The sequence below is a fragment of the Lepidochelys olivacea genome (assembly GCF_965140295.1).
Source record: "Lepidochelys olivacea isolate rLepOli2 genome assembly, chromosome: 6".
Lineage (NCBI taxonomy): Eukaryota > Metazoa > Chordata > Testudines > Cheloniidae > Lepidochelys > Lepidochelys olivacea.
The window spans coordinates 69,743,026-69,887,204 of NC_140416.1; the positions used below are offsets into that span (position 1 = coordinate 69,743,026).

Consider the following 144,179-nt stretch of genomic DNA (forward strand, 5'->3'; position numbering starts at 1 on the left):
GTACAGGACTAAGATGGCATACCATAAGCAGCTTAAATAAAGGCACTGTATTTGTTGAAAATCTATCATCATGGATGGAACGCACTTATACCTGTGCTAGGGTCAGTTAAACTCTCAGAATGGGGAGAGCTGCTGGATTTTTGTGTGGCAGAAACCCCTGCCCTCTCCTCCCCCCCCCAACAAAAGACAAAGTTAAGCAATCCTCTAAATAAAGTTGTACCCGTAATTATAAGGGGAACTGGTATGAATGTCTATATTATTATCCCACTTAGGAGCCCCAGTTGTGGACCAGAGCTTACAATCAAAGAAGTTAGGATTGCCTAAACCTTTCTATCCTAAGATCCTGTTCTCACTTAACATTGCTAACCTTTTGGGCTTGAATTTTCCATGTTGGGTTTCTGCTTGGACCGTCCTTTTTTTTGTTGTTTTTGGTGGGGGAAGTTACAGCTAACACAGTTTAGCTGTTTCCAAAACTGAGGTTTAGGAAAGAGTCTTAGTTTCTCAATAGAACAGTTTTAGCACCTCCATAGTTTGGAGTAAGGACTTGAAATTTTGCAGGTGGTGGGGATCAGAGAGGTGTCTTTTAGTGTCCTGGAGAAATTTCACCCCACCTTGATTGGGTTATAGTAGGCCTGTCAAGCAATTAATCGTGCTGTTAAACAGTAATAGAATACCATTTATTTAAATATTTTTGGATGTTTTCTACATTTTCAAATATATTGATTTCACTTACAACATAAATATAAAGTGAGCACTGTATACTTTATATGGTTTTTGATTACAAATATTTGCAGTGTAAAAAACAAATTGTATTAGGTGAACTGAAAAATACTAGTACTGTAGTGCAATCTCTTTATCATGAAAGTTGAACTTAATGTAGAATTGGGAACAACAGCATACAAAAACAACCAATGTAAAACTTGAGCCTACAAGTCCATTCAGTTCTACTTCTTGTTCAGCCAATTGCTAAGACAAACAAGTTTGTTTACATTTATGGGAAATAATGCTGCCCTCTTATTTACAATATCACCGGAAAGTGAGAACTGACGTTCGCATGGCACTTTTGTAGCCAGCATTGCAAGGTATTTACGTGCCAGTGATGCTAAACATTCGTATGCCCCTTCATGTTTCAGTCACAATTCCAGAGGACTTGCATCCATGCTGATAATGGGTTCTGCTCGATAGCAGTCCAAACTGATGCATGTTCGTTTTCATCATCTGAGTCAGATGCTACCAGCAAAGGTTGATTTTCTTTTTTGGTGGTTCGGGTTCTATAGTTTCTGCATTGGAGGGTTGCTCTTTTAAGACTTCTGAAAGCATGCTCCACACCTCGTCCCCCTCGAATTTTCAAAGGCACTTCAGATTCTTAAACCTTGGTTTGAGTGCTGTAGCTATCTTTAGAAGTGTCACATTAGTACCTACTTTGCATTTAGTCAATCTGCAGTGAAAGTGTTCTTAAAATGAACATGTGCTGGGTCATCATCCGAGACTGCTATAACATGAAATGTACGGCAGAATGAGGGTAAAACAGAGCAGGGGACATACAGTTTTCCCCCCAGGAGTTCAGTCACAAATTTAACACTTTTTTTTTTTTTAACAAGCGTCATCAGCATGGAAGTATATCCTCTGGAATTGTGACTGAAGCACGAAGGGGCATATGAATGTTTAGCATCACTGACACGTAAATACCTTGTAATGCTGGCTACAAAAGTGCCATGTCAACGCCTCTTCTCGCTTTCCGGTGATACTGTAAATAAGAAGAGCGCAGCATTGTTTCCCATAAATGTAAACAAACTTGTCTTAGCGAGTGGCTGAACAAGTAGGACTGAGTGGACTTGTGGGCTCCAGTTTTGTGTTTTATTTTTGAATGCAGTTATTTTTGTTCCCAATTCTACATATTGCAGTTCAACTTTCATGATAAAGAGATTGCACTACAGTACTTGTATTAGGTGAATTGAAAAATACTGTTTTTCAGTGCAAATATATAGAATACAATGTGTACATTGCTCACTTTATATTTGCGTTGTAATTGAAATCAATATATGTAGGAAAACATCCAAAATATCTAATACATTTCAATTGGTATTTCATTTAACAGTGCAATTACAACTGTGATAACTAGGGCTGTCAATTAATAAGCCTCTAAAAATCGCCAGTGGCCCATGCTTAGAGGCATGTTAGCAAAATTCCCTAAATATGCTGCTGTCTGTACTGAGTATGCTCTTGGCTAAGACTTGCCCTGAAACTGGTCCTCCCTGCAGCCAGATACCAGAACTGAGAGAAGAGGCTGTCACTGTGGCCATATAGAGGAAGAGCAAAGGGGGCAGGGGGAGTTAAGGTTGCTTATACCTTTCTTTACTTTTAAAAATAATTCCTAAAACTCTCTCTCCCTCTTCCCCCTGATTTTGTTTTCCCTCTGTATTTAAGCTGTTGAGACACAACGGTATTTATTTTCAAAGCAAATGTGTCCTCCATTCCAAAAAGATCTGTTTTATATTAGTGTTGTAAAATTAATTCCTATTGATTCTTGATCCTTCACCATCTGAATATGCTATATAAGGGGATTGTAAGACCCCTTATTTTAAGATCACAGTTGAGTAAGAACATTCAGGGGGTTTTCATCCCATATACTGATGATTAATGCTATACATATTTGAAAAACACTGGCTCCTTAGTTTAAATTTCTTTTTAAAAAGCTATTTGAAGTTATAGTACTATTCAGTAGGCTGTAGCAAGGTAGCTGCAAATTATAGACATTCTGGAACAGCTCTGCAGTTCTTTTGCTGAGTCAGTTTCACTTTCCCATCCATTTTCCTTGCTTAACATTGATACTGTGCAAGCAAATACTATTACAAGAAAAAAAGTTTACAAGTGTAAGGTATGTCTTTCAGTAACCTGACTGTGCATTAAGAAACATGACCCTTTAACATTTATTTTGAACTTTTTTAATGACACTTTTAATAAGTTTTACATATAAAAATGCAAAGTATGAAGCTGGCCACTACACACTAAAAAAATAAAGGCAGTAATTGCCTGAGTCTCTTTATATCACAGCTTACTGAAATTTCACGAAGTATATGTTCCTATATCAAAGGTCATAATGAATGTGCAACAATTATTTGATGGTTTTGGTTTCAGATTATGTATCTTTTGGTAGTCACATGCTATTTAAGCATCCCACCAACAGATGCCTCTTTAGAGCTAAAACAGAATTTTGTAGTAGTCATCTCGATAAGAGTACAGGATAAGCACAGGAATTCTGTAGAGGAAAAAGGACAGTGTTAGAGTTTACCGCCAAGAGAACAGAGTAATTCATTCTAAACCCTCCAAAAATAGTAATTTCTAGAGACAACGTCTTAGAGTATGGCCTCTGAATTCTCTTAAGAGATTAGAGATGGGAAAGATCTTATTGTACATCATTAGTAAATCCTGCTGTAAATGCAGGATTGTTCTAAATATTTTTTCTTGTGCTATGTCCACTTATTTTAAAAGGATCCAAGTAATGGTACTTCTATAATTTCCCTGAATACACATCACTGTCAAAGCTTTTCCTAAAATTTAGCCTAAATTTTTACTTCTAATTTCAACCCTTTCTTTATTATACCTCTTTTTGCTACCCTAAACAACAATTACCTCCATCCCTTAACATGTCCAGATGACTAAGACTTTGAATTCTAGAACAGAGAATTATTTAATTTTCTTCCACTTAAGCAGAATGGGGGAGAGATTTAACTTTGACCATACAAGGGACTGTCTTACATAGAACAATATGCACCATCATTGGGGACAGGTAGCATATAATTTATGGAATGTCAGCACTTCAAAGAATACTGCCTCATAGAAACTGCTGAATATTTGTGAAAGGGTTAGTGTGTGTGTTGAAAAAACACCTGAACTTAAAAGGGCTAGGTTAGGATTGATAAAACTTCTCATTCTACAGTAGCTTAAACACTATTAAATTGGCTTTCAGTAGCAGTTAAGTGGCAAAGAATCAAGTTAGGAGCACCTCTACACAACTTTAATATAGTTAAGATTCTGCCTCAAATTTAGTTTTTTCTTCTCAGATAAAGTGGAGGTTGAGCGCAGAACTTTTAACAGAAGATCCTCTGGAAGTCTCCTGCTAAAGGAGAGAGTGCAGTCACTGGGTTTTAGTATTCAAAGCTTTGTAAGCTGTTGAGGAATACTGGAATTGGTCTGCACTGTTAATGCATGATTGGTGTGTGTTTCATTGTTTTCTAAAGTGTTTGATATCTCCAGTAGTGAAAGGCACTATTATTAGTCAAATTCTAGTCCCATTGAATGGCTCACCAAAGTTAACTGAACACTGCTCTCATGGTGGAGGGGGAAGAGTGGCTCTCAACAAAATGCACAAAAAGTTATTTAACTTTGAAACATTCAATTCTTAAGAGAATGAAATGGTTAGCGAAAAGCTAAACTAGATTTTTTGAGTTCTGAATTATTTTTTTCATCTACAGATTTCTTTTCTGCATTTATGCTGAGGGTATTTTAAGATAGGTTTTACTATATATAAATGGAAAGAGTTTGTTTAAAAAGGTCCTTAGCCTGTTCAGCTACGCCAAATACCCACAGCTTCCACCAAAATCTGTGGGAGCCATGGATACTCAAGAGTTCTGAAGTCCAAGTCAGTCTGTCAGAAGGGAAATTCTGCACAACTGACATAAGAGAACAAAGATTCCCAGCTATCAGAACCCACATCTGTCTAAATCTGTTACTAGTTATGCTGCCAAAAGCCAAATGTGTAAATTACCCAGAGAGGAAAATGTGATGATTAAATGTGGGCTAACATCTCTCTCAAGAATTTGCATATCCCACAGCTCAGTTACATACTTATTTATAGTTGTATACATTGTGGTGTTCAGCTGAACGTTAGGTCACACCTTAAGACTATACAAATGGAGACAAGAGGACCAGTCGAGTGTGTTCACCTTAAGATAAACTGGAGCAATTTTAGGAAATATTTATATGGAGTAAGACACTTTTCAGGAGGGTGCCTTCTTTGCCTTTCTCTAGAGAATATGTACAGCAGCCTATTTACCACAGTTCAAATCTGTGGAACAGCTCAATTGTTCCAATTACCGTAGGTGCTGCAACAAATATATTTACCTCTTTTCTATTTTGATACTGTAAATTTCATCACAGACAGCTTGTAGGTATCTCTGCTTTGGCAATCGTGACATCAGTTGTTTTACAGTCGTGTAAAAGGCTTGCTCATCTCCATCATACTGTAAGGAAAAGGGACGAGGAATTTTTGTATATATTACATTTCATTAGGAAAGAAAAACCGTGTCACTGTGGGGAGGGTTCACTTTTCTGAAGGTCATGCAGACAGAATAGCAATACTCTATTTCTTAACCTGCCAAAGAACTAGCTTCTTGAAACAAAATGCACAAAACTGCATGTACAACTGACTCTGTTATAAACAGAGATCTTTGTAAGGAGGCTGCTGGTGATCAGCTTCTCCCTCCTACAGTACGACAGCAGCAGCATGCTGGGAAGGCTGAAGTGGCCCACTTTTCCTCTGCAGAGTTATCACCATTGTAGAAACACTTGCATCCTCCTGTCCCACCCGTGTTCTTTCACATGTACATGCACCAGAGCATTCTTTGGTCCCCTCTGCCACAGGATGGGCTTTTTCCCTTCTGAACTGATATTAAAAAGCATATTTGATATGAACATAATTTTGAGGTTTCTTTGATTTCCAGTATTTTGGCTACTTAACGCAATTTTGTGGCTAATTTAACTTCCTATGAGCATCTTTATGTGAGCATTACTTGATTTTATGTATGTACTTTACACTCCTATTAACATTTATCAATTTCCTGACTCAAAAATAAGTTCCCCCAGTACCCTTCTTCAGGTGATATGCAAATTTACAAGAATCGTTGCAGTTCTCTAGTCTCCCGAGCAGGTTGCACTACAGAATAAACACCCAGACCAGAGCATCAATTTAGCATGAGGCTCATGTGCTAGATTCAGCACAGCCAAAGTGCATTTTGCTGAAGCCTTTTGCATGTTCTGCTAATCAATTCTAACGCTACCCCTGATTTATGATTTATTTCAATATAAGTAGGTACTGTTTGATGTGGTTTCATTTTCTAAGGCATCTACAGTATTTTGACAGATAGGCTCATTAAACATTTTAAAACACATTATTTCAATTACTGCCGCTCATGCATGTTTAAAAAACACCAAATTTTCAGAAGTTTATCTGATAACTAATTGCCAGAGGACTGCCACTGAGAGGTAGATATGAAAGACAAGTAGGGCTCCACCAGGGAGGTCCAGCTCCAACCCCCCAAGCTGGTGAGAGAGAGGGGGTACTGATGGGATTTCTCTCAGGATGCTATCCCTAGACTGTGTTTAGGATCAATGTCTTTCATATTAACTTCTGTGTAGTAGATGTCTGCCAAATTTTAAGCCACCCCTTTCTCTCCCACTACTTCAGAGTCTTCTGACTTGTAGGGGAAGTCCACAGTACCATAATATATCCTCAACTCAACTTCCCAACAGCATTGAGGAATGGGGATAAGGTTTTTGCTTATTGACTCAGTTCCTCATCTTATGCTGTTTGGGTCACCCTCCCTCTAAGAACTCCATCACACACCTTTGCTGCGGTGCACTCCCATGCTACAGCAGAACAAAACTCACATTAAACACAGAGTTCTGAGCAGTAACCATAAAACTAATCAGAATCATGTTAATTTCAATGGCTGCTGCCTGAGAAACCCAAAAGCAGCCACAGCTCAAGACAGCACTGCTCTGTTCACATTCACCAGGGTATCTTCATGAACAAAGGCTAAAAACCTTTTCTTTATTTAAAACGAAAGCTCAAATTCTGCAAAAATTGTTGACGAAGGACTCCACCAGCTCAAGAGGAAACGTTTCCTACTTGTGCATTTGGCAAATGGAGTTTTCAAGGCTTATTCTAAACCCTTTCTGTCTGTACAGAATTTTTTAGCCTTTCTTAAACTCTTTAAAAGAAAAACTGGGTGAGAATTTCACCATTGACCTCAGTAAGGACAATTTCACCTCATTAACTTTAAATCTTTGAAAACCTACTGTTAAATCCAGATTACATATACACAACTTACTCTAAATTGCTTACCTCTAGTGACAAGAAGTGTATTATAGTTTCTTTTGACAGATCTACCTGCAAAAATAGCAGGGCAAAGAGGTCAATGTCAAGGAATCAAATGTTATATAGTTTAACAAGTAAAAGTAACTTCTTTTTCCAGTTCTATTCCTGTCATCATTCTGGCCATGTGAAGATCTCTGTTCTCAAAAAAGGGGTCAACATTTAATCTCTAATTTATAAAGAAGTTTTGCAAACACATTTGGACTGCATCAGAATTTTAGGCATTTCCGAAGACAAGTTATGTTTGGCAGAGCTCATCTGTGTACATGGAAAGTCTTCCCTTAATTTCAAAAAAGGTAAACATGCTTATTTCTAAAGGGCACATAGGAAAGATACACTGTAGTTAACCTCTTCAGAAAGTGTTGACAGGGAACCCAAAAAGTAACATTTAAATGTGCTTTATAGTGATAAGCTGCAGCAACAAATTACTATTAAATCCACCACCATACAGGAGTTAGAGGTGCAAGTAGTTAAAATGTCAACATTTTACTATATGTAGCAGTCTCAATTCATACAGCAGGAAGCATTTCTCAATATACTAGCTAAACATTGTGTGGGTTTTATTTTACAATAAATTTCAAAATTTGGTTACAATTGCCAATTCTAAAATTTGAGATTATGGCTGGTGACAGCTACCTTGCTAGCAATTAACATTAAAGACTCGAATGACCAAGCATTTGCATTTCATTTAGGCGTCAGCAAACAGACTTACAGCTAAAATTTCAATCTCACTGGTTTTCTGTTGCAGATTAGTAATGAACGTCTGGAGTCTTGTTTGTACCTGCAAATTAAAATTAATAGTGGATAAAAGTTGTATACAAATTTCTCCTGTTTCACGGAAGTTGGGAACCTTTGTATTCTGTTTCAAGAAACATAACATTTAATTCTCGATAATTAACTTTGATATTCCAGACAGTCAATTGTTAACGAGGAATATGTGGGCATCTTATATTAATGTCAGGAGAATGAGCACAGGGCTCATGCCCATTTATGAAGTATTTTTGCCAGTTATGAGTATAGTGGTAGGAGAGATGATATTAGGACTGAGGTTAGGCAGAATTAACACATGATTATGAATTTCCCTAGACAGAGTCAAAGTTATGTGTTCATGGGCACTAGTGGAGGCCACCTTTCACAAAGATAAGAGAAGACACCACTTTAATCAGAGACTGGCAGTAGAATCACAGAAGGCAGTCCTGGAATACACTGTAGCTCCTCTGCAGTTCAGAGGAGATGGCTGCATTTTGGGCAATAGTATATTGAACTGCTGGTGCATTCAGTCCCATTACATTACACTACTGTCTCCTCTCTGGAGCAGCATGAGAATCCAGCAATCTATAAAAATTGTTGCATTCTTGCATAAAAAATGGGTTTTGCTGCTATGGAAAGAAAGTTAGATCCCATCATACAATCCAAATATTTTGGAAGCCAGTAAATCCTGAATTTTCTATCCTCTTTGGATTGGAGCCTATTCTTTTTTTTCTTATGTTTGGTACATTGTTAGCATCCAAGTGAGGAAAACTCCATCTCTCTTTCATACAGTGGTCTAACATTAAACCACTAAACATTCTGTTTTAGGCAAAGTGGGACACTGTTTGTATGCATCATGTTGGAAAACTTTTGCTTGCACCGCCGAGCTTGAGGACATAATGAAACATTAGACTATAGCGGGCATACATTTGAGTCCACTGCATACACATTAAATACAAAATCTATGTTTAACTTGTAACTTTAACATTTTCTTAAGCACTCAAAAGTCAGGAAGTGCCAGAATTAGGGTTCCCCATAGAGTCTTCACTGAGATCTCCTGTACACACGCATTATGAGAGCCTTGCCCCAAATCATGTGGGAAGTCTGTGTTAGAGCCAAGAACTGGTCTCCCTGGGTCTCATTTCAATGCTTTACACCCATGGAAAAATCCATTTTCCCCTTCTTGTAACCCTTTGCCTCATTCACTGTCCATTCTGCAGACTAAACAAGGCACAGATCCTGCAGGACAAACCATCTGTGATCATGATATTACAGCTACATGCAGGCAGAAAAAAAAAATTCAAACCAAAACTGAAAGAAAAAAGAACGACGTATACCTGAGTTTCATAACGCCGTCTGACACTGGCAGGCAATTTTTCAGGAGCTATGACACTCACATTTGGCACTACAGAAGTTCCATGTGGTTCAAATAAACCTAAAATGCAAACAGTTTGAGAATGTATTCTTTCTTCACATAAACAAGCATGATATATCCTGTTTTAAACAAAATTAACCCCCACTAATCTTAATGAGTCAAGACTTATTTACTACTCTGATCTGTGCTATTGAAGCAATTGTGTAATTTTTGTGGCTGCAATTTAAAGGGACTCATCCTGCAAAATCTTCTGATTCTTAAACCAACAGAAAAAAACAGGATGGAACCTGGTTGAGTGTGTCCTTCATTAGCTTTCTGCACTGTCCGCATTATAGGTCACATCACTTTGCAGCAAGATAGCCACTTCCAGCTAAAGAATCAGAAATGTCTACTGTAAACAAAGTTTTAGTTTATTCAGTCAGTCCTCTGTGCCTTGTGAACATTTTGACGGGTGGGCCAAGCAAAATGGTTGCATGTTCCTTGTAAGTTTATTATAAAATGACTTCTGCATTTTATAGGAAAATGTAATTTAAACTTTTCAAATTTTAGACACAGCATTTGAGATTAGAAAAAAATCACTCTAGCCAGGTAAAAGTTGTACGGAAAGACATTTGTGGTTTGTTTATAGTGATTCTTGTAATGTGATTAAAATATATACTACTTTATTGCAAAGAATGTTTATTGTATACAAAAACAGTCAATTTTAGCCTAGAATTAGTGATTATATACCTGAAGTATTAGCAAATGATCCTTTTAGATTTTGTACTGAGAGATTATCTGAAGTTTCTCTAAAAGCAAGCAAACAAAAACAGTTATAAAAATAGACACATAATAATGTAAAAGCAGTGCAGTAATGGAAGCAACTGTTAGCAAACTTTCACATACAAAGGTATTCTGTATTCTTTTCACGCCAATTAGCTGAAAAAAATGTAATGGAGATTTTCAGCTTACAAATATTTCCAAATTAAATCCTGTATTTTTGATTAGTTAAGACATGCCAACATACAATTAAACTTGTTAATTAAAAAAAAAACCTGTCTTCAGCAATCATAAGTAAATAGCAAAACTTTCCTTGCTACTTTCACTAATTGTAAATGGGAAATATTTTAGACACCAGGTTTCTCAATCATATAATGTTGCTTCTGTGACATAACAGTCATATTAACTTCAATAAATGAATGTCAAACAGGGAAAATAGTTGGACTTCATGGCCTGATCAAGCAGGAGGAGATGAGTAGCAGGGGAAAGGCAGAGCTTTTCTTGCAAATCAAATTGTTAAAAAAACACCCACATAGCTGGACTTTTCTTCAAATGCGTCCTAGTATGGAAATTTCCTATTACAGAGCTACATTTTGCAAAGCTATTCAAGAATAATACTGAAGGCCAATCTTTTGATAATTGCATGTACATCCGTGATAGTATAAAAGTAAAGACCTGATTATTCAGTCTGCGTTTCTACTTTCACACGCTCATGTGCGTACTTGAATGATTCTAATAAATGCAAGGATTTTACTGTAAGCTTTTTGGGGCAGGGAACTCTTTTGTTCTGTGTTTGTATGGCACCGAGCACAATAAGGTCCTGGTCCACAAGAGGGGCTCATGGGTGTTACTGCGATACAATTAATAAGTAGTATCAAAGTTCAGGCAGGTATGCTCACATGTTGCAAGTTAGAACAATTTTGCTCACATAGAAGCCCAGCTGAAAATCTGGCCCTAAATCTGTAAAGGAGTAGGAAGAATACTTCAAAATGTTACTTTCAGTTGCCTTTGGCAAATCTCAAGACATAACAGAAGTCATACCATCAAATTATTTTCCTTCTTTTTCAAAAAGGAATTTGGCAAATCTCTCTCAATGGTAATTTTAATTAAAAATCAATTTAATAGAAACCTCAACTGAAGTCTTATTTTGAAAGACTATATTTAATTTGATTTATGAAATGACCTTTAATTTGACTACTCCTGTTCACTATTTATGCAGCTACCTGTTACTTCTTTCATCACAGACTTTAGTCTTCAGTTTCTGGGCCAGGTGTTCTATTAGATCAGACTCTACAATCCTTTTCTCCGTCTGCCGTTCCTTCTCGAAGGATTTCACCTACCAAATGGTAATTTAACATTTTAATGAGTTTAATGAGACTGCTAAATCTAAAAAATCTACATAAATATACTGTGGAAACAAAGAAAAGTAAGTTTGAATAGGCTCATCACCTATTACAGATGCAATTATCAGATGGAATAAGACAGACTATCAGTTCATCTGATCACTGGCCAATTAAACCCCCTGGCATGGCTGATTAGATTTCTACAATCAAATAACTAATAATTTTTTTTGCATTTTCACTGCTTAGGTTTGGCCACTTGCACTTGTTAATATAGTTTAATATAGTTAAAAAGTAATAGTAGAGAAGTGGGGCAGAGTATAAAACAACAATTTAGACAATCAAAATCTCAGTTAAACACAGTGTTTTCTCTCTCTCTGTTTTAAATTAAAGGATTAATTTGGAATGTGGTTGTCTTTCACTGAATTTGCAGAGAGGTAACTCTCCAGCATTTGAACCTACACATATTTGGTCAGTCTTTATTTTATTAATTATGAAAAGACTAATTAAACTAGAGAATCGCTATGCCATTTAATATATTGACATGCTCTTTGTATTTCTGCTCTAACGTAACAAAATACCATCACTAAGTTTTAAAAGATTAAATGCATTTTTTCATTGTATCTTTAATGCCTAGATACAGCACTCTGTGATCAAATAATTGTCAAGATCAACTTGTTCTTACAGTTAGTGTAAGAGGAAGATTGATAATTGAAGTAAGTGAAATGTACCTTGATGTTATACATTATAGCTATGTTATACAACCATGCCATATAGGGGCAAATGATTTTAACAGATCACTGTTTTTTTATGAAAATGAATAAAAAGTAGCAGCAAAGATAATGGCCCAGAATCAGTGACAGCTTTGGGCACCAAAACCCTCTGTTTATGCACAGAAGAGATACATTACAGACAGCGGCAATTCAAGCTTCCTCACAATAACGCCTTTGCACATCAACCCTGACCTGGAGAGACAAATAGAAACGGTGGGTCATAGATCTATGTCTATTCAAACATTGTCTGTTTTGCCAGCTGCCAATAAGGCTACAGTTTTCTTGGTATTTGTTTTGTAATGTAAACAACTGCCCAGTTGGAAGAAGCCAGAGACCACCAATTCATTTCACAATGTCACCAAATAGCCATTACATAGTGGTAACACTTGGTCACTACCTTTTAAAAAAAATACACAAATACATCTTAGATGAGACTCAATCTAAGATACCAGGTTTGTATTTAAGCTACCAGATTCTTTTTTCCCCCCAAATAAAAGAGGAGGGAGACTGGGCCTGGTAAAAAAACTAGCAAGATGGGTCTGCTGTGCAGCTACTATCCATTCTTCAGAGTAATTTTGAACTACTTATTAACTCTGAAACTGTACTGAGCTGAAATGCCAACTATTACATTATAGAGCACTTTCCCCAGAAAATATTGTATTAGCTCTACAAAAACACATAGAAGACCAGATTATTCATCTGAAGTATTTACAAAAATTCTCCCCAACCCCACCTTTACCTTTACATGACTTCCTTCTTTCTCAGAGACAAGAGCCACATATGTGATCCCAGAACATTTGCAATACTCTTGCAGTTCTTCTTGGGACTAAAACAAGAAAAAGTAATAGTAGAGAAGCGGGGAGAGTATAAAACAACAATTTAGACAATCAAAATCTCAATTAAAAGTTGACTGGAAATACATATATAGTGTACTTATTGACCTTCTGAGTAATGAAAAACTTTGTACATCAGTCCAGGAAGAACAATCTCCTTGTGGATTTATTTTCATGTTTCAAAGCGTATAACTCACTAAAGTGTTTCACCAAGATTTAGAAGTAGAAGCTGGATATTTGTGTCCTTTGCATCTATTAGCAAGAATGGGCTATTCTTCTAGTGTTTGTAACTTTCATTACGAGCCCCACTCCTGGACGGAGATCTGCCTGAATGGATCCCTGTCCTTGTGTGGAGCTCCACTGACTTCAGCTGGGCTTTGCACAGGGTGTCCGTCTGTGCAGTTTTCAGTGAAGAATCAGGGCAAATGCTTGCTGTACTGACATAAAAGGTTGTCAGCATTAGTTGTCGAGGCAGAAAACTGTCCAAGGTTAAGTGCAATCAAGAGCTTGCAACTCGCCATCTCTGAATAGCCTCAAGGAGGCCAGCAAGGGCCAATGTACACACAGGAAAAAACAAGTGACTTGAAGGGTATTAAATACCAGTTATACATGCACTTCAATAGCATACAGCCAGATGCAGAGAAAAAGTAGGGAAACAGTGGACAATACTAAGGCAATAGAATACCATAATGTCAGCAGCTAAGTGACTCAGAACTCTATGCTGTGGGGCATTCTGAGTGTGCAGAAGCACAGTTCACTACATTTGAGAGAATGGGCAATTCCACGGCATTTCCTTTGACATTCACCATTTAGCATATATATATATAAATAAACTGAACCAGATTGGCAAACTGTCCAGAGGGCTGTAAGGTGGGTAAGTACTTTGCTTATTGTCCCATAATCTATCTGTGCTGGGTACCTACTGTTTGGTTTGGGCTCACTGGGAGGGAATGAGAAGTCAGTCCTTAAGTAGCATTTCCAGGAATCTTGCAGCACTGGATATTCTTAAAAACTAACGCTGTGGTGACACTTCCAGAAGGAATGTTTTAGGTCAGTAATCCAACCATAGTGCCTATAGTCCCTGGAGTAACAGCTTCGTTATGCCACTGTAGTGGCCACTAGAGTGCAGAATATGCTCCTGCCTCACAGCCATGTTAGCCCGTCGCTTCCCACTTCTAAATACATGAAAACGCCTCCTGCAAAAGCTGTTTTTCATTATGGCCACTACTGGCCCCATATTTAGAACCTTTCCATTTCCTCCTATGAATGACTCCCTCTGTTTTATTCATTTTTGGGGGGTAAAAGTATACTTTCTTTTTATATTTTTGATGTATGTTGGTAAAATACATTTTTGGGAAAGATTTATGTCAAATACTTGTCCAGGATCTCCATAATCTTAGGTGCTTTTCAATAAAGCTGTCATCCCATGGAAGCAGCATAACCCAGTGGATATGGCACTGGATTTGGAATCAGGAGACTTGGTTCTTCTCTCACAGTTGGCCCTGACTCAGGACATATCCAAAGCCCCATGAATTCAGTAAGAGTCTTTCCAATGGCTTCAGTGGGCTCTGTATAATGCCCTCAGTGAGTAACCATGGGCACGTCACCTAACCTGTCTGTGCTGTAAAATGAAGATTATGATGCTTATTCACATTGTAAAGAGCTACAGAGGAAAAATAGTATAAAAGCAAATGTAATCTTTATTGATTTAAGGATCGCTGAATGGCACCCAGCAGCTCAATATTATGATTCTATAAATGAATAACCTCTGAGGCTGCTTTATCAATACCAGCCTTTATGAAACGGACATATAACTAACAAATATGTAGAAAGACTCTTTACCTGGGACCAGTCATACATGATATCAGCAGGAATTCCCGCAGTCCAGAGTTTTTGAACGATATTGATGGCTCTCGTCATTGACATCTGCCCAACACTCACAACCAACAGATCACAAGAGCCCATAGTAACCTGGAAGAAAAGTAGAAGTGAGAGGGGCAGTGTGAGCAACCAGAGCCTCTTTTCAGGTGTAAAAATGTTGATATTACTGGAGAACAAATACATTATTGTGCAGCTTTTCAAGCAAATTAGGCAGAGATTAGAATGGTTCATTATTAAGCATTTGTTTTAAATTAAGCTCTTCAGCAATTCTTACCCTGTTACAGAAAAAGCACTTGCAAAACCTAAACCAGTGAGTTACCTGGCTTTACCTCCTCTCATTTAGCAGTGTTAATTTACCTCTTCACAAAGAAGGATTAAATATACATATTCTGCTGCTGAGTGAAATTGTTATATGATTTATGTAAGGAAGCCCATTTCATGACGAAAAGAAGGACTAGGGACAAAAATAAGATTTTTTTTTTTTTTTTTTTTTTTTTTAAGGGGGAGAACATGACTCAACATATGAGAAAACAGTTCCTTTCCCCTTTCACAGATATCATTGAATACATTTCAAAAAGGAAAACTTTATGCCATTAAACAAGCCATGAACTACATTTCAGTTTACCAATTTTAAAAAAATCTATATAGATAGAAGCAAAGGAAAATGCACCATACCGTGAGGTTTGTCTGTTTTAGTATGGAATTATTTTGAGACAAAGCTGAACCTCTTAATATTTCTTGACTATCTCAGGCAACATACAGATTACTGAAATGACAGAAATACGAATGAAACAGGAACTGAAACTCACAGAGTCCTCCACACTGGAAACTGCAGCAGTTATTTTATCTATAGCTATACTGACTCCAACAGCAGAAGGAAGAGGTCCTACTGTTTGCGGCCCTCTGAACTGTGGAATCTGAAAAGACAAGAAATAATGCTTTTAGTACCGTATCAAAAAAGTATATGCTTAAAAAAAAAAAGTGAATTACACACACCAGATGATCATATCTGCCTCCAGCTGCAAGAATTTCAGGCACAGTTCTTTGTCTGCGTTTGATGTATGCTATAAATTGAAAGATGACTCCATTATGCTGTTGCACTTTGTAAACGAGTCCTAAATTTATAGACACCTGTAAAACAAAAATGAGTATTATGTCCTCACTAAGTCTTACACCAGTTCTAGTTACACAATTGTAGAGTATTAAAATGTACACATTAGTATATCATGAAAACTTAACATGGTTTCTCTGCTTTTGAGGACATTTAATGCTGCAATTAAAATATTGATCCCTGAAGAGACAGAGTCAGCCAAAAAGCGAGTGAGGAAAGAATGTCTTAAATCTAAAGCATCTTAAGGGTTATGAACTACTGAAGATTTGTGTGTACGTCCCAAATAGCAAGCCTTTAGAGAAAATTAGATATTTCAATTGTTACCATTTGTATTTTAGAAACTTTTAAAATTTTCAAAATATAAAATTTTAAATTTTTCAAAGAATCCCCTAGTGCTCTCAGTCATATGTATGTCCAGAAAATTATTTTTCAGCTAAGAATGCAACTGAAATAGTCCAATTACACAGATACAAGTATTCTTCAGCCGAAGGTCTCTTATCAACACATGCCCTATTCTGAGAGTGAGGATCTAAAAACAGGAGCCACTAGTATTTACCACATACAGTACCACAATTTGATGGTGCTTTTTTCTGTTCTTCAAACTATCAATGGACTGGTCTTGAGGGAAAAGTTTATGAAGACAGAGCAGTTGTACAGAGCTATAAATCAATGAATTTATAATCCGACTGCTTTACAAACCTGAAGTTTTATACCAAGCTTCTTTAAGATACCCATGACTTCCTCCAGATCTTTCATGCCGTGCTTTACCAGCTGGGTGACACCAGTTTTTTGTTTTATCATTGCGTTTATCAACGGGCTTAAATCATTCAACTCTCCCTTCTGCTCAATAAATCTGTACAGTCGAGAAAGCTGAAAATATACACAGATACAATACCATACACATGCTTGAATAGAAGGGATATGAACAACAACATAGCATTTGGTTTGTTGTGCCTAAAGGTTTACCATTTATACTCGTTTTGCAATGCAGACTAATAATTCTGCTTAAGGATTGGAGGAGGGAGTGAACACATGAGCATTCCTAGTCAGAGCATCAAAAAGTTGGCTTGTGAGAGATCTATGTCAACCCATTCTCTATATTCATTCACCTAACTTTGCATAATACTATTTAGCATCTCACACATTTTTCTTTTGGAAATCTCATTCTACAATACTCCATTTACCCTTTGAACATCTGCATAATCTGAAACACAAATATTAAAAAAGGGGAGAAACCAAGAAAATAGTAACGCTGAAAGAGACTAGTTAGACCATTTCCAAAGAGGTACGACAGCAAAGAGATCAATGGCATTTCAGTTGCAAATGCAGTGGCATCATCTCTATAGAATGAATGGCATATTCTTAGCTGAGGTTTTAATGGATTTCATAGTAAATAAAGTACTATAGACTTATAACAATTTATAGGGAAATACAAATATAATGTGTCGTCTTGAACTACTTACGCTGTTTGATGACAGAGACAGATTACAAAATTTGGCTTCCACCTCTCTTTTTGTTAACTTTTCGGTCTAAAGTACAACAAAAAACACATTATATTGTAGCATATTTTTAGAAAATTCACTTGAGAAAAAAAGTTTACTGATTGTTTGAGATGAGAATTAATAATGCAGCTCCTTGGTTACTTTTTTCCCCCTTTGATGTACCCATCTTCAATCAATTGCTCTCTGAAATATCACTGTAAACAATGGCAAAATGTTTACTTGTCTCTCAGTGATTCCATATCTGGTTTGGTCATTTTACAGGTAAAAAGTCTATTTAAAACATAGCTTTTGCCTGAAAAAAATACAAACCTAATGCTAAACGGAAATATTACATGAAGTAAAAAAAACCTATGGAAGTTCTTTGTTGGGATTTAAACATTCCTCTGCAGTGTTCACAAATGAAGCTGACTAGTCCATTTTCTCTGATCAAACTGTGTGAAGTAAAAGCAAAATATAAAACAATAAAAATATATCTGAATACAATGTTTTCAGTTTTAACAATCTAGGATGTTTTTAGTCATATAAGTAAAGAATTCCCCCCCCCCCATTAATCTGTGTTTTAAGATAACAGTTCTCCTATAAGGAGATAGCAGAAAAAGCTTTAATACAAACTGATAATCTGGAATAATCCACCACTTTTAATATATGGTTTAAATACTCTCTGGTAAATTACCAAAGTATTATTACTCATATTTAAAGATGGATCTGTAATTAATGTGACACTTTACAGTTATTAAACTGATCTCTGCATGAGTCATTAATATCTTACCATTGCATCATACAGAATGATGTAGACTTGATTGAGTTTATCTTCTGGTATCCCACAGTGCAAGAGGATAGCTTTCAGTAAGGCAGTGTGGTTCAAGTAAATACTATAGTTTCTTTCCTAACAGAGGAAAAAATATCCTATGTTTTATTGGCATTCCAATATGTAAAATAGCTTTTCTTTTCTGTTTCTTATGACTAACTTTGAATGTCCCCATCATCTTAACTCCCGTCTGTGTACTACAGAACTGGCAGGATTTGTGCCATTTTGTGATACTTTTAATGTCAGGATTAAGAGACAAACTCTCAGTCACCTAAAAGAAGATAGCCATTATTTCAAACAGTGCTGTAACAATGTTCAATAGCATATACATTGCAAACAGATTGTTCATTGGAAGTGTACTTGAAAAAACTTTTTTCATTTACAGTTTATATTATACTGACCGAGTTTGCAAGTTTTATCAAAAGTCAAAACATGGAAATATTTCGTGTGTTGCAAGGTGAGAAGGTCTTTTTCTGGTCATTGTTGCCTGCATATTTCCTTATTTACACAATTCCCTCTCTAATGAAACAGCTTTTTATGGTTAAAAAATAAAAAAGACAATGAAAAATGTCTATTGGTCAAGGAGGTAAGATGAGGGAACAACCTGTAGTACTGGAAATTCTTGGATGATTTCAGAAATAGTGTAGATTGTTTCTGCAATAGGTAAAAAGCTGTTTCCACTGGAAGCGATGATGTCAAATGCACATTCTAGGAGTTCTTTGGGGTGACAGCGGTCTAACTTCCGAGGTCTGTATACACGCTCTATACAATATCTACAAAAAACACCAAAGAAGGAATCAATACAATACATTCAGTGCTGTCATTTATTCAGTCATTGTGTAGAAAGTTACATGTGCAACAGGTGAATATTAGTCCTATTTGGATGAGGCATAATTCCTCCCAGCCATTTTCTTACCTTTTCAAGTTTGATATATTATTTCTAGCTACAAATCTTGCAAAAGGAATCTGAAAACAAACAAAAAAAGTGGTTGAGACAAATATGCATAACTTCATTCTGACGTATGCTCCTCGGCTAATGCTTAATTATACATCATGCAGTTACATATTTATTCTCCCATCTGTAATAATGTCTCAGAAAATGTGTTTTTGTCACAGCTAAATGGTTCTAAGCATCTTTGGTGTATGTTTCAGGAAAACGGTGTTCACCCTTTTTGTGGGGGAGAACTGAGTTTCTCAGTTATGCTGATACAGGAGGTATGTATTGCAAAAGCGAGTATGCATCTTGTTGTACTAACCAAGATTGTTTGCATGCTGGTAATAAAACCCTATTTCCAGGAACACAGGAGGAGATGATCAGCTGCCATATTCAGTCAATGCTTCTGTAACCAATACATTTTAGGAAACCACTCATTCCAGCAAAGAGATCAAAACTGTGGAGGCCCTTAGAGTATGGATAGCATTTAGTCTGATTCTTCCTTTAATTACACCAATGGTATCACACTGGTCTAAAACAGGGGTAACAGAGGCAGAATTAGACATTATAACTAGCACTATTGAAGGATGACACTCAAAAAGTCTTTAGCCCTTATACTTTGAAAATTTAGGGCTGTTGATTAATCACAGTTAACTCACACGATTAACTCAAAAAAATTAATCGCAATTAAAAAAATTAATCACCATTAATCGCTCTGTTAAACAACAGAATACCAATTGAAATTTATTAAATATTTTTGATGTTTTTCTACATTTTTAAATATATTGATTCATATTACAACAGAATATGAAGTGTACAGTGCTCACTTTATACTATTTTTGATTACAAATATTTGCGCTGTAAAAATAATAAAAGAAATAGTATTTTTCAATTCACCTTATACAAGTACTGTGTAGTGCAATCTCTTTATCGTGAAAGTGTAAGTTACAAATGTAGATTTTTTTTAACATAACTGCACTCAAAAACAAAACAATATAAAACTTTAGGGCCTACAAGTCCACTCAGTCCTACTTCTTGTTCAGCCAATCGCTAAGACAAACAAGCATGTTTACATTTACAGGAGATACTGCTGCCTGCTTCTTATTTACAATGTCACCTGAAACTGCGAACGTGTGTTCACATGGCACTTTTGTAGCCGGTATTGCAAGGTATTTACATGCCAGATATGATAACATTCATATGCCCTTCATGCTTCAGCCATCATTCCAGAGGACATGCTTCCATGCTGATGATGCTCATTAAAAAAAAAAAAAAAAAAAAGTGTTACTTACATTTGTGACTGAACTTCTTGGGGGAGAATTGTAGGTCTCCTGTTCTGTTTTACCTGCATTTTGAATGCAGTTATTTTTTGTACATAATTCTACATTTGTAAGTTCAACTTTCACTATAAAGAGATTGCACTACAGTACTTGTATTAGAGGAATTGAAAAATACTATTTCTTTTGTTTTTTACAGTGCAAATATTTGTAATCAAAAATAAATATAAAGTGAGCACTGTACACTTTGTATTCTGTATTGTAATTGAAATCAATATATTTGAAAATGTAGAAAACATCAAAAAATTAAATAAATGGTATTCTATTATTGTTTAACAGTGCGATTAATTGCAATAAATTTTTTTAATCGCTTGACAGCCCTACTAAAAATATAAACTGGAAATTGGGTACAAGGTACTTAAATATGTAACTGACAAGCTGAAAATCTGGTTAATAACTAAGGCTAAGATTTATTATAGTTATTTTTAGTAAAAGTCATGGACAGGTCACAGGCAATAAACAAAAATTCAAGGAAGCCCATGACCTGTCACTGACTTTTACTAAAAACTGCTGTGACAAAATGGTAAGTGGGGAGTCCAGCACCCACCGCTGCTGCCGCTCAGGGTGGCTGGGAGCTGCAGGGGCCCCGCTGCCCATGGAGGCCAGAGCTCCGGGACTGGCGACTGGGAGCTGAAGGGACCACCCGTGGGGCTAGGAGCTGTGGGGCCCCAGCCACAGCTCTGAACTTTGGGGCCGCCCCCTGTGGCTGGGAGCTCTGGGGGCCCCTGCCATCTGCAGCGGCTCAGAACTACAGGGTCCCCTGGTGGTGGCTGGGAGCTCTGGAGGCCCCCCCTCGCTGCTGCTGGGAGCTCCCTGCAGTAGCTGAGAGCTGCAGGGCCCCACCGCAGCTTCGAGCTCCAGGGCTGGCAGCTGCGGCAGTCCCTGAAGCTGAGAGCTCTATGGCCCCTAGTTGACAGGTCCAGCCCTGTGGCCTAGGGGCTGAAACAGAAAATGCCACGGAGGTCTCTGGAAATCACGGATTCCGTGACTTCTGTGACATAATCGTAGCCTTATTAATAACTATAAAGGAGTCAAAGATAGCAGAATGCTGTAGGTGAAGTAAAAGACCAGCTGTAGTCAAACAGTGCATGTTTTGTTGATCTAAGATGATTAGCAGCCTGGATTTTACATAGTAGATATTATGGTGAGAAAAAAAATGCACATGAATTTCTTGGAACTGTCATGTAGCCATGATACACAAAGGCTAATAGGCATGGTATGCAAGACTTGGTGAAAAGTGAATACCTCCACATGATAAACTATTCAAATAGTCTCAACAAGAAGCTGACCATTCTTGAGTAAAGACAAGACATTATCGCATGAGAGAAAGAGGGCTTGTAACTGGAAGGTGGGGACTGCACACAGACAATCTTGGGGATTCCACAGAGGAGCCTGTCTTTTCTGCTGTAACCTTCGCAGGCAAAGAGAGAGATTTATCCATAATATCTCAACCTACAGACAAGATAATCTTGTAATATGCTGTCACTTTAGGTTTAGTGCAGCTTCCTTTCGTATCAGTTTCTGTAAAACTACCAACAAAACCTTTTGTTTAAGCCAAACTGAACTGGGTATCTGATATCTCTGGAGCTGTGGCTGAAGAAAACAATCTGTGATCTCACTGGAGGCAGAGAAAGGTAAAGATAACTTGGTTGGCATACCAGTTCATCAGTACATACTGCAGTCATTCTCTGAAGCAGTACTACAGAATGTGCTTCCTGCAACTGAATGCAGTGGGTCTTTTTCCAGCTGACCAGAAGGAAAAAGGGGTTGTTGCTCTTTTCAGGAACACACTCTGCAACAGGGTTGCAGGGGTGGGAAGGAAGGGGAAAATTTACCTGGACAGAGCAGGGAGGAGCAGCAAGTGGTTGGATCAGGTGGGTGACACTGCTCAGAGGTGGGGGTATGTATATCCTGGAGAGTTCTGGAGAAGTCCCCTCTTGCAACAGCTGGGCTGTGGGGAAGCATCCAAGCTAAAAGTTGGTGCCTCTTCGTGGCAGGTGTCCGCTGCAGGTACTTGTTACAGCAGGGACAGAGTTCTATGATAAACTGGCTTTGGAGGGGGATTTAGGAGAAGGCATCCCCTTAAGGGATGGAGGGTTGGGATTCCTAATGTCCGATACAGCAGGGAGACAACCCCTCTCTTTTCCAGCCCCCTTTCACACTCATAGGAGGGGAGGGTAGCAGGTTTCCAGAAATGGGCTGGGACCAGGCTGAGAAGGGGAAGGGCTGACAGCGGTCCTTCCAAATAAGCAGAAACAATTAAGAAAATAATGATGTCCTTCACTGTATTCCCAGATATGTGAAGTCTGAATAAATTTTCAGCCTAATTAAACCACAGCCATTGCAGGGGTGCTGTACCAATTTGTATAGTGGGGGTGCTGAGAGTCACTGAACCAAACTGTAAACCCTGTATATGATGGAAACCACTTCAAGCCAGGGTGTGCAATAGTGCCCCTAGTTCCTATGATCCACTGCCTCCTGTCTTTCTCCTGCTGTGGCCAGGACAATGACTACTGAGAGCAGTTGTGAGTATATAGGAAGGTAAAATTACCAAATAGGTAACATAGGCAGCAGCCACATTAGGGCGATGGCAGTTACACACACAGTGTAAAAACAATAAGGAGTCCGGTGGCACCTTAAAGACTAACATGGCTACACCCTGATACTTGACACATAGTGTCGGCAGATTTCTGAAGAGGAAAGGAAGTGGGATGTTGTTATTCTCACTGGGTCACAAGTGCGAAGGAAGGGACCGTTAAAAAGTGAGTTACCAAGTGTTTTCCCTCACATGTGCATAAGTGAAAAAAAATATCTACAACACCGTCATCCACTATATTTGTAGTGTAGCATTTTTTCTTAAATTTGTTTTTTTAAGAAGTGTTTAAGTATGGAAAAAGTAGCAATGTTTTTCAATATTCAGTGTACTGCCACTCTTTGAGTAGTTCATTTTTGTGACTGGTGTGATGCTGACACTTGGAGACAAATGCAGGCACAGTTCTGACTGGACACACTCCTTGGAGTTGTGGGTGAAATCAATTATGATGCAAAAAAGTAAAGCACACTTGCAAAGGTTACTTTTTTCGAGTGGCCATTTTTTCTATCCTCTATCATTTCTGGAAATGTCATCAACTCAGCGTAGAGGAGAAAGATTGGCAGTCAAGGAAAAAAGAAATAGACACTATACAATCAGATGCCTGAGTGTTGGGAGAAAGAAGTAGACTGTGCCTAAAATTTGGTTAGTGAATGAAAGAATCATAGAAACTAAAACATTCCCCAAACCTACTAGCTTAAAGTATAAAGGGTATACCACTTACCCTGAGATCATAAGGAAGCATCAACAGCATCCCACTGTGATCCATGAAATATGAAGCTTCATTATGGTCATACAGTTTCCTATTTCTAGGCATTAGCAGTGGGGTATGCAGCTTGATAGCTCCTATGCAAAATTGGTAAAACACAATTCGAACAGAGGTCACACCCTCTTTTCAGAAGCGATTAAAAAGAAAAAAAAATCAAAACTCCCAAGTGTATAAGAATCTAAAAAGTAGTATTTGTAAAATCTGTTACCTTTTGAAATAGATTAATTTTGGGGTCTATGAATAAATTGATATACCTAAATGTTGCCTTTTTAATTTTTTTTCTTGGGGAGGGGGAGGAGAGGGAGAAGAGGTGTGTGAGGATAATTACAGAATCCCAAGACTAACTTCATACCCTAGACAGAATTCTGAAATCATCATCAGTTTTACCTCCCGCTTCAACCTCCAGCTTCCACAAAGGCTTACAAAAGGACAAGTAAGAGTCTCATTAAACTTGTCAATACTATTATATTTGTCAGGTATGGTTGCTGCTAAGGAAGGTGAGCTGAGGATCCTTCTTCCAAAGTACTGAAAGGCAAAGTCTAGGAATCTCACAGAGTGGCCCACATGGCAGCACAAAAGTTTACGGTTCAGTTGCTGGGCTAATGCTCTTAACACCTTTGTTTCTTTTTTTAAAGCCATCTTTAAAAATGGGTTATCAGAAAAAACAACTTTGTAAAATACTACTTTTTTCATTGTGTGTTTTTGAAGTCACAGCTACTGCCTTTAATGACTAGAGTAATTTATATTATCTTTTTACTACTGGATGTCCATACAAATACAGGACATCCAGTTGGATTATTTTCTGACTCACATATAATCAATATTATTGTCAAGTTCCAATGAAGAATTTTTATTACTTGCTATAATACGTGAGTAAGAACAAACCCAGCTTGACCTTAAGATACCTGGATTAAGTCTGCAGGGCTAGAAGTTAGAAAATCTTTTCAACTGTAAATGAGCAAAGTTGATCTGGAAGTCAGAGAGACTTGGAACCTCACAGTACCTTTGTTACAGAGTGTGTGGCACATTTCAGATTCATTACCTGTCTCTAATCAGACCTATAGCCTATATACCTTATAACAATATAAATACATCAAAACCTCCTTCCCTCCATCCTGAAAATATTTGTTTCAGCTCTAAAAATACTTTTGAGCAAATAAGTGTGTACCCATGAAAATCTGTACATGTTGATTCAGCTACAGCAAGTGTAAATATTAGAGATGTTTCCCGAAAACAGAATATTTTGTGAAAACCTTTAGATTTCTCCTGAATAGTCAGTTTAAGAAAATTTTCAAAAGTATGACATGCTTTAAATTTAAAAAAAACTGTAGCCATTTTTTTTGTTTGGCTTAATGTGGTCTCATTTTCTGGTTGCCACTGACTGGTCAGTTTAGCCATATGATAAGAGCTGATCAATTTTTTCCCCATTTCAAATGTTTAAAAAATTCAATTTTTGCTTTCTGGAAATAATTTAATGGAAATTTCAACAAGCAATTGTTATAATGTGACTGAAAAGGTTTCAAAATTTTCCAACATTTGTATGGATTCTTCCCCTCCCCCCCATTTCTTTGAACTAGCCTTAGCAAGTTTTATCTATCACTGTCTTACTATGGTCTACATATTAACCTAAAATAATATTCATATAGAATTCCCTACCCTGAATAAGCTCTGAAGTATTGGTCATTATAACAAAATCATTTAGTTTAAATTCAAAGACAAAAGATTTACATGGACTAAGATTTGAAATCCTCATCATATTCCATTTATGGTAGATTAATAATTGAGATTTGAAACCAGTTTCTCTTTTGGAAGCCAAAATGAAGGTCAATGTTCTAAATACACATCTATCATCCCATGCAACCTTGGGATTAGTTTTTTAATAGTTAAAACATTTCCCCATCTTTCAAATCCATTCAATACCATTTTCTGAGTGAGGAAAAAACAAAAGGAACAATAACATCGGAACATAAACCTACCATGTCTTCTAAAGATCCGGCTGACAGTCTCACATACATGCTGCTGTATTTTCGCTGCTCGAATGGAAAAACTACCCTGAAAACAACCACCACCCCAAAATAAGGAGCACTTAAGTATATTCAGATACAGAAGACATCAACATATAAATCAAATGACCACAGCAAACCACAATGAGCACTGTATACAACATAATGTCCTTATTATTTTCACACATAATCAGTGTATAATGGGAATAGTTAAAAAGTGCAACAAAAAGAAGGAAACAAAACACATTTAGAACAATCATTTTTAAGTGTTTTAGGATAACAGAGAAAATCTTGACTGCAGCCATTGAAAGTGATTGTCTGACAGGGTAGAAATGGCTGTTGCCCCAAAACAAGAATATTTTACTGACACTTAGATGTGAGTATCATGACTATTATAATAGCTAAGAGTAAGAAGCAATCATATGCACACAGGTTTGTGGCCATTTGTTGCCATAGCTAAATTTAGTTTAATTCTTCACTAAGTATGTGAAACTCAAATGGGGAATAGGATATAAATTAGGTTGAAGACATCAGATCAATGGTATTAAATTATCAGGGACGCTAAGCACTGAGGTAAAACATTATGAAGCACGGGTTTTGAGCTGAGTCACATCTACATTTTCTTGGTTGGAGTTATTAAAAATCAATTTTAAACTAACTTTCAGCATGTCGCTGTCATAGGTGTAATCCACTGCTGGAGAGATGCGTTGTGAAAATATCTGGCCCATCATAGTCCGGTAAGCTTTCCCATCTACATTTGCTAAGGTATGATGAAGCACTTCATGAAGTTCCGATTCTTCCATCTGGGGTGGCGGGAGGTGTTCACTTTTTAACAGCTCCACAGCAGTTGGTCGTGCGGCAGGATCATGGCTCAACAGCCAAGTAATAACTGATCTCTACAAATTAAACCAAAATATATTACGAATTTAACTTCTGTTAGAAATATCTCATGATATGAATATCTCAGGAAGCATTATCAGTTACATTATCATGTCAGTAAGATACTCATGTATTGAAAAGTTTAGATACTATTTGAATCTTGTGAGAAAAACTATTCTTTCCTCACTAGTTCTGAATATCTTTAACTGGGATATCAACAGAGTAAGAATTCGATTATCCCTAAAAATGTATCCTCCCCCTGGCAAGACTCTTGGGACACTATGTAATGATTTCATAACAAACACAAAATGATGCAAAAACTCAATACAATGTAAAGTAAGATACTAAATACTATTAATTTATAGAAGATATACAGGTAAAAAACATGCAATAAGGATTTATAAAATACAGATATAAAAGCAGGAATCTTACTGGCTAATGAAGATTCCATTTGCTGGCTATTTAGTATAACTTCAAGTATTGGGATTCTTTTAGTAAAGTGCTGCAAAAAAATAAATAGGGATGGTGTCCCTATCCTCTGTTTGCTTGAAGCTGGGAATAGGCGATCACTTGATGATCACCTGTTCTGTTCATTCCCTCTGAAGCACCTGGCATTGGCCACTGTCAGAAGACAAGATACTGGGCTAGATGGACCTTTGGTCTGACCCAGTATGGCCATTCTTATGATGCTCTAACGAAGAGCCATATCACTGTTCAGCAGGGCAAAGCAGCCAGAAAGCTGGTGTTACTGGCTACCCAGGGACTCTCCTAATGTAAAGAAAATCTCCAAATGATGTACAGGAGAATATGGTATCTCTGCAGCACCCCACTCCTGGCCCATGGAGTAGAGGCATGGTTGAGAGAAATAAGCTATAAAAAAAAAACTTGAGATAGCGTTTGAATCCACTAAGCTCCAGCTGTCCACAGCTGTCGGAGTGGGCCACTGGTGGTCACTGCCCCAGACACAACTTATAGCTATCATTTCACCTTACAAATCTTTTTTTCTACAATACATCCCATTATGTTTGAAACGAAGAGTTTTCAAAGGGTTAAATTAATTGCTGTACAGTGTAGCTTCAGTTTGTCTGAGCCTAGAGTCAAAAGAGTCCTTCAGAGTTTAAAAGGTATGCCAATGAACTCCGCAGTTTGTTAATCCATTATGACTGCTCTCAGGAACTTTGTGTTTTAAATATATTTCAGTGTCAGTTGTATTAATTGCTTTAGCCTTTTGAGTTTTCTTTTTTACTTTGTTCCAGTGTCATGTGATGACTTGGCAGAGATTACTAATTTAAAATGAAGTGAAAAAATAATCATTAACATTTCTTAACAGAGAACACCTAATAATTAAAATGTCTATAAAATTACCTGCTTTTCATGTTTCACTTCATCAAAGTCTTTTGGAAATTCAATAGTAGGCTAAAAAAGATAAATATATTTGAATTAGAATAAGGACGCAAACTTGAGCAAGCTAGCCTTATTAAAACATGTATATATCAGAAACAGTAAGTCTACATAGTTTTATTACTCAAAGCAAAAAAATTTAGTTAGCTGTTATAGTTAAGATTGCCAAGACAGTGTTCTATTATTATTCATAAGCATTTGTATGATGCTTTGTAACACACAGGATAAGAGTTTACAAAATACAACCATGGCCCCATACCCTCTGTGTGACAAGTTGCTGGGTGTGAACCAGGAAGGACTGATTGACCTCTTGATCTAAAAGCTTAAGCCTCTGATTCTTGTGCTTCCATTAACCTAGAGGCAACAGTTTACTCAAACCAAATACATAGTCCTGTCACTAGAAGGGGACAAATACCAACCACAATGGGTTAATGTGGTTTATACAGAAAACCCCAATTTTCTTCACGTGACAATTACGTATTTTCCTCCATTTAGCTTACTATGAAAAAAACCTTCAAACATTTGGTTGCACCATAAAACATATTCTTAATATTTTGAATACTTTTTCCTTCTCTATTACTCAATGAAGTATTTGATGGAGACCTTCCCCTCCCACCTTCCCCAACATTTATACATACTTTTCTTAGTTGGCTGAGAACAAAGATCCTTTCTGATGCAGTACTCATGGGATGGTAAGACATCTCAAAGAATATTATACCCAGACTGAAAAGGTCAACTTTCTAGGGAAGAAAAAAATAAAGTAAGTAGTAAACCTAACTGCAAGAGATGTGTTTCTGATCCATGATGATAGTAACTTATCAGCAGACAAAAATGAACATGTTTTCCATTCTATTCTAAGTACTTATATGGCCTCCATTACTACAGTACGTGAGTGCTTCACGATCTTTAATGTACTTTATCCTCACCACACTCTCATGAGGTAGGTAGGAAGTACATTTTATTTTGAAAACATTCCTATTTAGAAAATATTCTGCTTATACACAGCACCAAATATTTCTTCTCTCAAACAACACTAGTAAGAAAACAGGATCTTTGTTTATCTAAGAATTTATCTACTCTTGATACTTGTTCTCCATCTTAAGTCCCTAGAAGGAGCTGCATCTTGTCTTCCTTTGCAAGAGGGCTCTTCTGTGCTCTGAGAAGGACTTAGTTGCCCTCCCTCAAAAGAAAACATCTGCTTTTTTTGTTCTCTTTTTATGTCGCTTTGTGTACAATTACACTGCTGCAGTCTATTTTTGCCCAACCCTATTAGCAATTATATTTTCACTTTCTCAAGCTAGTGGTTTGCCTATTCTTTAGCCTCATCATACATTCTCATAGTTTAGTCCTACTAAGTGAGTGATTAAAGTAGGCAAAGGACACAGTGCAAACCCATTTTTGGACATGTAAATTTTTTCATATGTAGAGAAGTCTAAAATGGAATTATGGGAAAGATATATTTCGCTGAAACCTATTTTGGTAACGAAGCATTTTCTAACTAGCATGACTAAAACTACAGACAACATCTCAAGAGGGACCAGTCATCTGCAGTTCTCACTAATTCCAGCAAAAGTTGCAGCACCTCTCAGAAAGTAGCCCTATAAAAGTTAGAGGATTTCAGCAAGTACTTTGGGGCTGCTTTTAAGAGATGATTTTTCACCACAGTACATTATTAACCCCCTCCTCAAAATCTTTTTTTTTTTTTGGAATATTGATAAATAGTCTTTCCTAATTCTCGAGGATTTTCCTTAATGAAAATACATCAGTTAATAAAATTGGCTAAATTTTGGGCAATGAGTCTATTTTGTCAAGCTTTTACAAAACTTAAGACAAACAGAAACGTTTCCATGAATTTTTTTTTTAATTGAAATATAAACACAATTTTTGAACAAATATTCTCCTGCAGTGTTTTAAACCCAAATGTGACAGCAGTGTGTGCTACTGCTTGTGAAACCAAGTCAAACATTTGGTAAAATTGTTAAAACACAAGTCAAACTGGCCAATCTATGTTTATTGTCTAATCTGAGAGAAATGCAAAAAAGTAAACAAACAAACACCAGTCTCTAAAAATGCCTATGCAGTGCACACTGCCAGCAATGCCACAAACCTGGCATGCGGCAGGAGGGCAGTTTCACCTTCAAGTTTCAAATACCAAGTGGAATTGATCATTATCGGATACTGATGCGTTAGGTCCAGAAAAATCATAAATTTGTAGTTATGCACTGAAATCATGGGGTTTTAACTGTGTGTAGGTAACCTGACACAGAAATGTCTATCTTTTAGTTAAATTTTCTAGTTTAGCATAAAAAACGCACCAAAAAAACATAACACTAGAAGTCTAGTAGATCAGTAAGTTGGGACCATTTTACCACACTGAGAATCCCCCCTACCCCTCCAAATATAAGCTTCATCCTAACACTTGAGAGAGGTGTTACAATATACAGAATTATCTTTTCGGATTAAGAATGTGTATTATTACAAGATGAATGCTAATACTGCTATAGGTGAATCAGCTACACAGCAAAAAACAAAACAAAACACCACACCCCTGTGGCAGCGAGTCTCAGGCAGGTCAACTGACTTGGGCTCATGGGGCTCATGTGTGGGGCTAAAAATAGCAGTTTAGCTGTTCAGGTTTAGGCTGAAGCCTGGGCTCTGAGACTCTCCTGTCTCACCGGGTCTTGGAGCCCAGGCTCCAGCCCAAGTGGAAACATCTACACTGCTGTGTTTAGCCCCATAGTGTGAGCCTGAGTCAGTTGACGTGGGCTCTGAAACTGCCATGGGTTTTTTTCTGCTATATAGATATACCCACAGTGGCTGGCGAGGTTCAGTTTTCAGCCCCAAAGTAAATTTTATTTAGTGGATAAAAATGGTTTTGGCAAAAATAGAGGCAAGGGAGAGACTCCAGAGGACTGGAAAAAGGACAAATATGGTGTCCAGCTATGAAACGGGAAATAAGGACAACCCAGGGAATTACAGACCTGTCAGCTTAACTTCAGTACCCAGAAAGATAATGGAGCAAATAATTAAATGAACACCTAAAAGATAATAAAGTGATAAGTAACAGTGAAAGTGGATTTGTCAAGAACAAATCATGTCAAACCAACCTAATATCCTTCTCTGACAAGTTAACAAGCCTTGTGAATGGGGGGAAGCGGTGGATGTGGTATATCTTGACTGTAGTAAGGTTTCTGATACTGTCTCACATGACCTTCTCATAAACAAACTAGGGAAATGCAACCTAGATGGAGCTACTATAAGGTGGTTGCATAACTAGTTGGAAAACCATTCCCAGAGAGTAATCAGTGGTTCACAGTCAAGCTGGAAGGGCACATCGAATGGGATCCTGCAGGGATCAGTTCCATGTCTAGTTCTGTTCAATAACTTCATCAATGATTTAGATAATGGCATAGAGAGTACACGTAAAAAGTTTGCGGACGATACCAAGCTGGGAGTGGGGGCTTGCAAGTGCTTTGGAGGATAGAATTAAAATTCAAAATGATCTGGACAAACTGGAGAAATGGTCTGAAGTAAATAGGATGAAATTCAGTAAGAACAAATGCAAAGTACTCCACTTAGGAGCACATACAAATGGGAAATCACTGCCTAAGAAGGAGTCCTGCGAAAAGGGATCTGGGGGTCATAGTGGACCACAAGTTAAATATGAGTCAACAGTGTAACATTGTTGCAAAAAAAAAAAAAAAAAAGCAGCCATCATTCTCGGATGTATTAGCAGGAGTTTTGAAAGCAAGACACGAGAAGTACTTCTTCCACTCTACTCTGATTAGGCCTCAACTGGAGTATTGTGTCCAATTCTGGGCACCACATTTCAGGAGAGATGTGGACAAATTGGAGAAATTCCAGAGAAGAGCAACAAAAACGATTAAAAGTCTAAAAAACATGACTTAGAAGAGTGAAAAAATTGAGTTTGTTTAGTCTGGAGAAGAGAAGGCTGCGAGAGGACATGATAACAGTTTTTAAGTACACAAAAGGGTATTACAAGGAGGAGAGAAAAAATTATTCTCCTTAACCTCTGAAGATAGAACAAGAAGCAATTGGCTTAAATTGCAGCAACGGTGATTTAGATTGGACATTAGGAAAAACTTGCTAACTGTCAGGGTGGTTAAGCACTGTAATAAATTGGCCAGGGCGGTTGTGGAATCTCCATCACTGGATATTTTTATGAGCAGGTTAGACAAACACCTGTCAGGGATGGTCTAGATAATACTTAGTCCCGGTATGAGTGCAAGGGACTGGATTTACTGACCCCTTAAGGGCCTTTCCAATCCTACAATTCTATGATTCTCTGCAGTAACTTGAGTGAAAACAGAAATTAACTGAAATTCTGTTAACTGTGAATTTTGCAGAAAAGATATGATGAAATAATGCAATCTTTTTGAATGACAAATTTTAATAAGCTGCACCAAGCAAATTTAGCAAGACAAAATAGATATTTCTGTAGTCAACAAACAAGCGACAACAAATCTTACTTCTAAAGAGATTAATGTTTTTGAAGTGTCCCTAACTTTGACTAGTGTCTTGATTGTATTAATATAATGAAGTTACCCAAATAATCACATTACAAATGGGTACTGTGCACATTTTAAAAAATTACTGTACATGTAAGGACCTGTGGCATTTTAAACCTTTACAGTTAAATCACTGGACAGTCTATGGATGGTCAGATCTTACTTACAACAGGTGAAGATCATATATTATGCAACTCAAAATAGAAGCCTCTACTGCTATTCTCTCAAAATGCCCTGGTATTAAGTCCTATTAATATTACCTGATTATATGAAGATTTAGTATTTCCTTGGACCTCGGGGCTCACATATAGTGCAGTGCCAACCATACCTGTCAAATTATCTGTATGGATATAAAAGAGTTACTAGTTTCACAGAGCCTGCTAGTGGACTACAGCATCTAATGGTTAAGAAAATGCAGCTTTAAAAAAAACAAAAACAAAAAAAACACACCTCTTCTTTAAATAGGAATTCAGTCTTTGTGAAAGTTGAAGAGTGAAATATCCTACATATTTACAGACAAAACAGGCACAACTTGGACATGTCTCCTTCTTGTATGCTAATCACCCTGTCTTTATAGGATTCCATTATGATACTTTTCAGAGTAGCAGCCGTGTTAGTCTGTATTCACAAAAAGAAAAGGAGTACTTGTGGCACTTTAGAGACTAACAAATTTATTTGAGCATAAGCTTTCGTGAGCTACAGCTCACTTCATCGGATGCGTTCAGTGGAATGCATCCGATGAAGTGAGCTGTAGCTCACGAAAGCTAATGCTCAAATAAATTCATTATGATACTGTGACACAGTATGTTAATACTAAGACTAGAGTCACAACCAAATTAAACTACCATTATATTCATCCTCAACATATTTGCAAGATAGATCAAATGAGAATGTATAAAGAGTCCCCGCAAACACATACACACACTCTGTGGAGGTTTGTACCACTGAAGTCTTGCAAAAGTCCTGCATGGGTGGGGAAGGATCGGAGAAAGTACAAGCAGAGTGTCCACACAGGAATCTCTGCAACCCATGCAGGTCAGAGATGGGATCTGCCCTTACCTATAGAGTTAGGCTGAGAGAGAGAGTGAATTCACTTTTATGTAGCTCAAGTGGCAATGACCTCCTGGCAAAGAGGATACGGAAGGACAACAGCTGCTATTCCAGCTCATAGCATGGAGTAGAGGCAGACATCCCTGCCCAAAGCCAGATGATTTGGAAACTTATATACACACACCCTCCCCCCCCAAGGGCTTTTTGTGGTTCAAAATAAAATAAATAAATACAATTTGAATATAGAAGGGGCCTTTTGCTTTGCATAGGAGAGGGGCGGATTTCACTCCATTTGGGTATAGAAAGCAAGACTGTTGGATGTATGATTTTTCTTGGCACCAGTTAGAGTAAACAATATTTTTTGCACTTACCTGAAGTGTCAGACTTGGCCAGATGGTTTCCTGAATGATCTTCTCCTTGTTTAGTGTCCGCCTGAAACAGAAAAGTAAACACACACAAAGGTCAGATATTTTATAATTTTCATGATTGCAATGAATGTAGTGACTTAACTGAAAAGACTTCTTCAGAATAAAGCATTTTCACCGTTTATTAGCCTCTATTCACAAATCTAAATACAAGTCTAACTTTTGGCACCCAAGTTTAAATTTTTGGCTTAAACTTCTAAAGATCAAATACCACAATTCTAGACAACACTTTAATCAATTAATGAGTGTGAAATGCATTTAACCCTTTGGCATATGTATGTGTAAACACAGAAAATGTTTTATACAATTTATAGTCCTACACTAGAATATGCAATAGTGAAAATGATAAAGGAATTATGGACTGCACATTTAAATCTGCTGAACAACGTTAGGTTTTATTGACATTTTTCTTTTATATGTTACTCCCATACCAAATTAAAATTATTTCATTCACTTTCTATAATGGCCTAGATGATGTGTTACCAAGCTTAATTTTACGTAATACTTACTGCATATGCTGGGTGATCTGTAGCTAAACCAAAATCACCAATCTTCACATGATCATCAAAATCTAAAAAAATGTTCACAGGCTTCAAATCTCTGTGAATCATTCCCTGTTAACATAGTAAAAAAATGTTTGAATCAGAGGGGTTGAGAGAAAAATTCCTTCCAGGCTATAAAACAGTATCAGAAAGGGACCCCCTTTTTGGTTCTGTATACAGTACCAACCCATTCCACTAATTCACCAGTGATTGATAATGGGAAAATATTTGAAGGGGGTAGCCCAACAGCTAAAAATAATTTTAAGTGACAATAATATACCCAATAAAGTATTTTAAAACTAACTAAATTGTGGTAATAAAAAAACACATCTAGAACAATTTAAAAACACCAGTGCAGATTTATGATACACTATTCCAGAACCTTATAAAAACGGGCGTGAAACAAGAAAAATCATTGTATAGATCTGACAGTTGCTAACAAGTGTAGATACTGTAACATTCACTAACCTTCTCATGGATGTAAGCTAATCCATCCAAAATCTCTCGGAAAAGTCTCCAAAGCCGACTAGTATCTTCATACAATCCCTGATCAATAGTGTCCCGTAATGTGCTCTTTTCACAATACTCCATCTTCAGACACAAGGAAAGAGAGAGATGGTTGTAGTTGTTAAAAAAAATTGTCAGAAGATTTCCTCTGTCAATATGTTAATACTCAGCTCTGTACTACAACCAAAAACGGTCAAGAGCAACTTGTAAACACCATATCTCCATAACTGTGTAGTCCAACAATCTGGAATTTTCTGTGAGAAGTATTTCTACTAGAAAACAATTGTATTGTCATCTATGGATATTATCACATAATTTTCATTCCTGTACTAACAGAAACTTAAAAACCAATCCATCCCTGACCTTTAATTTAAAAAAAAAAAATCCAGTGGAACTCTAGTCCAGAAAAAATGCTAGTTTAAAATTGGCTTTTAAAATATTTCTGGGTTGATTTTGCTTAGGTCTTTAATTGCTTGTATTAAAATAGTGTATATCTATGTAAATACATGCAGGAATTGCCATACCAGAGAAGACCAGAAGTCCATCTAGTACAGTATCCTGCCTTCAACAGTGGCCAGCATCAGATGCCTAGAGAAAGGTGGAAGTAGGATAATCTGCCTCTCAGGGAAATCTCCTCCTAACCCTTAACAACTACAGATTGTCTTACGCACTGAAGCATGAGGCTTTTAGCACTTTCAAAAAACTCAGTTTTTGGATTTACTATTATAACTGTATAATAGTTTTCTAATTATTACATTTTCTTAATTAACTAAGCACATAATGCGGTAGCTTTGAAGAGAACACTTAACAGTTCACATTTATGAAATCTGATTTTCATCAGTGAAAGTAAACATAGTATGTTCCAATCCCATACTGGGATCCAAGTTAATCCATACAGCAGTTGTGGTACAAAGGGGGATATTGTGATTAGACATTAAACAGAGACCCTTTTTGTCAGCCTAATTAGAAATTAAATATTCCCAAATGCTTTCCATCCTTCCAAAAACTAGGGAATAACCCTCATGCCCTGGTTAACATTCCCTCCATTTAACTGATCTAATGTTCAAGGTGGTGGGCAAGACACTGCTGAACGTCCAATGGCTGTTTTGTTTGCTGGCATAGATACTGGTACTACAGTGACTAACTTACTGCTTTGTAAAGCCCCTTAACCTAGTGATTCCTTAACTGTGGTCCTGGTAGAGCTGACTGGTTCCATGATTCTATTGCTCCTTGTTCTCATCTACTAAATCACATGACAAGAAGCTAAAAAATATATCAGATGCTTTCCTAATATTTTTCAATGTAAGCAATTGCTTGTGATGAGGCTGCTTTTTAAAAATCCTGCTAAAAGTTGATCATCATTCTTTAAAAATAAGGAGGCAGAGTTGTCCCAGGCATCCAAGAATTAAGCTTCTTTTGTACCACTCTTAAGTATATGGCAAGGGGTTGTCCCCACTCTCATCTCATCACAGATAACAGCAACAACTTCAAGTGGGAGTGTTCAGCTCTACTTCATGAGGGGTCATCTTTCTTCCCAGCATATGCCCCATGTATCCCTTTCCCATCAATCAGGGCAGGGCAAATCACTACTAGTGAAGATGGCAAGCAAAAGTGATGTCACACTGACTAGTGGTGGAAATTGTTCCCGCTCTTTGATTATTAAGTGCTACATAGGCAGGGCTTTCCAGTTCCAATGACCACAGACTTCAGTTGGCTCCTTTCAGTGTAGACAAAGACTTTAAAAAGTCAACATATTATATTTATGTCAACTGGTTCGTTGTATTTCACATTCTTTTTTCCATAATAAGAATACATACGTTCATTGGCCAAACCTTTTTAAAAAACATCCTAGTTTTATATACTAAAGAAACATTAATCTTCAGAGTTTCATTTCAGCAATCTGATTCTGCTTGGTTACTTGTGCAGCTACACAGAGAAAGCAATTAATTTGTGTTTACACAGTGTATGGTTTATCTAATAACCTTGCTATTCTCCATAACCAAATACCACCCACACCAGCTGTCTAACCTGAATGAACAGACAGTGTACTGTCTGAACCACTGAAGTGCAGTCTTCTTTACTGTGACTATTCTTTTGATGGCATTCTTCATCCTATACCACAGAAACAAACAAAAAACAGTTAAGCTAACACAGAGTGGTCCAGTTCCTTAATCATCAAATCATTTTCGGATGGCCAAAATACATTCTTGCATTGTGACTTTCTGTGGCTGAATTTTGAGCATAGTAAGACAGGAAGAAGTGTCGTACGTTATCTATCCATTAACACTGCTTCATTTTCAAAATATTAATGAATATTCTTATTATTACCAAGTAATAGAGAAAGGGTACACAGTGGAATATCTCTATTTAATCTGAACCTCAAACTACCTTATCTTGTAAAAAAATTATTTGTGGAAAATAAGCATGGATAATATACTTAAAAAAGTATAATGTTACTATACAGTTCAGTGAACTATAACATAAAACTAATAAATATATTAAAAAAATCCAACCAAAAGTCTATACTTTAGTGACCAAAATGCATTGCACTGGAGTCTGTGTTTTTAACCATATCAAAGTTAGAGACTGAAAGCTATATTGATACAAGATGTCCACAGTGCCAAAAGAGCACAAACAGAAGGAGGAAAGAGTGATAGATTTAAGGTCATATAGCTTGTCAACCATTAGAACTAGAGACATATGCTGTCTGCTACAAAATAACTGGGAACATCAGTTTTTTAGTGACACTCCAGTGATATGCTGTAATGATTTCATGCAAGTGGTGAGGGGTTGGACCTTAAAAAACAAAACAAAACAACCCCACCCCCCCACATTATTCTGATTAATATCCTCTTTTCCCCCATTTCAATTGTTAAATTAAGAACTACTAGAACTATCATAAAAAAATCTTTGATTTATACCATCTAAAAGCAGCTCAGCATCCCAGCTTTCAAATGATATAAAGCATTCATTTTTAATTTTGGCAGTCAGAGATCAGCTACTAAAATTATGTGAATACTAAAACTCTGAACTTGCAAGTCCATGCTCATGAGTTTACAAACGAGTAATCTCACTTAACTCAATGAAAATAGGAGTCCTGATTCCCAGTTTCCATCAATAAGCAAGAGGCCATTTTCTCTTTATTTTATTATTGCTACAATACACTTTGGTTGCGTGTAGTGTATGCTTTCAGGGAAGATCTCCAAAAGGTGTCCCTATATATCGAAGAGCCAGACTGATCTTTATGATTGATCTGCGGTTTGTAAATATATATTCCTACCTCCAAATGTTACTTTATCCCCTTTGTTCTTCCAGTACTTAGTAATTTTATATTTACCAGAGTAGGACTTTTACTGTTTTCATCCTCATTATCAAAAATTATATCGCTTTCAGAATCTGCAGCTGGTCTGTTTAGGAAAAAAGAAAAAAGTTGTATTTGTAATTAATACATTTACCATCCCTTTTGCAAGGATATTAGTATGTTATTTATCTAAACATAGAAAATCTGAGTTTAGAGTGGAGAGAGATTACATTCATGACAAAAAACTGCACCCAAACTGTGCAGTTAAATGCAGCAAAAATATTTATTGACAGATCATCATATCTCCAAGTTACTACAAGGGAGACAAGCATTTCCAACCATATATTTTATTTCTGCTCCTCTTAGGCAGATTTTATATATATTTCAGAAATGTGTCCCCAAAAAATCATGTCCCATCACTGACAAAAAATATAGTGGAGGAACACACCCCAGCTACTTTTCTTACTTGAGGTCAGATGATTTTATCTTACTCTCAGTCTCTTATTTGTCCTGCTACTTTCCTGGCATCGGATTTGACTTTTCTGGAGCCACTGCTTTTTGTCTGTGCCCAACAAGTAGCATTGTCTTTGATACAGGATAAAACTATCATATGGCCTGATCCTGCAAATGCATCAAGGGGACTACTCACGCGAGTGACTTTACTCTCATTCATGCTTGCAGGATTAAGCACTTGATTCTCCCTTTGCTTTTGTCTTCCAGTGTCTTATGCTGGTAGCACTGCTAATGATTTCTCCTGGACAGCATATCAGGCTTTTGTCCGTTAGAGGAAAAAATGTGCACTAGAGCAGGACTGAGCAATCTTATCTCCCAAAATAACTCCATTTATTAAAACGCTTAAGGCTGAACTTTCCACCCTCCCCCAATGCAAGCTGTCACTGATCTATTGTAAATTTTGCTCATCGCGGCTATTTAGCTGCTGCCAAATAAAGTATTATGCAAAATATTAAAATGTTCATTTGGAATAGCACAACATTATGGATAAATGTTATTTGCCAGACAGATATGGGATGTAAAAGGGAGATCAGAATTTGGACTTGACCATTTTCTTCCTAATGCTAAAGCCTACTTACAAGAATGACTGTGAAAACACTCCTCCACCATCATCATCTTCATCACTGGACTCCTGATCAGCTCCACTAAATTTGGTGCTAGAAGATCTCTCACAAGAGGTGCTCCACTCAACTGAACTTGTCAAAACAGGGGGAGGGGCATTGGCTTCCACATCATCTGTTGATTCTTCTTCATTCTTCCCATTCAGATCTAACTTAGCAGATGCTTTTTTCCCTTCTGTAGTTTCTGATGTTGAGGTACTGGGAGGGGGCTTTTCATGTTTTTCTATCCAAGCATTGTAATACCTCACAATATTCTCATGATTCAGACGAGAAAGCAATGTTACTTCGCCTTTAATTCTCCGGAACTGCTTGCTGGCAGGATTTATGTGAATACGTTTCACAGCATAGTAGCAGCCATCAAGTTTGTTTTGTACCTGCGAATTAAAATAAATCTAACCTTACAGGACTGTTAGTTCCTTCACAGTTGGAGCTCCTGAAAGGTGACAGAGTGACAGCACTGAAGAAGTCCCCCATTTATCTGTGAAACAAATGCAACCACAGTGTAAGCCTCCCCACACTACCTCACCAGTATACCTCTACCCTGACCCTAAGGATTAGAGCAAAAGTGTAGTTAGGCCTATTCAATTACTGGCCTCTGCTTAGGGCTATCAGTAAGGATACCAATTCTCATGAGAGTTCCACATACTTCAAAAATAAAATACACATAACATTTAATATACATTTCATGGAAAAAATGCATACACAAAAATGGTTCTATAAAACGAAGGGGAATGACTTTCCATACTGAACCTTGATGACTGCTCCAAAAGCCCCTTTGCCAAGTAGCTGTAACTCTTCAAACTCATTGTAGTAACGTGAAAATTGCCTCTGTGTTTCTGTGAAGAATGTAGCACTAGGTACGGGACTGCTGGCGATAACAGTCTCAATGTAATCTATTCCTGCTGAATCTGAAACAAAAGTAACAGTTGACCATAGTACAGAGTGTGGAAAAAAGCAATGCAATGTTAACCAATCATCAGAAGAAATAATGACACATACTTTAAAGAACCATGATCAAGTATGACAGGATGGCAGATTAAGACCTGGAATGTAGGGCTTTTCTGTTGGGTTATCCTAGGCTCAGCTACTAAAACCCTGCATTAAAGTTCAGGGTAATTACTAATGAATCATGCCGCTAGATAAGCAAAATTAGCTCCAACAATAACAGAAAGGGTTTGGAAAAAAGTGTCTTTGAGCCAGAGGAGGGAAATCCTAGGAACAACCTTGCTCAGGAGAAAGTTTAGGCTAAGGTTTTACATTGTTATTGTTTCTGAATTACCAGTAAAGCCAGACTCCAGGAAGGGGGCTGGACTGGACACTAACTCAGGGTCAGTGTGTTCTGTTGAAGGTGGGGTACAGACTGAGCCAGTTCACACCAAGTAACCACAAAACAAAGATACTGTGGTCTTTATCTTTTAAAATATTGTATACAAATAAACACAGGTTCTTGATATTCCTACAGCTCAAGCTACCTGCATGCACCTAATTTTATATATGCATTTGTGTTTACCTTCCCATCATTAATTACTTAATGCCAGGGTATAGCAGAAGAGACTGAATTCTTTACCATCTGGATTTTCTTCCACTACAGGTATTTTCATTTGCGGAGGGTTTATAAAACTGTGTTGTAACAACTGCTGAGGACTCCATCTTTCCTTATCTTCCAAGCAAACACATCTAGAAACCAACCAGAAACAAACCTTTTTTCACAAAACTATATATGGGCTCTAAACTACCAGAGAGCTTCCCTACATTTTAGAAACAGGAAAGGAAATACAATTAGCACCGTTTTACAGATAGAGAATAGAGGCACAAAGAGACTAAGTGATTTGCCCAAGGTCACACAGGAAGGCTGGGGTGGCACACGGAACTGAATCCACATCTCCAGAGTCCCAGGCTAATGCCCAAAGCACTGGACCATCATTCTTCTATAGAATTATTACTAGTAAGAAAGATGGATTTGGTTATACTGTTGAAAACCTGTTCCAGAAAACTCTCTTTTAGAAGTTAGAAAAGGAAAAAAAAATAAGACGGCAGAGGAAAGAAAGAAAATGGTGGGCACATACTTTTTCAGAAAATCTTCAAAGTCAGCAGGTAAGTCATTAGGAATAGTGACCGGATATTCCTTGGTTACGTGTCCCTGGCTGAGAGAAAGCAGTAGCAGGCCCAGACGCCATACATCCCCTTTTTTTCCAGGCTTGTTAGGCAGCGCGTCTTCACTAAATCGAACTTTCGTTTGCTCAAAAACATCCTCCTTACAGATATCAGCTAGGCGCTTTGAAATGCTGTAGTCTGTCACTTTGACATTTCCTTCAGTATCTACCAGGATACTGGAAGCACACAGGACTTTGTGCACCACTGAATTACTGTGCAAGTAGTCAAGAGCAGACAAAAGTTGGGTTGCATAGTGGCGCAGCTGATCAATGGGAATCGGGACCTCTTTGCTCAGGTATGTAGAAAGGTTAGATCCATTAATATGCTCCACTAAAATATCTACCACAATTGAATCATCTTGCTCTTTAAGGATCATGGACATGTAACGTACTATGTTTGGGTGATTTAGCTTCATCAGTGAGCTGAACTCTGTTTCTGCACCCTGAATCTGTTTAAGAGAAACAAAATATAACATGCATTAACAAAATACAGTAATTGATCTCACATTTCATGAAAGTGGCATTGAAAAAGTACATTTTAATAAGGACAAGTGAACTTGTATGAGCAAGAGAAGACCTAAACTTCATACCAAGACCTAAATCAATTTTTTTGAGCTTTGAAAAAATTTGGATAATTTAGGTAAGAGCTGTTTTGCGTTCTCATGCTTCTGCACTTCCTGGCTTCTAAATTTAGATGGAAAAGGAAGCATTGAAACACCAAAGGCTATTCTCTCAACAGCACCAACTTAAAATCTTACACAGTCAAGGGTTTAGCTCAAGTTTCAACCAACATCCAGATATTTGGGTGCTACCTGTAAAAAAGCCATCCTGGTGCCTTTTGAGATGATTCATTAGTAATTTTTAAATCCGTCTAACACAGAGTAACTCAAATAATACAAAGGCCCTGGGAGATGCCCAGATAACTTCTTATATTAAAAGGAGATGGCCAGCAGGCTGTAGAAATGTGTCCTGATGGGAACTGATTTAAAGCACACATTTCAGAATTGCTGACCAACTTACTCAGTGTAATGATACTGAATACACAGGATGTGACTACTGGAAAGATTAAAGGAATGCATAACCCTGAAATTCTGCTTCTGTAGTGTTTCTGGGAGTGGTAAGTTTGCTCCAGCTCCTTTTCGTGGCTCTTAGGCTCCCTTACTCAAGCACCTCTGTTCTGCCCCTCCTCTGTGGAGAATTGTTTATTCAAACCTAACTTATTCTGAAATGGGGTTGATGGACATGCCCTTAACTCAATAATAGGGTGTCAGCTGTATGAAGCTAGATAATAAAAGTTATTATCATCTACTACCGATTAAGTTATATCCTTTTATGTACAAAAAGATTCCCAAAATTCACTCACACTTCTTTGTGCCCCACATCTCTGTTTGTATACCTTGTTTCCACAAGGGAGTGCTATGTATTAAGTTCACAGTCCCAAATATTGTATTTTAAGTTGCAATAGCACTTCTGTAATAAATCTGTTTCCACTTGCTCACCCTTTATAAAAAAAATCCCCTTTTGAGCTGAAATGTCGTATTATTGGGTCTCAGCCCAATATTTGATTTGCAAGGGTTTCAAATCAGAGCAGAATTTTCCCCTTCAAGCCAAAAGACTTAACTATGTTCTACTGTGCACGCACAGCAGCACATTCGTATTTTAAAATTTTCAGATTGAGAGCCCTATCCTAGTGTTCATTGAGGACTTCACAGCAAGGTACCAAAGACAACATTTTCCTCTGCCATATGGCTGTGCCAGAGAAGCTCGATTTTCCCCTCCTCTAAATTTTTCCTTAATATTGTATTAATAGGTTTTACTTATGTATTATACAAAATTTGCCTATGACCTCTGAATAAATCAACGTCTTTAAGTGAATGATGCAAACTTTTCAAACATTGGAATTTTCAATCTTATCACCAGCATCTCAGTTCACTATACAATGTTACACAGTATAACTGACAGCCAAAGCAAAAGCATGAAAAAAAATCAAGCTGAATAGAAAATAAAAGTGTATTTATTACCTGTTTTTTGCATTTATCAACTTTTTCCTTTTCTTGAGTTGTAAGAAATCTTCCCATTTTTTTCTGCCATTGAAGAACCCATTCATATACTAAGACAAAGTTGCCAGTATATATTTCCAAGGCATTGTAGACTGATTTTCCAAGCTCTTCATCCTTGTCTACACATAAAGAGAGGGAGAGAGAGGAACATAACTTCTTTCACTTCTAGTGGGCCTGAAAGAGGTCCTACAAACGGTGAATAAACATTAAAAAGTTTGCTTTTTAGGTAATTCAGTTAAATCTTACAATATAAACCTAATCAAAATAAAAACAAAATCTGTAACTGAATTTGATATAAATTGCCTGCTTAATATCAGCTCCATTGAAATCAAATGACTGACAAAAAAATCAAACTACAGGAAAATGTACAACAAACTTTACATTAATATAAAATGACATATGTTTTACGTAAGAATTTGAGGTTTCTGTAACCAAACATCCTTTTCCTCTGACCAGATGCTTAACTCTCTATATAGTAGTTTGATCATGTGGCTTCAAAATGTACAATAAATAATGAAACTATGTTTGTTCAAAGTAAGTAGTATTTTCAACAGCAAATCCATTAAAGTGATATAGTGAGAGAGAATGCTGAAGAAGTTTGATGGTTAAATTCAGCAGACACTATAAAGCTCAGATGCTTAACTGAGCCTCCTAGCCTTGTCTACATCGAGGCTTTTGTGAAACTCTCCCATTAATGCTGTAGTACCAGAGCTAGCAATGGTAGGGGGCATCCTAGTATTGTCTAGCCCTACTATTATAATTGGTTTTAAGTATTTCATTAATAGCTGTAAAATTTCAAGTTTCGGAGCAATGTTTAACAAGCCTTCTATTTACAAATATAAAAACCAAACCCATTTATTGAGTATATTATTCAAGTAAAGAATAACAGTAAACACACTGAAATGTTTTCTCCCCTGGAAATGTTTATTTGCAGATCTAGATACACTTCACTTCAAATAGTCCTAAAACAAATAAACAATATTCACTCAATTAAAACCTCTCATTTCTCCCTCACACCCTTGACAGGGGCTCTCCATATCCCTATCGGAGCCATTGAACAACATCCTTCCCCTTCCAATCCCACCCTCCACATTTTACTCCTATTTACACCATTTAAAAGTCCCTGCAGCATGATTCCCTCCATGTGGCAAACACCTATCTACCCGATCCTCTTATGTGAGCAAAGCAAGTTTTTAAAAAGTAAAGCTTCAATTGCTGTTTTGCTCACCTATACATTTTCCTTTGTGAACAGTAAGCTGACCAGTGCCACCAGTACTGAAGTTCAAAATTTCATAATTTCCAGGAGAATCTTCACTACTACATACAGAATGCTGACGTTCTCGCCTGTAAATGTGAACAGTGTTATATTAAGTTGGAAATATATTACTAATACAATTGATACAGGTCTCAATCTTGTAAATGGATCTAGAGAAGCAGACCTTTACTCCCAATGAGATACCCATTGATTTCAACGGGACTGCATAAGTGCAAACATCTACTTGTATAAATCCAACTGCAAGATCAGGATTAGCTTACAGATAAGTTAACATATTGCACTGGGTCTCTATACTTAGGCCCCGATTCAGCAAAGCACTTAAGCTTATGCTTCCATGCTTAATAAAGGCCTTAATGCTTCTGCAGCCTCTGATGGCAATTCTACTCTGAATAGACCTGTAATTGATACTGTAGTTCTGAAAACAATAAATGAACACAGCTCTATTTTGCTATATCTTTCAAAATATTTGAAAGAAATAACCGATTTAATTTTGCTAAATTCAATGCCATCTTATATTAATTATTTTATGTGATATAAGGTGGGGTTTCCACTTATTTCTTCTATTTTCTCTTAAGTCCACTCTTTTTAAAGGGATGTCACAGTAGTCTAGTCCCTAAAACTTAGATGTTGTTCAAAAAAGGACTGGGTGTGGGCCAAATGTTTATAGAAATAGTTTTTTTAAAGGAAATATTAAGTGACAGGTTTATTTTTTAATTAAGCATTGCCTGTTTCACTGGAAACCCCAATACAATGGCCTTCTGCTAACATGTTAGAACCCCCATATGAAACAGACCAACCTAGTTTCACTGTCTGAGCTGCATGAAGCGAAACAGTATATAGTACCAGTTGTGAAGAGAAAATTAGGTTATTAAAGATGAAATCATTTTAAAAACAATATAAAGTGTTACTGGAAACACAAATAAGAATTTATTTCTTGCATAGAGAACGCTTTGCTTGCCAGTGGATACTGAAACAGCAATCACAGTAATATTATTCCCCTCTAGCCTCGAAGTACCTGGCACTCTGTGTTTTTCAAAAGTTAATATAAATATTGCTGTGTTTGTATAAGGTCACAAAGGACACTCAACAATGAGGCAGCCACCATTCAAAATCATTCAAATTATCTACATTTTAAAGTTCTTGCTCAGGTTTAATCAGCTTCAAAATTCTGTTAGCAAAAACACCAGCACAGAAAGCCCCTTCCAAATAACAATCAGTGATACTTAGAGATAGCAAAAAAGATGTTAGCACATACAGTTAGCACAAAGGCTAGAAGCCTTTTGAAATGTTCAGTTATGCAAAAGAAGGAAAAAAATAAGTTAATGAGAGGCTCCCAAATCATTTATGACACAAATGTTGTATAAAAGAAGATTCCTTTGATAGATGTACAGTAAATACTATTGCACAAAGAAATACACTGTTCATGTGAATATAGAAAGTGAAATATATTGTATGTGCCACTGTATTAGATGATCTTTACATTATTTAAATAAATTGATTAAATTGCACAGCTGCTCCTTGATGAGATGTCTCTTGGTGGAAAATATGAGGAACCTAAAACAATCAGAAGTGATAACACTTCCAGCCATGAAAACCACACTGCTGCAGAAAAAAAACAACAGTTATTTTGCAGGATGGTGCACTGAAAGCCATCTCAATAGATGGGGCTTCCAAGAATAGCACTTCAAATAGTCACTTGGACGTACTGCACATCAAGTGCTAGAGTTCAGAACAGCACAGAATTAAGGACAGAACAGTCAGAGTACCTGAAACTGTGGTATATCAACATCTCCTCAAGGCAGTTTCCCCAGCCAAACAGCTTTTGCTTCTAACCTTAAAGAAGAGCCAAACTCATAGGACAGCAACAGTCAGACAGCAAGACTGAGCTCTTTGAACACTACCAATAACTAGGTGGTAAATTTTCAATTACAATTTGTATCCAAAAACTGCACATAACTGGAGGCTAAGGGTAAAATCTCCAAAAGCGCCTAAGTGCCCGAGTCACTTTTGACAGTGGGATTTAAGCACTTTTGATTTGTGAGCAACAGCATAAAAATGAGCAAGCACGTTGCCAGGTCATTAATCTAGACAAATTGTCCAATGGCAATGTGATGTCCAACTCAAGACTTTCACAGTTTCCATCATCTAGCTAGGTATTTATACTGTTAGTAACCATGATATCCAAGCACCTACATTTCAAAAGGATTTTAAGACTATCAGAGGCTGCAAGTTCTTTTTTAATTTAATTTAGAGAAATTAATCATGTGAGTGCTTCCATTTTGTCTTAAGAGGTAGTTAATGTCACTGAAGATTTATAACCAGACAGCAAACATGGATGGCCTGGTCAGATTCAGATTTATTTATTTTTTACAAAAAGGGTCGATTATCGTTCTTCCCCATACGTGACTATCATTAATTACACTATTCACAAACAAAGATTAAGCACATTACTCATCACCTCCCTTCACTCCTTAAGTGAATATTTTTGACAAAGTGCTCCACAGATATTGGCAAAATAATCTGGATCCTATAACAACATATAGGAAATCTAGGGGTCTTTGGTTTCAGACAGGTTACTGGCCAGTGACCATGCGGGCACCAAAACTGTCAGATGGCACAATTAGATTGCTAGGGATGGACTGAACATCTAGCCAGATCACCTTTGGGCCTCACCAGAGATCGATCTAAGTGGTGCTCCGTCTGCAAGGAGGCCGTGTCCCCTTTGGGCTTTTCCATGGAGGAGGAGGAAGTTATGCATTTGGGTTTTTTATAGCACAGAATACAATTACTACAAAACTGTTCAGCCTATTTACTGCCTCTGCACAGATTTGTTTGTTTTTTCTTAAACAAGAATACATAACCCTCTCTTTCCCATGGTATTCCTCCCTCGTTCAAATGTAGTGTGTAGACATTTATTAACAGTGGTAAACTTAAAAGAACCTAAAGTTTGTAACTTACACCTCAGACAAATGTAGAGGCTAGTGTGTGTATTTACAACTGACCTTCATGAGATATAGGCCAAATATGTTCAAGTACAGAACAAGTTCCATCTACTGGTCAAGTAAAATGCAGTCTGTTGTCAAAATGCACTTTGACCACAAGGTGTACAGTGATTGCTCATCATTTCCCTTGCCTTGCTCAAGCTGATTATTAAGTACTACTCACTGCATTACGTTGATCTTCAATTACACTATTATGCATTACACACAAAAATCTGTTAAATCTATTTTTATGGTTGCACAATCAAGCACTCAAAAGTTTGGAAATGCAAGAATTAAGGTTGAGTGTGCAACTTTAATTTGGCCTCCTTGTGCCTAAGTATTACCATAAAGGCTTTAATTACATGATCACGCACTATTTTTAGTACAGGACCTCTGCCTCATTCAGTGCATGGGATGGATGGATATCAGCTAATGAGCAGCTATTCAATATTTTGTTTTATCCTCATTGTTCAACGTGTAGCCCAGGTCTTATTTACTGCATGCTATTCAAACCCTGATCTGAAAACAGAATTATAATTTTTCTCATGGGCTTTTCTATGGCACCCATAACTAGAGTCCTTCACAAACACGAATTTATCTTAACAAAACCCCTGTGAGGTGAGGTAGTGGCACAAAGAGATTAAGGTCAAAAGTATCCACTAATTTTGGGTGCCAATTTCAGATGACTAGGGCCTGATTTTTCAGAATATTTAGTATTATAAAGAACTTGATATGTTCATAGCACAGATCCCACTGATTTCAGTTGTAGCTTTGAGTGCTCAGATCTTTGGGAAATGAGACCCCAGGGTATCAAGTTCAGCAACCAGAAAATAAGAAACACACAATCAGTGACCACTTGGGAAAAGTGTGGTTTAAGTGACTTGCCTAGAATCATTGTGACAGGGTACTCTGAAGCACTGTGGAATTGTGTAAGTTGGAGGAGGTTTTTTCCTCTTTACTTTTAAGAAAATTCTGTATTTTATAGAAGTCTTGCACTGCACATGGTATGATTAAATGTGTAAATGTGATACAAATGGAGTATGAGAGAAACTCTCAGCTTGTCTCCCCTGCCACAGGCTTTATTCCTACTTATGCTGTACCATTTTCTTGTTCTAGTTCTTTTTCACTTTCTTTGGAAATTAAACTAGTTCCAGAGAGTGCTGACACTAGGAAATTAGTTGGAGTTGCCATGCCAACGATTAGGCAGAAGAAACAGGAATTAATTGCCCTAATTTGATTGTAGGGGGTAGAAGAGAATGGTTATGCTTGGTGAGGAAAGAAGGCTCTGGGCCAATCAGCACAGGGGACGGGCCAGAAAAAAAACAGTTTTCCTGAATTTGTGACGAGTGGGTGGTTCAGAAAGAATGGGTACCTTGTGTGTCTGGTAAGGATGAAGCTTCTGAACTGGAACTGCTAATTTATGACCTGAAGTCAGGATAGGCAGATGAAAGCCATTTACTGGAGCAGTTATGTAGTCAATTTAAATTCTGAAAGCTGCAGGCATTCAGAATCCAGATACTGGGATGGTTAAACCTCATGAGCTGAGACCAAAGCTGGGAAGAATGCACATGGAATGCACTGGTAGTGAAGCAAATAAAAAAAAAACTGTAAAGGGCTTTGCACATGTCCTTTCCCAGTTGGAGGAAGAATGAATAAAATGTTTATGTTACCCTCAAGAAAGCAAGCACACACAACTGTTTTATTAAACCTAGATCCACTGATCAACAGGTCTACAACACACAGAGGAACTTTGTGGACAAGGTAGAAATATAATCCAATTCTTCAAGGCAGCACTCAACTGCCCTTAACTATGAGACCATCCTTTCACTTCCTGCACTCCCCTGCCTCATTCACTATACACCATCCTACTTCTGCAACAAACGAGGCAGGGTCCTACAAACAACAGCCTTCTTTAGTACACAGCCCCAATTCATCCTTACAGCAGGTCCATCCTGTGCACTGAATGAACTCAGGGGTCCTGCAGAAAAATAGCATGTGGCCACATAATTAAAGACTGTATCGTAATATATACACACAAGGGAAATGAATTAAGGTTGCACTAGCATTTTCTAATTTTTTGAGCGCTTGACTTTGCAATAGTAGTATTCTCATATCATACTTTGTGTAGTTTCCTGGGTTTTTAAAAAAGCAAACTGAAAAAAACAAATTTAATCGTGGCCTCACGTTGACACCCTTTCTATCCACTGCACACACCTCTGCCACTTGAGCTAATGCAGTAACTGATAGCCCTAAGAAGTTATCCTCTACTTGGAGCAGCACAAGAGGGGAGACTCGACACACCATTTCCTCATAGGTTTTACAGATATTTGCTGACAACAAAGACATGTTGAGATTCAGGAATCCTGAGTTCCACTCCAGGCTCTGGAGGGGCACATGTTTTAGTGGAAACAGACTCTTCTGCCCATTCCCCACAAAGCTGATCCCTTCTGCCATATCCCTTCCCCACCCTTGGTTCGTCATCCCAGTTTCCTGGCCCAGCTAGCTCTAATCTGTCTCCTCCTCCTCCCTTCACAGGCTTCCAGTCCCAGTCTCCCACTCTACTGCATTCCCAACTCCTTGTCTCAGTCTCTTCAGTTCCTGGTCCATGTCTCAGTCTCCTTGCCCAACCAGTCCCAGACTCCCCTTCCCCTGCCCCCCAGTCCCACTTTCTCTTCCCTTCTCCAGCCACTGTCTCCCTACATTTACCACAATCTATTCCTTTTCCCTCCTGGCTCCAGCTCGTCACCTCTGCATTCATATCAGACAACATCCTCCTCTACGCTGCCTAGATCACAGCACAGGGTCACTGAGAACACAGGAGAGAGACTCCCTACTTGCAATTCCAGGATCTAGCTCCATCCTGACCTGGAGCAGCAATTTCAGGGAAGGTCCAGCATTGCTCCTGTAGTGCTGGGATGGAGGGACCATGCTCAGTTGCTCTGTGCGGATAGCATATGCACAGTCTGAACAGCACTAGGAGCTGTGAGAGGCTTTATGCCTAGTGAGGATGGAGCCTTCAGAAATTTTTAGCTCCTAAAATCAAAAATATATCTTGAGATTTTTCAAAGGTTTATAACTTAGCCAAGTTTGGGCAGATTTTCTCATGGAGGCAATAGACCAGGGGTGGGCAAACTTTTTCGCCTGAGGGCAATGTTCCCTCTAATTTTTAATAGGCCGTGTGCGCAAAGAATTTCTTCAGTGCCACAGCCGAAGCAAAACGAACAAACAAACAAACAAACAAAAAAAGCCGCCACCGAAGCCACAGTGCGCGTGGTGTTTTGTCGTGTGAGCGGGGTTTAAGATCCGTGTGCGTGCGCACACGCGCACAGCTTAGAGGGAACAATGCCCGAGGGCCACATTTGGGTATGGAAATTGTATGCCAGGCCATGAATGCTCATGAAATTGGGGGTGCGGGAGAGGGTGAGGGCTCCGGGGTGGGGCCAGAAATCATAGAATCATAGACTTTAAGGTAGAAGGGATCATTATGATCATCTAGTCCGACCTCCTGCACAACGCAGGCCAGAGAATATCACCCACCCACTCCTATAACAAACCCCTAACCTATGTCTGAGCTACTGAAGTCTTCAAATCGTGGTTTAAAGACTTCAAGGTGCAGAGAATCCTCCAGCAAGTGACCCGTGCCCCACGCTGCAGAGGAAGTTGAAAAACCCCCAGGGCCTCTGCCAACCTGCCCTGGAGGAAAATTCCTTCCCGACCCGAAATATGGCGATCAGCTAAACCCTGAGCACGTGGGCAAGACTCACCAGCCAGACACCCAGGGCAGAATTCTCTGTAATAACTCAGATCCCACCCCATCTAACATCCCATCACAGACCATTGGATATATCTACCGCTAATAGTCGAAGATCAATTAATTGCCAAAATTAGGCTATCCCATCTCACAAGGCACTGGTGAGACCTCACCTGGAATACTCTGTGCAGTTCTGGTCTCCCATGTTTAAGAAGGATGAATTCAAACTGGAACAGGTACAGAGAAGGGCTACTAGGATGATCTGAGGAATGGAAAACCTGTCTTATGAAAGGAGACTCAAGGAGCTTGGCTTGTTTAGCCTAACTAAAAGGAGGTTGAGGGGAGATTTGATTGCTCTCTATAAATATATCAGAGGGATAAATATCAGAGAGGGAGAGGAATTATTTAAGCTCAGTACCAATGTGGACACAAGAACAAATGGATATAAACTGGTCATTGAGAAGTTTAGACTTGAAATTAGACGACGGTTTCTAACCATCAGAGGAGTGAAGTTTTGGAATAGCCTTCCAAGGGAAGCAGTGGGGGCAAAAGACCTATCTGGCTTTAAGATTAAACTCGATAAGTTTATGGAGGAGATGCTATGATGGGATAACATGATTTTGGTAATTAATTGATCTTTAAATATTCATGGTAAATAGGCCCAATGGCCTGTGATGGGATGTTAGATGGGGTGGGATCTGAGTTACTACAGAAAATTCTTTCCTGGGTATCTGGCTGATGAATCTTGCCCATATGCTCAGGGTTTAGCTGATCGCTGTATTTGGGGTCGGGAACGAATTTTCCTCCAGGGCAGATTGGAAGAGGCCCTGGAGGTTTTTCGCCTTCCTCTGTAGCATGGGGCACGGGTCACTTGCTGGAGGATTCTCTGCTCCTTGAAGTCTTTAAACCACGATTTGAGGACTTCAATAGCTCAGACATAGGTGAGAGATTTTTTGCAGGAATGGGTCGGTGAGATTCTGTGGCCTGCGTTGTGCAGGAGCTCAGACTAGATGATCATAATGGTCCCTTCTGACCTTAGTATCTATGAATCTATATCATCCTGTCCATAAACTTATCAAACTTAGTCTTGAAGCCAGATATGTCTTTTGCCCCCACTAGAAGGCTGTTCCAGAACTTCATTCCTCTGATGGTTAGAAACCTTCGTCTAATTTCAAGTCTAAACTTCCTGATGGCCAGTTTTGTATCCATTTGTTCTTGGGTCCACATTGGTACTGAGCATAAATAATTCTTCTCCCTCCCTGGTATTTATCCCTCTGATATATTTATAGAGAGCAATCATATCGCCTCTCAGCCTTCTTTTGGTTAGGCTAAACAAGCCAAGCTTTTTGAGTCTCCTTTCATAAGACAGGTTTTCCATTCCTCAGATCATCCTAGTAGCCCTTCTCTGTACCTGTTCCAGTTTGAATTCATTTTTATTAAACATGGGAGACCAGAATTGCACACAATATTCCAGATGAGGTCTCACCAGTGTCTTGTATAACAGTACTAAAACCTTCTTATCTCTACTGGAAATACCTCGTCTGATGCATCCCAAGACAGCATTAGCTTTTTTCACAACCATATCACATTGGTGGCTCACAGTCATCCTGTGATCAACCAATACTCCGAGGTCCTTCTCCTCCTCTGTTACTTCCAAGCAATGCATCCCCAGTTTATAACAAAAATTCTTGTTATTAATCCCTAAATGCATAACCTTGCACTTTTCACTATTAAATTTCATCCTATTACTATTACTCCAGTTTACAAGGTCATCCAGATCTTCCTGTATGATATCCCGATCCTTCTCTGTATTGGCAATACCTCCCAGCTTTGTGTCATCCGCAAACTTTATTAGCACATTCCCGCTTTTTGTACCAAGATCAGTAATAAAAAGATTAAATAAGATTGGTCCCAAAACCAGTCCCTGAGGAACTCCACTAGTAACCTCCTTCCAGCCTGACAGTTCACCTTTCAGTGTGACCCGTTGTAGTCTCCCCTTTAACCAGTTCCTTATCCTCCTTTCAATTTTCATATTGATCCCCATCTTTTCCAATTTAGCTAATATGAGGAGTTCAGGGTGCAGGAGGGGACTCCAGGCTGGGGCACGGGGTTGGGGTGCAGGGGGATGAGGGCTCCGGCTGGGGGTGTGGGCTGTGGCTGGGGATGCAGGAAGGTGCTCCGGACTGGGATCATGCGGTTTGGAGGGCAGGAGAGGGATCAGGGCTGGGTCAGGGGTGCAGGCTCCAGGTGGTGCTTACCTCAAGCAGCTGCTGGAAGCAGCAGCATGTCCCCTCTCTGGCTCCTACACAGAGGCACAACCTGGCGGCTCAGCGCGCTGCCCCATCCACAGGTGCTGCCCCTGCAGTTCTTATTGGCCGTGGTTCCCAGCCAATGGGAGCTGTGGGGGCGGCACTAGGGGTGGGGGCAGCGTGCAGAGTCCCCTGGCTGCCCCTGTGCGTAGGAGCTGGAGGGGGGCATGCCATTGCTTCTGGGAGCCGCGCAGAGCTGGGCAAGCCCCCAGCTGGAACACTGGAGCAGGGCAAGCCACGGACCCTGCTCCCTGGCAGGAGCTTCAGGACCATTTTAAAACATATAGAGGGCAGGATGTGTTCCTCCGGTCCGTAGTTTGCTCACCCCTGCAATAGACACATCCCTGAGAAAGGCCACTCCCTGAAAAATTTCATTGTCCTTCTCCAAAGCATGGGGGTAATAGAGGTTTTCATAGAAAAGATCACCAGATTTTAACTTTGGCAAAGCATCAGATTTTTCTCTAGCCTCATTCTCAGAAATGGCTAAGCCATTCTGGCTGAAATGCTGGGGGATCTAAATGAGATAATATGCTCAGTGAGTTTTCCCTTATGCTCTCTGCACACACTAATAGCATGAAGCACACTAGTGCTTAAGTAGTAAGGACAATAGAGTTAATGGAAACCACTGAGTAGAGGCTTTCATTTATAAAGTCAGAAGAAGCGTTCAACTATTGATGATGCATATAAAACTTCATATCTGTCAATCAATTCCTATCTACAAGTAGTTATGAATCATTACACATGTCCAGTGACAAAGCAATGCAGAAATTAATTCTAAGCACAGGGCCGGCTCTAGGTTTTTTGCTGCCCCAAGCTCCGAGACCGCAACTGACCAAGCAAAAAAAAAAAAAAGAAGGGTGGCCGGAATGCCGCCCCTGGAATTGTGCCATCCCAAGCATGTGCTTGCTTTGCTGGTCCCTACAGCCGGTCCTGTCTAAGCAGAATCTGCACTATTTGGGACCACAGAAATATGTCAATTTGTTGTTCTTGTTTTGAAGTAGGGATGCTCAAAGCAAAAAGGCTGCATTTAGTTCTTGGCTTTAGTCCACACACTTCCTATAAATGCAAAGAGAAGATAAACCTGACCCACATCAGGTTTTCACTGACCCATTAGTAAGTCTGTAAAGCAATTTAAAGATTTAGTAGTGCTAAGTAGTGTTGCTGCTATGGCTGGTGAACCTACAAACAAGCAATCTTTATTCAGCAAGGGAGATGCCAAAGGAAGCTACTACGATTGTACACATTTACTTTTGCTAAAATAATTATGTAAAATTTATATGCATATTACATGCACCCTCAGTGTCACAAAGTTTGGGTACCCTCAGTTCAACTCACAGCAGAAAAAAAACCCCTACAGATGGAAAGCAGAATTCTGAAAATAAGTGTCACGCTACTCCCAAGATTACTGGTGTGCTGCTGAGATGACTCCATGGAGCTGCCACAGACAGACTATGGGGAACTGAATTCTCAATGCACTGTTCCCCTTAGAACTTCATTAACAGACCTAGGATTTAATTAGTGCAGCAAATTATTTTCCAAGGGACCAACAAACACATTTCCCCTTGGAACACTACTTGTGTCTGGCTGCTCCTTGGGCACTCGAGAAAGGTTGTGTTTAACAGTACTACCAAGTTATTCCTCCTAAGGGAGGGCTGACTAATTTACTGTGCTGATACTCATTTGCCCTATCAGATAAATACATCACGTTATTCTATTTGGTACAGTTTGAAAAGAAATCTTAAAAACAATCATAAAAGTCCCATAAGAAACTGCTCACTAATAGCTAGGGCCTCATGGATTCTGTGATGCTGTAGTGGCGGAATTTAAAATGGAATCCCCTCCATGCCTTGAAATCCACTTCCTGCTGTAAAATCTCAGCTTTCATTATTTAAAGATATGTTTCTATCCCTTCATTGGCTAGATGAGGATAACCATAAAAACACATGCTGAGTGTAAGGGCTCGTCTTCACGTACAGCGCCGCAGCTGTGGTACTTTGGGCTATGTCTGCACTGCCACTTTCGTCACTAAAACTTTTGTTCCTCAGGGTTGAGGTAGAAACAGCCTTAGTGAAGATGTTACTGTGCCAACAGGAGAACTTCTCCTGTCAGCATAGTTAATCCACCTCCCTGAGACACGGTAGACATGTTGGCAGGAGAAGCTCTCCCGCCAACACAGCGCGGTCTACATGGGCGGTTAGATCGGTATAACTACATTGCTTCAGGGTGTGGATTTTTCACACCCCTGAGCAACGTAGTTATACTGACTGTAGCGTTGACCTGGCCTTAGTCAATGTAATGTCTGAATTTGCACAGGCAGAAAAAAATAGCTCAGAGGTGTGAACTGCCCCATTCATTTAATTGGTCTGTTAATGCTAAAACCCAGAGATGACAATTTATGTCATCATGTAACTAGATCACTGCTAGTCATTTTGGCAGAAACATTCAGCAAATGTAACTATCATAAATCCAAACTACCTCCACAGCTCCCAAGGCAGAAAAATAGTAAAATAACATGGAGTTACTATACTATTATTAATTCTCGTATTAAATATTTATATAATTACAGTTCATATGGCAACACCCATTGTTTCATGTTCTCTGTGTGTGTATATCTTCCTACTGTATTTTCCACTACATGTTTCCGATGAAGTGGGTTTTAGCCCACGAAAGCTTATGCCCAAATAAATTTGTTAGTCTCTAAGGTGCCACAAATACTCCTGGAATGATCCCAGACCTGCAACACTATGCGGTCCCACCAGTCTGTGCTTGTTTCCTGGGCCCCGAATCGGGGTTCCATGGCATGAGCCTGCCCCATTGCCACCAGGATGGCCAAACTGCCAGGGCCCGTGCTTTGAGAGAAGTCTGTGTCCATGTCCTCATCACTCTCGTCACCGCACTGCCGTCACCTCCTCGCCTGCTTTTGCAGGTTCTGGTTCTGCATATGCTGCATGACAATGCGCGAGGTGTTTACAATGCTCATAACTGCTGCGGTGATCTGAGTGGGCTCCATGCTTGCTGTGGTATGGCGTCTGCAGGAGAGCAGAGTTGCAGGGGAAGCGGTGGTTGGATGACCAGTTTTGCAGACCTACTGCACTGTCTGCTGCTAGGACACAAAAGCTGAGCGGGCTACACACTTGCCATGGTATGGCGAGACAATAGCAGCCATGCAGAGTGGCAGCGGAAGCAGCCCTGCGAGACCGCCAGGAGAGCAGAGTGACAGCGGAAGCGGTGGATGACGATGGTCATATAGAGGACCTGCAAGGTGGATTCATAGCAGCAGGAGAGCAGAGTGGCAGCGGAAGCGGTCGTTCGATGACGATGGTTTGCAGCCCTACTGCACCATCTGCTGAAAGCAGTATGGCGCCCGCACAGAAAAAAAGGCGCAAAACGATTGTCTGCCGTTGCTTTCACGGAGGGAGGGGTGACTGACAACACGGGGCAAAAACATTGTCGCGGGTGGTTTTGGGTACATGAGGCATTGGGAGCTTAACCCAGAATTCCAATGGGCGGCGGAGACTGTGGGCTAGCGACCCACAGTGCAACGCTCCGAAAGTCGACGCTAGCCTCGGAACTGTGGAGGCACTCCGTTGACTTAATGCGCTTAATGGGGACACACACAATCGACTGTATAAAATCGCTTTCTAAAAAATCGACTTCTATAAATTCAACCTAATTTTGTAGCGTAGACATAAGAAGACAACACCGTATCATTTCACATTCAGAAGGTTTTTCTCATAGCCACAAAGGACAGAAATATATATTTTTAATTTAAACTGATGGATAAGCCTCGCACACACAAGGAAGTTTTCTACTTATCACTATCATGTTAAGCACTCCCAACTTAAACAAAACTTATAAATAGTGTTGGCAGAATTCAATTTTTATAATTTCGACAGATAATATCAATGTTTATCCTCAAGCATTTTTTCTAGATTTATTGATTTAAATTTTCAATTGCAGGAAATTATGGGGAAGAGATTAGATAATGGGGGGGCGGTCAGACAATAATTACTTAATGACAGTAATCACTGAGATTCAAAAAGTTAAAGCTTTATAACCATTAAATATAAACTGTCAACATCATGTCAAAATATAATATCCTTAAATCAATCTAATAAGTCCTCAAGCAGCATTTTCCTTACTTTGCCTATCTGTTTACATCTATTATCACTGATAAAAATATTTTTTCATGTGTGTGGGCGCGCGCACAGTGAAACAGATCATTAGATTCTTAACAGTAAAGGTCGATAATCCTTCCAAGCCTAATTATAAAGTATTCCATGATGCCCAAAGCACTTTAAAATCTAATATTTGCCAAATAGTAAAAAACCCTAACCACATTCAAAATGAAACAATACATACTTTGAACGCCCAGTGGAATTTGTGCGATGTTTATTGTTTCCTCCATGTTCCAGTGCACCTCCATTTAAACCGGAAGCAGATTTGTGCCCTACAGTGTCTCTTTTGAAAGAATTTTCTTGGCTTGTAAAAGTGGCAATTTCCAAACGTTCCTGGGAATAGGTGAAAGAAACAAACAAGTAAAGGGATTGCTTCTGTCCTCAAAATGTATGGATTAACTTCACTATGTATCCTATAAAGTCACCTCGGTAAGGAAATGGTAGGTTTCCACAAGGAGTACATATTTGAAGTTGGGTAAGAAGACTGAGAATCGGAAGGTTTCAGCATTATGCACTGACATGCACATAAAGACATTTCATGTTGAAATTGAAGATTATAGATTAGTTTTATTTAATCTGTTTGATATCTTTCACTTGGATAAATTAATACAGAATGTCAGTGCCCTGAAAAGATGCCAATACAATAAGATAGATAAAATTCAGGATATACCAAATTAACTTCAGAAGCAACAGCTACACTTCAAGAACAAAAATCATTACTTAAATTTATGAATACCCATCAAAAATATTTCATCAAGAAAATTAAGAAAGCATGTGATACAAATGTATTCATTTTATTCTCCTTAGTTTTTATAATCATGTGCTATACTGCTTACAGCAAATATTACAAAGTGTTCTTGCACATTAGGTTAAAAACAATACCTGTTTTGCCATTTCTTTCTTTTTTCTTCCTTCTCTCTTCTCCTCCTCCCTTCTCTGAATCTCATCAAGAATTTCACGTTGCTGAAATACATTTTACTGCTATCAGAAACACAAACACAAAACAATCTTCATTTTTACTTCTGAGAAAAAAGCTAGAGTATTGATTTTTCAAGGATTTTAAAAAGGATCTACTGATCCCAGATGCATAAATAATTCAGTCAAACCAGTTTCTTAGCTACTTCAAGGGAATTATAACAATTCCATGTTGAAAGGAAAATTACTTCCAAAGACATAGCCTCTTAATCATAGAATATCAGGGTTGGAAGGGACCTCAGGGGATCATCTAGTCCAACCCCCTGCTCAAAGCAGGACCAGTCCCCAACTAAATCATCCCAGCCAGGGCTTTGTCAAGCCTGACCTTAAAAATATCTAAGGAAGGAGATTCCACCACCTCCCTAGGTAATGCATTCCAGTGCTTCACCACCCTCCTAGTGAAAAAGTGTTTCCTAATATCCAACCTAAGCCTCCCCCACTGCAACTTGGGACCATTACTCCTTGTTCTGTCATCTGCTACCACTGAGAACGGTCTAGATCCATCCTCTTTAAAACCCCCTTTCAGGTAGCCGAAAGCAGCTATCAAATCCCCCCTCATTCTTCTCTTCCGCAGACTAAATAATCCCAGTTCCCTCAGCCTCTCCTCATGAGTCATGTGTTCCAGTCCCCTACTCATTTTTGTTGCCCTCCGCTGGATGCTTTCCAATTTTTCCACATCCTTCTTGTAGTGTGGGGCCCAAAACTGGACACAGTACTCCAGATGAGGCCTCAGCAATGTCAAATAGAGGGGAACAATCACGTCCCTCGATCTGCTGGTAATGCCCCTATTTATACAGCCCAAAATGCCATTAGCCTTCTTGGCAACAAGGGCACACTGTTGACTCATATCCAGCTTCTCATCCACCCTAGGTCCTTTTCTGCAGAACTGCTGCCTAGCTGCTCAGTCCCTAGTCTGTAACATTGCATGGGATTCTTCTGTCCTAAGTGCAGGACTCTGCACTTGTCCTTGTTGAACCTCATCAGATTTCTTTTGGCCCAATCCTCTAATTTGTCTAGGTCCCTCTGTATCCTATCCCTACCCTCCAGCGTATCTACCACTCCTCACAGTTTAGTGTCATCTGCAAACTTGCTGAGGGCGCAGTCCACGCCATCCTCCAGATCATTAATGAGGATATTGAACAAAACCGGCCCCAGGACTGACCCTTGGGGCACTCCAACCCCAGTTGATACCAGCTGCCAACTAGACATGGAGCCATTGATCACTACCCTTTGAGCCCGATCTAGCCAGCTTTCTATCCACCTTATAGTCCATTCATCTAGCCCATACTTCTTTAACTTGCTGGCAAGAATACTGTGGGAGACCGTATCAAAAGCTTTGCTGAAGTCGAGGAATAACACGTCCACAGCTTTCCCCTTATGCACAGAGCCAGTTATCTCGTCATAGAAGGTAATTAGATTAGTCAGGCATGACTTGCCCTTGGTGAATCCATGCTGACTGTTCCTGATCACTTTCCTCTCCTATAAGTGCTTCAGAATTGATTCCTTTAGGATCTGCTCCATGATTTTTCCAGGGACTGAGGTGAGGCTGACTGGCCTGTAGTTCCTCAGATCCTCCTCCTTCCCTTTTTTAAAGATGGGCACTACATTAGCCTTTTTCCAGTCATCCGGGACCTCCCCCAATCGCCATGAGTTTTAAAAGATAATGGCCAATGGCTCTGCAATCACATCTGCCAACTCCTTTAGCACCCTCGGGTGCAGCGCATCCAGCCCCATGAACTTGTGCTCATCCAGCTTTTCTAAATAGTCCCGAACCACTTCTTTCTCCACAGAGGGCTGGTCACCTCCTCCCCATGCTGTGCTGCCCAGTGCAGTAGTCTGGGAGCTGACCTTGTTCGTGAAGACAGAGGCAAAAAAAGCATTGAGTACATTAGCTTTTTCCACATCCTCTGGCACTAGGTTGCCTCCCTCATTCAGTAAGGGGCCCACACTTTCCTTGGCTTTCTTCTTGTTGCAAACATACCTGAAGAAACCCTTCTTGTTACTCTGAACATTGCTAGCTGCAACTCCAAGTGTGATTTGGCCTTCCTGATTTCACTCCTGCATGCCTGAGCAATATTTTTATATTCCTCCCTGGAGGTCATTTGTCCAATCTTCCATTTATTGTAAGCTTCTTTTTTGCGTTTAAGATCAGCAAGGATTTCACTGTTAAGCCAAGCTGGTCTCCTGCCATATTTACTATTCTTTCTACACATCAGGATGGTTTGTTCCTGTAACCTCAATAAGGATTCTTTAAAAGACTGCCAGGTCTCCTGGCCTCCTTTCCCCCCTTCTCCTTTAATGATGCTAAGAAAAGAAGTTTTAGAAACGGATTAATTATACTCCAAAACAGAGGTACTGCAGGTATGTAGGGAGATGTGGTGTAAAGACAAGACCAGTATCTAGGGTATCTGGTGTTCTGGTCTGAGCTAACACACCGTCTCCCTTTGTAGTTGAAGATGAAATGCACTTCAAATATTTATATGGTCACACTTATAAATAAATCTTTATATAGATAATGGTTTACAATGGGTTAATAATAACTGATGTCCATAACAAGATCATAACAAGTAATTTGCATTACTGACCGTTATAAGCACACCAGAAAAAAAGGTGTTATTGATGACTATAAGTCATTGTTATAAGGAAGCTGTTATCCTGCTGCACTGTAACAATCTATACCAACTGATTAGCCACTTATTAAAATATCTATTAACTAGTAACCTTTATAAACTATTGTGACGCTCTGTACCTCGGGGGAACATCCAGCACCCCCGTGTTCATCCTTGTAAAATGATTGCGTGGTATCCAATGCAAAGTTTGTCATGTCGGGTGTCTTCGGAGGACTCATGATGCACTGAGCATTGTTGTTACAGTAATATTATAGTAACGTTATAGGTTATAATTTCATGTATATAGTTATGAGGCTGAAAAATGTATCCTCATGGCTTAAAGCAAACCCAGGGAAAAATTCTCTAACAGCAGAGCGGCAGTTCACACCGCATCAGGGTATTTATGGGACAAACCCAGCCAAGCCCCGCCCTACAGAAACAAAGGACACTGGCCTAGGCAACAACAAAGGATCTGTTGGACTCTCAAGTGAGTCACTCCCCTTCCTTTGGTCAGTTTGGGACTGCAATGAGGTAATGCTCACCTGACTCTGAAGAGGGAAGAAAGGACATGATAAAAGGGAGAGATGTTTGCCATGCTCTCTCTCTTCCACCTACATCTACAGACACCACACCAAGCGACTGAAGCGCTGATCAAAGGGGAGAGTCTGGCTGAAGAGCAACCAGCCAGCCTGTGGTGAGACGCATCTAAGTTTGTAAGGGCACTGAAAGTGTTAAGATCAGCTTAGAATGCGTTTTGCTTTTATTTCAGTTGACCAAATCTGACCTGTTATGCTTTGACTTATAATCACTTAAAATTTATCTTTGTAGTTAATAAATCTGTTTGTTTATTCTACCTGAAGCAGCGCATTTGGTTTGAAGTATGTCAGAAACTCCCCTTGGGATAACAAGCCTGCTACATATCAATTTCTTTGTTAAACTGATGAACTCATATAAGCTTGCACATCCAGTGGGCATAACTGGACACCACAAGACGGAAGTTCCTAGGGTTGTGTCTGGGACTGGAGATATTGGCTAGTGTCGTTCGGTTGCACAATCCAAAGAGCAACTTACATGCCAGAGGCTGTGCGTGAACAGCCCAGGAGTGGGGGTTCTCACAGCAGAGCAGGGTAAGGCTGGCTCCCAGAGTCAAGGACTGGAGTGACCTAGCAGATCACCAGTCCAGATAACTCCAGAGGGGAACATCACAACTAGTTATATATATACACAAGGATCCACTTATAAAGTTTACATATTCATAACAAACAATGAGAACATGAACATTTTAATTCTTTTACCTCCTGTTCCTCTCTTCTCTTAGCTTCTTGCATCCGACGCTGTTCTTCCTGGGCCAGTCTCTCTTGTTCCTTTTGCTGATTTTTTAGCATTTCTTCATGAAAAGACTTGGAAGGTGGCTTATTATATTCACTGAGAAATGACTGTATGTGGTCCGCAAGTTCAAATATCATCACCTAAAAAAAGAGGTAAACACAAATGACACCCAGTTTTCAAAACAGTTCAGAATACAAAATGATATACTAATGAGGCTTTAGAAAAAGCAATAAAGTCAGTAGATTCTCATTGATAGTGCTCAGTTAGTTATTAGGAGAATTTGACATATTTCTCCTTATACCACTCTTTGACAGAACTATGGTTATTAATGGTGACATGATAATCACTAACAGGGCAACAAAGATAGCTTTCTCAAAAATTTTCACTTATTTCATTACAAATATGCAAATGCTCTCCTGGATAAAACATAGTTTTTTCCAAACCAAATTATTTTAATGGTATTCTTCTGTACATGGTCAAAAAACATTTCAGATTACAAAATACAAGCGATTTAGTGTCTCTATAGCTGCATATTATCGTCCACGTTGCTGAGAACAAATTGTTTATTTATTTGCTGATATTATATTGTGATCTTCTCTCCGCAAGCCAAATCCACAGTTACAGCTGTAGAACCACTTTTGTGGTGACCACTTTTCATCATCCAGGGTAACTTGGCATCCTGATGAAAAAGACAGCTCATCTCAGTTCCAATTTTTATGCAGATTGACTGAAAATCAACACAGTCAAAGTCAGCAAGGCACAGTTCCCTCTCACTAAAAAAATATTTTCTATAAATAAAATAAAAAGGCCAGATGGATAGCTCTGATAAATGAATCCCTACATTCCTTAAACAAAGCAACATGGACAGTGAAAGGTAGTGCAAGCTTCCCCAGTATGCCTCAACCGTGCTCTGGAGGGACTGCTTCTGGGTGCTCAGAGAGCACATCAGTCTCTAAAGACCACACAGTTAGCCTTCCTGAGACTACCCAAAACGTGTCAATTGAGTTGATAATGATGATTATGTTGCAAACATTTACTACAAACATTAAGCACAGCAGTTCCTTCACCATCCAATAGGAATGGGATTGAGACTACTACCTAATTACACTGCTTGGCCTGTCAAATGATAATGATTTTCAGTCACTGCCAATTTTGGCTGGATATGAACTGATGACCAGACTGACCAAGTCTCCCAATACGTCAAGGACACTGCCGTTTGCAAGCAAAAAAACTCACAACCCCTGACTTAATGTTATCTCCGGCATAAAAACTACCTTACCCAGAATCATGTGTGTTGGCCACACGTGCATCACCCTCTTGTGCTCTTTCTGAGCCAGTGACAGAAACTGATACGCTGTGTAACTGACACACAAGATTCTGGGTAACATAGTTGTCCTTTGCTATGCTTCTGCCAATGGGAGCGGCAGCGTTGGCCGTCTCAGCAGCCAATGGTAGGACAAGGGGAGCATGAAGCGGGGGGCATGGTGGCAAAAGCGTAGAGCCCAGGCAGCGCAAGTTGAAGGTAGGTACTGGTAGGTGGGTCGGAATGTCAGTATGTTAGGGAGGGGATCATGCCCCATTCTTCTCCAGGCCTTGGCTGCAGGAGGGAGGGGATGGATGGCGGAGATTCAGGGATGGGAACAGCCCCACTCATCTAGGGCCTCAATGAAGCAAGGGAGGTTCAGAGATCAGGCAGGGTGGTTTCATGCCCCATTCTCCCCAGGCTTTTGGGTACAGCAGGAGGGGTAATGATCCCTCCTCTTCCAGGACACTGTGGAACAGGGACAGGGTGGGCCCAGGGGGTTTTGACAAGCGAGCGTCTTGTCTCCCCTTTACCAGGTATAATTATGGCCATGCCTTCCTGACCACTGCCAACAGCCATGGTTACTATAGCCCCACTGAGGAGGCAGCTGGAACTCTGCTCACCTTATTGTGTATTCTATAGAGTAAAGGGCGGTGCACTGGGTGGGATGAGAGAGACTGAATGGGGATATTAGTGGAAGGGCTATGCGGACATTGGAGGGACGGGATGCCCCTGGAAGTTAATCTGAAAAATGTTGCCCAGTAAGCTGATGACCTAGGATGAAAGGCCATTACCTGTCCCATATACCATCTAGTAATAGCCCTTTCAGTCAATTAATCCCTAGAGTGAAAAAGACTATCAGCTCTCCAAAATGAAAGCAACAGCACAAAGAGGGTTTCACCTTTTCAGCTGAGTGACCTACTGATAAACCCACAGCATAGGGTTTGGTTTCAATTCAGGTGTGCTTGTGACAACAGCACATTAAACTGTCTGTCTACAGCAGTGGTCCCCAACCTTTCTGTGGGAATAGCACATTCCTATTCCCAACAGACTGTGGCACCGCGTTGGGGACCCCTGGTCTACAGGGGATTGAAATTTGCAAGAATCTTAAATATTTAACCCCTGGATTGCTCATAATAATGAAGCCAGAAGGCAGTGTGGAACAGAAGGGATAGCACAACATGAACACATTTGCCTGTGCCATGCACAAAGCAAAACACCCTTCCTACGGAATCACTGAACTAAAAGCAAGTGCAGAGAGAGAGAGAGAGAGAGAGAGAGAGAAAAAAATAAAGAAGGTATTTCTAAACAAACATTCTAAAAATAAAACTTTCCACCTACTATTTAACACACCCTTACTTAGCCTAGGAAGATAAGGACCCTGCTTTGGGGCGTCCACATAGCGGACCACATTCTAATAAGGAGGCTCTCAGGGATCACCTTCCCATTCCTGATAGTAAGGCTAACCCTGATTCATGATTGTATAATATATTTCTGTAGCAAGTACAGGAAATTGCTCACATGGAACAGTAATATTAGGAAATTATTTGATTATTTTAGCTCCTTTTAATGTGATACAGCAGCTAGAAGGAAGGAGGAATGACAACATGATGTGACCAGTCACTTCTCCATGGATCATCAGCAAGTGCACAGGGGACCATCCCTGCTGCACAGATCACAGTCTGAGAACATCTGCCTTAGTTCATTTACTGCTTTAATTTATCATTAACACTCTATTACAAAAATCAAGAGTACAATGTTGAACTGTTAATTCCTAGAAGGTACCAAAAAGTTTTGTAGTAACAATTCATTACTAAACACAATTTGAATGAAAAATTATCTAAAATAATTCTTATGAAAGTAGCTATCAGATAACATATTAAAAATAAAAGAACAAGAATATGCTGTATAAATAGAAAAAGAGGTATATGTGCCGAGAGAACTGGCATATGGACATAGAAAATTGGTAGCAAAAATATTCTCCTGTTTTAATACATTGTAGGAGTTACTGCTGCTTGATTTTTTTTCTTTTTAAAGGTTAAAACAAGCAAGTTAAACACAAACATATTTCTCTGTAAAATATGTACATGCACATAAGAAATGCATATTGCAAACACTATTTTTATAAAAGGCTTCCACATTCATTGTCAACTATTTGGATCATTTCAGTCCACATTCAGTCTACTTGGATACTGAGTTTGTAAAACATTTACATTGTTGCTTGTAGTTAACATACTTGAAGTGTTTATTAAAATCTGAATAAAGTAAATACAAAAAAAATCTATATTTTGTAGTATATAAATAATCAGAATATTCAGCTCCTGTCTAACTAGTACTTTTCATGCATAGATCTCAAAGTGCTTTACAAAAGAAGGTCAGTATTAATATCCCCATTTTACAGATGCGGAAATTGAGGCGCACAGCCATGACATGACCAGTAGAGCTGGGGTTAGAATCCAGGTCTCTTGTCCCACAATCCACTGTTGAGTACACCAGACCACCCTGCCTTTACTTCACCAAGTAAAAAGTGTTTTTGACTAAATAGTTACAGCGATTTTACAATGAAATTAAAATTCAACATAAACTGTATAAAATCCTCTCAATGTTATACACTGCTTGTTACTTTCTATAAGATGACAAACATTCTAAGGGTATGCACAAGAAACTCCCTGAAAACGCACAAGATCAAATCTGCACAGACACACCCCTGGAACCCCGACCTGGGATATACTATCTACTACCCAAGATCCATAAACCTGGAAATCCTGGGCACCCCAGCATCTCAGGCATTGGCACCCTGACAGCAGGATTGTCTGGCTATGTAGACTCCCTCCTCAGGCCCTACGCTATCAGCACTCCCAGCTACCTTCGAGACATCACTGACTTCCTGAGGAAACTACAATCCATCGGTGATCTTCCTGATAACACCATCCTGGCCACTATGGATGGAGAAGCCCTCTACACCAACATTCCACACAAAGATGGACTACAAGCCGTCAAGAACACTATCCCCGATAATGTCACGGCTAACCTGGTGGCTGAAATTTGTGACTTTGTCCTTACCCATAACTATTTTACATTTGGGGACAACTTATACCTTCAAATCAGCAGCACTGCTATGGGTACCCGCATGGCCCCACAGTATGCCAACATTTTTATGGCTGACTTAGAACAACGCTTCCTCAGCTCTCGTCCCCTAACGCCCCTACTCTACTTGCGCAATATTGATGACATCTTCATCATCTGGACCCATGGAAAAGAAGCCCTTGAGGAATTCCACCATGATTTCAACAATTTCCATCCCACCATCAACCTCAGCCTGGTCCAGTCCACACAAGAGATCCACTTCCTGGACACTACAGTGCTAATAAACGATGGTCACATAAACACCACCCTATACCGGAAACCTACTGACCACTATTCCTACCTACATGCCTCCAGCTTTCACCCTGACCACACCACACGATCCATTGTCTACAGCCAAGCTCTGCAATACAACCGCATTTGCTCCAACCCCTGAGACAGAGAGAAACACCTACAAGATCTCTATCAAGCATTCTTACAACTATAATATCCACCTGCGGAAGTGAAGAAACAGATTGATAGAGCCAGAAGAGTTCCCAGAAGTCACCTACTACAGGACAGGCCTAACAAAGAAAATAACAGAACGCCACTAGCCGTCACCTTCAGCACCCAACTAAAACATCTCCAACGCATCATCAAGGATCTACAACCTATCCTGAAGGATGACCCAACACTCTCACAAATCTTGGGAGACAGGCCAGTCCTTGCCTACAGACAGCCCCCCAACCTGAAGTGAATACTCACCAGCAACCACAAAGCACACAACAGAACCACCAACCCAGGAACCTATCCTTGCAACAAAGCCCGTTGCCAACTGTGCCCACATATCTATTCAGGGGACACCATCACAGGGCCTAATAACATCAGCCACACTATCAGAGGCTCGTTCACCTGCACATCTACCAATGTGTTATATGCCATCATGTGCCAGCAATGCCCCTCTGCAACGTACACTGGGCAAACTGGACAGTCTCTACGTAAAAGAATAAATGGACACAAATCAGATGTCAAGAATTATAACATTCATAAACCAGTCGGAGAACACTTCAATCTCTCTGGTCACTTGATTTCTGATCTCAAAGTGACTATCCTTCAACAAAAAAACTTTGAAAACAGACTCCAACGAGAGACTGCTGAATTGGAATTAATTTGCAAATTGGATACAATTAACTTAGGCTTGAATAGAGACTGGGAATGGTTGATTCATTATAAAAAGTAACCTATTTCCCCTTGTTTATTCCTCCCCCCCCCTCACTGTTCCTCAGACGTTCTTGTTAAACCCTGGATTTGTGCTGGAAATGGCCCACCTTGATTATCATACACATTGTAAGGAGAGTGATCACTTTACATAAGCTATTACCAGCAGGAGAGTGGGGTGGAGGGAGAGAAAACTTTTTGTAGTGATAAACACCCATTTTTTCACGGTCTGTGTATATAAAAACATCTTCTGTATTTTCCACAGTATGCATCCGATGAAGTGAGCTGTAGCTCACGAAAGCTTATGCTCAAATAAATTGGTTAGTCTCTAAGGTGCCACAAGTACTCCTTTTCTTTTTGCGAATACAGACTAACACGGCTGTTACTCTGAATTCTAAGGGTATGATGCCACAGTTCCTAGACAGGCAGTGAATGCAAACTCAGTCTCTGTGTGGTTTATTTTTGCTGGATGTGCACACTGAACTTTCCTGAGGTGGGAGACCATTATGGGAAGAACAGAATCCTGCTTTATTAGAATATATAATCACATTCTAGTTTTGATGTATTTGTAGTTCCTTATTTTGATAACATTTCACTATACAAAATTTTCACGACTATTTACGATCAATTAGGCTTTTCACAAAGAGAAAACTCTTACCTCTCCGCAGCGTTGTTTTGCCAATTCCTCTAGTCTGGATTTTAATAGATTAATGTTTTCATTTGACAAACCTTTTGCATTTTTCAGCTGTATTTCAGGGACACTGGAGAAAAAAAAATCACAAGAAATGGTCTCTTATGAAGGATAAGATATACAGACAGATAAGGAGACTCATATAGGTCACACAACAGGCCAATAAGAACTTTGTTTTTTTTGCAGCAACCCAACAATGGTCATTCAACACCCAAACAAGTAATACTCTATCTACATGATTATAAAAAAGTTCTGCTTTATATTCAACATAATCCGAATTGCTGACACACAAGTACTCAACAGTTTCAACTAGCAGAAGAACCATCAGGGTAACCCCATAGTCTGTGAAAACTACAGTTCTAACTTGATACATTACTTTTTTTAAAGGGATGTACTGAAAATGCAGTACATAGATCTGGCAGAAGATATGGCAGTTTGGGATTTTCTGATTTTCCTTTTACATTATGTAAGCAATATATAATTAATCTGAGGAATACATTCAATAAAGTACATTCAGATAAATAACCAACATTTTTTAAAAGCTTAGACATTTATAGGAGTAAGAAAAACATCTGCAGTTATATTATCTTAAACAAAAATTATAACGGTTATCAAGCTTCAGGGTATAATGAAATCATCACTTGGTCAGGAACAACATCTCCCTTCCCATATGTTAGATCATTGCATAATTGGGCATACTAATTTTCTTTGAGGTATCTGACACAGGCCACTGTTGGAAGCAAATGGAGTATTGGGCTATTCTGACACAACAATATTTATCCACAAAATTACTATCAAGACCATATCCCAGTAGCGGCTGATCACCCACAACAACAACCCTTTTCATAATTCAAAGGAAATATCCATTAGCCCTCCAAAAGGCTAATTCAGCACAATACAGGACCAGCAGATGATAGAACTATGACAAGCAGACAGTTTTAAAGATGAAGATTTTGTTCCCCATTCAGCAAGGTACTGTGCTAACATTAAATTCATGAGTTGTCTCAATGACTTCAGTGGAAGTACTCACATGTTTAAAGTTACATATGGGCTTAAGTATCTTGCTGAATTAGTGCCTAAATCTCCAGTTGGCAGATGTATCTCTATTACTCACTGGCAGCTACATCACAGAAGGGATGAGGTTGCTTCTATCTCAGATGCATGTTTTCGTATGGATTAATTATACAGATAAGGTTACCCACTTTTCTACTTCAACACTATAAGTATAACAAATATAGACACATTTAAATCAAGGTAAGAATAAGGGCAATGAACACAATGTTACACTTCAACTTCCATTTTTGTCAAGGAGAGAATAAAGAAAATATTAGAAGACTATATTTTGATTTTCACTCACCTATCAGGGTAGGTTTGGGAACATTTGACCCACAAATCAACTTTGGCATAAACTTCATTGTCACCCGTCAAACCCTGAGGACGCAGAACCAAACTGATTTCCGGAGGCTGTTTTACCTAAAATATAAAACAAGGCTTTTAATTTAAGGGGAATTAATTCAGGGAAGTCCCATCCTGTGTTATGCAGGAGGTCAGACTAGATGATCCCAATGATCCCTTCCGGCCTTAAAATATCTATGAATTTTTTTACAATTGATTAGTGAACATGTGAACTAATACCATTGATGATCTTATTTTAAACAGTTCAACCTTAGTTTATCCAGCCTATGTGGGAAGATTCATGGAATAAGTGGAAATAGAGATATTCTGAAGAAGGAGTGCCCTACCATGAGTCATATTTAGGTAAGAGGGAGGTCTGTATTAATGGGTTAGGTTAAACAGCGGTTCACTATATTTTAAATGGAGAAAGGTATGTGAAAAGTGACTGTCATTTTTTTAAACGAATGGAATTCAGAGTTATTTGTGGAAGGTCACAGACAGCAAGTTAGAGGGGCATTCCACAAAGAAAGAAATCTAAATTTACACTTAGTGTTAGGCCTTCTAGGGTACAGAGAGCTTTTTTTATTTTAGGCATATAGGCAGAGTTTTGCTAACTACTGTTTTCTTTCTTTCCTTTTCACTTTTTTAAAACATTCTTTGTAAACTGACTTCAAAGTAAAATGGAAAAAGTACACAGGAACTTTTTGACACTGGGAGTTTGGATTTACTGAGGAGAAAAGCCAGAAGAAAGATGAGTCATAGATGACAAACATGGTGGTGGAAAGGAAAGAAGAGCTAGCTGGAATGACAAAGGAAGAGTGACAAGAGGAAGACAGGCTAGAAACAGCCCAATGCCCCCACCAGGTTCCTCAGGACAGGGAGTGTATGGGCTTGTCTACATGGGAACATTCAGGAAAGTTAATGTGAATCAACTAAAGATGTGAAGAAGTTAAAATATGTTAAATTACATGTGGATTCTCTAATCAAGAGTAAAGTAGACTTAGTTCACTATAATTTAGGAAGGGATTAAGTCCATATTGAAAATACTGACCAAGTTCCAGTGAGAGTCATGAGATATGGGGAGTGGCAGATATAAAAGGTCAGGGATGGCAGTGATACTTTCAGAGACATTGCAGGTTGAAACGTATGAATTCACTGTCTATGCAAAATAAATAATTCCTTCTTGTCAGAGTCAGATTCCAAGGCCAGAAGGGACCGCTATGGTCATCTAGTCTGACCTTCTGTATAACAGAGGCCAATGAACTCACCCCCCACCCCCCAAAAATGCCGTGTATGTGTAAATCCAATCTTGATTTTAAAATGGCCAGTGATGGAGAATCCACCATGACCCTTGGTAAATTGTTCCAACAGTTAATTATCTTCACCGTTAAAATGCTTTGGCTCCTTTCTTATTGTCGAATATGATGATCTGATGACTACAACAGGAATAATTCCTCCTCAGTGACTAGGTTTTTACACTGCTTCTTTACAGCTTTTCCTTAACAATCGAATGGAATGGGTATTTGTGAGTGGAATAATATTGCCATTTGTAATATCATTCCTGAATTATAGAAAAGTATAGCAAACATGGCTGAAACGTCACTGTATCTCCCAAAACAGCAGCAAAAGAAGGTGCTACTGTATCTTAATGTTCATTTAAAATGTAGATTTTAAAAAAAAAAAATCCATTTCAATCTATGATGCTCCAATTACTGAAAGAGTTCACAGGAATAGCCGCAACTCAAAAAAAGAGCAGAAGCCACCCTCTCCATCCAGCACACGGAGTGGCCAGCATGGAGCCACTCTTGAGTAGCAAAAGAAGGGAACAGGCATGGGTAGGGATAAGTGAGGTTGGAAGTGGTGAGTCCAGCAGAGAAGTTTGTAGGAGTCGGGAATGGTAGAAAGGAAGGGAGGGCCCGGGCTGGAGTTGATATCACTGAAGGTGAGGAGGCAGCAGCAGAGAATATGTGGGAAGAGACTATGACATCTAGAAGGGGAATGGAAAGAATTAGAGAAGAGTAGGCGACTGGCCATGATATTAATCAATCAGTTATCCTAAGAAACAGTTATTGTGAAATTGAAAGTTAGTGTGAGTCAAATAATCAGGGAAATGTTATATGGTGAATCAATTAGCATGCAACAAATATGCAGAGAAACAACAGTAATATGAATCAATGCAGAGAACCAGTTATGAAGTGAGTCAATTAAGCAAATAGGTATGCAATTAATCTATTAAGGAATGACTCAACTACAGAGGAAATAAAAATGCTGACAATTAATTAAAAAGCAAGTCACATATGCAGAGTATTAATTATAGCTTAAATTAAAAACGGGTGCTGAGGATTAATCATAAAGTCAGTTATATAGAGGGCCATCAAAGAGTTGGAAGGCAATGGGCGACCAGTAAGGAGGCTGAATGCTTCTGGTGTTCTTGAGAAATCAAGGACTTGGTAATGTCAGCAACCAAGTTCTACAAATGTTCTGAAGACGTGCCCTGCTCAAAGGGAGAAATGGTGGCTAATCCTGGCGGGCAAACGAAGGGCCTCTCTCAGAACACTGCTGAGAGACTAGCTAGGGTGAGAGAACTGAGTTACTCAAATAGGGAAAACTTGTGAGGATTTACCTCCTAGTTTCATCTAGGAGTTACTCAGACCATCACAAGGGAAACACCACCAAAACTTTGTTAATCATGAATAAAGGTATATTTGTTAAGGAACATATAAATTTAAAGACAATTTACACAGCACACAATCAGTATTTTTATACACAGAACTGTCAGTTCAGCAGCAACCTTTGTGGGGAACCAGTAATAAAAAGTTCTAAATGACAATCCAAAATGATTTGTACTTTACATAGGGTTCTGGAAGAGATGGATGACGTTTAGTTACACAGCAGGAGAGTGGAATTATCACATGCAAAGATGTATCAGTTTAGCAGCTGCAGGTGAGAATGGGAGAGACTTTCCTTTAAAGTCAACCCCAAATCATCCTTTTATTTCACTTACATCATTCTCGAGCATGCAGGTGATAATAATTCCCTGGTACCATTCTCATACACCTTAGAAAGACATCTTAGAAAGAAAAGGAGTACTTGTGGCACCTTAGAGACTAACCAATTTATTTGAGCATAAGCTTTCCTGAGCTACAGCTCACCTCATCAGATGCATACTGTGGAAAGTATAGAAGATCTTTTTATACACACAAAGCATGAAAAAATGGGTGTTTACCACTACAAAAGTTTTTCTCTCCCCCCACCCCACTCTCCTGCTGGTAATAGCTTATGTAAAGTGATCACTCTCCTTACAATGTGTCTGATAATCAAGTTGGGCCATTTCATGGGGGAGAAAAGGAGTACTTGTGGCACCTTAGAGACTAACCAAGGTGCCACAAGTACTCCTTTTCTTTTTGCGAATACAGACTAACACGGCTGTTACTCTGAAACCAGACATCTTAGGTTAGCAGCAGCTTGATGGGGAAGGAGTGCAAGGAAAACACATTCTTCCCTTGATAGATAATGAATTCATTAAGTATGTTTAGAAAGGGCTCTTGGTAGAAGAACAATGGGACAATTCCCTTTCCTGATCCCAGTCTTGCTCATTTCTGTTTAATGATTACTAGAGGAAAGGAGGAAACCCATTTTAGCCTTTACTACATTAGAGATTTTAGCAAAAACTTCCCCCCAACTTTCAATAGTAGCACCAGTGGCAACCCTAGTCTACACAAGGGATCAGCAGATTCTTAGTTAATTGTATTAGTTAAATTCAATATTAAAGCTGCTCCTTGAAAAGTTTAATTAATACTGTGATAAAAAGCCCAGCACTGGCTTGAGCTTTGGCTATAGCATGCAGCTAAACAAATAACTTTTACTACAACTCCCTAGCATAAACATGGCCTGAGAAGCCTGTCTGCTCAGTTTATCATTATTATTGTTTGAACTTTCCACTGTTCCTGTAGTGCCCACACAGCCGGAACCAGTGCTGGTAATGCTGGGTGTGCTAGCAGAGGCAGGCCCTGCCGCTTACACCCTGCTTCCCGGGGGAGGTCAGAAAACCTTTGCCAGGTCTTCAAGAAAGCCCCCGCTGTGGTACACGAAGCTGTGCGGGGGGTGGCAGCGCAGCGGCAGCCACAGACGCTCGCGCCAGGGCCAAGGCTCTCCCCCTTTACCTCGCACGGGGCTCTCGCGTTTGCACCAGCTCCGGGGCTGCATAAGAGCACGGAGCAGCGCACATCTGGCTGGGCAGGCCAAGCAGGGACCGCCTTGGCTGCCGTGCGAGAGGAAGGGGGGTAGCTCAAGCAGCGGGCAACTCACCCTCCATGCAGGTCTACGTGGAGAGCGGCAGAGAGACGCGGGGGCGAGGCGGGGGGACTGGAAAGGGCCCCCCCCCCGGTAGGGGGTTAAGTAAGGAAATCCCGTCCCAGGCTCCTCGGGGGAGGGCAGGACAAGGGGACACCGCAGCAGGACACATTTTTTGTCGCAGCAGTGCCAGGCTACCCGAGCTCCCTTCAGGGCACCCACCCTGCCGCCCCCCGGCGCCGGGGGCTTGGCCAGGCACCCATCCGCTCCCATGCGCCGGGCTGCCCCGGGCCGCGCGGCTCGCTACCTTCCAGGGCTGCTCCTGCCGCAGGTCTCGGAAGTCCTGCCCGTAGATGGACTCCAGCACCTGCAGCTCGTTCTCCTGGCGGAGCAAGTAACTCTCCGGGGCCTCCTCCGCCCCCAGCGCGCCGCTCACCCGGGCCATGTCAGCTCCGGCAGCTGCAGCCGCTGCCAGCCATGGCACGGCCGCCCCCGCCGAGCACTGGCCCCGGGCGCCCGCCAGCGAGAGCGCGGCCCTTCTGCCTTGGGAGCCGGCCTCTGCCGCAGGCCCTACCCGCCGCTGGTGCTGCCCCCCGCGGTCGCAGGAGGAGCTGCCGCCTCTCAAGCACGGTGAAACTGGGGCCTCCCGAGCTCCCGCAGCTCCCCAGCCCTGCCCGGCCTCCTCCCTAGAGCTCAGCCCCGGGACACCTCCTGCCTCTGCACAGCGCTTCTCCACCTCGGCCCCAGATACTCCCCCACCCCCTCCTGGCGTCTGACCGATGAAGGGGAAAGGAACAAGACTGAAGCACCCGCGGGGGAAATGATGCTCTGACCTCGACTAGCACTGGCTCTCAAAAAGTCCTCAGTCTAAGACTGGAAATGAAGTGAGCTGTAGCTCAGGAAAGCTTATGCTCAAATAAATTTGTTCGTCTCTAAGGTGCTACAAGTCCTCCTTTTCTTTCAGTGCCTTAGGTAAACGGATAGGTTCTAGTGTTTATGAACCCTTGAGACTTCTCATACACTTTCTTTGGGGGGGGGGTGGGCACAATTAAGATCGCAGCCCCATTTTGCTAGGTGCTGCATGAATACACAGAAAGACGTGGTCCCAGCCCGGAGAAGCTTAATACAATTATATTTCATGCAGTGCATAGTTAACCTGTGGAACCCATCTTGAGTCCAAGAATTTTGTAGGTTTCAAAAAATGGGTTAGACATTTATATGGATAATGAGAACATCTGCAGTTATATTCGAATAAAAAATGAGGACTAAAAACCCTCCTGTTTCTGGGTATACGTCAATCACTAAGATGACAGCTTTAGGAAAAAATCTGTCCTATGGATAAGTTAGTCTATATTTGCCCACTATGAAACTTCTTACAGCTTTTTCTGAAGCATCTGGTTTAGTCAGACTGAGGGACTGATTCCCTATGGCAAGTTCTGTGTTCAAACTTTATAAAAAATAGTCAAAGATATTGTCAAAGATAACAGAGTAAATAAAATTTGAAATGTTTAGGCACATTTTTTGTCGCAGCAGTGCCAGGCTGCTAATTTTGAGCTATGACAGCAAAATAAAATAAAAAAACCTTTTGGAAACTTTTCAGCAAAAGCAAAATCCTGACATCATATGACATTACACCCTAAACATTCCTAATAATTCTCCTTTGCCACAAATCCATACATGACCTTTCAGACATCAGATGGGGTTGTCAAAATCAATCATTTAAGAGAAATGAAGGTAACTTTGGAGAAACTACTATCTCTGTATAGTAATGATAATATCCAAACCTTTCCTGAACACTGAACTACTTTACTATTAAAAAAATAACAAGGCAAACTGTCTTGATAGCAGTTCCGATTCTTTCTCAATACAGTTCATGCCTTTCAGATCACTGCTCTGAGGCATACCACTAATATTTGAAATAACACATACATGCTACACAATACAACCCCAAAAGCCAAATTCCCATATTGCAAAGAAACTGAACACTGTACTATTAATTAGTACAGCATGAGATGGGGTGTGTTTTTTTATGGCATGATGTGCCATAAAACAATTACAGATGTGAACTGGAAATAAAAGAACAGTGGTTAACCTTCTCATTGTTTTGAAATCTAGTTGTAGCATTTATTTATCTGTCTTTTGCAAAATGGATAACAAATATATATTTTTTCCTTTAGCAAGTCAATTTATGTGTGCCAGTTTACTTAGGGTTGCCAACTATCTAATCCAACGAACCAAAACACCCTTGCTCTGCTCCTTCTCCGAGGCCTTCTCCGAGGCCACTTGAGTGCAGGGGGTTGGGGTGCGGGCTCTGGGATGAGGGGTGGGGATGAGGGGTTAGGAGTGTGGGAGGGGGCTCCAGGCTGAGCCTGGGGCAGGGGTTTGGGTGCAGGAGGGTGGGTGGCCTCTGGGAGGGAGTTTGGGTGTGGAAGGGGGCTCAGGGCTGGGACAGATGGTTTGGGTGCAGGAGGACATGTGGGCTGTGGCCAGGCGGCACTTACCTTGTGCAGCTCCTGGAAGCGACCGGCAAGTCTGGCTCCTAGGCTCAGGGGCAGCCAGGCGGCTCTGTGTACTGTCCCTGCCTGCAGACACTGCCTCCGCAGCTCCCATTAGCTGCGGTTCCATGGAGTCAGTGCTCAGGGGGGTGGGGAGCAGCGCACAAAGACTCTCTGAACCCCCTGCACCTCGGAGCCAGATGGACGTGCCAGTCGCTTCCAGGAGCTGCGTGGAGCCTGGGCAGGTAGGGAGCCTGCCTTACCCCATTGTGCTGCTGACTGGACTTTTAGTGGTCTAAAATCTCCCAGATTAGCTTCAGTAGCCTTCGGGAGATCGAGCCCGATTCCGGGAGACTCCTGGCCAATCCGGGAGAGTTGGCAACCCTAGTTTACATATCCAAAATGGGAATAATGAAATTTAAGCACCTTGTGGAGGAGTAGGGAGATTATTTAATTGCAGTAGAATCTCAGAGATACAAACACCAGAGATAGAAACTGACAGGTCAACTGTGTCTGCAGATCTCATTTGGCACCAAAAGTATGCAATCAGGCAGCAGGAGAAACAAATAATAAAAATTTAAAAAGCAAATACTGTATGACTAAGCAAAATAGCAAGCAGTAAGTAGTGCAAATGTGTCACACCTTGAATTGATACAAAGCTAGAAATATTAAAAAAAACTCAAGAGTGGTGTTAGCCTCAGCAACATAGCAGTACAATATGGTATCAGGAAATCAACCATTACCATCACTCATCAACCATCATTTGGAAAAACCAGGAAAAAATAAAGCAATTTGCAAAAGAAGCCAAAAACAGCGGAGAAGTAAAAAGCAGGTGTATTGTGTGCAAAACTGCTGCTGCTGATTTTGATAAGGCAATGCATCTGTGGTTTGCACAAGAGAGATCAAAAGGCACTCCTATAAGTGGTGTGATGGTTACAGAAAAGGCAAAGTTACTCTACTGAGAAATGTATCCAGATAAAGGTGAGGAACATTTTAAAGCAAGCACAGGGTGGCTCTGCTGGTTCAAAAATCAGCATGGAATACGACCTCTTCCCCATGAGGTCACCCACTAGGTCTCCACGAAACCCCTGGGTGGGAAGTCAGCCCTCCGAGGTCCTCCTTCTTGTAATTTGGGTGGTTTTTCGCTTAGGTTCCTCCTGCGGTCCCTGGGGCTTCCTGGTTTAGGAGCTAGAAGTTGGGGCCCTTCTGCGGCCAAGTAATCTTCCATCAGGGACACCGCCTCAACGAGAGCCCTCAGCTGATGTCAGCAAACCCATCTGTGTAAACTGCTCTAGAACAATACCCTCTGCCACTTGAGGCGTGGTCAACTTCTTGGGTTCCAACCACCTCCAGCAGTAATCTCAGAGTCGCTGAGCCACTGCCCAAGGTCGTGCCTCTGGGGAATGCCTCTCCCGTCGAAACTACTGATGAAATGTTTCAGGGCTCACCCCGGTTTGGGGTAATATGGCGGCCTTCACTTTGGCATAGTTGAGGGCTTCTGTAAGGTCTAAGTTCCGGTAGGCCATTTATGCTGGTCTGGTTAGGTATGGGGCCACTAGAGAAGCCCAGTATTCTGGAGGCCAGTGGGCCACCATGGCAACCTGTTCGAACGTGACCAAGAAGGCCTCTGGGTCATCCATGAGCCCTATTTTGGCCAGCCTCACTGGTAACCCAGTAAGGGTGTTCTCTGAGCTCTGGCTCACCCCAACAGGTCCAGGTGGTCCCTGCGGCTGTAGGAGCTCCGCCATCTGCTGAACTAGCCATTCTTCCTGGGATTGGTGTTGTGCGGCTAGCTCCCTAAACAGCTGCTGCTGCTCTTGGTGCTGGGCCATCTGCGGTCGTTGTTGGGCGTCCATTTGCTGTAGTAGCTGCGCTTGTTGCTGTTTTTGCTGGGTAGCCTGCTGCTGCTGGCTTTCTAGCATCCATTTTAATATCTTGTCTGTGTCCATGAGGTCCTCGCATGTAGCTTCCTCGGATTAGTCCTCTTAGTAGGATCTGACCAGTGCCTGCATTCTCTACCATGTGTGATGGGCGGGGCCTTACTGGTTGAGTTAGGGCACCCCCATCAGCCCAGCATGGGAGTGGTCCGCTCTGACACTTGGTCATGGGCTTCCCCGTTAAGCAGGTGATTTCTGCCAACTGTGGCCCGGCCCGCAGATGGGGTCACCTAAACGGGTAATCCGTGGATTCTGAGTGGCAAAACAATCAGTCTGTGGAATTAGCTCCCAAGTCCCGGTGCAGCAGCAAGCAGGCTGCAGCCCCTGGGTGGGACAAAGTAAGCAATTAGTCTATAGCCCGGCAGCCTCCTGGCTGGGGCAGCAAACAATCAAACAAATGGAGGAATTAGCCCCTGGTCAGGGCGAAGCAGTAACAGGCTGCAACCCCTGGGCAGGACAAAGCAAGCAAGCAATCAGTCTATAGGCCTCACGTCTCTTGGGTCTGGGGCGTAGTTTAAGCAGCTGCCTTAACAGGTGGGGGCCCAGCTTCCATGGCGGTCTCTGCAGGCAGTGGGTCATCTAGCGTGTAGTCCCAGTCCCTGGGCTTTACCCCCAGGGGCGCTGCAGGTACCTCTGCAGGAGCCAGCAATGTATTCCCTGCCTCCTTCATTCCCTTCCTTGGCCTGCCTCCTTTTAGCTGAGTTCTCCACTTGGAGCAGATGCACCAGGGAAGAAGGGGTGTGGCCTCCTGAGCCCACAATGATTGGTCTGCCCCTTGTGGCCAGTGCGGGGCTGGTACACCCCCATCACAGCCATTATAGAGACTAGAGCAAGTACATTTTTCTACAGCATTTTTTTTTTTAGTGTTCTTTGAATGGACATTTAAATCGTGGGCTTGTGTGTTGGCATTTTTTTTCATGGCTAACAAACACTAAAAAAGAAGAAAGAAATTAAAATTGAAATACAGTATTGTGTTAAACATAAACTATTAATAGGAAAGTTTAAAAAAATTGACAAGGTAAGGAAACTGTTTTCTGTGCTTGTTTCATTTAAATTACAATGGTTAAAAGCAGCATTTTTCTTCTGCACAGTAAAGTTTCAAAACTGGATTATGTTCATGTTCAGTTGTAAACTTTTGAAAGAACAAACAGAACATTTTGTTCAGTTACAAACAACCTCCATTCCTTGAGGTGTTTGTAACTCTGAGGTTCTACTGTATTTTTAAGGTGCTTAGATATCCTCAGATGAAAATTATTATAGAATGGCAAAGTATGGTTACTATTAATAAACACTATATCGTGCAAAATCTCGTTACACTGAAGAGCTGTTAATTCATAAAATCTTATTATTCCTTAATATAAGAAAACTAGATAAAATTCAGTAGACATCAAAATCATTGCAGAAGCAATTGTTATATTTCAGAAGCAAGAATCACTCAAAACTGCAGATAATTATCATGCCTACTCTGTCCTGACACATTTTTCTCAGTACTCCTAGTGAATCTCTGCAGATCTTCCAAGGGATAGGCACCAACTCTGTGTGTGCTCCGGGGCTGGAGCACCCAACCCACTGAAAAAAAATAGTGGGTGCTCAGCACCCACTGGTTGGCCCCGCCGATCAGCTCCTCCCCTTCCCCCCTCCCCGTGTCTCCCGCCCGCTGCTGATTAGATGGTCAGCAGTAGGCAGGGGGCACTAGGGGATAGGGGGAGGAGCAGGGGCAGGAAGAGGTGGAGCGAGGGTGAGGTGCTCGGAGGAGGGGACGGAATGGGGCGGGAAGAGGCAGGGTGGGGGTGGATCGCACAAAGGAAGAGGCAGGGGTGGGAAGCAGTGGACTGGGGGCATGGCCTGGGGCAGAGCGTGGGTAGAGCACCCCCGAGAAATCAGAAAAGCGGTTCCTGGGTTTTCTGGGCATGCAGAAGTTGGACACACATTCTGCACTCTTTTCCTTGTCCAGGTGGTTACAGTAAGACTCACCAGCAGGTACTAGACAGCCACCCTCTAATGCCTTCCTATATAAGGAACAGCAGAATGTGCCATTTGGTAGTAGTTGTCTCCAGGGAATAAACAGAATTGTGAATATTTGCATCAGTCCCTCTTTATTTTCTGTGAAAAAATATTTATATACAGAAATACAAACAGTAATAATGAATAAATGGACATAGCCTTCTTTAGACACAATACAGCAGACAAGTCAGTTTACTGCAAATGTCATTTATTTAGCTGCAAACTTAGGTGGCATATGTGACAAGTATGGCAATTTCCTGACAAATATGGCAATTGGGAGATCTTACTAGTTTATGTATCATTGTGGGCCACGAGTGAATGTAATTCCATGGGGGAGGAGGACCACAGCCCTCCAAGAACTAAGAAAAGTATGGGGGGGTTATAACAGTTGGGGTCCAGACACCCCCACGTGAGAGCAGAAGCTTTAACCTCCTCCCCCCAAAAAATAACCAGTTAAATCAACTGATTGTATACAAGAGAGACAGGGTGGATGTGGTAATATCCTTTATTGGAGCAACTTCTGTTGATGAGAGAGACAAACTTTCAAGCTTCAGGTCTAGAAACCCAAAGAAGAGTTCTGTGTAAGCTTGAAAGTCTGTCTCTCTCACCAACAGAAGTTGGTCCAATAAAAAATATTACCTCACCCATGTTGTCTTTCTAATATCCTGGGACCAACACGATTACAACAACACTGCATCCAAAGATTGTATTCAATGTTATTTTACTATACCAAATATTGAGTAAGGTCTTTTACGAAAGCTTGTAGTGTTCTGAACTTGATGGTCATTATAAGATATGAATACAGACCATGGTTATGAATGTATATGTGGGCAGATAGAGAAAATTATAAATTGTAACTGTGGTACAACTTTAGCATCATCTCACAACAGGATGGTGAAGCAATCAGGCAGGGAGATCCTACCTCTCAAACCAGTTGTTTACATGAAACCAGCTTCAAGTACCCATTCCCTGTACAACCCAGGAAAAGTCTAGGATTGGCCATTAACGTCAATAGAAAGACATTGTGACCACTGGGGATTTCCCCACTTTGAATAGGCATAGTGACTAAAGAAAAAAAAACCCTGCAAACCCTTTTAAAATGGAAGGAGTTTGAAGTGAAAGACACCCAGAAACTGAGGGACAGCCTCTAGGCAGGGAGCTGTCTGTGAAAGGTTGGATCTCTCCTATTCTTAAAGGGTACAGTGGGAAACTGTTCAAAGGCAATAGGTAATTTGTAGTAGAAAAGGGATTTCATCTGACATGGAAGTGTAAAGCCTGTGGTTGCATCTTTATGTTTATTTACTGTGTAACTTGTATGTGTTTGTTTTCCCTTATTATTTTGTCTTTGAATCTGTGGTTTTTCTATTAAATAAACCTTTTGTTTATTTTTACCCCAAGAACATCTCTGGTGTTCAAACTGGGTGGAGTGTGGGGACCAAAGTAAGCTGGTATCTGGGGAGCTGGTTTCATGCCATCGAGGGTGATGAACCAAAAGGGAAAAGTCTGAGTGTCTGATAGTTAAAAGAACTCAGGGAGGACAAATTTGTAGAAACTTGGGACTGGAAGGGCTGTTGGTGTCATTCTGCAAGGAGTAACTAAGCTGGTGGAAGCCAGGCTGAGACCTTGTGCTTATGGGAAGGCTATTCATTTATACTCCTCCTTAGCAATTTGTCCATGTTTTCACTTTTTTGTAAGATTTCTTTTTGATTTTCAGCTCATTAAAGAGCTATATACTTTAACATGAAGTAAGTTTGGCTTACCCCATGTAATTTTAATATACAATAAATTGATGGACTTTGCTTATGTGGCATACACAGAATAGGATAGAGTGCTAAAAATTGTATATATGTGTATGTAATGTTGTAGAAACAAATATTTCATATTATATTGCATCATTAAAGGCAGTGCTGATAGCACCACATATTAAGGTTGCCCAACATTTCCTATCATAAGACCCTGTTTTCAGTTGCTTATAACTTTGCCAAGGTTCATTCAGGTTGAAATTTTCTATGCTAGCTTGCAATTGCTAGATCTGTCTCATGCTGAATGGAAAGTTTTGGAAACTTTCAGCCAAAATCGTTCTGCCATTTCTGAGGGCAAGGCTCATTAAAAATACATTGTTTTGCCCATGTAAAAAAATTCTAGTGACCTTTTCTTTGAGAAGCTCTAATGCCCCCATGCTTTGTAGTAAGAACTTAAAATTTGGTGAGGAGGTGGCCTTTGTCTCAAGGGTATGCCTTTTGCTATTTCTGTGAAAATCCACCCAACTTTGTCCAAGTTACAAACCTTTGAAAAGCTGTAGTTTGCACATGCTCAGCAGAGACTTACTTGCTCAACGGTGAAAATCTCTGAAAATTCCATTTTCACTGAGCATGCTCCAGTGCTAGGTTTAGCAGAACTACTCTGTGATTGCAGCTGTGGGCTGCTGAGGATCATGCTGTGGTGTGTCCTGGCACTAGAAATGAGAGCAGAGAACCTGTCCCACCTTTACTCTCAGTGCCCCTTCTGCTAAGTTGAGGCAGCATGAAGATGGAGCTGCCTGATTTGAATTCATAAGAAACAAGGGTCAGACCAGGGAGAGGGGTAGGTGGATGGAGAATTGAGGCTAGCAGTGGGTGGCGGATGGGAAACTGGAAGTGGGAGTTGGGATGAGGGGAGACTGGGACTGGGAGACGGGGAGGAAATAGGGAGGGGGACTGGAAGCCAGGTGGGAGGAAGATTGAAATTGGATGAGGAGACTGGAACTGGGAACCAGTTGGGGGGAGGGGAGACAGATATGATGGGGAGCCAACGTGCAGAGGGAGAACTGGCACTATCTGGGCAAGGACACTGCGACAAGAAGCAAGGGAGTGAGGAGATTGGAATAAGGAGCCAGGGAGAGGTGAGGAGAAGACAGCGATTGGATGGGGGGCGTGAAGAGGGAGACTAATGGGGTGAGCCAGTGAGGATAGGGAATGTGGGTGGTGAGGACAGCAAATGGAGGCTGGTTGGGAAAGGAGCTGGGAGTGGGGAGAACTGAAACTGTCTGGGCAAGGAGAATGGGACTGGGAGAGGGTGTTTGTGTGAAGACTGGGAATAAGGGCGAGACTGGGACAGGGAGTCTAGAGGAGGACTGGGTAAGAAGACTGGTACGAAAAGCCAGAGATGTGGAGACTGGCACTGGCTAGATGAGGACAATGGGACCGAGATGAGGAGAGCCAAGGACGAAGAAGAGACAGGACAAGGACAAGTTGGAGGGGATGGGGAAGAAAGAGTCAACAGTGGAGGGAAATTGGCAGAACAGCCTGGGACCACTAGAGTACACTCCTCTCTAGAGTTTGAAATGGAACCCAAGATTCCTTAGTCTCACTATTTGTTGTCAGCAAATGTTTATAAAACTCATGGGCACAGTGTGGGTCTGTTGTGACAACTGGGCGTGCACATTTACCGTAATTGGGAGCTCAACTTTAAAAAGTATGTGAAAGTTCAAAAGATGTCACAATGATCTATAATAATAAATATTGATGGGGAAAGGTGTAAAAGCAAGACAGAATGAATTAGTCCAAACAAAAAGGTCTACCAATATAACTCAAGGATTGTGTTAAAATCAGGCTTGGTCAACAAGAAAAGTGTGGAACCAGAAGTCAGTGAACCAAAACTGATGAGTTGAAAACTAGGCCTAATTGATGAACAAAATGGGAGCAAAACTGGCTACTAGAGCAAGCTTCACCATCATAGCTGCCACCCCCATCATCTCCTAGGACTCCAGGCTTTCATCATCCCGATTCTGAGAGATGTCCGAACCAGAGCGGGCAGACAAAGGGACCCAGAAGACACCACTACCTTTACTGGCTCCAGCTGAATCCCAAACAGTGCCTGAGATGAAACAGGAGTGGACTTTAACATCAATAGCTCAAGCCTGTCTCAGCTAACTTCCTTTCTTTTCCCCAAAAGGACAGGTATTACCATCTTTGATGCCATCTAAGACAGAGGCTCTCAACCTTTCCAGACTACTGTATCCCTTTCAGCAGTCTGATTTGTCTTGCATACCCCAAGTTTCACCTCACTTAAAAACTACTTGCTTACAAAATCAGACATAGAAATACAAAAATGTCACAGCACACTATTACTGAAAAAATTGCTCACTTTCTCATTTTTAGCCTATAATTATAAAATAAATCATTTGGAATATAAATATTGTACTTACATTTCAGTGTATAGTATATAGAGCGGTATAAACAAGTCATTGTCTGTATGACATTTTAGTTTGTAGTGCTTTTTATGTAGCCTGTTGTAAAACCAGGTAAATATCTTGATGAGTTGATGTACCCCCTGGAAGACCTCTGCATACCCCCAGTAGTACACATACACCTGTTTGAAAACCACTGATCTAAGAGACTGTCAAACAAGCGCACTTTTCCTTGTAAAAACTCTCTCCAGCTAAAGGGAAAGGGAACAAGGGATGTTGTTAAAATGAAAGTCATATGTAATACTTCACATTTCATATGCTTTAACTGTTTTTCTTTCTTTTGTTTATCTTTAATTAAAAGGTAAAGGATTTTTAAGGGTGTGTTTGTCATGGTACTAAGCAGGCTGAGGCCTCTGTATACCAAACCCCGAACCCTGTTTAACACTGTTTCATGTTGGAAAGTGACTGTGTTATGTTAACATCTTTGACCTTTTCTTGCATTATATATTTCATCTAAATTAATACAATATGTCCCATTCCCATCTGATGCATACAGAGGATGACAACCTACAACTGGTGTCTTTCACTTGATTAGCTCAAGTGACAGAGGTCTGTGTAATATTGAATGTGAAACTGTATTATACTGTTCAGCTACTAGGTGGCGCTGTATATAACATACATTATTTAAACTAACCTCAGTCTTACCTGGCAGTACCTTAAAGGATCTCCGATGTCTCTCTCTGAAAAGAAGGCTCTGGTGCGGGAGCCTGATCTGCTAGTAGCAGACCTGCAACCTACTGAGTACAATGACATAGTATCAGGAGTAAACTAGTGCCAAAGGAGAACAGACACAGAAGGAACAAAGCAACAAAGGTTGCAGGATTGATCTCATCAACATGCCATTTTTCAGAACCCCAGAAAACTTCAGTTTTGATAAACCTACAGAATGGACAGACTGGAAGCAGTATTTTGCATTGCAACCAACTCCACAAGGAAATGGAGACATCTAGGTATTCTCTTTATTTATGCTCAGGAAGCAGGCAGAGCATATCCTTAAATCTTTTGCCTTTGCTGAAGACAATCACAAAGTTGACTATGAAAGGATTCTGACTATGTTTCATGCAGGCTTGATACCTCAGAGAAATGTGGTTTTTGAAAGAGCATATTTTCACCAGAGAATTCAAAGACCAGGGGAAAATGTTGAACGTTTTATAAGAGCTCTTCATGCATTGGCTAAAAGCTGTGTTTTGGGGACTGCAAAACATGAACAATTCAGAGTCAGGATGGTTATTGGGTTAACGATTAAAATCTTTCAGAGCAGCTACAATTAAAAACAGACTTAAGCCTAAACACAGCTACACAGATAGCAAAGCAGTCTGAGCTAATTAAACAGCAGAACAAAAGGCAGGAGCAACTTGATAAACCTGAAATTAACTCAGAAGCAGTAAAAAGACTCAGCATCACCATTAAAAGTCATTACCATAAAAGTCATGAGGCTCTGAGGAAATTCGAGGCAAACTACAAAGCTTTTCAGAATAATGTACAAAAATGTCATAGCTGAAGATGTGTCCAGCTAAAAATGAAATATGTAATAAATGCACAAAATATGGACATTTTGTAGTTGTTTGCCACAGTAAGGCAGTGAGAGAGATAACTACAATTACAGAATACAGTCAAGAGCCATTGTTTCTGGGATTTGTCACCTTGTGATGACACAGAGCCTGCTTGGAGAGTGAAACTAAATATTCATGGAAAGACTATTGAATTTAAAATTGACTTTGGAGCTGATGTCACAGTCATTTCAGAAGGGATTTACAATCACCATCCACCCCTCTCAATGCTGAAATCACCTGACGCTGCTCTCACTAGCCCTAGAGGTATTCTGAACTGCATGGGCCAGCCACCAGAGAAACAACTTACAAATCCAACAGCTTTGCATTCAGAATTAATGTGATCAAAGGATCAAAGACCAACAACCTTCTCAGACACAGTGTGGCCACCATGATGGGCCTAGGGAGAAAGGTGAAAGAACTTGACAGATTATTTGATTATATTGGACTTTAGAATGGAGATTCAGTACAAATAATCTTCAGAGACAATTCTGAACCATATAGAATAACAACATCTCTACCAGACAGATTTTGGAAGAGACTAGCTGCAGATTTATGTGAATTGAGAGGACATTAATATTTGGTTGTGGTGGACTATTTTTCCATGTATATAGAAATAATGTACTTGAAAGACATAAGTTGTTTCAGTGTTATTGAGAAACTGAAGTGCATTTTTGCTCACTTTTGTATTCCAGAGCAACTAGTGATGTACAATGGACCACAATTCACTGCAGCAGAATTTAAATCAGTCCAAACAAAGTATGATTTTGATCATATTACTAGCCCACATTACCCACAAGCAAATGGAGAGGCTAAGAAAGCTGTACAGACAGCCAAGAAAATCCTACACTGAGAAGATCCAATCCTTGCTCTTTGAATTACAGATCAACACCAATAACAGCTGAACTACTGGACATAGTCTGGCACAAGTCTTGAAGGGAAGACAACTGAGAACTACTGTTCCAACTTTGGAAAATAATCTATCTCCAAAGTGGCCAGGCATGAAGAGAGTAGGCAAATTGGATACAAAGGCAGAAAGAGTTTACAATCGTTTTTACAAAAGACATCACTCAGAGAACTAATGGGTCTAGAACTTGGTGACTGTGTTTATGTCAAACTGGATGGAGAAAAATGATGGACAAGTCCAGCTGTTATAAAGAAAAGAATTCAGTGCCCAGATCATATGTGATCAAGACTGACAGTGGAGAGTTCAAGAGAAACTGTTGACATCTACAGTTTGTTACTGAGATAGAACAATCAATGGAACAGAATCTGCAGATGGTATATGGAGAATGAAGAAGACTCAAAGATTCCAAATGGACAACAACTGCCAGTCATTGCAACTAATGGAGAGCCAGATGACCAAATAGTTATGTGTTCATGTTGTGTAATGAGAAATCCAGTATGATTCAGAGACCTTCAACAGACTGACACGTACTGAACTTTAAAGATGTTGTACATTTTGCAAATGGCAGGAATTCCAAATTTAAAAGGGGAGATGTAATGCAATACTAAACTGTATTATACTGCCATCACAAGGTGCCACTCTGTGTAACATACTTTATTTAAGCTAACCTCAGCCATGTCTGGCAGTACATTAAAGGAACTTAAACTGAACACATCTCTAGTGTCTCTCTTTGAGAAGGAAGCTCTGTAGCCAGTCTATGTATGCTATAAGGAGCCCGACCTGCTAGCAGCAGCTCTGCAACCTACCATGTGTAAGTTGTACATGACATTCTGTGTGGAGGATCTAAACGTTCTGATCCTGTCAATGATTTAGGTGGGTATGGATATGCTGCCACATGATGGAATTTTTATTTTTTCAGGTGTTTATTTTTTAAACCTAGGAAATTACACACACAAAATACATTGAAAGAACTTTATTAAGATCGCAAAATCAAGCACTCAAAAAATTACAAAATACCAGAATTAAGGTTGCCTCTGCAACCTAAACTCAGTTTCCTTGAGCATGTGCATTATGATGCAGTCTTTAACTACAGTATGTGATCACATACATATTTCCACAGGACCCCTGCCTCCTTCCATGTGCAGGATGGACATGCTCTGAGGGTGAATCAGGTTTGTGTACAGAAGGAGGAAGTAGGACTCCTGCCTCATTTGTTACAGAAATTGGAAGGTGTGTAGTGAGTGAGGGCTGCAGGAAGAGGGAAGGTGGTCTCAAGGTCAAGGCAGTTTAATGCTGCCCTGGAGAACTGGATTCTATTGTTTCCCCTTGTGATGGGGGTCAACCCCACACAAGGCCTGAAGGAGTTAAGGTGTCTAGGTGGGCCAATTAATTGCATACATTGAACCTGGAAGAGGAGCCAGGGCGTAATGAGGATTAATTAAAGCAGAAATGGAGCTGGAGAGGAACAGGAGGGGCCTGTATAAAGCCCAGTAGCTGTGTGTAGAAGGGGACTGTAGAGAGATAGAGGGCTGTAGTCACTTTCAGGGTGAGAGACAGCCAGGTAGAAAATAGCCTAAGGATATGGCAGTAAGATTTAGGATTTTGCAGAACTTGACTGCTTGTTGTAGGGTCCATGGGCTGGGGAAGTGGCACCATTAAGGGGCAATGAAAGAGAAGACTGCTGGGACAATGGGTCCCGAGAGACTTCGAGTGTCCTCCCCTTCCCAGAAGGGGAAGGCCAAAGGCCAAGCCACAAAGCGAGAGCAGTGGAGTCCCGGGTGTGTGAAAGGGGCGTTGCCCTGCAGAGCTAATCCCCAGACATGATCAGAAGGAGGTGCTCTAGCAGTGAGTAGAGCACTCTGTGACACCCTTTGCCAAAGAGTGCCTAGTAATGCTAGGTGAGTCATTTCAACTAAATTTTTCACAGGCAGTCACTAATTGTATGTTCCTCAATTTCTTGGTGCCTGACTTAATACTTCGGGGTCTGATTTACAGAAGTGATGAACAACCACAGCTGAAGTCTTGGGAGCTTGTACTTTGAACATATAAAGTACTTTGCCAAGAAACTCTGAAAAATCAAGTCCTAGGGGTCTCAAATTTTACCCAAAATTAATGGATACTTTTGAACTTCATCCCTCGGACGCAGTTCCCCAGCTGTAAAATGAGGATAACCGCCCTTCCTCTTCTCACAGGGGTGCTATGAAAATAAATTCATTAATGTTTGTGAAGCATTCTGATTCTATAGTGATGAGCACACAGAAAACCACATGAAGAAATTAATAATTCTGACTACAGAGCTGGCTTTGAATAGTATGATGTAAATAAGACCTGGGGCCACACACAGAAAAATGAAGAGGAAAACAAAACACTGAATAGTGAGCAGTGTCTGTCCCATGCACTGAATGAGGCTGAGGTCTGGGGGGTGATGGCGGCGGGAATTGGATGTGGATCAGGTAATTATAGACTTCATCATAATGCATCCATACAAATGGGCTGTAATAAGGTTGTTAGGTAACGCTAATTCTGGCATTTACTAACTTTTGAGTGCTTAACTTTGTAACCTTAATATTCTTCTAATATAATTTATTGGTGTGTGACTTTAGCAATACAGTGTGATCATGTAATTAAAGACTATTATAATGCATAGTTGCCAGAGATAAAGTTTAGGTTAAGACTAAAGAAAGAGCAGACTTTATTTTGTATCATATTTTTAAAAATCTGGTGTTATGGGAAGGTTAGAATAAAGAGAGTTGCATTTTTCTTTGAATGAGTTAAAGTTCATGGTCATCCCCATTCTTTCAGGGATGGAGTTCCTGATTTGCTGACCAATTACTGTGAAAGTTGTCTTTCCTACACACATGAGCTCACTTTTGAGGTTGACAATTTAAATTTTCTTGTGGAACATAGCTGTCATAAGAAATCATGATCACAGAGGGTGAGATGGTTCCTGTGCAACCTGCTGTCTGTTGGCTATTTTCCCTATTCACAACAGGGAAATGCAGGTATAATAACTCAATTCACCAATCTTTACAACAAGAAATAATTGATTGCCAGTAGTTGAGAACCCCTTTACTTGCCCATGTTAATGTAACGTATTTAAAAATGTAACTATATATCTGAACACTTGAAAATTACTTATGTTGCCGGCACCCAGTGCCGAGAGGCTGAACAACAGCTTGAGTGGTAAATCTTCCATCCCCTCGAGTTACCTAGTGGCCATGCCCCAGTGTTCCCAACACTTACACTTGAAAATTTACTGGGAACCTTAAAACATATATTTTCAAAAAGATATTACTCAGATTTTAATCAGCCAGGAAGCTAAAATTTCACCCAATTTAAGAGCCAAATTTGCAAAATTACTTTATCTCAACTGCTTATAATTTGCATGCACTGTTATTTGTGCAATGAAACAACAGAATGTGCATGTCCAAACACCTCTATCAGCCAGTTAAAAGCTACTTACTCTGCATGAACAGATATGTTCAGGCAGCTTCAGAGATATTTTTGGAAATTTGACCCTAGACATTACAGGACTGGTTTGCACAAATATAAATTTGGAAACTCCTAATTTTGAACAAAATAAAAATTACCAGCAGAAGCTGACAATAAAATACTTTCCCTCTCCCTCCTAATATTTAGAATTATTTTAGATATTGAAACTTTCCCCCTTCAGAAAATAAACTTCTGCTTTTCCTCTGTTTTTCTCAAGCACATTGAGCTGACAGCTCCACAAGCAAGATGGCTGCCATCAAAAACCAGAGCCTTCAGCTGAGGGTCATGTGATCTAGTCTCTCTTCTTTAGGATCTCTATGAACACAGCAGCAAACAGTCTAGCAGCCAGTGCTGCAAGCAGACTTGCTGAAAGCTCTGAAGACTTGAAGGTTTTTTGCAATCTGTGGAGCATCAAGAATACAGATAGATGAAATGCATGTTGATTGTATTACTTGGATGCTCTCTTATGTATTACAATTTTTAAAGAGAATTGTGCTTGATCTGGGGGTACACTCACAGAAGGTCACATAGGATTATGGTGGGCTTTGTTTTTTTTTTTTTTTGGTTCATTGAAGACTGGAGTGGTATCTGTTTTAGGATTTAAAAAATTATATTTCATGGGAAACAGCTGGTGCTCTGTGGAAGCCATTGAACATTCATTTACTTTCCTCTGAATGGAATTTAAGTATCTTCTCACTATGAAGACCATATATGCAAAATTAATTCATTTTTCACAGTAAGAAAAGTGGATATAGTGTGTTAGGACAGTTGTAGGGGACTTGGCACTGAAAAAGAGATGCCTTTCCTCTCTTTTGTGAAAAAGCTAAGCAAAGACTGAGAACAGGGGAAAAAACATAGTTGATTTTTCTGTAAGTTTTCCAATCCTATTTTAATGTACAATAAATTGGTTTTATTGTGATCTGCTGGGAAGGTGACGTATGGTGTGGACTGGATTTTTCTCATTCATGTTTGTTGTGGTAAAACATGCTGAGGAAACACTGTGACATGGAGAAACAAGAAATATGGGAAAAGTAATAGCAGGACAGAGTCATGTTTTTCTCCCTTCTTTCCTTTCCTGAGTATAATGATTCATGAGGTAGAGACATGACAAGTCAAACCTGCTTTCCAGGACAGAAATTCAGTGAAGACTTTGCTGCGTACAATGAACTTGGCTTTATTCACAAAAGCAGTTCTTTTGCCTGTACGCTCTGTTCAGTGAAAAGCATTGGTTCAATCATGTGTGATTATTAGGTAGGGAGAAGGAAGAAAACACTCACCATGGGGTACAATGGAAGCTGGATTTCAAGGAATGAAAGTGACCATGCCCTCTATCAGGATGTTACCAGAGCTGTAGAAATTAGCAATGTGTCTAATACACAAATTGCGTGGAACAATAGAAGCTACAATGGGATTGGACTCTTGGAAAATGGGGAGTACAGTGAGGAGCAAACCTACAGACATTTCACTACCACTGTGCAAATTGTCATCTTTATAGGCTCTCTGCTGGGTAAGTAAGCATTGTTGCAGTTTTTCTGTTATGTGAGTTTACTGGTGGCTGCAGTCTGTGACCCACGCCCAGCAAATAATTACTGTGGTCACAAATTACTACCACATGGGCATCTCTTTTTTGTCATTTCAGGTTCTTGCTGTCTCCTCAAGTGGAATTAATAAAGTGTGCCTTTGAGTTTTCTGTAGGTTTCTGATGCTCTCTGTAATATAGATTACCGCTGTCAAAATTAGTCAGTTGAAATTGCCTTGATATGCATATGTATTATTTAGTAAACTTTCCCTTGGGAACTCAAATAGATGGAAGGATAATGCATTGATTGTGCTCTTATTTTCAAAGGTAATGGGATATACAGTAATTATAATAGAAATTAATTTAAAATGTTTGGGATAAATGATACTGAATTTTTATATTTGAGACTGTCCATTTTACATTGATCTCCTGCAGATTTCAATTGAATCCTTTGTAAATGTTCTTTGGGCTGTACATTCAGTTATCTGGGTGATATTGTACTTATTTGCCATCTAATAGCTAACAAACTAAACTTAATTAAGGTCCTGTACCGTTTAGATACATGGTAGTAACTGCTAACTTTAACTTTAAACATCTGTGTATATTTGCTTTATAAGGATTTGCAGTGTGGCATTTTGTTATCAGTTACATTTGCTTTTCTTTCAAGAGACAAGGCAAGACAGGCATTAGAAACGGTTTTGTCTGTCATACCTGTAGGTAATCTTGATTTATACAGTTTGGGAGGTCAATAAATTAGATTTTAATAAAATGCCACTAGTAGGTAAGTCATGCAAAGCCAGTTATTTTAATAAGATGAGACTTTTTCACACAGGAGCTGATCCTGAGAGCTACTAAGCACCTGTGGCTTTGACAGTTCTAGGGGACTTGCAGATGGTCCCCACCTCTCAGGATGAGGCTACAGTCTTTTGGACACAACTAACTGAACATTTTCAGTGGTGCTAGGATATATTTTGGTGGGGGTGCTGATAATTTAAAAAATTAACTTCTCCCTGGTAACAATTCATATTTCTTTTGTCTATCTTAAATGATTATACTGAATAGTTTCCTTTCTTATTCTGTATTCAGAATAGTCTTGTGATAAAGACGTTGGACTGGGACTCATATTCAAGTTAAATTTCTAGCTCTGCCACAGCATTGCTGTGTGACATTGAATAAGTCACTTAGTCCTTAGGTTCCCCATCTGTAAAATGGGGATAATTCTTCTTTTCTTCTGCCTTTTGTCTGTCTTGTCTATTCAGACTATAAGCTCTTTGTGGTATGGATTCTCTTATTAGGAGTTTGTACAGTTCCTAGCACAGTGGATCCACAGACTCTGTCAAAGTGTCTAGGTGGTATTGTAATACAAGTAATGATATGTAGACTCAGTTAAGCCCCAGTCCTAATATTGGCATTCATGAGTCAGACTCCAAAAAAATCAGACTTAAAAATTAGATTTTTAAAATACAATTCATTTGCCTTCTGTTTCTTGAGGCTTTAGAATACCATGGGGTTATCTATTCAGATTTTTCTCTACAGGCATGAGAGCTAAAAACTTACTTTCATGTAATTGGTGTCTTCCCGGGAGTTGGGCTTTAAGGAAAAATACTGAATCTCAAAAGACTTATCATAAAATCATGAGAGTTGGCAACATTGCAATCTGATTCATCCAGCAAGACCCCTGGTGAAGTAACTGAGGCTCTGACGTTGGTGCGAGGGTGCATCTGCAGATTAGATTGTAGTCTGGGGCCTTTGTCAGCTTCCTTTGTCTGTGCAGGTCTTTCACACAACAAAAAAGGAGGGGAAAACTTTTTTTTAAAAGGAAAATGTGATTGTAAATCAACAAAAATGGGTAGGGGGCTTGGCACAGGTGTAGTACCTAAAACTACTTCTACCTCTTATTTTTTGAAAGTAAATTCTCCCTATATATGTCTCTGCTGCACTGAATCACTACCTATTTTAAGGTTTCAGAGTAACAGCCGTGTTAGTCTGTATTCGCAAAAAGAAAAGGAGGACTTGTGGCACCTTAGAGACTAACCAATTTATTAGAGCATAAGCTTTCGTGAGCTACAGCTCACTTCCTCAGATGCAAGTCTGTATCTGTACAAGTTTTTTCATGCAGTTGATAGATTTCCACTCCATACGGCTAAATGCAGTGCCTTGCATAATGACAGGTTTCAGAGTAACAGCCGTGTTAGTCTGTATTCGCAAAAAGAAAAGGAGGACTTGTGGCACCTTAGAGACTAACCAATTTATTAGAGCATAAGCTTTCGTGAGCTACAGCTCACTTCCTCAGATGCATCTGAGGAAGTGAGCTGTAGCTCACGAAAGCTTATGCTCTAATAAATTGGTTAGTCTCTAAGGTGCCACAAGTCCTCCTTTTCTTTTTACCTATTTTAAGTACTTATGACTTCCTATTACCATAATATCTGAATACCTCCCACCATTGAATGTACTTATCTTCACAATGCCCCTGTGTGGTAGGGAAGTTTGACTATTTCCATTTTACAGATAGGAGACTGAATCACAAAGAGCTAAGAGACGAAGGGCAGGCAAACTTTTTGGCCTGGGGGCCATGTTGGGTTTCCAAAATTGTATGGAGGGCCAGTTAGTGGAAGCTGTGTCTCCCCAAACAGTCAGGCGTGGCCTGGCCCCCGCCTCCTATCTGACCCCTGTCCCCTAAACACCCCCAGACCCCTCACCCCTGACTCCCCCCTGCTGCCCCATCCAACTCCCTCCCCCCCTCATTCCTGACTTGCCCCCCGGGACCGCTGACCACTCCCCTCCACAACTCCCCTGCCCTCTATCCAACCCCCTTACCGCACTGCCTGGAGCACTGGTGGCTGGCGGCACTTACCGGGTCAGGCCTCGGCTCTGCAACTGTGCTGCCCAGAGTGTTGCGCCGGTGGCATGGCACACTGAGACTGTGGGGGAGGGGGAACAGCAGGGGAGGGGCTGGGGGCTAGCCTCCCGGGCCAGGAGCTCAGGGGCCGGGCAGGAGGGTCCTGCGGGCCATAGTTTGCCCACCTCTGGACTAGCCCAAGGTCACACAGGAAGTCTGTAACCCAGAGAAGGGAATTGAACCCCACTCCCTTGAGTTCCAGGCTAGTGCCCTAATCACTGAATCATTCTTCCTGTCTGACAGAATAGCTGTGTACAGATATTGCAGATAACACTGTGTTGAATGATATTTCAGGATGTAGAGGGTTCAACTCCTGATAGTTTGTCATTTGTTTCAGGCCACTTGAATGGAAGCTCATCCTACAAACATTTAAGCATGTTCTTATCTTCCCATGGTAAAGTTATTGCAAATGCTTAAATATTTGCTAGATTAGGTGTCTATGGTGTGGAATTACTTTGTAATCTTTAAGATTAAACCCTGTGAAACTGTAACTGTAATATAAACCTAGGGACCAGATCCACAAATCAGTACTCATGTGAGCAGCCTCATTACCTTAAATACCCGTATGTAGATTGAGCCCTACAAGAAAATTTAACAGTAACAGGTCTTCTTTTAAAGAGAGATGTACAATTTTTTTTTTCATACCTGTGACTTGTGGGAAGACTTGTAACAGTAGGTGGTGTATTTCATAGAATCATAGAATATCAGGGTTGGAAGGGACCCCAGAAGGTCATCTAGTCCAACCCCCTGCTCAAAGCAGGACCAATTCCCAGTTAAATCATCCCAGCCAGGGCTTTGTCAAGCCTGACCTTAAAAACCTCCAAGGAAGGAGATTCTACCACCTCCCTAGGTAACGCATTCCAGTGTTTCACCACCCTCTTAGTGAAAAAGTTTTTCCTAATATCCAATCTAAACCTCCCCCACTGCAACTTGAGACCATTACTCCTCGTTCTGTCATCTGCTACCATTGAGAACAGTCTAGAGCCATCCTCTTTGGAACCCCCTTTCAGGTAGTTGAAAGCAGCTATCAAATCCCCCCTCATTCTTCTCTTCTGCAGGCTAAACAATCCCAGCTCCCTCAGCCTCTCCTCATAACTCATGTGTTCCAGACCCCTAATCATTTTTGTTGCCCTTCGCTGGACTCTCTCCAATTTATCCACATCCTTCTTGAAGTGTGGGGCCCAAAACTGGACACAGTACTCCAGATGAGGCCTCACCAATGTCGAATAGGTGTGTTAGTTTTTCCTGTTATATGTGAAGAGGTTGTTAGTGTGAATGGTTTTGATATTTGACTTTAGTCTTCTACACAGAGTAAACAAACAGCTCCAGTAGTTTTTTCTTTATGGCTAATGTTAAAAATACATTAACAGTACATTCTCAGATATATTTTATAATTTAATTGACAATATTAGATTAACAAATGTTAGTTTGCTGGAAATGGGTTTGGATCCCAGATGTCACTAGCCTGCCAAGGCCTGAATATGGAAGTGACCTTTAAATATGCGACAGTAGGTTTAACTGGAAGACACAAACCAAAAATATAAGAAGGGCATGCAGTGATGTGGGGCTCATTATTATTTTTTTTTAAATGTGTAAATATTTTGAATAACCTTCATTTTCTACTTTAGTATTTCTGACATTAGTAATAAAGAATCAGAAAATGCCAGGTTTTGATTGGACAAACATGAACTTTGGTCTAAAAATCCTTTTATAAACTAGTGCGGTTAAATGTAAGAATTGCTGCTATTAAAGATGATTATGTTAATGTAGCAGTCAGACTTGTGCCACAGTTTTACAACAACAAAAAACATTGAGTTTTTGGGTTTTATTCTACCGGCCTTTCTCTCAGGAAACCCACCACTCTTCCTTCTCCACTGCCAGTGTGGATGGCTGTGCCTTAAGTGCAACAGGTAGATGGATCACTGTGGTCAGGTTCTTGACTGGAAGGAAGGGGAGAAGTTTCCTAGCAAGCTGGATGTGAAAGGAGGCATTTTTAGATACTTCTGCTACCTAGTTACCAAACTTAGTCAAACAGAACCCTGAGACTTTACACCACTTTGATAAAGGGAGGCTGTATGCCTTCAGTGGAAGGGGGGAGACAACATCTTGGGTAGCTCTTCAAAGAGTTTCTCTTTTTCAGCCAGCACTACTTCAGTCTTGCCTGGGTACAGCTTCAGCTCATCATCCAAGAGCTGATTTCTTGTAGGAATTCCAACATTTTAGTCGTAATGGTAGTTGCATCATTTCAGAATAAGATGTATACTTGTGTAGCATCAGCATACTATTGACAGCTGAGCCTGTAGTATCTTGCTGGCTTTGCCAGTGGAGCTGAAGAGAAGAAGGGGGTAGCATGGATCCCTGTGGGACCCTGCGGGTGAAGGCCTTTGGAGAGAAGGAGCAGTTATTCATCACCGCTCTGAGCTCTTTTGCAGAGGAACAATTGCAGCTATTGTAGTGCTGGGACATCATCTCATGTGAAATCATGTAGGTATGTTAGCAATACCTTTTGGTCCACTGTGTCAATAACTGCATAAAATTCCAGCAGTATGATCATGGAGGTCTTATGGTCCTGGACACAGGCAAGAAGGTTGTCTTTTCATGCTACTAGAGCTGTCTCAGTAGCTGTGCCCTTGTCTGAATGCTTATTGTGAGGCATCCAAGATGTAGGCTGATGTTGTTGGTGCTTGTTGGCTACTTCTTTCTCAGTTATTTTGCCCAGGAATAGGAGCTTTGAGACGAGATGGTAGTTAGAGAGGTCTTCAAGGTTGAGTGATTGAATTCTTGAGAATTGGGCAACTATGGCAGTTTTTATGGAGTTTGGTAGGTATGCAGCTCTGATGGAGGAACTGGCTATCTCTATTAGTTACTCCTGAGGGCATTCTGTGCCAAAAAAATAAAAATTCGAGGCCCAATATTTTAAAATTCTACAACATTTATTTGTCAATAAATGTGGAAGCTCCAGCATGGCATTGGGGAGCACAGGCCACTGGCTGGCTGCACAGAGGTGGGAGATCACTCTGCAGCTCCCACCCAGGACATGAACTCAGCAGTAAGGTTGCACCCAACCCTGACACAGCGCAAGGGCTGGGCCTGCCCCCGAAATACCCCAGGGCTCTGTCCCTCCGTGCCAGATGCACAAGGTGTGGGCAGGCAGGTTCAGCCTGGCAGGATCCAAATATGGAGGGGCTTAGTGTGGGGTGATCCAGGTGTGGGTTGAGAGGGTTCTCTGTGGGGCAATCTGGGTGTAGGCAGCTTGGTGGGGGATCTGGGGAGGGGTGTGTGTGTGTGTGGGGGGGGATCTGGATGCGCAGAGGCTTATTGGGGGTGGGTCTGGGTGCAACAGTAATGGGACTCTGCAGGGGGGTCCAGGTGAAGGGAAGTGATTATTCCCCTCTATTCAGCACTGGTGAGGCCACAACTGGAGTATTGCGTCCAGTTTTGGGCCACCCACTACAGAAAGGATGTGGACAAATTGGAGAGAATGCAGTGGAGGGCAACAAAAATGATCAGGGAGCTGGGGCACATGACTTATGAGGAGAGGCTTAGGGAACTGGGCTTGTTTAGGCTGCAGAAGAGAAGAGTGAGGGGGGATTTGATAGGGGCCTTCAACTACCTGAAGGGGGGGCGTTCCAAAGAGGAAGAAGCGAAGCTGTTCTCAGTGGTGGCAGATGACACACAGAACAATGTGCAATGGTCTCAAATTGTAGTGTTGGAGGTCTAGGTTGGATATTACAAAACACTATTTCACTAGGAGGGTGGTGAAGCACTGGAATGGGTTACCTAGGGCGGTGGTGGAATCTCCATCCTTAGAGGTTTTTAAGGTCTGGCTTGACAAAGCCCTGGCTGGGCTGATTTAGTTGGGGTTGGTCCTGCTTTGAGCAGGGAGTTGGACTAGATGACCTCCTGAGGTCTCTTCCAACCCTAATCTTCTATGATTGATAAGGTGGTTGGGATTCGGGGGTGGGGTGGGGCCTGGGTGTGCGGGTGGGGGTCCAGATGGTGGGGGAGTGGGACTCAGTGGGGGTGGGGATCCAGTTGCAGCTGATTGTAGCTTGGTGGGGGTGGGGATCTGGGTGTGGGTGGCTCATCAGGGTGGTCCAGGTGCAGGGGGAGTGGGGCTCAGCAGGGGGAGTTCTGGGAGTGTGCGTGGGGGGGACGTTCAGCAGGAGGGTCTGGGTATGAGGGGGTCTGGATGCACAGGGATTGGGCAGATGGGGGAGCAGGTCCCCATACAACGATCCTTCCCCCTGCAGCTGAGGAGCGATGGCTGCAGGAAGCAGGATGGGGGAGTTTGCTGAGTTCCTGAAGCCTGGGAAGAAATCTGGGGGTGGCTCTAACCAGGCCCCGGATGCCGTGCAGGGGAAGAGGAAGTCCCGTCCTGCCCAGCCGGGACTAGCATCTGAGCTGGGTGTAGCGTAGGAGCTGCCAGCCGGGTCTTCCCTCGTCCCGCCCCCTGCCCCACAGTGATTTAGCTGCCTTGGGCACCCAAAACATGCAGCTGGTTAGGGTCACATGGCTGCTGTTGTGGCTTTCCTTTCCTTTCCTTTCCTTTCCTTTCCTGTCAGAAAGTCATTTTTCTGCGGGGAAGCAAAGAAATCTGTGGGGGAAATTAATTCTGTGCGTGTTCAGTGGCGCAGAATTGCCTCAGAAGTCATTAGTAATGGGTATACTTGTTCTTGACTGGCTTTCCCCACCCAGGAGGGGAATGGATCTCTTTCACTGGTTGTGGCGCAAATATTTTTTTCAGAGCTTCTTGAACTTTGGCATATGTGATGGGGCCAAATTCTCTCAGGAGTGATGTGGATAATGTGATCCAGTGAGGGGTAGAATTTTCTTTCAGTTAGTTCCATACATATTCGGTTGGTCTTATCAGCGAAGCATGCTTTCAGTCTTCACACTTGTTAGCCCAGACATCAGAATCAAGACTTTGCTATCTCAGATAAGCCAGTTTATTAGGTGAAATAGCTCTACTGGCTATGATTCTGCTGCATTGATTGTGGTGGAGAGAAGGCTTGTTTAACTGCATTGGTATAGTCCTGTAAGAGATGTTTGTGCTATTGACAGATGGATTCAGATTTTTTTTTTTTAACCACTGTTTTAACTTTCTGCCTGTGCATTTCATCTACTGTAGTTCATCTCTGAACATGGTGATCTTTGTCATTATGGGGGGAGTGAGAGTGGATATTAAGCGATTGTACTGTTATACTGACTCATTGGCTTTATGTTTGTGTGTCATTCTCCTAGCGAGTTCAGGAGCCTTCATGGGCACAACAGTTTTAGTTGGCCCTAGTGAGAAGGAGGGGATGGATTCAAATGGATAGCCGTCTTTGAGACACAGACCTAACAGTAGACACCTTTTATCCCCATTTGGTTCAGCTGCTTCCAACAGGCTGGCTCCTACATACTCCACTTCATAGCCTCCTCCTCACTGAGCTGCAGTTGGCTCAGCCTTCAGATGGTGACCACGGGTGTGTCCTGCCACATAGTTTGGCCATACTGAAAGCTTCCCATATAGATTCAGAATGGCTACTGAACACACATTGTGACTACGTACCCCAGATTCTGGATGGTTCTGGCTCCTCCACTCTGCCTGGCTCCAGCAAGTCTGTAGGCACATAGCCGCCCCCCCTCCACCCCCAAGAAACTATATAGCTTTGCCATTGTTTCTTCCCTTGTTTGCAGTCATTAAGGACATTACACGGCAAAAGGAGATTTTATGTTACAAATTAAATTATGTAAGATAAACAGTTATATTTGTAAGCTTTTCTCTGAAAATTCTGGGAGAGGTAACAGATTCCTTAGGAAGGCCAGCCTTACAGTTTAAGAAATTCTGCAGTATGTATGTTTGCTTTGGTGAGATATAGTTTGAGGTCAACTACCTAGTGCATACTGCTCATCTCTATGAACAGCAGAACTCTTATCTCAGATCTGGTGCTTTTTTTATGCTGATAAATTGTAGGTGTCATTTATCTAGCATACTATCAGTTAACTCATGTCTTGTTTACCCACAAACTTGCATCAGTTTAATTAAACTAATTTAGTTTAACCATTGTAAAAAGTTGTTTGGACCCTCTTATTTCAATTTTGAGAAGCTGGGTTCAGTTTACAAGTTTAAATTTACCTTTTGCACTGGCTTAAAATTACATTAAGATGACAACTGCAACTCTGTGTAGACAAGCCCCTAGTAATTCAGGATCTTATTGTTCCCTTCCGTATGCAAATCACACCCCTCCTGTTCTGAATGGAAAATAGCATCACTGGACACTGCAAAGGGTGCTCTGAGGGTTCATAGATCAAGCCAATGGGTGGTGGTCTGGGGAGAGGAGTGGACAGACAGTGGATGGGTCTGTAAGGATGTTGTGTCCTTCTACTAGCCTAGCGAAGATTCATCACAGAAAATGATACATCCTATCTGTGGATCCTTTTTTGAGAGGGAGAGGAGTCCTTTAAGTAGCTGGAGATGGGAGAGGTTAGTGTTGGTCACAGAACCAGCACAGAGATACAAGACTGTTGCCGGCACCCAGTGCCGAGAGGCTGAACAACAGCTTGAGTTGGTTCGTTACCCAGTGTGCCACACCCAATAATCACAATGGGGTGGAGAAGCAGAAAAGTTTATTTGAAGCTTCAAATAGGTACAGGGAGATTTGAATCTCAAATCCTGTACCCAGAGCAGGAAGTTACACAGGCTTTTATACATCCTTTTTCCCAGCATACTTATCCAATAGCAAGCTGCCCCAAGTATCCATATAGCCAGCCAATCCAGTTCCCAGCTAGTTCCCTGGTTCTCTGTATCATTTGTTAAACTATACATAAAGCTGCTTTATTCAGCATTGTTCTTCCATATCTGCCCTGTGTGGCCTTGCTTAGTTTCAGGCAGTCTGACTCTGCAGCATATTGTTGCAGATTCTCAGCATAACTGCTGTGTGTGTGCCTCCAGGCCGGGGGGGCCAAGGACACTTGGGCCTAGTACGCGGAGCTGCTGCGAGTGCCTCCAGGCGGGAGGGGGGCCAAGGACACCTGGGCCTAGTGCAAGGGGGCTTCATCGACACTCGTGGTCTTCCATCCCCTCGAGTTACCTAGTGGCCATGACCCAGTGTCCCCAACAAGACCATCGTATGGATGGCTCAAGCCTCCCACTGATCCCCCTGGGATTCATTAGCATCCCAGGGGTTCACAGGGTTGTAGGCAGGTCACATAGCCTGACCTGCAAAGAGGCACACCCCACCAGCCTGATAGAATGATCTGGGAGAAAGCTCTGAACTCTGTGGCTATTCCCTCCTCAGATTTTCCTGCTGGAGGGGAGGACTGGGTTTCCTTTTTCACCACAGCTCTTCTCAGCTTGGAACATTTGACACAGATTTGGTCTATAAAAATGTTCAGGCTGATCGTTGGCAGAGTTTATCTAAAAGAGGGTGAGGGTGTGTGTGTGTGTGTGTATTTTGCTTATTCAAAACTGAGCATAATTAGACATTATAAAGCCAGTGTCATGGAGACAACTTGCTAGTTATAGCACTTCATTGATCTATGATTTTTTTCCCCCTCTAACTTGTTCATGAAGCTGCAGTTTTAGAATATACATCAATGATTTTTCTTCTTTTTGGAAGGGCAGGGTATTCCAGAAACTTTCTTTATATGGTGTGGAGAATCAGGGAGTTATGTATATTATTTTTTTATAAATATCATGTGCACCTCAGTTTACCTGTGTAATATTATCCCTCATGGCTGCATTGAGTTAAATCAAAGGAGGCTGGAATAGGGTGGGGTAGGAGTCGGGGGACCAACAGGAAACCAAACAATGGCAAACATAAGAGACCTTATTAAGGGCACAAGAGCAAACTATCCCACCATGTAGGAAAGATAGGAAGTGTGGGAATAGACCTCACTGGTTTAACCAGGAGATCTTCAGTGCTCTGAAACTCATAAAAGAGACCGACAAAAAGTGGAGACTAGGTCAAATTACAAAGGATGAATATAAACAAATAACACAAGTATGTAGGGACAAAATTAGAAAGGCCAAGGCACAAAACTAGATTAAACTAGAGAAAACATTCTATAAATACATCAGAAGCAAGAGGAAGACTAAGGACAGGGTAGGCTTGTTACCAATGGGGGAGGGGAACAATAATAGAAAACGTGGAAATGGCAGAAGTGCTAAATTACTTTGTTTTAAGTTTTCACCAAAAAAGGTAGTAGTGATTGGACATCTAACATAGTGAAGGCCAGTGAAAATGAGGTAGTCAGAGGCTAAAATAGTGAAAAAACAAGTTTAAAAATTACTTAGATAAGTTAGATATCTTCAAGTCACCAGGGCCTGATGAAATGCATCCTAGAATACTCAAGGAGCTGACTGAGGCGATATTTGAGCCATTAGTGATCATCTTCGAAAAGTCATGGAAAAGGGCAAATATAGTGCCTATCTATAAAAAGGGAAATAAGGACAACCCGGGGAATTACAGACCAGTCAACTTAACTTCAGTACCCGGAAAGATAATGGAGCAAATAATTAAGCAATCAGTTTGCAAACACCTAGAAGATAATAAGGTGATAAGTAACAGAATGGATTTGTGAAGAACAAATCGTATCAAACCAACCTAATAGCTTTATCTGACAGGGTAACAAGCTTGTGGATGGGGGGAAGCAGTAGATATGGTGTATCTTGACTTTTGTAAGGCTTTGATACTGGCTTGCATGATCTTCTCATAAACAAACTAGGGAAATGTAACCTAGATCAGTGGTTCTCAAACTAAGGCCTCCGCTTGTTCAGGGAAAGCCCCTGGCAGGCCGGCCAGTTCGTTTACCTGCCGTGTCCGCAGGTTTGGCCGATCGCGGCTCCCACTGGCCGCGGTTCGCTGCTCCAGGCTGATGGGGGCTGCGGGAAGCTGGCCACCCTTCCCGCAGCCCCCATTGACCTAGAGCGCAAACTGCAGCCAGTGGGAGCCGCGATCGGCCGAACCTGCGGACGTGGCAGGTAAACAAACTGGCCCGGCCCGCCAGGGGCTTTCCCTGAACAAGCGGTGGCCCTAGTTTGAGAACCACTGACCTAGATGGAGCTGCTATAAGGTGGGTACATAACTGGTTGGAAAACTGTTCCAGACAGTAGTTATCAGTGGTTCACAGTCAAGCTGGAAGGGCTTATTAGGGTGACCAGATGCCCCAATTTTTATAGGGACAGTCCTGCTATTCAGGGCTTTTTTTCTTATATAGGCACCAATTACCCCCACCCTCTTTCCCAATTTTCACACTTGCTATCTGGTTACCCTAGGGCATATCAAGTGGTGTCCCGCAGGGATCAGTTCTGGATCCAGTTCTGTTCAATATCTTCATCAGTGAGTTAGATAATGGCACAGAGAGTACACTTATAAAGTTTGCGGATGATACCAAGCTGGGAGGAGTTGCAAGTGCTTTGGAGGCTAGGATTAAAATTTAAAATGATCTGGACAAACTGGAGAAATGGTCTGAAATATGATGAAATTCAATAAGGACAAATGCAAAGTACTCCACTTAGGCAGGAACAATCAGTTGTACACATACAAAATGGGAAATGACTGCCTAGGAAGGGATCTGGGGGTCATAGTGGATCACAAGCTAAATATGAGCAAAGTGTGTAACACTTTTTTTGTTCGTTTGTGTGTGTTTTTTTGCACAATAAACGTCATTCTGGGATGTTATAGTAAGAATTTTGTAAGCAAGACATGAGAAGTAATTCTTCTGATCTACTCTGTGCTGGTTAGGTCTGAACTGGAGTATTGTGTCCAGTTCTGGGCACCACATTACAGGAAAGTTGTGGACAAATTGGAGAAAGTCCGGAGAAGGGTCTAGAAAACATGAGCTATGGGGGAAGATTGAAAATATTGGGTTTGTTTTATCTGGAGAAGAGAAGACTGAGAGGGAACATACCTTTTCAAGTACATAAAAGGTTTGTAAGAAGGAGGGAGAAAAATTGTTCTCCTTAACCTCTGAGGATAGGACAAGAAGCAATGGGCTTAAATTGCAGCAAGAGAGGTTTAGGTTGGACATTAGGGAAAAACTTGCTAACTGTCAAGGTCATAGGCACTGAGTCCGTGGGTGCTCCAGGGCTAGAGCACCCATGGGGCAAAAAAAATTAATGGGTGCTTAGCACCCACTGGCAGCTAGTTACCCCCTCCCTCCCAGTGCCTACTGCCTGCTGCAATCAGCTGTTTTGCCATGTGCAGGAAGCTCTGGGAGGAATGGGGAAGAGCGGGGATGGGGAATGCTCAGGAGATAGGGTGGAACTGGACAGGAAGGGCAGGGGTGGAGATTTGGGAGAAGGGGTAGGGTGCGGTGGAGGCAGGGCCTGGGGCAAAGCAGAGGCGGGATCGGGGTGGGGGCTTGAGGGGAAGCGGTTGGGTGGGGTAGGGATTGAGCACCCCCCGGGCCCAGAGGAAACTGGCGCCTGTGGTCAGGGAGGTTAAGCACTGGAATAAATTGCCCAGGGAGGTTATGGAAACTCCATCATTGGAGATTTTTAAGAGCAGGTTAGATACACACCTTCAGGGATGGTCTAGATAAAACTTGTCCTGCCATGAGTGCAGGGGACTGGACTAGATGACCTCTTGAGGTCCCTTCCAGTCCGTCAATTCTATGAGTCTACAAGGTACCATCCAGAGAAAACCATGGTTCTCAGAGAAGCTATTAATTGGGGAATGTCTCCAGGCTGACTCCAACTAGGCTGGCAAGGTTTACTCTTCCTAGGCCAAACCTAGGATCAAAGAGGTTGCTAAAACTTTAAAGATGCTGGCCTAAGGAAGAAACAGGGGTCAAGTGGGCTGTCAGCAGCTCCCTAGGGAGAGATGGAGACTGACACACTGAGAAGGAGATGCAGAAAGCAGGCTTTCTCTCCCAACGCAGAGATGGAGGTAACTGGGCTGAATGGAACTCACTAAGCTTGCAAGGAAAGAGTAACGTTTAGCTGGGGGGAGGTGAGGAATATGTGTACAGGATTCTTTGTTTTATCCCTTTGCTCTGAGTGCTGTGTGCCTTTGGTAAATAAGAGAGACAAGGAGGGTCAGGTAATATCTTTTATTGGACCAACTTCTGTTGGTGTGAGAGACAGGCTTTTGAGCCACACACAACTCTTCTTCAGATCTGTGAAAGGTACTCCCAGAGTCACAGCAACATGCAAGGTGGAACAGATTGTTTAGCATAAGATGCATCCGATGAAGTGAGCTGTAGCTCACGAAAGCTTATGCTCAAATAAATTGATTAGTCTCTAAGGTGCCACAAGTACTCCTTTTCTTTTAGCATAAGTAGTTAGCACATATTGTAAGGGACCATTCAAGGTAGAGTGGCCCATTAACACCTCTGCAGTTATAGGACAAAAAGAGGGGGGGGTAATGGGTTACAGGTTGTTGTACTAAATCATAAATCCAGTGTCTTTCTTCAGGCCATGATTTTTAGTGTCTAGCAGAATAATGAATTTGAGCTCACAGGTTCATCTTTTGAAGGTGTTGTGCAGGTTTCCTTTGAGGATGAGGACTGATAAGTATATAGAGTGACCGCTTTGTGAAAAGTGTTCACCTTCAGATGATAGGGTGTTTTTGTCTTTTATCATTTTCCTAGGGTGTGAGTTCATTTGAGAGCACAGTGATTGTCTGGGTTCACCCACATAGTTGTTAGTGGGGCACTTAGAGCACAAAATGAGGTATACCACATGTTGTGATAGGCATGTGTGGGATCCATGGATCTTGAAAGGTGAATTATGGGGGACATTGTTGATCATTGTAGCAGTGGAGATATGTCTGCAGTTTTTGCATCTGATGTTCTGGCAGTCTGGTGCTGCTTTGAGTTGGTGTGTCCTGATCTGTGGGGTGTTTGCTTTTGATGGTCTTGGAGAGGTGGACTTGGGGGGAAGGGGAGGGGTGTTCTGAAAGTCAGAAGTGGGGGTTCAGGAAATATTTCTTTCAAGATGGGGGGCGGTCCTCATCAAGTATGGATTGTAGTTGTTTGATAGGGTGTATGGGTTCCAGTGTGGGGTGGTTAGTAACAACTAGGGGTCTGGAGTCGGAGGTGGTTTTATTTCTGTATTGAAGCAGGTTCTTTTGGGGTATTTGGATGGCCCATTCCATGATGCGATCTAATTCTCTAATGGAGTGTCCTTGTTTGGTGAAGGTGGTTTTAAGTGTGTTAAGGTATTGTCATAAATATAAAGGGAAGGGTAAACCCCTTTGAAATCCCTCCTGGCCAGAGGAAAAATCCTCTCATCTGTAAAGGGTAAAGAAGCTAAAGGTAACCTCGCTGGCACCTGACCAAAATGACCAATGAGGAGACAAGATACTTTCAAAAGCTGGGAGGAGGGAGAGAAACAAAGGGTCTCTGTCTGTCTATATGCTGTTTCTGCCGGGGATAGACCAGGAATGGAGTCTTAGAACTTTTAGTAAGTAATCTAGCTAGGTATGTGTTAGATTATGATTTCTTTAAATGGCTGAGAAAAGAATTGTGCTGAATAGAATGATTATTTCTGTCTGTGTGTCTTTTTTGTAACTTAAGGTTTTGCCTAGAGGGATTCTCTATGTTTTGAATCTAATTACCCTGTAAGGTATCTACCATCCTGATTTTACAGAGGTGATTTCTTTACTTCTATTTTTATTAAAAGTCTTCTTGTAAGAAAACTGAATGCTTTTTCATTGTTCTCAGATCCAAGGGTTTGGGTCTGTGGTCACCTATGCAAATTGGTGAGGCTTTTTATCCAACATTTCCCAGGAAAGGCGGGGTGCAAGTGTTGGGAGGATTGTTCATTGTTCTTAAGATTCAAGGGTCTGGGTCTGTAGTCACCTAGGCAAATTGGTGAGGCTTTTTACCAAACCTTGTCCAGGAGGTGGGGAGCAAGGTTTTGGGAAGTATTTTGGGCGGAAAGACGTTTCCAAACAGCTCTTCCCCAGTAACCAGTATTTGTTTGGTGGTGGTAGCAGCAGCGGCCAATCCAAGGACAAAGGGTGGAATATTTTGTACCTTGGGGAAGTTTTGACCTAAGCTGGTAAAGATAAGCTTAGGAGGTTTTTCATGCAGGTCCCCACATCTGTACCCTAGCGTTCAGAGTGGGGAAGGAACCTTGACAGGTATATATCCTGGACTTTCTCCTCAGAGCATATTCTGTGGTACCTGAGTGCCTGGATGTCGACAACAGATTTCTTGGTATGTTTGGGTTAGTTACCGGATCTGTGAAGGGAGGGGTGGCGATATTCTGGGTTTCTTGCATATGGTTGTCTGTAGGATTATATTGTTGACGCTGACTGTGGTGTTCAGGAAGTTGATGCTAGTGTGGGAGTGTTCCAGAAAGAGTTTAATGAACAGGTGGTGGTTGTTGACATTGTGGTAGAAATCTATGAGGGTGTTTAAACCATATGTCAGAACCAGCTTTAATTAGCTTGCTGCACACAGGTCCTGTGAGGAAAAGGGCTTATAGGTGCCAAACAGTGTTGGGCCTGTCACATTAACACAGTTGGTAAACAGGGGGACTGCAGTCCAGAGATCTAGTCTGAGTAGTAGGACCACATGGTTCCACCCAGAGAGGTGTGGAAGTAATGAAATCTTTCCCCAAAGGGGTGCTCTCAAGAGGCACTAAAAGGGGTCTAAGGCATGGCTCACCTGTAAATTTGTTAGTCTCTAAGGTGCCACAAGTACTCCTCCTTCTTTTGCATGACACGTGGCTAGCTCCTGAAGAGGGAGATTGAGGTCTACTAAGGGTAGTACAGAGATGATGACAAATATTAACTAAATATTTTCAGGCACCATACTAACAATGCGGAAAGTACCCAAAAAGGGTAAGTGTACCAAAATCTAAATAATGTAATTTGTTTCCTTTCATTATACCCTGTATTTATTTCATATATCTGCCTTAAAATCCTTAGGTTTGCACACAGAACCTAAGAACCTGAGAATTGCCATACTGGGTCAGACCAATGGTCCATCTGTTTTCCAGTACTGGCCAGTGCATGATGCTTCAGAGCGAATGAACAGAACAGAGCAATTATTGAGTGATTCATCCCTGATCATCCAGTCCCAGCTTCTGGTAGTCAGATGTTTAGGGAAACCCAGAGCATGGGGTTGCGTCCCTGACCATGTTGGCTAATAGCCATTGATGGATCTATTCTCTGCGAACGTATCTAATTTAATTATTTTTTGAACCCACTAATACTTTTGGCCTTCACAACAGTCCCTGGCAACGAGTTCCACAGGTTGACTGTGTAGCGTGTGAAGAAGCACATTTGTTTTATTTTAAACCTGCTGACTATTAATTTCATTTGGTGACCCCTGGTTCTTGTGTTATGTGAAGGGGTAAACAACACTTCCTTATTCACTTTCTCCACACCGGTCATGATTTTATAGAACTCTGTCATATCCCCCCTTAGTCGTCTCTTTTCTAAGCTGAACAGTCCCAGTCTTCAGAGGCGCCGACTCCATGGGTGCTCTAGGGCTGGAGCACCTACAAAAAAAAATTAGCGGGTGCTTAGCAGCCACCGTCAGCCAAGCTCTGTGCCCACTGGTGGCCCTCGCCGATCAACTCCTCCCCTGCCCTCCCAGTGCTTCCTGCACACCATGGAACAGCTGTTCTGCGGCATGCAGGAGGTGCGGGGAGGAGTGGGGATGGGGTGTGCTCGGGGTAGGGGGCGGAAAGAGACTGGGAAGAGGTAGGGTGGGGATGGAGTGGGGGTAGGAAGAGGAGGCAGTGGTGGGGCCTTGGGGGAAGAGGTGGAGTGGAAGCGGGGCCTGGGGTTGAGCACCCCTGGGGAAAACTAGAAGCCGACGCCTGTGCCAGTCTTTTAAATCTCTCCTCGTATGGAAGCTGTTCCATATCCCTAATCATTTTTGTTGCCCTTTTCTCTACCTTTCCCAATTCTAATATATCTTTTTTTGAGATGGGATGACCAGAACTGCATGCAGTAATCAAAGTGTGGGTGTACCATGGATTGATAGTGGCATAATGGTATTTTCTGTCTTATCTATCCCTTTCCTAAAGGCTCCTAACTGGATATACAAGTAAACAATGGAAGGAAATGATCTATCTCAACATTTTTTATTGCCACCATTCACTGTGGTATCTCAGTGCCTTCGACATAAAATAAATAGTAAAGTCCCTGATGGACTTCCTGGAATCTCTGGCTCTTCTCATTTTTCAGTAAAAATTCTGCTATGTCTATCTTTTGGTTTGGGTTGGTTGGTTGATTTGTTTGCCACAGATTTTTATTTTTATTTTTGCTGGGGTGAGGGCAGGGCAGGTGTTGGGTAAATGGTGGTATCAGTGTTGAGTGTCATTCTTGTTGTGGTGGAAAGGCTTTCTCAAAGAGGAAGGTTTGGCAGCATTTCCTAAAGACAGACTTGATTTCCCTTGTAAGTTTGTTTCATAGCTGGATCCCCTTGACTGAGACTGTTTCTCTCCAGCACTCATGCTCTTCATCCCTGGCTTTGTGATCTGCCTGGTCCCAGGGAAGCACAGCTGTCTCAGTGGTTCTTAGACTGAAGCTCGATTTTCAGTGTAGCTAGGGTTTGACCCATTAATTGCTTTGAAGATTAGGACAAACTTTTTAAACTGGCACGTGAAAATAAGTGGGAGCTTGCGCACAAGTTAAGAGATAAACTTGATATTTTCATGTTTATCTATCAAAGTAATAGGCACTTTAGAAATTCCCAAGGTAAAATGAATGAAGATTAAAATCTTTTCTTCCACACACAGGCTGTGTAGCTAACCAGAGAGGGGGAAAGAATCCTGTCCCAGTGAAGAGCAACAAGAGCTGTCAGTAGCTCCCAGTGCTCCATGCAGGATGGGAGAGGTCCAGAGACTCCGTGTAACAGCAGAACATGAGACACAAGTATCAGACCTAAAGAAAATGTTTGTATAAGCCTTAGGAAAGCAAAACTGTTGAATTACCCCTCATTGTATCCTAGATATGAAGGAGTGTGGACAAGACTGTAAGCAACTTAAAATATGCTGCAGCCCATTACATTCTGTATTAACCCTTGGTTTATATGTTCTTGGTACTATTGAATATCTTGTGCCTTTTCCTCTGTGTGGGGAGGCATTGTTTATACCCCAGTCCTCCAGTATTCATGATTATGTGTTGTGTATTCTTTGCCACAACAATCCAGCTATTGACTATATGGCCTTTAATTCATCTTACGGTTTTTATAGCTTTCTCTTGAATTGATTTACTTGTTTCTTTGCTGATTTCATATTTCAGTTCATTTTAAAACCACAGATTGGCTGGAGCTGCATAGTTTGGATCCAGGTTAGAAACTAAACTGTCCTGAAGCTTGGAGGCAATTAGAAACTCTCTTCTGGCAATCAAATTTTTTCCTCTGTTCTGTTATTCTGATTAACCAGATACTACCACTGTGTGGAATAATTCTACTGGTACCTGGGGGAGTCTTTCTGAACAATTTGCTGCTACTCAGGTGTTGCTGAAGGATTGATTACAGATAAGCTATGACTGCCTCAGAAGAGTGCAGTAAAAATCGTGCTCTCCTCTTCTGATTTACCCCATAGCAGTGACAAAGCCTGAAAAGGAGTGGGCTAAAGCAAATGAGGGTTGGCTATAGATACACGTGAAAAAAAGTTATTTTGTGGAAAAGAAGGGAACAATCTGACAGTCAAGTCCCCCTAATTTTCTTGTTCCTTTAACCTCCTGGCTTTTCGTTCTGTCACTGTCTCTCAAGTGCAGTGAATGGTAGTTTTTTGAGAGCTATGTCTTTGGCATGGTTGCTGCTTCTGCAACAGTGACATACAGTAGCAGTCATGAATTTTATACCTTAGCAGTTAGTGGGGAGCATTAAATTATAACGCAGTACTGCAGAAATACCTACCCAAAACACAGTCGCCAGAAAGCCCCATTCTATTTAATAGAGCTGTGGGGATCCTGGACTGATTCTGATCAAATCTGGGAGCTTGTGCCTTTACTGTGTTTAACTTGCTTGGCTTCACAGCAGCTAGCCAACCCTAGAGGCAAGGTACTTAAGAGCAAGGAAGCTGCACGGCTCAAACTAAAACAAGCGATGTTGTGTTGGATGCCTGCAGATATCATTGATGACATTTTTTCTTTTTAACCCAGCTGGCAGGACGGGGAGAAGGTTGTTATACAACCTTTATGCTCCCTCAGTCTCCAGGGCAACCAGAGGCCAGTTTAGCTTCTGGTGTAAATTAGAGCAGCCTTAGGATAATCTCATTTTCAGTGGCTTGTAATGGCCCTCAAGGGGCCCCTTCACTGGCTAGTGGGTGCTGTCTTCACCAGCTGGGGATTCTCAGACATATGGCCCCTTCACACTGGCAGCATAGTTGCATGGACCAAACTTTGGTCCTGGAGCTTGACTTTTGCTTCAGGAGTTGACATGTAATTTCACTAAACATGAGAGAGCCAGAGGGGTCCATATAAGTCTCTGATTTAACACCTAAGCTCTCCCTGCCCAATGCCAGAGTGTTTGGTGTCCCCTGGAGCGGATCCTAAAGCCCTGCCACACCCATCCCAGTTAGATATTCTAGGGTAAACATCAACAGAAGCAGACCATAGTGTGGTTTTGGTGGTGGTGGTGGTGGTTGAGGTTTGGGGTTAAGTTAAATACCAGCAGGGGGTTCAGAATTGCATATGGGAATGGTTCCCTGAGCTCAGGCAATTAGAGGAGCTTGATTAAGCTCAGAATCTTAAAAACAGGCTAGCCTTTTTTCAGGAAGGGGGAGAACGGGGTTTGCTGACCAGGACTGCTGGAGACAGAAGAATTGCTCTGTTTGTTTTGCTTTATATTCATGGTTTGGAGTTTACAGTGTAAGCTGAATGAAGGTTACAGACTTTGCTGGTTCTTGTATTGGACAAGAACTTTATAAATAAATGAGAAACCCGAAGGAGTGTTTCACTGGTTGGTTTGTTTAATCAAACTCACTGTGCAGTCTCTCCAGCTGCTTAGACTGTGGTCACACCACTCCCACGGTCCCTTTTTCTGTAAGGAAGGCTGTTTGCGCTTTTGAGAAGGAGCCATCCCAACATTTTATTAGGGAAACATTATGAGAAAGTTAAATGTGACCCAGTTGCTGCTGACGTGCTTTTAAAAGGTGTCACTACATCAAGAGTGCTTGCTGTAAACCCAGCCTTTCTAGATAAACAAGGTAACCCAGTAGGGCTTCTCCAGTTCATAGTTCTATATGATCCACTGCTCTTGGATTTTTCAGTAGCATATAACACACCTTGGAAAGCTCCTACAGGTTCCTTGCTTCTTTTGTTTTATATTCTACAAAAGTCAGAGTGGAAATGACTGGAGGGTGTTTTAATAACTTTCCCCTTTTGGAAGGAGTCAGACAGATCTATCAAGCTCAATGTATCGTCACATGTAGATGGCTCATAGTTTAGCATTTCAGGGAAAGTGAGGTGGGGCACTATTACTATTTTAAAAATCTTCTCTCAGGAAACATATGTCCTGGTGTAAAGAAGAAACAGTACTTTATATTCCTCAAGTCATTCTGGGGGGGAATACGTAATCTTGTTGAACAGCCATGTGTTGATGGCACAAGATCACCGTAACCCCAATGTTCCTCTTGTGTCCGAATGATTAATAAGACACTTCTCTTCACTCGCTTATCTTTGAAAACTCACGGAGAGCGGGGGAGGTCCCGGATGACTGGAAAAAGGCTGATGTAGTGCCCATCTTTAAAAAAGGAAGGAGGAGGATTCAGGGAACTACAGGCCAGTCAGCCTCACCTCAGTCCCTGGAAAAATCATGGAGCACATCCTCAAGGAATCAATTTTGAAGCACTTAGGAGAGGAAAGTGATCAGGAACAGTCAGCATGGATTCATCAAGGGCAAGTCATGCCTGACTAACCTAATTGCCTTCTATGATGAAATAACTGGCTCTGTGGATGAGGGGAAAGCAGTGGTCCTGTTATTCCTTGACTTCAGCAAAGCTTTTGATATGGTCTCCCACAGTATTCTTGCCAGCAAGTTAAAGAAGTATGGGCTGGATGAATGGACTATAAGGTGGATAGAAAGCTGGCTAGATCGTCGGGCTCAACAGGTAGTGAACAATGGCTCCATGTCTAGTTGGCAGCTGGTATCAAGTGGAGTGCCCCAAGGGTCAGTCCTGGGGCCGGTTTTGTTCAATATCTTCATTAATGATCTGGAGGATGGCATGGATTGCACCCTTAGCAAGTTTGCAGATGACACTAAACTGAGAGGAGTGGTAGATACACTGGAGGGTAGGGATAGGATACAAAGGGACCTAGACAAATTAGAGGATTGAGCCAAAAGAAATCTGATGGGGGTTCAACAAGGACAAGTGCAGAGTCCTGCACTTAAGACGGAAGAATCCCATGCACTGCTACAGACTAGGGACTGAGCAGCTAGGCAGCAGTTCTGCAGAAAGGGACCGAAGGGTTACAGTGGACAAGAAGCTGGATATGAGTCAGTGTGCCCTTATTGCCAAGAAGGCTAATGGCATTTTGGGCTGTATCAGTAGGAGCATTTGAGTATCACACAATTAGGTTGTTTTGGATGTCTGCAGGAACCAAAGTCAATGGCTTTAGGTAATCCAATCTCACTGGTACTTAACAATACAAATGTCAATTCCTTTAAGTTTTACCTCCACCATGCTCTGATCAAAAGGCTGACTGGAATGGGTAGGGAGGAATCAAAAGAGGTGGGGCGATTAAATAAAGAACTTTAGCTTAGTTCCCCTCGACCCTAAAGCTGAGAGAGAGAGAGAGAGAGAAGCAAGGTCTGTAGGGAAGCAGACACCCCCATTTCTGGGGACTAGGATTCTGTCTGGGATGGGGTAGGCCTGCCTGAACTTTGAAGGAAATGTTAAGCTTTAAGTAAGACATATGCATGTTGGCCCTTTTTGTTCACCTTTTTTCTCTGAATGATACATTCCTGTGGAAAGGGGGCACCTGAGAGAGACCTAAGAGGGGTCAAAGGTGCAGCTGACCTGAACGCTGCTTCAGTGGTTACCAGGGGAGTGAAATAAAACAAAATAATAAATCCTGAAGAAGAGCTCTATGTAAGCGCAAAAGCTTGTCTCTCTCACCAACATAAATTGGTCCAATAAAAGATATTACCTCACCCACCTTGTCTCTCTAATATCTTGGGACAAACACAGGTACAACAACGCTGCATAAAACAAAAATGTAGCAGTCCTGAACTTACATTTTCCCAGACCTAAAAGAAACTCAAACCTCAGAAGATACATGCTCTGCTCTAAAGCTAGAGCACATGTTTGAAGTCTGAGCCTGGACCATCCAATATGAATACATCATTCATTTGTTTGTCTAAAAACAAAATTATACTTACTAACAAAAACATCGAAGAACCAAAGTAACCACTATCAGGATGAGGGAGCTATCAACATGCTAATGAACTGTACTTTTACAAGGGTATTTATGCAGATTATGAAGGCCCTGATCCTTTTTGATGAGAAAAGGATGTGGAGACCAATTTTAACAACTCCTCATTTCACAGGATCAACAAGTTCTGTGAAACAGGTCAATACCATTAGTTTTGCCCAAATGCAAATTGGGAGCAATATTAAAAAAACTCTGAATTTACAGAGAGGGGTAATGAACCTAATCAAATATGTTGTAATTTGGGAAATACAATTGTGATGGTGCATCACTGATGAGTTAAGGTGCCACATTTTATTAGCAAGTTTTTAAACCTGGTACAAAGCCCTGAACAGACAAGAAATGGCCTCTCATATTACAGAGGAGGTACCCATGGAAAACCCATGGCCTCTCATATTACAGAGGAGGTACCCATGGAAAACTAGGTTATGACAAAGGTTTGGAGACTTGAAGATGCTTACTTACCCTGAATGCAATTTAAAGGAGTCATGGGGAACAGACTAAGAGGGACTGACAGTTTGCTGCTATCAGAGACGGAAGCAAATCAAGACCCTAATTCTTCAATGAGCTCTGGGTGGGCAGACCTCTGTTCCTGTAAAACCCACTGGTCAATATGTGTTGTGTGTCCCACTCTGCTTAATCCCTGGAGGATGTGAGTCTGTTACAGCACTTTGCCCTCAAGTTGTAGACTTGAGTGTAAATGTTCAAAAGTGAGAGCTTCCAGCTTGAGGCAGCTGCCGTTGGGCTAAGGGTTTTTTGGGCAAAAACAAAAATCCAGAGTGTCAGCACAAAAGTTGAGACATTTGTGCTTCCGGACAAACCATGGAAGTAGTGGGTGACTTCATCAATCTAGGCAGTAAACTGTCATCAACTGGGCTCAGCCATGAAAGGCCTGCATAGGGTCAGGAGCCAAAAGAAGGTGAAACTATATACAGAAGTACAGATTTATCAAACTTGCATACTTCCAATCCTCTTATATGGCTCTGAAACATGTACGCTACTTAAATAAGACATCAGGAATGTGGAGGCATTTCATATGCGTTGCCAGAGTGACTATTGAGTATAAAGTCAAACCATCTTATCACTTATAAGGATATATCGAGAACTGGCCTTGACAGGAATGAAGTCGTCATTGGCCACTGCTGGCTGGCCCTTTTTGGTTATGTTGCTCATCTTGGAGACAAAGTCCTCACTCATTGAGCTCAGAAGATCAGACTTGAGGTCAGGAGGGGACCCTGCCTGATCATGGACTGGTGGCAGTCATGCGATCACCTGCAATTAAGCTGGCTGCACCAGACTAATAATATCCTGGGTACTTCAATTTTTAGGTGCCAAACTTGGGATACCTTAAAGAGGCCTGATTTCAGAAAGTATTGAGCATCCACCCTCTGAAAGTTAGGCTTCTTTGAAATATCTCAAGTTGATCACCCACAAAATTAAGAGAACCAAAATCACTGGTCACTGTTGAACATTTAGGCATTATGCCTGGAGGTCCCTGGTTCAATTGTTGGTGTCAGCCAAGATGGTGACTATCTCATCTACACTGAGCCCCGCTGTAGCTAATGAAGGAGTGGGGTATGATATTCTGAAATGTATAGTTTTAGAAAACTAGTTACTAACTACAGGTTTCAGAGTAGCAGCTGTGTTAGTCTGTATCCGCAAAAAGAAAAGGAGTACTTGTGCCACTTTAGAGACTAACAAATTAATTTGAGCGTAAGCTTTCCTGAGCTGCAGCTCACTTCATCGGATGCATGCAGTGGAAAATACAGCAGGGGGATTTTATATACACAGAGAACATGAAACAATGGGTGTTACCATACACACTGTAACAAGAGTGATCAGGTAAGGTGAGCTATTACCAGCAGGAGAGGAAAAAAACCTTTTGTAGTGATAATCAAGGTGGGCCATTTCCCGCAGTTGACAAGAACGTGTGAGGAACAGTAGGGGGGAAAATAAACATGGGGAAATAGTTTTACTTTGTGTAATGACACATCCACTCCCAATCTTTATTCAAGCCTAATTTAATGATGTCCAGTTTGCAAATTAATTCTCTAAGGTGCCACAAGTACTCCTTTTCTTTTTGTAGTTACTAACTAGTGTGTAACTAAAATAACCAGCCTAGTTGGCTATACTTTTGCATAGTAGTTAGTTCTGATTTTTTATTCTGGTTTTTTTTTTACCAATTCTTTATTTTCCTGTAGTAAACTTGTTTATTAAGGCAACCTGAATTGAAACTGGTGATGGTGACTGTTATATTAGAGGTGTGACACTGACAAACTGGTCAACCGGTGCATGACCCATAACAACTTAACAGAAGGCACTGAAAGGGTAAACAGGGCCATTCCTTGTAGATAGTTATCAAAGCCATGTTAAGTAGACTAGAATGTTTAATATGTAGGCCAGTATTGTTAGAGAATTAAGAGTAGATACTAATTGTTAAATTTCTAACAAGATATAGGTAAACACAGATGAATACAATGAGATCTAATTAGCTTGTAGATGCTAAAATCCTGTTCTTGTCTTTAATGATTCATTACTGCATTCTATTGATTTAGAGATCAGAAGGGGATATTATAATTTAAATGATACTTGTGGTGTAATAATGTTATTGTCCTCATTTCTCTTTGGAACTTGTAACTCCACATAATAGTAAACTACTTGTGAACTCTTGGAATGGCTGTTGCTTAATGTATTATCTGAGAAAGGACCCATGGAATAGAGATCAAACTGTCAGCTCACTTTCATCAAAACCCACGTGGTGGAGTTACCTGTCAGCACCCAATTTGCTTCAGCTTCAAAGGAAGCTTCAGGCCTGATCCTTTTTATCTCAGATCTCATCATATTAAATTGAATCAGATCTGTTTAAACTTAGACAGGGAAAGTCTAAGTCACAAAATGGAGGTCTCCAGATATACTCTTGATTCACCCTGGAATTCTCATGGAAGAATTTGAACAAACAGTGCACATGGTCTGCCTGTTGGACTATAGCACTTTAAATTGGTTCTAGGACTTTTACAAATCAGCAGCCTCACAATCTCTGCTGTGAAACTGACCTAAGAACTTTGCTCAGATCTGTATATTGATCTCTTAACCGTATATCACACTCTTTCTTTTTTCTTTTTATTAATAGATTTAGTTAATAAAGATAGGCTGTAAGCATGTATTTGGGTGAGATCTGAAATGTTCATTGACCTGGTGGCAGTCTCTTGAGATTGGTAGAACTTTATATATGGTGAATAAGGGTTTTAGTAACCCCTCACTATATTAGACTTGGCTGTGTGGGTGGGAGCCAAAAGCTGGATTGCTTAAAGGGGACGGTATTTTATCTTTTTGATAACTAGTATGATATTACAGAAGCTGTCTGCCCTATTCCATGAAGTTTGCCCTCCATTAAACATTCTCAGTGTGCCCCCCTCCAGGCCGCACGGTCACAAGGGGACTATCAGCTATAATTGTCTTCTGTCCTCAAAGGAGGTGGAGAGATATCAGTTTAAGCCCTCAAAGGGCTCACTCACAGGAAGTGGCTATCAAGAAGAAGTGCTAGCTGGTGCCACATTTTTTGAATGTGTTCTAAATTTGGCAAAAAGAGTTCTGCTCTTCTTCGATCGCCAACAACTACACCTGCAATAATCAGAAAGAAATAGCTGAAATAGAAAAGTGTTGTGAGTCTCCAGTTTTAATACATTTCATTCTGTGTGTGCCAACCATTTATAACGAGATGTGATCACTTACCAGTCAAAAATCCAGTGTGGTGTACTTAATATTTGTAAAGTTGATATTGATTTGTAGGCTCACACAGACTTTTTAAAATTAAGTTTAAATTACTTGAGCCAGAAAGGTTTTGGACAGATGTGCTGAGAACTGTTGATCTGACTCGTTCGATGCTAACACTCCATTAAAATGGATGGGGGAAGGTCATCTATGTTGTTGCTGTATTGATTCAGTGTACCTGGCAGCTGAGCAGAAAAGGCGTCAGTGCATTGATTTAGAACGGTACTAGAGGGCTAGAATATTGTTGGGTTTTTTAAATTTGAAGCAAGGAGAATCTCCTTAAAGCAACAAATTCTAAATAATCTGAAACCTTGAATTTTCGGAGCTCCTCGCTACTATTGTCTCCCTGCTGACAACATTAAGCTGTCTAGGGCCAAAATCTGGTTTGATTTGCACCCATATGATCCCATTTAATGCCAGAGTTTAAAAAAAAAAAAAAAAAGTAAACCAGAGCAGAATTTGGTTCTAGACTTTAATCTAGGAGTAGTAATTCTGCAGTATATTAAGTCACATCCTACCCTGGTGAAGCTCTTTTGAGGAAAATAAAGTTACACCATGAATGAATATGACCCATTACATCTTGTCTCATTCTGATTCCTGATTCTCTTCTTGGTCAGTAATCTTCTGTAATTTTCTCTGTGCTTGCTCACATGCCCTCTCTCCGGGTAGTAACGGCTATAGCTGTATACAGTTTCGTTATGAAACTCACGTGGTTTTGAAGTTTGTAACAAACATGACCATGTTTTGAAATTTTTGTTTGCTTGGTTTTGCACTGAACTTGAACAAAAATGTAATTAATGGTTTTGATTGGAAACCAGTTGAAAATGGGCAATTGAAGCTGAGTTTCATTTAGATTTTTGTGGTTAATTTCAATCCCAAAATTCAAAGCAAACTTTGGTTATAAAACCACATGAGCTAAAAGCAAAGAGAACTCTCACAAATGCACACAGTCCAAATCAGTGAGTCTTGCTCAGTTGTCTTATTACATATACACTAACACACAACTGCCTATTCCAAACAATGCTCTCTGGTTTTAAGAGAAGACCTCTGCTTATAAAAATGGATCAAATTCATCCCTGAGTCAAGCTTGCTGAAGTTAATGGCATTGACATAATAAACATGTTTTGTGCTGCAATTTTTTTAAACAGATTTATGGCAGGACTGTACATCCAACTTGTCTATATGAACAGTTAGTTTGCGATAAGATGGGGTATAAATGTACCTCACAGTAGCCTGCTGTATGCTGCTTTTCCATTTGGACCCAGAAATTGCACACTAAAAGTTCAATAGTCTGCTTTGATCTTCCTGCTTTTTAACAGAAGTAGATCAAAGCACAATATGGAACTCTTTGGACACAATAGTAGGGTCCACACTGACAGTTAGTGCACGGCAGGCTAGTTCAAGGTAGATTTACCCTCCAGCTTGCCACACACCATTTGTATAGATTCCATATAGATTGGAAGTTGTGGTTACACAAGAAATGCAGGATTGGACCCTTGCAACCTGTTTGTGCACTGCATCATGCCACCACTAAATCTAGTATGTTCCAAGACCACCCTGCTTCTCAAGCTCAACTTCAGAGTGTGTGCTTTCTGAGTGGAGGAAGGAATGCTGTCCACCCCTTGGATCAGCATGGTAAATCTGTGGTGTGAGAAGAGCAAGACTCTTAGCTTCAGTAAGAGCACAAGAAATGAGCATGTGTACAAAAGTATCTTGGAAAGACTGGTGGTGTTGGGGATCCACTGGACCACCGATCAATACCAGTAATTGGTCAAGCTCCTTAAGATGGCCTGCCGCCAAACCAGGGATGAGACCCATGCTTCAGGGAATTAGCTGTCTAGTTGCCAGTTCTACAAGGAAGTTGATTGGGTGCTGGGAACTACACCAAGCACAGAGCCCATAGTACTGTTTGACAATCTCCTGAGTGGGGATGGTGTGCTTATTTTTTCATGATCAGTGGAACTAGAGTCAGGGGGCCCATGTTCCCTAAAGGGACTGTTATTGATGGGACACCAGGGAAACAGGGGGTTAGGTGGGAAGCAACACAGCCACAAAGAGCAGTGCACAGGATTTAATGAAGTTCCACTTGTTCAATTTAACCTGCATTCAGCTTTACATTTGCAAATGGAACATGGCAGCAACATCTAAGAGGTGAGTTTTCTGCAGTGCAGCAACCTGGAAACGTGAAGCCCTCTGGAGCCCTGGATTTTGCAGACATAGCCTAGCCCAGCGATAGACATGGAAGGAGGAGTTCAGGCTGTTCACAGACTTGGCTGGGCAGGATGACAATAACAGTAAGAAAGCAAAACACTTATTTTACCTTACTGGGGAGCATGGCAGAAATATTTGCAATGCACTGAAGCTCACCCCTGCCTCAAGCTTCACAGCAGTGCCAACAGTCCTGGGGGGTGTATCGTTCCCCAAACAGAATGAAACTATGGAGCAATACAGGTTTTTCACTAGAGAACAATCCAAAGGGCAGGGGATAGACCTCTATATTGTAGCCTTACACACACTGGCTGCTACATGCAATTTCCCTAATTCAGGACAGGATAGTCTGTGGCACTTGGGGTCACTACCTGCAGGGGCAGTTGCTCCAGAAAGACAATCTCACATTAGACAGATGCTTAGACATGGGGCATGCAGCAGAGAAAGGATGAAAGCCATAGGAGGCACAAACACTGCCCAGCAGTTCATGCCGTGAGACAACAGCGAAGTCGAGCAGGTGGCCAGAGTTCCATACCTGTTGGGAGATGCTGGGTCAGATGAATGCATGTTACGTTGTTACCAAAGGGTGGCATGTGTGGCAGGGCCGGCCCACAATATTTTGGCACCTGAGGCAGGGAGCTCAAATGATGCCTCCATGCCCCCTTGCTTGGGCCAAAACTTTGAAAGGTCTCTTGTGCCCTCCTTCTTCCGGCACTGCACTCCACCATCTCTGTGTATTTAGAGCAGAGAGAATCCATATGCACCAGCAGCAGACACAATTTTCTACACTCTGGGTCCTAGTGGCGCCCCCCGCACAGTCTGGCACCTGAGGTGGCTGCCTCAGTTCGTCTCATGGTAAGGCCAGCCCTGATGTGAGGTGTCTGCTAAGAGCCAGTAACCCACTGGTCATCATACTCGTTATGAATTCTGTGTATGGATAATATTTAAGGAGTTATGTATCTATATTAGAAATTATGTTGTCAAAGCCATGGAATTAAGGCAGGTAACCAAGAGGTGATATCTATGAAAGTAAGGGGCAATTATTGAGTGATCCATCCCCTGTCGTCCAGTCCCAGCTTCTGGCAATTGGAGGTTTAGGGACACCCAGAGTATGGGGTTGTGTCCATGACCATCTTGGCTAATAGCCAGTAATGATCTTATCCTCCAAGATATTAATATCACAGCTTTTAAATCTTAGTCTAGACAAGGCCACAGTTACTTTGTTTGGATGTGATGGGAGAAAATGTGAAGTCCACATCTGGAGTAAAATTTTCAAAAGCACCTAAGTTCCATCTTCAAAAGTGACTTTGGAGCCCAGATCTAATTAAAATTAAATGGAATTTAGGTTCTACATCATGCTGGTGCTTTTGAAAATGTTTTCCGTAGTCTAAAAATCTTACAGTAGCTTACTTTTCATAAGAATGATGTCTTAGTCTAAGCCTCTGTGATCCTGAAACATTAAGATGTAAAATTCCTTAATCCTGTTTATCTATTACCTCTCCTGGAAGGATTTAAAAGCCCCAGAAGTTTCTTCAGAACCTTTACTTGGTTCTGAGATGTTCTTATCCATTTACAAAAAATAATCAATACCATGTAACTTGTGTTGGTTAGTTATGACTGGTTACACGTGTTGAATTTTAAATACTGGGTATTGAATACTCACAGCAAACTGTGATTGATACATTTGGGGGAAAATCTGAAATATTTCATTTCAGAAATATGAGTAAATTGAATTAATGATCTGTTTGTGAACATTCACAGAACAGAAAGGAGCTCTATTCACTGTGATATATTAGCTGAACTCTACTAGCTATCAGATTTGTTGTTGCTACAGCCAGAGTCTCTGACAAACTGTACGCTTATATTTGTGAAACAAAATTATTAGTGGTAATGGTAAATCTGGGAGCATATGTGTATGGGTGAAAGGAAGAGAAAGATCTTATTCTGTTGCTGACATTTGTTCTTCAATATATTCTGTTTCCTGGCAACATGAACTGCATGAAAGATATGTCTTCGTCTTTAATAAGTTAACAAAATAAAGGTTGAAAGGAGCGAAGGAATAAATTATACAATTGGCTCAAAAATTGATTTCAGCTTTACGTATTATCAGAACAGTGTGAGACCAATAATTGCATTATTGTTAGTTATTTTTAATTCCTATATTTGAAGGGCAATAACAGTATAACCAAATAATGCTTTCTAGTTCCTCTGGTTCACTGCAGTTGGGAGTGTCAGGTTGTATTAATATTAATCACTGGGGCGAAGTTTGCAGATTTATGGTGTGAGCCCTCTTCAAGCCTCATGTATCATAGTGACCTTTCTTCCAGTAAAAGGGGTCTGGATGTGAAATGTTCTGGAAAAAGTATGCACTGTTCCTGAATCAGGCAGGATGGTCTCAATGGAGAGATATTTAAGTGTTGCCTTTCCCATGCTTCCAAACCAAGCTTGCCCAGAGAACAAGATACTGAAATGGATCTCTGGGCCATCCTGCAATTTTGTTTTACTGTAGATTTTTAAGTTTGCTTTTAATTTTTATTTTCTTTGCAAAATAACATTAACGAGTAAAATTAAAAAATATATACCTTTGAAAAAGCCAGCAACTTCCTTTAGTTTTTGTAAGAATGTTTCTCGCTAATTACTTGTGGTGTTTGTGGAATACAGTTTCAAAGAACTGCAGAGATTTTAGCAACATGACTGCCATTAACATTATAGTTAAGCTTGGTAGAATTTGATTTTTATTTATTTTAAACATCTTTTTATTTTTATTGATTTAAATTTTCACAGTTGCAGGAAATTTTTGTGGGGGATCAGACAATTTAATGACAATAAATGTTGAGATTCAAAAATTAAAGTTTTATAACCTTTAAAACATAAATTTTCAAAATCACATGTCAAAATATACAAGCTAAATATCCTTAAATCAAATATTCAGTTTTTAAGCAGCATTTTTCTTATTTTGTGTATCTGTAAATGTTGCTTATTATTCATGGAAATATTTTTTCTCAGTTTGTGTGTGTATGGTGAAATTGATGTTTACTGACATTTACCGATAAAAATCTACTTCTTCAAGCCTAATGATAATAAGTCATGAGGCAGAAAGCCTGAATGAGTATTTTTGTTAGGGGGAAGGATTAGTTGAGGATGTTAGGGAGATTCCCAAACCTGAGCCGTCTTTTGTAGGTGACAAATCTAAGGAATTGTCACTGATTGAAGTGTCACTAGAGGAGGTTTTGGAATTAATCGAGAAACTTAACAGTAACAAGTCACCGGGACCAGATGACATTCATCCAAGGGTTCTGAAAGAACTCAAATGTGAAATTGTGGAACTATTAACTATGGTTTGTAACCTGTCCCTTAAATTAGCTACTGTACCCAATGACTGGAAGATAGCTAATGTAACGCCAATATTTAAGAAGGGCTCTAGAGGTGATCCTGGCAATTACTGGCTGGTAAGTCTAACGTCAGTACCGGGCAAATTAGTTGAAACAATAGTAAAGAATAAAATTGTCAGACACATAGAAGAACATAAATTGTTGTGCAAAAGTCAACATGGTTTCTGTAAAGGGAGATCATGTCTTACTAATCTATTAGAGTTCTTTGAGGGTGTCAACAAACGTGGACAAGGGGGATCCAGTGGACATAGCGTACTTAGATTTCCAGAAAGTCTTTGACAAGGTCCCTCACCAAAGGCTCTTACATAAATTAAGTTGTCATGGGAAAGAGGGAGGATCCTTTCATGGAGTGAAAACTGGTTAAAAGACAGGGAACAAAGGGTAGGAATAAATGTTAAATTTTCAAAATGGAGAGGGGTAACTAGTGGTGTTCCCCAAGGGTCAGTCCTAGGACCAATCCTATTCAGCGTATTCATAAGTGATCTGGAGAAAGGGGTAAACAGTGAGGTGGCAAAGTTTGCAGATGATACTAAACTGCTCAAGATAGTTAAGACCAAAGCAGACTGTGAAGAACTTCAAAAAACTCACAAAACGAAGTGATTGGGCAACAAAATGGCAAATGAAATGTAATGTGGATAAATGTAAAGTAATGCACATTGGCAAAAATAACCGCAACTATACATACACTATGATGGGGGCTAATTTATCTACAACTAATCAGGAGAAAGATCTCGGAGTCATCATGGATAGTTTTATGAAGATGTCCACACAGTGTTAGGGATGTTAGGAATCATTAAAAAAGGGATAGAGAATAAGACAGAGAATATCTTATTGCCCTTATATAAATCCATGGTACGCCCACATCTTGAATACTGCGTACAGATGTGGTCTCCTCATCTCAAAAACGATATACCGGCATTAGAAAAGGTTCACGGAAGGGTAACTAAAATGATTAGGGGTTTGGAACGGGTCCCATATGAGGAAAGATTAAAGAGACTAGGACTTTTCAACTTGGAAAAGAGGAGACTAAGGGGGGATATGATAGAGGTATATAAAATCACGAGTGGTGTGGAGAAAGTGAATAAGGAAAAGTTATTTACTTGTTCCCATAATGTAAGAACTCGGGGCCAACCAAATGAAATTAATGGACAGCAGGTTTAAAACAAATACAAGGAAGTTCTTCTTCACTCAGAGCACAGTCAACCTGTGGAACTCCTTGCCTGAGGAGGTTGTGAAGGCTAGGACTATAACAGGGTTTAAAAGAGAACTGGATAAATTCATGGAGGTTAAGTTCATTAATGGCTATTTGCCAGGATGGGTAAGGAATGGTGTTGATAGTCTCTGTTTGTCAGAGGGTGGAGATGGATGGCAGGAGACAGACCATTTGATCATTACCTGTTAGGTTCACTGCCTCTGGGGCACCTGGCATTGGCCACTGTCAGTAGACAGGATACTGGGCTGGATGGACCTTTGGTCTGACCCAGTATGGCCGTTCTTATGTTCTTAAAAACCCTTAAGAAATTAGGTGCAAAATAATTATATTTATGCAATTTTAAGATTAAGCATGTAGACACAAAAAGGATTAAGGAAATGCAAGCAATGTTTGTTCTGCTACAGTGCCAGATATGACATTTTTAGTGCTAAGTAAGCTGTTCAATGTATAGCTTACGGTTTGTTCAATGTCGGTGAGTTAATGATGTAATAAGAACATTAACATTTGCATTTTCGGAATTGTTTTTTGTATATCTAGATACTCAACCTTTAACATTGCAGTTGCACTTTTTTGCATGTATGTATTCAATAAGTATTATTTTTATCAAACATTTATTTAACCATCTAAGGTATTGTAATTAATTATGTTATTTAAGAACAGGGTAAACAAACACCTGTCAGGGATGGTCTATGTTTATTTGGTCCTGCCTCAATGCACAGGGTGGACCTGATTATCTCTCTAGGTCCCTTCCCGCCCTACATTTCTATGATTTTATGCTTTCCTTTAACATGCTTGATAAGTAAAGCTTGAAACGTTAAACAGATTTCTCCCTGCTTGAAATGCTGAATATTTTATTTCTCTACTCCTGAGGCACTTTCAAATATGAAGCAAAGACTGATGATTTTAGGGTTATTTAAATGGCTCTTTAAAATTTAGTTTTCAAACTAGTCTGAAAGGTTGAAACACCTGAATAACTTTTATTGTGTAGGCTTCAAAGCACATTGGAAACTTCAAATAAAAATGCTTTTTCTCCCAGTGCTGAATCTAGACTTGCCATTTCTAAAACATGAGAAAATGAAATAAAAACAGTGAAGGATCATAATACACCCCCCTCCTCCAAAGATGCACACACCTCTGGCCCTGTTACTAGAAGTCTAAGCACAAAGGGCAAGGGCTGAATGGGTCATGGTCACAGCTACAATATTGTCTGGTAAGAAGAGGACCCTCCATGTCAAGGTAGAGTACAACAACATAGGGAAGTGTGGGGCAGCTTGCACTGCAGCTGCCTGTGCTGTACATTTTATGTTGCTAGTACAGGATTGTGGTGTTCCAGGCTGTCAGTATTAACACTCCATTAATTATAAATGACTTATAAATAAAAAAGAATGTAGAAAAACTTTAAAGGAACCCAAATGTCACGTAACAAAGAAATCTTCATACTGGACTCTGTATTTTGCCTAATGTGTTCATACAATTTTCAAAACCTAGAGGAAAGACCACTCTGTTTACAAAGTCTGTGTTTCACTCTTAATTAATAATAGGTCACAACCTTGCTGTTCAATTATATCTGTGTTTTCATGAAAGCTGCTATGTAAGTTTCCAGTAAGGTGTATGTGCAAGACTGTCTTCCTGATTCAGATGCTACTTTTAGACAGAGCCATTACCAAAGTCTAATTACTCTATATTCCACTTGGATAAATAAGGGTTAAGGGTACACGAGGGGGCTCCAGGCTGGGGAGTGGGGCCAAGGGATTCGGAATGTGGGAGGGGGCTGTGGGTTGAGGCAGGGGGTTGGGGTGCAGGAGGGGGTGAGGGCTCTGGGGTGGGGCTGGGGATGAGTGGTTCAGGGTGTGGGAGGGAGCTCCGGGCTGGTGCAGGGGTGGGGGTGAGGGCTCTGGGCTGGGGGTGCTGGCTCTGGATTAACGCCCCCCAAGATCCCATTGGCTGGGAAGGGTGCTTGGGGTGGGGACTGCGCGTGGATCCTATGGCTCCCACCCAGGAGCCAGATATGCTGGCCGCTTCCAGGGCAACATCGTGCGAGGACAGGTAGCTACTAGCTTGCTTTAGCACCACCAACTGGACTTTTAATGGCCTAGTCGGGGGTGCTGACCGGAGTCGCCAGGGTCCCTTTTTGACTGGGTGTTCTGGTCGAAAACCGGCTCCTGGTCACCCTAATTTTGAATGGGGCTTGGTCTGGTATGTGTGCTCTGACCGCAGCTATTGGATCAGGCCCTGCAGGCAAAATAGGCAGGTAAATACGACCTATCTTCCCTGGCATTGTGGCTCACGCTGGGGCTTAGGCAGGAGAGAGGTGACTGAGCACCTTGAGTGAGGCAGTGGAGTGCATACCCAGAGGCTGAAACTTAGTCACCTAGGGCAATTTTACCGTGAAAATTTAGGTGCTTAGTGAGTTTAGGGAGCCTACAGGGTTAGGCAGCACCTGAGCGTCAGTTTTGTGGATCCCATTGATGCCTAAAACTGGGTCTTAGGCACTGAAATCTGGGGTTTAGATGCCTAAGTCAAACCCTTGTTTCAAACACTTTGAAAAAGTGGGTTTTAGCATATTTTTGTGCCATACACACATATACTATGTAAAACTGATGCGCCTTCTGCTTCTTTGCCGCAAGACGTTGCCTTTTTATTCAAGCAAACACAGTAACAAATCAAGAGGAGTGAGGGGAACATCACACAATATATCGCTTGGCTCTATGAGTTGCCTCTTCGTTGGACACGATTTGTACGTCCCAGGGCACGTCAGCACTTGAGCTGCTATTTTCATTGTCTTTAAAAAAAATCAGAGAATTTCTGTAATCACTGTTCAATAATTCATTTTTCTATACAATATCTTTTCCAGAATGTGGTGATGCAGGCAACGACTCCAATAATCCATATTCATTAGTTTGCCTATGTAAGAATAAAATACAAAACCATTCTTGTGGAAGTGTACTCTGATGGTTTGGTTTTGTGTTTGAAATGGCACTCTAGTACCACAGCAATGGGAGCTATATAAGAAAATAGCTACATCATTTGATGCATCCAGCTGTTTTTACTCCAGTTTAACTGTTATTCATCAGTCACTCAGTGTGTACATGATGAGAGTTGCTGTATCCAAGGACGGTACTTAGTTTTAGCACGTATTTGCTTTCTTTTTGATACTGTTGCTATGAAATTACACAGAAATAGGTTTTTACAAGTCCAGCTCTCCAGCACAGAAGACTGGCATTTTTACAGATCTAGGTGGGTATGTAAAATTGTGCTGTGTTCAGTATTCATACAAGCAAGTGTTCCACTGGTGCAAATAATAAAGGATACATAAAGATCCAACCGATCTTCAGCATAAATTGAGACAAAGAGGCATTTATAAGGAACTAAAATTGTGATTGTCTAACAAAGTAATAAAAATAAGTGTATTGTAGATTTTAAATCTCCTGTTTAGCTTCTTGAAAGGCTTTCTTCCTGGAATTAGCACATAATGAACATTCGAATAAAGGGAAACTATTGTACTTTTAAATTCAGTGTCTGACAATGCCAATTGATTAGACACTGAAATAGGAAACCCCCCACAACTCGGTTTGTCCAGTATAATGCAGAATCTTTTGTAGACTTCAGAGCAACCAGTTTTTTTTTTAAAAATTCAATATAATATTGTGGTACTCTTCTAGCAAGTTTTTTTTCATAGAACTCTAGCACTATGGGCCACATTTTTCCACTAATTAATTGCTGCTTATTTCAATGCGAGTTGTGCATTTATAAACGAGGGCAAAATTTGACCACAAAAATGGAAGTTCAATATGGGCCTAAGCCTGCATTCTATACAATCAATGAGAGGTTTTACTGAAAGTTTGCAAATTGCAATGCATCCACACATTTAGATATTAACCGTAAGTGGAATTTCAGTAAATATTTGAGTTCATTAGAAGAGGGTTCTAGATCCAAACAAAAAGAAGCCAGCAGCATCAACTTTATGCCCAAGGACCGGATTCAGACATTTTTAAAAATCCATTTTAGGTCAATACTTGAAAGCTATACAGCAAGTCATTATTAACATGAAACTTTTTTTTGGGCTGTGCTATCTGTGAAGAGATCATGACCTCTGTATCTGCTACAACAGCCTTCTAGGATCAGCGGAAATACAAGGGCCTAATTTTGCACACCTTATTTCATATTCAAGAGCAATTACTCACACAAGTAGTCCCTTTGAAGTTATTGGGACTAATCGGATGATTAAGCGCTACTTGATGTGAATTGGGCCTTGAATATTTCAGTATCTGGAGAACAGTCATACACTTGCACGAGTTTCTTTCATGAATGGAAGATTTTATATTCCTGTATGGAGTCCATTTGGTACTAAAAATACAGATCGACAGCAGGAAGCAATTGAAACTAGCAAGTTTTGGCAGTTAAACTCCGTGAGGTATCTGTATCTTAAACTCCAATGAGAATGCATAGTGCTCATTTAAATTAGAGGGGCTCCTTTCAAATTCCATTCTTTTCTTCCATACTTTATGCTCAGAACACACAGAATTGCTTTCATATTAATAGTCATGTTGTATTTCAAATAATGCTATTGCAAAGGTAAAAGCTAGAGAAATAATTATAACAGCAGGAGCAGGAAAGTGTTCAATTTTAATAATTACTGCAGTCTTTGATTGCTATTCATGCCTGTTAATCAGCTGTCCATTTACTTCACCAAGGATACTGTATTTCTGTTAATGCTTCACTAATGCAGAACATCATACACTTTGGTATGAGAGCCTGGAAGATGCTACACATACAATTTTCTGGTAACTAAACATCATGTATTCCTGGAAATATGTAGGCCTAGTTTCTAAACATGAGTGTTGTAGTAGAACCATCAGGTCCTGTAAGTGCACCAAACTGGTATGTGTCAGTTTAAATATACAAGAAATGTCAATTTAAATATACAAATGGATTTGGATATCCTACTGAGGTGATCATGTCCTACTGGGTTCTTTATTGCATTCACATTATTCACGATTAACCTGCCTCGGCTGCTACTCAGAAACCTGCCTCATTAGGAACTTTATTACCTGTTTCTTCCCTTGTGCGTAATAGGGAGCAAAAATTGGTACTTTTGTGCTTATTTACTGCAATGATGGTCGCCATGGAAATATCTAAGATACACAGATAGTGTGTGTTAGCAGCTTTGAACATCTTCTGTAAATCTCTGTCTTCTCTATAAATCATATATAAAGTCATAGTATAGTAATGTACAAACCAATAGGTGGTCACAGAAAGGTTTTCTTTTGCGTGTGACAAATCACAGCCCTCCCGGCAGGAACAAGCTTGAACCAACTGAGATTAATAATACAGTACTTGCAAGGTGCAGCTGTTGGAAAGATCTAGTGTTGCTTTTTAATTAAAATATAATTTAGTCCTGAAAAACAAACAGAAGTAGAACTATTGTTATGCTCTCAGCTGAAGCTATTTATATACTGTGACACTGAGCACTTTTTCTTATATTAGTGTTCTTCCACCTACTCAGAGAAATAGTTTACCTAAAAAAAAAAAAATTGAATTATATTTTCTTGTCCTTAGTCACATCAAAAGTGGTTCGTTCTTTCTCCGTCCCTTTCTTCCTCTCCTATTTTCAGGTTATTTGGGTTTAGTTGTAAATAAAGATCAGCTGATAAGTTCTGTGTAGCTCCTTGAGAGAAACTTCTTTCTGATATGATCAAATAAAGAGGCTTGACTTTCAGTCTGGCTCCCAATATCCATTGTTAGTTTTAATGTTTTCAACCCTTCCCCTCCTGCTTTCTCTCCTCTCTCTGACCTGTTCTGTCTCCCATCTACTATTTCTCCATCACAGTTTTCTTCTTCCTTCCCCAGTTCTCTTTCCCTACTCCTACCCTTCCCCACTTATTCCTCTTTGACATTTCCCCTTTGTCCCCTCTATTTATCTAACCTTGTCTCTTCTCCCTCTCCCCTCATGTTCTCCTCCTGGCCCCTTCCTTAGGGCATGGAGGATGTACTGCTGCTGTTCAGGATCAGGAGGTGAGTGGCTTATTGTGAGATTCCTGGGGGAATTCTGTGCCACTTTGCAATGCAGAATTTCTGCAGAATTCCATGTTTCCCCTGCAGAATTGGGGCTGCAGAGCCGCTGGCCACCATTATGGGCTGCTAGATTTTGCAGAGGCCAGCTCCCAGTGAGCAGAGCACCCAGCCTGGCAGGGGTGGAGGCTCTACACGCTCTGATTGCCCACCTTGATCCTTATTCTCCTGGGAGCAGGAGATGACCCGGGAGACCTAGCTCTGACAAAAATCATCATCATCGTCTATCCCTTGATATGAGGATGATGTCTACCAAGGGGAAAAGTCATTGATGAGACTTAAGATGGCTGAGAAGTTCAATTTATGCTCTACAGGTTTTTCCACATATTGACAGGTGGTTGCTTAGAATGAGCACAACTGCTGGCCGGGATGCTGTACCCATTTCATCGTCCTCTGCTGTTTCTCAGCCTATGGAGCAAGGTGATTCTCTTCAAAATGGGCTGAGGCTTGATGTATGATGCAATGCCATTACAGTCTATTGCCTGCCAGCTCTTCCCAGTTCGTGGGGTCAATGCCTCCCTTCTTAAGATATACTTTCAGGGTATCCTTGTAGTGTTTCCTCTGTCCCCCATGGATCCTTGTACCATGACTAAATTGAGAAAAGAGGACTTGCTTCCAAAGACGAGAATCGGTCATCCGCACCCAATGACCAGTGCAGCAAAGTTGATGTTTCATAATTTTTGCCTCAACACTGGTAATGTTAGTTGCAGAGACCATGCTGGCATTGCTAAAACGGTCTTCCCAATTAATACAGAGAATCTTCCTAAGGTAGCGCTGTTGGTGCCACTCCAGACACTTAAAATGGCTTTAGTATGTCACCCATGTCTCGCACCCAAAAAGAATAATGGGGATGATTACTGCATTGTAGACCAGGATCTTAGTTTCCATCTGCAGATCTGTGTCAATAAAAACACAATGGAGGACATTTCCGAAAGATACGCTGTCACAACAGATCCTATGTTCAATTTCCATATCAAGATTGACTGTCTGGGATAGATGGCTAGTAAAGGTAAGGGAAACGCCATGACTGTTTGTGGGAGAACAGAGGCAACTTGTGCTGGGGCAGGCTTGTGGCACACCTTAGTCTTCCTAATGTTGAGGGAATCTTCCAGGCTATGATAGGCACCTGAGAAGAGATCTAGGGTGGATTGCAAGTCAGCCTCAGTGTGCTCGAGGATAGCACAGTAGGCAGCATACTGAAGGTCAGTAATAACATTCCTGGTGACTTTAGTTTCAGAATGAAGATGTCGCAGATAGACAGCCAGCTCTTCAATGTGATACTCAATCCCAATTCCAGAAGAGAGGCAGTCACAAATAAGAATAAAGATTACGGCAAGATAGATGGAAAAAAGAGTGGGGCAATAATACAACCCTGCTTAACACCAGTACGGATGTTGAATGGGTCCATCTCCAGCCTATTACAGAGAATGGTGGCGGTCATCCCATCATGAAGTAACCTGAGAACATGAATGAACTTCAGTGGACAACTGAACCTACACAGCACCTTCCATAATGCTTCATGACTGATGGAATGGCTTTAGTTAGGTCAATAAATGCCATAAACAATGGCTGGTGTTGTTCTCTTGGATCTGCCATGCAACAAAAATCATGTCGGTGGTGCCCTGAGATGGTCTGAAACCACATTAACAACAAGGAGTCTGGTGGCACCTTAAAAACTAACATTTATTTGGGCATAAGCTTTTGTGGGTAAAACACCACATTTTCAGATGCATGGAGTGAAAATTACAGATGCAGGCATTCTTATACTGACACATGAAGAGAAGAAAGTTACCTCACAAGTGGAGAACCAGTGTTGGCAGGGCCAATTCGATCAGGGTGGGTGTAGTCCACTCCCAATAATTGAGGAGGAGGTGTCAATTCCAGGAGAGGCAAAGCTGCTTCTATAATGAGACAACCACTCCCAGTCCCTATTCAAGCCTAAATTAATGGTGTTAAATTTTCAAATGAATTTTAGTTCTGCTGTTTCTCTTTGAAGTCTGTTTCTGAAGTTTTTTTGTTCAAGTACAGCTACTTTCAAATCTGTTATAGAATGTCCAGGAAGATTGAAGTGTTCTTCCACTGGCTTTTGTGTGTTACCATTTCTGATGTCCGATTTGTGTCCATTTATTCTTTTACGTAGGGACTGTCTGGTTTGGCCTATGTACATGGCAGAGGGGCGTTGCTGGCACATGATGACATATATAACATTGGTAGACATGCAGGTGAATGAACCCCGATGGTATGGTTGATGTGGTTGGGTCCTCTGATGGTGTTGCTAGAGTAGATATGGGGACAGAGTAGGCAACGAGGTTTGCTACAGGTTTGCTAACATGGCTACCCCCTGATACTTGAAACCACATTGGGATTCCAGAAGAACATCTTCAGCAAGAGGGAGGAGACCATTCAAAAGGATGGAAGGATCTTCCTGGCGATGGAGAGGAGGACTATACCTCGGTAATTCCCACACATTGATTTGTCCCCTTTCTTAAAAATGGTCAAAATATTGGCATTCTTTAGATTGGATGGAATTTTTGTTGCTACTTCATATACAATAGTCAAGAGAATGTGGGTTGCAGATGGTGCAGGGGTATCTGAAGTGCCCTGTTCTGCTATCACTGTTGCTATCTGGGGAGCTGAGAATCTAGTATACAGGATAAAGAGAGAGTGGTTATCATGTAAGATAAGCAAAACTGATATTCTGACTACCATGAAGTTGTGCTTTATTTTCTTGTTTCTTTTATATCTTAGTGGAAGGATTTTAAAATGTGGGGCATCCCAAATACATGAAAATGAAGGCTGAAGGGCAGGACAGTAACCTTTTAAAACAAAAGTGATAGATATGGAAATAGAGGAATTTGTTGAAATACAAATAATGTAGTATCCTTTGTTCTTCAGTGACAGAGGGGTTAAATATGTAACCCAAAGTTAGTTATTCAGTGATTGATTCCTTGATTGCTGCTGGATTTATTACCTGCTTTTCTGGAAGTTGTACCAGGTACTAATTTAGATTGAATAATGTTTTTGGTGTCTTTTAGTAAGCATAGATCTAATGCAGGACAAAAAGGAGGAAGGGGTCAGGAGAAATGATCACAGCATTTCCTAATCTCATTAGTGCAATCATGTCGTTTAGATCTTTGGTATATAGGAAAAGGAGAATTTTTTCCTCCATTAGCTATTGATGCAGAACAGCTATAGGGAAATGCAGATTCAGTTATAAGAGGATCCAACACACATACTCAAGTACAAGTTTGGCAGAACCTTGCTTCAGTGCCTGTATTTCTGGATGATGAATGCTGTGCAAATTATACAGCTCTCCGGGTACAGAAAAAATTCAAATAACATTGAACTAATATGAATACAAGATGGCAAGAGCAAATATCAAGACTTCACTGTGAAGTGTATACATGGTATTTGTCCCTAATTTTAAAAGGAGATATAGCCTTCTCTCTTCTATTTCCAGGCAGTGTTTTACTGTTACTTTGGATCTTGTTTGGTCCCAAGCATTGGTTTATTGCCAGAGGATTTCTGAGTCCCTTACTTTTAGTCCTTCCACTATTCCTAAAACCAAGTAAGTTTGGTTAAAAAAAATCTATTTTTGATTCACAGCACTTCTTCAGTCAATATGATGGGTTCTGAGACCCTTCACTTCAGCAAGCTCCATGCATCTTCCACATGGCCTGTGCTGTGCTTCGTATGATCTTGACTCTGGTATATGCCAAGGGGACTTGCACCTCCCTGAAGGAGGAAATACAGAATTTGGGTCAGTCTGAACTACATACCTGCCAATGTTCTTACTCTTGCAATAGGAACATATGAGGAGGGCAAAAAGTGACACGGTTTCCATGGGGGCAGTCAAAGGAGGCACAATGGTAGCCAGCACAAAGGAATGTAGGGCACTTATTAGACCTAAAAGTGCCAGGTCACACAGGATTAAGCTGAAAACAGCAAAAGTCTTTTGTAAGAGGATCCATGACAAATGATTGGGGAATCCAGTTAGTGGCTAGAAAAGATACCAAGGTTTCAAAAAAGTTTGTGGGGAATGGATGTTGTAGAGGGATTACAGTGATGACCCTTTGTTAGCAGAGCTATGCAGAAAAAAAAAAAGAGAGAGAGAGGTGGACTTCTTTCTGTACCCAAAATTAAAACCGTTCTGCTAAAATCAGAACACTTGACCAGTATGGAGTCCTGGGGTGAAATCTGGGTCTCATCTAAGTCAATGGCAAAACTCCCACTGACTTCAGTGAGGCCAGGATTTCACTCTGGTCTTTGCTATTGATAGTTCACTGACTGGATATTTAATTTATATGTTGTTGTTTCCCTTGAAAATCTGAATAAAAAAGTTGGAATTCTATAGACATATGTCTCAGTGAAACGCCTTAACATGGCAACTAGACAAAATATTTGTCCATGTAATTTTGTCTTACTGATTGTTGTTGTTGTTTTAATTTATATAATCAAATACCTGAATCTCTGAAACTTCATGAATTAATAGTGGCTTGATGTTATTTTTCCCTTCCTGGTGTGTATTCTTTGACTCTGTTCACTATGTTTGTAGGATCAGCAAGAACTTCTTTTGTTACAAAGGCAGCATGAAACTAGAGATTTGAGAGAGTCTTAAAATATTTCCACTGAGAGATAAAAGAAAATAAAGCTAATATGCCAAAGGTGTTTCAGCTCTAAGTAATTTCTGTGTAAAGAAATCCATGTGTAAAGAAATAAAAGTAAAAGCACCTTAAGGATCGTAGATGGCCTGGTGAGTAATTACATTGCAAAAATTCGTATAGAATAAAGTTATGGCTTTTTTGTTTTGTTTTGTTCAGTTACTTTGGTATTTTAGGAAGGTGGAGGGAAGCCCATTCAATTTGCTTCAGAAATGGCACCAGATCTTCATGTGCCATCTTGGGTGTAAAACAAAAAATGACTCACAAGTCTATGTTCCGACTGAGAAAATGGTTTTAGTTCCATTAAATAGCTGTTGCTATGGTAACTTTGGGCTGCAGCCTTTATAGTCTGAGCTCCTAAGGAGAATAGAAGTTGAATCTAATGGGTGAGAATCAAGTCTTTCTTGAGAGAGGATGAAAGTATACAGGAGGATCTCAATTACCAAGAATAGAAGGACGACTATTTCATAATTACTTGTAATGAACACAGGTTTTTTTCGGCTGTGTATTCACCTGTTAACTTTTGTTACTCCATAATTTTTAACTGGAAGTATCTTCTTTCTAGTGAAAAATCTAAGAGGAAAAACAGCTAAACAGTAATGCAATAAAAGTAAAACTAATTGTTCAATGGATCCTGTATTTTGATGTCTGAAATATAGAATTATGTAATACAATATGGCAGCGACCAGCTTCCTTTAGGAGCATTGTCTCAATATCCAGGACCAACAATCAGAACGATATTAAATACAAAAGAAATACAATTTATTAAAATTGATATAATGCTTTTGGAGGCAGTTTGAATGATGTGAGACTCCACTGACTTTATTCTGGTTTGGTAGCATTTTATACCTTTGCACAGGCATAGGTGTGCAAGGCAGAGGAGAATCAGGTTTATATTGGGTTCATATTGTCTGCAGTGTGGGAGATAGGAGGTTCACTGCTCGGGACTTTAAATAAGAATTTAAATAAATAGTAATGCCCTGTTTTGTGCCAGCAGCCAGAGGCAGCTGACGGTAGTTTGGTGACTAGGGATGGGATTCCACAAAGGTATTGAGTCACCTAACCTCCAGACGTGGGGACCTAAGTCCCATTTTTAAGTGCTACTGCAATTCACAAAGCTCCCACTTGGCTGCCGCCTAATGCTATAGGTGCCTAAATTCACTTGGTGCCTAAGTTTCGGCAGTAAAAGTTCCCTAGGTGCTTATGTTCCTACCTCTGAGCATGTGTGCTGCTGCCTCACTCTAGGCAGCTGGGCACCTATCTTCTGCCTAAGCCTCAAAGGGACTTATGAACCAGGGCAAGACGGCTGTGCCTCTGCCTAAATTGTGTGTGAGGCCCAATCCAGTAGGCATCTTCAGAAGCTAACTGCACAAAATGGATAAGGGGAGGAGGAGCTCCCTCATAACTTTTAGTCCTGTGGTTAGGGAACTCACTTGGGATGTGGGAGGCCACCAGTTTGAGTCCCCCCTCTGCCTGATGAGAAGATGGAATCTGAAGAGGCACCTGCCACCTCTACCAGATTGGGCTCCGCACACAAGTTAGACCGAGAAGTACCTGTCTTCCCATTGTTCATGGATCTCCTTCCTGCAGCCTGGATTTAGGTGTCTATTTCTGAGAGATGGAAAGGATTTAAGACTAGGGTTACCATATTTGAACATTCAAAAAAGAGGACACTCCGCGGGAGGGGGAGGGGAGAGGTATTTGCTTGCACCCCCCCCACACCCGGCCCCGCCCCAACTCCACCCCTTCTCCACCCCCATTCCAACCCCCTCCCCAAAATCTCCACCCCCTCCCTGCCCCATTGGACCCCTTCCCCAAATCCCCGCCTTCTCCCCTGAGTGCACCGCATTCCCCTTCCTCTCCCCTCACTCCCAGCTGCGCTCACTGACTAGCTTAGGTGACTCCCCACCTAGTATGCTGGCTTTGTGAGTTGCATTCTAAGGTGCCTGTGTCTTCCCATTCATTGTACAGGGAGTCCAGGTGCCTAATTCAGGGTTTGTGAATAACAGAGTGTTCCTGTGATTTCCTAGGCACCTAAAAGTTAGGTACTGAAACACTCAGCCACAATGCCTAAATCCCTTTATGAATCAGGGCCTAAATGCCTAATGTTGTTCCACCGACTCCTATTGCTAGATCTTGCAAATCATGGGATGCTTCCTGTTTGATCTTTCTGATGGTTGTTGTTAAAATTAGTTCAAGACAATACAAATCTATTTTCCAAGAGTCAAGGGTAAGATTCTAATGACTCCTCTTTGACTCAGAGGAGAGAGGGAAAAATAAGCCTGTAACTTGCAGTCAAAGGACTAGAACACCTTTTAACAACTAGACTAATCCAAATAGTTTGAGATGCACATTGAGTCAGATTCTCTGTTGCACTTCTCAGGAGGCACAGCACAAAAGACGCAGGGTGGGAGGGTGGAAAGGTGACTTTGAATCACCTTTTAAATCTCACAGATTCTAGTCTACTCTGGGAGTCACAGTGGCTCCTAGCATAAGTTAGGGCAGCCCCTGGTTCCACCAAGAGCCTGGTCTAACTTACAGCAGTTTCCCCATGGCCCCACGTGAGCTACTCTGCTTTCCAGAGCACTTTAGCCATTCCCCTTCCCAGCCTCACCCTTGGCATGCGCCTATGCTGGGGCTGTATCTATCCTGGCCCCTATGATGCCCCTGCACTAAGGCGATTCCCTGAGGGAACATAGCAGGGGCTGGAATCCAGCCCAAAGATCATAACTGATTCTGCACTAATTATTACCTGGTACAGGAGAGGAACAATCTCAATGGTATCATCCCCTGCACACATAAACTTGAATATACGTTCATGGTCATGAATTAGTGGAGTTAGTCAACAGAGGGTGACGGGACAGGAATCCAGACCTTATTTAGCCAAATCTGCCTTGGGAGTGCGTAAATAAGAAGAATGAGAGGAGAACGCAAGGTAGCAGAGTCACTCACTTGCATTTCCTACAGTTGTGGATGCTTGCCAGCTACAGCCAAAGAGACAGACCTTCTGGAAATGATAATAGGATTCTTTCTAAAAATGTAATTGTGACGAAGTGGGACTGTTCTTAATGTTTCTCTGAATACTGTAGGAGTGCCTCAGTTTCCCCTATGCATTTCTTAAGTCTCTAGGTGGTGGGATAAGGGGGTGTAATTTTTGCAGAGCAAAGGGCCAGTGTACATAAATGGCTGACACTCTGTCTCCTGGCAACTGATGGCCTGGGCCCTCCCCCCATGCAAGGTGATAGCTAAAGGGTCGGAGAACAAAGGAATCAGGTGACCTCCTGGCCCGGGAAAGGGACAAAGCCCAGAGGAGGAGGGGCTGGAGGGTAAGTCAGTTTGGGCAGGCTGGGGACCAGGAGTGAAATGCAGACGTGGTTGTCTGGCTCACTGCCTCCCAAAATGGACCCAGCTGAGGGATCCTGTTCTCTGTACCCACAAGATCTGTTTTAGACTGTGTTCCTGTTATCTAATAAACCTCTGTTTTACTGTCTGACTAAGAGTCACATCTGACTGTGAATTTGGGGTGCAGGACCCTCTGCCTTCCCCGGGACCCCGCCTGAGCAGACTCACTGTGGGAAGCGCACAGAAGGGCAGAGGATGCTGAATGCTCTGAGGTCAAACGCAGGAAGGTGGAAGCTGTGTGAGCTTTTTCCCTGTAGACAGTCTGCTCACAGAGAGGAGACTTCACCAGAACCCTGACTGGCTTCGTAGGGAGCAGTTCCAGAGCATTGCCCGGGGACTCCGTGACAGTAATTCACTCGCTCTGTAACAACTTTCCTATTTGCAATTAAATTCAATGTATTAATCAAGAGATTCTAGGTAATAGCTGTCTGCTGCTTGACTTTGAATTCTGCATCTTTGAAAATATAATAAATATCATTGCCTCCCCTGAAAGAGTCTGGTTCTTATTAAAAGACCCTGCCCAGATAGATTTTCAGGATATAAATGGGCCTTTGACTCCCCTCTTTATAAAGAAAAAAGCAAAAAGACATCCATGTTATAGCAAGGGAGATGCGGTTTGGACAAGATATGTGGTCAAGTGGAGCAACTGAATTTTCAGAAGTGTCTGCTGTTTTAGTACAGTCTCTTGGGAGCAAGAGCAAGGTTCCAGTTACCACCTTGGATTTGCTATGTGAGGATTGCTAGCATAAAGTTTGGTAGCTCTAGACATTCTGTAGCTGACAGGGAGCATGATTCAGTGGATGGGGCAGTTTGCTGAGACTTAGGAGACCTGGGATCTCTTCCTAGTTCTGTTGTTGACCTGGTGCATGACCTTGGGCAAGTCATTTCAATTCTCCATTCATCTGTTTTCCTTTACCCTTTATCTTGTCATCTGGTAAAGTCTTTAGGACAAGGACTGGTATGTCTTGGTACAGTGCCAAGCACAATGGGGCCCTGATTTCATAAAGTTCTAGGTACTCTCTATGGCTAGAAGGTCAAATCTGGACTTTCAAAGAACCCATTTATTTTGTCAGGATTTTAATGTATTTGTTTATATTTTGACAGTAACCGCACGTGTTCATGCTGGTGCCTGGCGTGGGAACAGTCATAGGTCCCTAGTAATCTTAAATCTCCACCTTGCAGAAGACTTGGAAATAGTTTCAAGTTCCCTGAGGGGTCAGTGTCACTATCAAAGGATGACTGCCTCCAGCATGTCCCCTTGTGGCCTCACGGGTGGCCCTGCAAGCGGGTCCCCACCTCAATTTTCCTCTTGCAGAGTGTGCAGTAACTCCACACAAGCTTTCCAAGTATAAATAGCTCTTTGCAGGGTTGATTTGGTCCAAAAAGCCTCACAACCACAATCCAGATGTCCCCAGCATAGTCCAAACAGTACATTCACTCTTTCAAGTCCCAGCAGTCCATCTAAACACCAAGTAGAGCTCCAACAGCTGTCACCATGCCCCAGCTCCTAGTTACAGCTCCAACCCCTGCCCAGAGACATCAGTTGGCTCAGCCCTCCATCATTCCCCAGCCTTCAGCCCTCTTAGGTCCACTGGTTTAACTCTCTGGCTCAGCATCTCCCGGCTGCTCTCATATACCAGCCCTCTCTACCATGGATCGCCAGGCTGGGAAAGTTTCTGCTTTCGCCACTCTGATCTGGCTTCTTTGCTCATTACCACTCCCTCCTTCAGGGCATCCCTTCCCTGAAGCTCTCAACCCAACTCTGTTCTTATTCTGAACTCTGGGGCCCAGATTTTTCAAGCTATTTGGGCATCGCTGTGTTGAATGTCGCAACCCCTGATTTAGGAGGATAAATTTCAGTTTAAAAGGGATTTAGGCACTTAGGACTCTAAATCTCACTGACCACTGATGCAATTTAGACCCTAAGTGCCTAAATCCCTTTAAAATATGACATAGGCTCCTAAATCAGTTAGTGTTGCAACACTGAGCGCAGCATTGCCTAAACAGCTTTTAAAATCTGGGGTTGGGTTCTTAACTCACCCATTCTGGACTCTCTTTCAGGGCATCCTTTCCCTGAGGATCCTGGACTCCTTGCCACTGGGCTGTCTCATTTATAACTCCCACTGGAAGCTCCACCCTCCTCATTACATCACACTCACTAAATTACATCACCTGGACTAGAACAGGAGAGCTGGGCCGGACTTCATTTAAGAGTCATAGAGGCAAGAAATTCTACCAAGTCAAATGTACTGTAACAAAACAAGGGTTTGGTTTTTCTTGACAGGTTTGAATGCTGTTGAGAGCTCTCAAATCACTGCAGTATATTCAGAGGGAGGTGGGCAAGGGGAACAGGTGGAATCAGAGTGTGAATATTTTGTTGTCATTGACAAACAGACCAAAGAAAAGTAATGAGTGTGGACAGTCCTGAGTCCTATATCAAGTCAAGAATAATATTAAAAACAGTCACACCACTAATTGTCTACTTTCAATCTGTGGGAAGAGAATAGGCTGAATCCCTGAAAAGGTACTTGAGATCACAGCCTGAGAAGCTGCGAAAGGAGAATGAAACATCTTTTGAGGATTTCTGATCACCATTGACCCAAATCCAAACACTTTTAGTTTGTTCATTTCCTTGCAGTTGGCATCTCTGATATTTTGGAGCTAGTTTTGTGTTACTTTGCTTTCCAGAACTTCCAGAGTACAGAGCATTCTAGCCATTCCTCTTCCGACCCCCATCCTTGACATGTTCCTGTGCTGGGGCTGTACCTGTCCTGGCCCCCTAGAAAACCCCTGCATTAAGCGGATTCCCTGGGGGAACATACCA

At 40.9% G+C, this 144,179-nt stretch overlaps 2 protein-coding genes across 2 annotated transcripts in view; one reads left to right on the plus strand and one right to left on the minus strand.

Moving 5' to 3' along the window:
* Window positions 1-2,958: 2,958 nt before the first annotated feature.
* EIF2AK4 (eukaryotic translation initiation factor 2 alpha kinase 4) lies at window positions 2,959-76,132 on the minus strand. The gene is made up of 39 exons (XM_084630956.1): window positions 75,580-76,132; window positions 70,942-71,057; window positions 69,552-69,654; window positions 63,276-63,449; window positions 59,279-59,359; window positions 58,581-58,729; window positions 45,130-45,245; window positions 43,863-44,020; window positions 41,755-42,290; window positions 41,256-41,365; window positions 40,439-40,596; window positions 39,647-40,062; window positions 38,592-38,661; window positions 37,283-37,366; window positions 35,216-35,338; window positions 34,715-34,819; window positions 34,152-34,212; window positions 32,991-33,070; window positions 28,840-28,941; window positions 28,166-28,216; window positions 26,581-26,817; window positions 25,895-25,970; window positions 23,874-23,995; window positions 19,205-19,254; window positions 18,893-19,061; window positions 18,250-18,366; window positions 17,442-17,507; window positions 16,678-16,848; window positions 15,864-15,998; window positions 15,677-15,784; window positions 14,829-14,957; window positions 12,893-12,979; window positions 11,264-11,376; window positions 10,011-10,069; window positions 9,244-9,341; window positions 7,869-7,937; window positions 7,127-7,171; window positions 5,125-5,243; window positions 2,959-3,259 (listed from the first exon to the last, which is right to left on the minus strand). Exons 1-39 carry the CDS (start codon window positions 75,715-75,717, stop codon window positions 3,202-3,204), a joined length of 4,959 nt encoding a protein of 1,652 aa, XP_084487082.1. The 5' UTR covers window positions 75,718-76,132; the 3' UTR covers window positions 2,959-3,201.
* A 16,953-nt stretch (window positions 76,133-93,085) lies between these two features.
* GPR176 (G protein-coupled receptor 176) overlaps window positions 93,086-144,179 on the plus strand; it is a 76,873-nt gene continuing 25,779 nt past the window's right edge. Inside the window, exon 1 of the mRNA XM_084629823.1 lies at window positions 93,086-93,392. Within this exon, the coding sequence (XP_084485949.1) occupies window positions 93,164-93,392 (229 nt within the window). The 5' untranslated portion in view covers window positions 93,086-93,163. The remainder of the gene's footprint in view (window positions 93,393-144,179) is intronic.

Excerpts from the sequence above, each read along its gene's own strand:
- EIF2AK4 (XM_084630956.1), bottom strand. The coding sequence starts at position 75,717 with ATGGCCCGGGTGAGCGGCGCGCTGGGGGCGGAGGAGGCCCCGGAGAGT. Across the intron at positions 69,655-70,941 it reads TCCCAAACCTACCCTGATAG|TGTCCCTGAAATACAGCTGA; the intron begins GTGAGTGAAAAT and ends TTTTTTCTCCAG. Across the intron at positions 41,366-41,754 it reads TTTGAAGATTTTCTGAAAAA|ATGTGTTTGCTTGGAAGATA; the intron begins GTATGTGCCCAC and ends GTTGGTTTCTAG.